This window comes from Staurois parvus, unplaced genomic scaffold (assembly GCF_062004578.1).
Source record: "Staurois parvus isolate SC_StPar_1 unplaced genomic scaffold, SC_StPar_1.0 ptg000457l, whole genome shotgun sequence".
NCBI lineage: Eukaryota > Metazoa > Chordata > Amphibia > Anura > Ranidae > Staurois > Staurois parvus.
Window position 1 is genome coordinate 1,528,972 of NW_028318253.1, and position 144,179 is coordinate 1,673,150.

Below are 144,179 nucleotides of genomic sequence, written 5' to 3' on the forward strand. Positions count from 1 at the left end.
TTCTCCTCCTACTGACACTGTCACAGCAGCATATTCTCCTAATACTGACACTGTCACAGCAGCATATTCTCCTCCTACTGACACTGTCACAGCAGCATATTCTCCTCCTACTGACACTGTCACAGCAGCATATTCTCCTCCTACTGACACTGTCACAGCAGCATATTCTCCTCCTACTGACACTGTCACAGCAGCATATTCTCCTCCTACTGACACTGTCACAGCAGCATATTTTCTTCCCACTGACACTGTCAAAGCAGCATATTCTCCTAATACTGACACTGTCACAGCAGCATATTCTCCTCCTACTGACACTGTCACAGCAGCATATTCTCCTCCTACTGACACTGTCACAGTAGCATATTCTCCTCCTACTGACACTGTCACAGCAGCATATTCTCCTCCTACTGACACTGTCACAGCAGCATATTCTCCTCCTACTGACACTGTCACAGCAGCATATTTTCTTCCCACTGACACTGTCAAAGCAGCATATTCTCCTAATACTGACACTGTCACAGCAGCATATTCTCCTCCTACTGACACTGTCACAGCAGCATATTCTCCTCCTACTGACACTGTCACAGTAGCATATTCTCCTCCTACTGACACTGTCACAGCAGCATATTCTCCTCCTACTGACACTGTCACAGCAGCATATTCTCCTCCTACTGACACTGTCACAGCAGCATATTTTCTTCCCACTGACACTGTCAAAGCAGCATATTTTCCTCCCATTGACACTGACACAGCATCATATTCTCCTCCTACTGACACTGTCACAGCAGCATATTCTCCTCCCACTGACACTGACAGCAGCATATTTTCTTCCTACTGAAACTGACACAGTAGCATTTTCACTTTCCACTGACACCATTTTTTTCTCCCACACACCGACACAGCAGAAATGTTTACTTCCACTGACTCTCAAACAACAGCATTTTACCCTCTCACTGGTACAGATGCAGCAGCATCGTTACCTCTCAGTGACACCAATGCAACAGAGCTATTTCCTCCCACTGACACAGGGTCTTTATGACCTCCTACTGACACCAACTTTTTACTTCCAGTCATACAGCAGCATTCTAACCTCTTATTGATGCAGATGCAGTGGCATTTTTTCTGCCAATGACACCAACACATTGGTATTTTAACCTCCCACTGACACCAACACGGCAGCATTTTTGCATCCCACTTACACTGTCACAGTCATTTTAACATTCAACTGACACAGCAGAATTTTGACCTCCCACTGACACTATTGCAGCAAAATGTTTTCCTCCTACTGACACCAACACCCACACACCAGCAATTTTTACTTCCACTGACACAGAGGCAATCCAACCTCCCACTGATATAGATGCAGTGGCATTTTAACCTCCCACTGTCACTGTCACAGCAGCATTTTTTCCTCCCGCTGACACAGCAACATTTTGATGTCCCACTAACACCATTGCAGAAACATTTTTTTCCTCCAACTGACACCAACGCAGCAGAAATGTTTACTACCACTGACACTAATGCAACAGCATTTTACCCTCCCCTGGTACCGATGCAGCAGCATTGTTACCTCCCACTAGCACAAATGCTATGGAATTATTTAATTCCACTGACACCAATGCAGCAACATTTTTTACTCCCACTTCTGCAGCAGCATTTACAACCACTGGCACCATTACACATGTTTCAGCCCCACTAACTGTCCCAACTTCATTCTCAGGCTCACCGATTTTCAAAAGTTCCCAGGTATGATGACTAAAAGTAACCTGTAAGAGCTGATGCACTTATAACTAAGTGCTTCAATACATGTTTTTTTTTGACGGGAGGCCATAATTCCACTTAAGGAACGGTGGACAAGAGACCATTACTCTGCAATGGAGTGTGGGATATGGAAGTGGATTAGCTCGTGGTCCAAAGGACACACTGCCAAAAAAATATGGACTCCAAAAGAACAATTTAAACAAAATTGTTATTGTGGTTCTGTTATGTGTATACAGGCACTTTTTTAAAAAAAAAAAATACTATTTAGCAGAGCTCTTAAAGTTTTCTGGTTCCTGTTCTGGTTATGTGTAGCTAAGGATAAATATTTTAAAGCATCATCATCATTCGATCTTTCCTTTCTAATGAGCCTCTTCTGGTAAAGAGAATATATTATTATCACCTCACCGGAGGTTTTCACCAGGGAATACTTGTTTGCCTGGATCCATTCCTGCTATTATTTTATGTGAAGGCTTGAGATACTCCATACATCTGCACAGGGATGTTTCCGTTCTCCAACAGCAGTAAACACATTTTATTTGGGATTATTAAAAATAAGTTTCTGACGTTTATCATGGTATGAATTTGAGATAACGTTCTAATACGCAGGGGAGATATTTTTTGAACACATTCGACTTCCTGTCTAGTATTCATACGGAAAATGTGTCGGCTTCTTCTCCATGGCTGATTACATGGGGCACAAGGCTACACAATAACTGTAATAGTATCATTTTATTTTTTGGAAGTTTCAGATATCTTAAAGGGAAACTAGGAAGGTTTTGATATTTATTTAAGTTTATACATTGCCTAATTGATATTATGTATAACAATGCTTGTTTCACAAATAATTATTTAGTACAGGATGGCACAAGTTTAGGATTATGAGTTTTACCCAAAGCAACAGGATCACTTGGCAGATCAATTGGCTGTGCCCCTTTCCTGCTATCCTGCCCCCTATTTGTGGAGAGAAAAATCCCTGTGTATGTTCTAAGTCGGTCAAGTTGGAGCTCACACAAGGCTAAGCACTCTTTTTCTGGTCCCAGGTGATAATGTAGGGCCTAGCGACTGGTGACCCAACAGTTGGCCACTTGAGAGTGCATCATGTCAGATGGGCAGAGAGTAACTTGCTCCACCAGAGAGAAGTGTGCTGGTTAGAAAGGGAGAGCCAAAATCTCCCAAAGTAAGTTACAGGACTGTGTTATCAGTATGGTAGCTCAGTCCTACATGGTGCAGGAGATGGCCTGGCAGTGCAGAGGCAGGACCAACCTTGGGCTCCCATCACAGCATGGCTCTCAAGGAGGGTGACCCTTCTGTTACAGGCCTAGCCCTAGGAACACTGATGTGGAAGATTTCGTTTTTTAAATATTTGTGGCCTTCAGTAGTCTCATGTTATGTGTCTGTTTCCTGAAGCATTTCCATAGTCTCCAACAACTCCAAAATCATGTTCTAATTCTCTGAGCATCTCCTGTAGCATGTCCACTGTCTCTGACAATATCCCATACTATGTCTGCAGTCTATGACCATCTCCTGTAGCATGTCCACAGTCTCTGTTCATCTCCTATAACATGTTTGCAGTCTCTGACCATTTCCCGTAGTATATCCACAGTCTCTGACTATCTCCACTGCCATGTCCCCAGTCTTTGACCATCTTCTATACCAGTGGTCTCCAAACTGTGGCCCTAGGGCCGGATGTGACCGTTTGCTTGCCTTTATCCGGCCCTCAGGGCACTGTTCATCCCACTGATAAAAGACACTGTTCTACCAACTGACACCAACAATGGGGCACCATTTCTCTCATTGACATCAGTAATAGGGAACTCTTCCTCCCAATGATAGGACACTGTTCATCCCTCTAATACCAAATGCGGAAATGCTTACTCCTACTGATGCCAGGAAAATTTCCACTCCCGCAGGCCACAGTCTGGCCCTCCTAAAGTTTGAAGAACTATAAACTGGCCCTTTGTTTAGAAAGTTTGGAGACCCCTGTTCTATACCATGTCTGCAGTCTCTGACCTGTATGCAGGCGTTAGTACCCCTTATACTTAGTTCCCGTTTCTGGGTTATGCTAGTGGATGGAATACTGTGCTCCTTTATAATTTGGTGTGGGAGGAGTCTTAGGCAGAAGGAACATGGGAACAGGCTATTGTGATACACATTATGTAGGTCTGTAAATTGGAAGGAGAGGGCTCTTTGAGACTAGGCTGCAAAAAAGACTCTGGAGGAGGACCCACTGCAGGGGGACTAACATTAAAGAGTGGGAGAGATGACTGGACAGGTGTGGCTCAGTGTTATTACTCTGTCGCAGGGGCAGACTGACCATTTGGAAACTCGGGCACTGCCCGAGGGCCTTGGGTCAGTAGGGGGCACCACGAGATGCCCCTGGTACCTTTTTCATAGGCTTTTTTGAGTTTGGGCAAGGACACAGGGGGCCCATGATCCCCTATTGCCCAGGGGCCCCATGAGTTGTCAGTGCACCCCTGCTCTGTTGTGTCCTGTTCTACTGCAACTGAAAGTATGAAAAGGAAGGGGTTGCTGTACAGAGTCATTGAAATGTTATTTCTTCAGTTAAACGTTAAATGGCTACTTGTGTGGACATTCCTTTATTCATGAAATGGGCCACAGGCCAGGGAAATGCAGGTACTGCAATAGAGGTGGGCCTTGGTCCAGAAGAATGTGAGTATTGCAATGGAGGGGGCTTTGGGCTAGAAGAATGTAACAATATGGTGGAGTTTCTCCCTTTACAGGCGTGTATGTACTATATTCCAGGAAGAAGAAAGGAGGTACCCCTGACCAGCTCATCAGGAGCTGATTTCAAATCAGGCCTACCAAAAGACCATCTCACCTACCATGTCCGTATGTAGGCAGGTGTAGTTATAGTCTCCACTGTAGGTAGCGTTCGTCTGTAATGGCAATGCAGCTGGAGGAGGAATTCAAGAGAACCTGAGTTTCTCTATGGTTTGCTAGGTCCCCTGAAGCAGTGATCTGGTTGGTTATGCTGGATCCAGGTGACCCTGGTGGCCATCTTAGATCACGCAAAGTCTTCTTAAGTCCCTGCCCCCAGGTTTTTGACACGCATTTTTGTGAGTGGTCATTGCAAGAAAAGATCCCCCATCTGTCAGGGACAGCACTAACGGTAGGGGGAGCTTCCGGATGAGTAGGGAAAGCATAGGGCCTTCATCTGATCATCAGGAAGCTCTCCTTTGGGGTTGGACTGGCCAAGTCGCATTCCACTCTCCTGGACAGACACTGTCTTCAACTCGGGCTTACACACAGCTGACTCTCTCTCAATACTGTTGTAAGTGCCCTGGATTGGCGAGTCTCTATTGTACTGTTTTCAAGGTTTGCAATACTTCATTTTCTGCAACATGAGGTTCTGTGTGCTTTCTGCCACTGCACCTACCCAACATGTAGTCTATGACCATCTGATACATGTCTGCAGTCTATGACAAGCTACTGCATGTCTGCCGTCTATGACAATCTGCTGCATGTCTGCAGTCTATGACCATCTGCTGCATGCAGGGGCGGACTGACAACTCATGGGGCCCCTGGGCAATAGGGGATCATGGGGCCCCTGTGTCCTTGCCCACACTCAAAAAAAGCCTATAAAAAAGGTACCAGGGGCATTTCATGGGGCCCCCTACTGACACTGGGCCCTCGGGCAGTGCCCAAGTGCTTGAATGGTCAGTCCGCCCCTGGCTGCATGTCTGTAGTCTATGACCATCTGATGCATGTCTGTAGTCTATGACCATCTGATGCATGTCTGCAGTCTATGACCATCTGCTGCATGTCTGCAGTCTATGACCTTCTGATGCATGTTTGCAGTCTATGACCATCTGATGCATGTCTGCAGTCTATGACAATCTGCTGCATGTCTGCAGTCTATGACCATCTGATTCATGTCTGCAGTCTATGACCATCTGTTGCAAGTCTGCAGTCTATGTCTGTAGTTTTAGTGTAATACTATTTTATATAGTATATAGTATAGTATTACATCCACGTAATACTATATGCAGCCCCAGGGGCCACACTCGAGGCCTCCTATCTCATAAAAGTTAGCCACCACTGCCTTGGACCATATCAAAATCAGCATTCCATTTTCAGGAGAGCGCAACAATGACATCTTTATATGTTCTTCTCAGCAGATAAATAAAATAAAATATAAAAAAACACTATCCATTCCCTTTGAATCTTTTGCTTTATGAAAAAAATCCTCAGTGAATATCATCAATATTTCATTGGAAGAGAAAATTCATTTATTTCCATCAGTAATCTACGGTTTTATTTCATTGAAAGGAAAAACATAATTTGTCAGTATGATGGATAAAGTGTTTGTAAAGACTAAAGTAAAGTATATGGGGGACATAACGGCCATGACGGATTGACGGTCCTTGTGCAGTCATTGTTTATGAAGGATTGCACCGTACACGGAGGTTGCAGATTTTACATCACCCCTATCTTGGATATCTTAGTAACCTTTCTGCAAAGTCAATAAATTCATATCACATTGAGAATTCCGCTCCTGCTGCCTTTTATTTGCTTGATTTTGTTTTTATTTCGTTGTGGATTTGTTCTAGTCTGTCGGCTTATTGTTATTTATTCAGCTTGATCCCAGCAGCACTTACATGCTGTCATATCTTTCCTGATAGAAAGTGAATCAGTGATTGCAGAGAATGAAACAAGTCTTGATAATGAGGAGCTAAAGATACAAACTTGGCTATTGTTTTTCTACAATTAGATTAAAAACAATGAGCCGCACATACAAGCAGAGATCAAATTAAAACTAAACTCTGAGCTAGAAGCTAAATAGACAAGTAAAATAGATATAAAGTCTTTTCTGACAAAAAGTTTGCAATTCAGTTCAACCATTCTTATGATTCAGGCCCTCCTGCCAAAACAGCACAGCCAGGTCAGTGACCACACTTTTTTTCTTAGCATTAAAGGAATACAATTTGGTCACCTACCTGCACCAGAATGCTGTTTTGAACTATGAAGACGCATCACCCTGCTTATGGTATTGTCACTGCATTCCCACTGCTCTCTTCTTTAGTAAGCAAGTGCTAAAATGGCAGCACTGTGTAATGCAGGAGAGCCTAATTGGCTCATAATGTTGACCTTCCTGAATTCCTAGTGTAATGCCCTCTAGGTTAGCTGTTTTTTTTCTCTTTTAGAGAGAGGCTTAGTAGCAGCCTGGGGATGAGTCAGCCTGTAAGTGAGACGGAGTTCACCTCAGGCTCTAACAGGTCAGGGCATCTGGAGCCCTCCCAGTTTTCCAGGAACTTAGAGAACCTTCTGGAAGAGGGGTGGAGGAGGCCCAGATCTGCATGTTTTAGGGACCCTGGCCAATCCCCTGGCATGAGGCTGGGCATGGTGTCCAGGGCAACTCTCAAAAGTGACAGAGCCTGTGCAGGGCCAAGTCCATGTTAGGTGGAAGATGGAATGAGAGACAGGAGTGTGGAGCCTGGGGAAGAGGCCTACCTACTGGCAGGTGCTGAAGAAGAGGATCTCCACTGTACCACCATCTTCAAGGGAGGATATCCTGAGCAGCAGGGAAGGAGCCATCCCAGCGAAAGGCTTAAAGGCAGCCACCAACCCATAAAGCTATCAGGAAGGACAGCGTGAGTAACCTTACACCCCCTGGGCCAGATAAGGGTAGAGGGCGGTCAGTGGAAAACCCAACTAGCTTCTGATCTGGGGATGCTGTGCTAAATTGGCAGTTTCTGGACCCCTTACCCAGGGAACACCCTCAGTAAAGCTGTGTGAAGAGAAGGATTCATCGGGGGTCTTGGGAGGTACACCAGAGAGCTGGAATGCTCTCAAAGGAGAGGCTATTGTTTCCACATCTTTGTACATAGTTGCTAAGGTGTTCATCCTCAAGTTTGCAGTTTCCTTGTACATCCCATACACCCAAACCCATTCAAGTTCTAAACCCCTTGAAAAAAATCACAAAACCAAGCTCAAGGGCTGTTTACTGACTCAGAATAGAAAGTGTGGAAGAAAATGCATGTTGCCTGGCTGTGCAGAGCTTTAGGGGGACCCAAAACTCAGCAACTCCTAGGGGGGGTAGTGCTACACTAGTGCAACGATTACAGAAACCTGCCAGAAACCCAGTAAGCTCCTAACTTCCTGAAGTGAGCTGACAAATGTTGCCTATCTTCCACTGAAATCCAGAGCAGTGTTGTCATCCCTGCCCAGATTCTCCCATACTGGTCTACAATATGACCTCCCCGTACATTCGACTACATAACTTAAGGGGGAAGGGCTGTTCTGTAGTCCAGCATGGAAGAACTCAGGCAAGGCTGACAACACTGCTTGGGATTTGAGTGCAGCAGAGCCAGTGTTGTCAGCTCACTACAGGAAGTTTAGAAGTTTACTAGATTTCTGAGAGAACAACGGATATTTTTGTGTAATTGCAGGTTGCATTACATTAGAGTCAGCCAAGGTTGGGAGTCATGGGAATTAGAGTTCACTTTTTCTTTTTTACTTGTCCAGTTAAGTAATGACTGTCTCTCTTAAAACTCTTGAATCTACACAGAGAATCACCATAACTGGTTTTCCCCCGGCTAAAAGAAAAAAAAAAAAAAAAAAAAAGTACAAAATGGTTTCTTGTAGAATTTTCAATTTTATTAGCTATTACAGTTACACAGCTTACAAGTTAATTTCACTATAGACATTGCATACATAAATAAATTAACACAATGGATTCTGTAACATAGGCTAGTTAGACCGATAAAAATTGAAAATGCTGTGTTATTAGGAAAGGTAAGTTCGTGCTCCTGGGGGGATATTGGCAGTTAAGGGGACCCTCAAGGGCACAGCTCAGATTGACCATACACATTAAAGTCTTATTATACCATCTTATTTAGATCTACTGATAACCAGGACTTTTTTTCTTAGAGAACTGGTGTGGTTACTCCCCCTTCTGATTCACTCCTCGTCTCTGCCCCCTACCCACCTCCGAGCACCGTCCTGTGGTGTTATCACCTTCCCACCTCCCAGTATCGCCCTTTTTAAAGAATACAGAACCAGCTATCATTTTGTGGTGCCAAGTAATTTTTATGGAATTTTTTAATGATACCAAGAAAAGCAGAAAAATAGATTTCCTGCAGTCAGCGACAATAGAACTCCCAGCAACAATAGATGCCGCCTTCAACAATAGATCCTTCCCAGCAACAATTGACCCCCCAGCAACATAAGACCCCCTCAACAACAATAGTTACCCTGCCAACAACAGACCTCCCCAGGAACAGTAGAGCCCCCCCGCACAGCCCATCACCCCTTGCCACTACATAAATCCAGTGCTGGATGCATTCCCCCGTGTTCTCACTGAAAATTGACCCTTACGATAACGGTGTGAGCATATCTGGGAAGTTTTTGAAGTGCTCAAGCCAGAGATTTCTGGAGTGTGGGGCGTTGGTTGGTGGCAGTAGCTGATGCAGGTAGGTGGATGAGGAAGAGCAGGGGGTGGCAATGAAGGTGGGTGAATGAAGAAGGGAATGTGCTTGTGCTCCTTCTCTCCACTGCCTGGCTGGCACTAGGAAAACAAGGGAATGTCTCTGGGTGACAATCCTAAGGAGGGAATGCCCAGCCTTGCCCTTACCATGCTCCCAATTTCATCATTGCCCACACTGCCCCCTTCTGACCTATAAGATGCTGGTATGTTAAACACTTTAAAGTGCCCACGTCAGAGATATCGAGAGGGTGGGGATATGGTTGGTGGCAGTAACTGATGCAGGTGGGTGGATGAAGAAGAGTGAGGAAGGTGGCAAAGAACGTGGGTGAATGAAGATGACTTTGCGCTCCCTTACTCCAGCTCTTGGCTGCCACAGGGAATGCCAGTGTATGTCTCTCTGTGACATTCCTAAGGAGAGAATACCCTACCTTGCCTCCACCACACCAATTCCATCATAATCCATCCTGTCCCCTTCTGACCTATAAAATGCCAGTATATTAAATATCTGCAACAGGCCAGAGATGAGCCAGGCGGCCACATAAATAAATGGCATGTCCAGGCGGTAAGTTCCCATGTATGTACGTAAGGACTTGTGTGTTTGAATAGTGGATTGGTTATACAGGCCCTTCAACTATATAGTTTTGATAACTCCAAAAGGAGTTTATACAGATTGTGTAATCAGATTTTAACATCCTTGACCAGTTTTATTTGTAAATCAACACAAGATTATCCAATAGTTTGCCAAATTTCTAACATTGAAAAAAAACTTGGGTTGGAGCTTAATGAAGAATAGGCAATTGGTGAATCCCTCCCACTTGGGAGACACCTTTGTTATGGCCTTATTGGAGGTGACACAAACTTAGGTGAAAAATCTTCACCAAAAAGTCACCGTGAAGCTGTTAACCAGCAGTCACTCAAAATTGACATTGGTATTGGTATTTAGAGGTACTGGCTCATAAACAAATATTACAGTCTAAACTGAAAAATACTTGAGATGCATACAAATTAAATACACTACCTGATCAGTGGTTTCATACAGGCAATATTGTAGTGTTCCAATCCACCCCAATTCCTCCCAATCTCATTTGTCAGTAATCTGGTGATCTGAGAACATTTCATTGTGATGCCAGGAATGTATTCTCAAACAAGCTCTCTACAGGCTTCTGGTTGTATGTGCCCATCATGAAAGCTCTATGTAAAAACATACAGAACAATGCACTTCTTTCACCCATCAATCAGAATTACATCCCTTTTGGAAGTTTGAATGTGATTGGTGATACAGGAAGCAGAGAGATGTTAAAAGCTTCAGGAAATAAACTCCCAGTGATCCTGTGGGAAGCTCTCTGATTTCTAAAAGTTTTAATGAACGATCACATAGATACAGCAAGGCAACGTTTCGGAGTCTCACAGGACCCCTTCATCAGGCATGTGACCATCAGGCATGATGAAGGGGTCCTGCGAGACTCCGAAACGTTGCCTTGCTGTAACTATGTGATCGTTCATTAAAACTTTTGGACCCATATTGGTGATCCATGGAATGCTGGTGACATTTTCCCTTGCTAATTCTGTTCAGTTCCAGCCGATGGTCGCTGCAGCACCCACTTATACACACAGCCATTTTTAACGCAGAAACATGTGCGTTTGGATTGTACACTTGCTCTCTGAATTCTGGCTACTGTGGATCACACAGAATATGACAAAGTAATTTAAGCAAAATTGATAGATTTGCTATTGATTTTACTTTTTCCCCTCAATTACTCTTTGGAGGATTTAACTCTTGAAAATCCTATTTCCCGGATTCAATAAAAAAGTTAGTATTCACACCAAACAATTAGAACCCATCTTGTATTGATCTGACATCAGCAGAGTAATTCACCGCTTAAAGCAAAGACCACTAAAATAAAAAGTCTTTATTCTACAAGCCTGTCCTGTACCCTTACTTGCAATTGCCCTTGCCATAGTTGGACTGTAGCATGTACTCTGTTGGCTATGAGAATATTCACCTCTTTGAACAAAAGGATGACTCATCACTGCTACTGCTGCTCCTTCCTTGGCCAATCACAGGACATGGGGCAGGAGGTGACAAGACTGTATTCCTTACAGTAAACAGCAGAGCAAGGTCAGGGCACCAATCTGACTCCACTGTTTGGCAGTGCTGTGTAAATATCAGGACTGAATTAACAGCAATACAAAGGTAGAACAGCTCATATATACTGATCAACCAGAATCTGCAGCACCTTGTAAGATTTATTTGAGCAATTCTTGTTGCTTTGTTGGGTTGACTGCGCCCTGCTTGTGCCACATGCTGTCTTCTGTATGACTATGTGTGTGATATTTATATATATATTGCCCAACGGATAAAATTCAAAACGCTAACACTGACGTACAAAGCCGTTCATAAACACTGCCCCTAATTACATCACTGGCCTTGTCTCTAAATACCACCCAAACCGTATTCTCCCCTCCTCGCAAGACCTCCTACTCTCTAGCTCCCTTGTCTCCTCCTCCAATGCCCGTCTCCAGGATTTCTCAAGGGCTTCACCCATCCTCTGGAACTCCCTACCCCAATCTATCAGGCTATCGCCTACTCTGCTCACTTTTAGGCGCACTCTGAAAACCCATCTCTTCAGGGAAGCCTACCCCGACCCCAGCTAATACTGGAATCCTCTACTCTTTCTTCCACTCCATCCCCCACAGCTAATTACCTCTTGTACCACTATCCCCTCCCTCCTAGATTGTAAGCTCCAAGGAGCAGGGCCCTCTAATCCCTCTTGTATTGAACTGTTTTGTTACTGTACTGTCTCCCTCCATAATGTAAAGTGCTGAGCAAACTGCGCTGAGTATATATATATATATATATATATATATATATATATATATATATATACGCACACACACAAAAAAATACACATATATTGACACTGAAGCTTTGCAGCAACAACCATAAGCTGCCTATTCTCATCTTGACATCCCTTCCCCTGTCTGTGAATAGAAAATTCTAAGCAAATACAGACTTTCTGAAATTTGCTATTTGCATACTGAAAGGCATACCTCCACCATGTGACAGTGCAAGAACATAGCTACAGGACATTTGGGCACTAAAGCTGACCATAGATGGATTGAAATTCAGCCACTTACGCAGGGACTAGGCAAATTTAAATCTATCTATGGCTAGAGCCGCTGATAAGTGGGTATCACCAGTCCTTCTGCATGGGGCCCTGGCCAGCAGGGGAATCAGAAAGGAGTGGAGGTGATCGATGAAGCAAGGGGGGTGCAGTTAGAGGAACTAATCCCCTGGGTCTCTCTCCCTGCCAAAGCTTCTCCTTCCCTCCCATCTGCTTTAAGCTGCTGCAGGGAGAGACACCCAAAGCATCAGTTCCTGTAATTGAACACTCCGCCCCCCCCCCCCCGCCTCACCGATCACGGTACCCTATCCAAGATTTGATTCCCCCAGTTGCCCACTAATAATGGTTTTAGTATATTCTCAATGAAAATATTAATTTAATTTTTTTGTTGGGGTGTGGGGGGGGGGGGTCATATATGCAGCTAGGCCGTACGGGGCCTTGTGATTTCTAACAGCAACCTTGTCTATGGCTGTTCCCATTCAAGAGAAGTGAATCTAATGATCAACTTCTCTTGAACAGCACTGTTGAAAAGTTTTCATTTGATCAGCACATGCAGTCAACTGGTTGCAATGCTGACCAGTGTATTCTGACAGCAGAGTCCCTGCTGTCAGAATACAAAAGTACAACAGGAAGGAATCCTCTATTCTCCTCGCTTGTGTGGATGGGGGAATTTGTTAGTTTTTTTTTTATTTATGCAATCAGCCTGCTGACTGTTCAAAAAAACCCCAACAATCAATGTATAGTCAGCCTAAGCATTGAATTGTGGTAGACAGTGGGAGTGCACAAGCATGCTCCTAGCCTGGAAAAGTCAACTTTTTGACAGGAGTTCATTAATGGTTCTTTGTCAAGGCAGTGAGTTGTCTGATGAATGTTTAGTGGTGGTGATTGCAATGAGTACCAGGAATGCAGGTTACTTATTTGCAGAAAAGAGTGGACTCATTCAGAGGAGTATGGCTCATCCATAGGGATGAATGAGGCCATGGCGCTGTGTACTGTAGGAAGAGGACCCAGGAGGGATGTTCTCTTTGCAAAGGCTACGCAGCGCCAAGCAGAACCACTTAGTAACTATCACTGGAATGGGGAGGCAGCTAAGTATTACAGTATGTCAGGAAGGCTGCACTCAGAAAAGTGTGTATGGGGGGGGGGTCCTTTACATTTTGCAGTCCATATACACATAAGAGATCAAGATATGTGTTCAGTACTATGTGCAGTAATGGCTACTTCACTACTGTAAATCTGAATTCAGAAGTAGCCTGAAAGGTGGAATTACAGTATAAGTACACCCTTTAGAAGTCAGAATTTAAACACATGGTATTAGCAGTAATATTTACTGTATGCCTGGGCAATAATTTTTTCAGCTGTAAATAAATAGTGAACATTCTGTTTTAGGCGGAGTGGGACAAAGTTCACCCCCTACCAATAAGTGGTATGGCTGTGAGGCAAGGCTGCATTCTTCTTATATTACTATGAAAAACTCACCCAACATGTCAGTGTATAGAAATACAGTATCTTGTGTCCTCTGGTGGATTCTCCATATAAATATGCAGAGTGACACGGCGACATGAGCAGCTTGACTGAAAGCAGGTTCCGTTTTAGGTGGTGTGTGAGGTGGGGAAAGACTTTCACTTCAGTTTCTTAGATGGTAGAAAGCCATGTGGGGGATTAAACCTTGCCCCATTCCATCTAAACCAGAGACATATATTTTGGGTATGGTCATTCTTTAAAAGGTTTCATCCACTTTGAATTGATATTTCATATTTTGGTAGACGTTTATGGGTTAAACCACTTTTTTTTTTAATAACTTTTGGATACTCCATTAGTGAGATTTCTGCACGGAGTTCCACAGGTCTGCATGCCTGCTGTGGCCATTATTGGGGATTCCATTTACTCTCTGTTAGATTTTGTTTTGTTTTTTTATTTATATTAAGGGGAAAGTAACAGGAGGAGCTGGAACACACAAATGTGGGCAGGAACACTTAAAACTCCCAGGTGGACAGGAACAGATCCAGAAATTATGGCAGGGAGATCTTGCATTTTAAGTATCCAGAAAAAACATATAGGAAATCAAAGGCCTACTAAGCCCATCAGCCTTCACCTACATTTAAAATATCCATTCTGTGTGGACTAAACCCTTAATAACCTAAGCAGGTGACTGTGCTCTGGCAAGTACACGCTGGGCATCCTCCACCATGGCCTGCAAGCAGCGGGTAAGTACTAAATAACTGGCATGGAAAGCTATCCCCCCAGTGGCCAAAGGACCCAACAGTGGGAATCTGTGCAAGAACACTCCTGCAACTTCCAACCCAATACCTGTGGCAGAGCCGAGCATTTTCCCAACAAGCTCTCGTGTTACTCCTTTACCCACAGGGCTCTGGATCTCTACCATAAGTGTGGGCACTGGAACCCCTGACTTATGGGACAGATTAGCTAATGAGTCGGCATCTAGGCCCAGTTCTTGGCGATAAGTGTCCAGACGTGCAGTCAGTAAGGACATGTCGCATACAACTGCCACTCCAGGGACAGGTACGCTAGCCACCAGGCTGGAGAGCAAGGCCACCTTCCAAACTTCTTGGGAAAGTGCCTCCATTTTTTTCTGAATGACTTCTGCAGAGAGGTTTGGGAGTGAAAGCATAAAGGCTCGTAGCTTCTGGCTGGAGAGCTTCTGCTCCAGAAAACTCAAAAACCTATGGAAATCAGGACCTGGAATTTTACTAGGAGACAGGACAAAGACATCACTATCTTTTGCTCCTTGCTGGCTATCATCTTCACCACAGTCCTGGACAAAAGCACTTTTCCTTCCTTCCTTCTTCAACTCAAGAACTAAGGATTTGTAACTACTTGAGGCCTCTTGCCACGGTGTAAGGAACAACAGTGTGAAGTCATAGTGGTTGATGTGCACACTTTCTAGGTATTTCTTCGGCTGGGACTCCAGACTCTCCATCGAAGGGAGGTCCCACAGGCTGGCCTTAGGGTACTTTAAACAGGGATATTCTATAGGATTTTCTGGGTTTCCACCATGTGCTGCTCCATCCTCTTCATTGATAAGTCCTCGAAGGGAGTTTAGAATCGAGTGGCGAAAGTCAGGGTTACCACCCATCATTGCAAGGTCAAATCTAGTGTCCAGCAGAGAGTCCAGGCTACTCTGGATAAACCGGACCATCTCTGAAATCCCACCTCTCTCCAATGCAGACTGTAACTCAGCTATTTCTTCATAACCAATTATTTCATAACCTTGCTGGGCAAGACAAAGAGGTCTGTTGGAAAATGATATTGATGTAGGTTAAAATGGTAGATTATTAAAAGCACATTTAATAAGACAAACTTGAAAAATAAAAGGCAATTTAAAAACATTACATAAGGAGTTGTATGGTCACAGTATACACTTTCATTTTTTATCAGCATTATAATAACAATACAAACAATGGTTATTTTTGACAATCCAATATAAACATACTTGAAAAAAAATCTGCTTTCATGCTGTGATTGCTGTCTGTCTGCTGGCCTTCTCTTTCTACAATATGTTTTGCAGCTTCTCCTCTTTTTTCTTTTGATTTCTAAGGACAACATATCCCATGATACCTTGCTATGCTACCTGCAAACAGTGATTCCTGTACTGCAGATATGCTCAACCTTTTGAAGAGTGAGGGCCACTTAAGTGACTTGGTACAGGGCCACAGGTTGAGCACCCCTGCTGTACTGACTCTACCTACTGAAACTCCTCTTGTGAGCTGTGTATTGTAGATTTCAACTAAGACAGCAACACCAGCAAAAAAAAAACACTTTCTATTGAAAGTAAGTGCCATCCAATTGTGTCTTCAGCTTTAAAACGTACTACTGACATTTCTAAGACCTCCACCCTCCACTGACTTCTTACCTTCCACATTCTACTGATGTCCTCTCAACCTCTGCCTTCAACTTTGGGGTGTCTAACTTATTTGGTTCAAAGCCCGACACCAAGAACAGCAGTGGAGCCTCTTCCTTGGTCACCTTGCTGAAAGGCTGTATGGTGACCTTGCGTAATGCGGACAGCACTTCCACCCGATTGTACTCTTCCTTCATCCTCCTCTTCAGGGTATGCAAGTTGCAGTCCACTTTAGTGCGTACAAGACAGAGTCGTTTGCCCTGGTTGAAGGCACTGCTGGCTAGGTCAACGTGAGCTTGTGAGAACTGACCATCAGTAACTAGAAGAAGGAGGTCCGCTTCGGAGATCCACTTTTCAGGACAGCCATCTTCTAGAGGAAGCTCCCAGAGAGTCAAACCCGGGTGGGAAGGATGAAGATAAAGCAATGGTCCACCAGGCCTGGTAGGATGCAGAAAAGTTGCTCTTGAATGCTGACCATTCTCAGTGAAGCCCAAAAGGGCCTGTATCAGGACTGTTTTCCCCACACCAGGACCACCTGCAACCGCCACCGAAAAGTCCCAGCAATCCTCAGGAGGAGAGCCATCAGGATCATCAGACTCTTCCCTGTTAGTCACGACTATCTCAACTTCATGTTCTGTAATACTTAGCTCACTGAATGTTTCCATATCCTGCAAGAAAAAAGTGTACTTTAAAAAAAAATGACTTTTGGAATAAAACACAGAATGGGCAAATTTTTTTTTTTAGTTATTTAGAAAACTTTATTGACTAAAGCAAATCTTTGGTGCATGAACAGAATATGAATTAATTTGTATTGCTGAATCTTGGCTTCATTCTTCACATGACTGGGCCATTAATATTCCTGGCTATGTTCTCTTTCGGAGAGACAGGGTAAAAAGGAAAGGTGGTGGTGGTGTTTGTGTCTATGTGAGAAGTGATCTCAGAGAGAGTGTGAAAGAGGACCTAGTTGATGGAGAGTGTGAAGAGGCTGAAGCATTATGGGTGGAACTGCACATGGGGGTGCGTACTACAAAGGTAATCATTGGAATTTGTTATAGGCCTCCCAGTGTTAATGAGGAGGTGGAGACTCCGCTCCTTGTACAGAACAAAAGCTGGGACAATGATAATAATGCGGGATTTTAACTATTCGGAAATTGACTGGAGTAATGGTACTGCAGGAACAGTTAAAGGGCAAAAATGTATATACCTGCTACAGGACAATTATTGTGGTACAGTTCATAGAGGCTCCAACTAGGAATGATGCTCTGCTGGACCTGGTAATCTCAAACCATGCAGAGCTTATTACAAATGTCCATATAAAAGAACATCTGGGTAGCAGTGACCATAACATGATTTCATTTATTGTTAGCTGTAAACAGCAAGCACATATGGGAAAAATAAAAACGCTCAATTTTAATTCAACTAATTTTCGAAGGCTGAGAGCTGCTCTCCAAGACTTAGACTGGGAGGGAATATTGGCATTAATGAACACAACACAGAAATGGGAGTTCTTCAAAAAGACTGTATTTGTACACACTGCAAAATGTATTCCCATGGGCAACAAGTTTAAATGGGTAAAAAGCAAACATGTGGCTTACGGTCAAAGTTAAAAAAGCTATAAATAATGAGAAAAGAGCTTTTTTTTAATATAAAAATTAAGGAACACTATCATTGTTTGAACATTAACAAGAATATAACAGAATATGCAAAAAGGAAATAAAGACCACAAAAATTGAAGACGAATGAGATTGCAAAAGATAGCAGGACAAACCCCCAAAAATTCTTCAAGTATATTAATAGTAAAAAGGTCCGGTCCGAGCATGTAGGCCCTTTACAAAATAATCTAGAGTGGGTGACTGGGGACAAAGAGAAGGCAAATGAAATACCTTCTTCAGCTCTGTGTATATAAAGGAGTATGGGGGAGCTCTTGTCCATAATGGGCATGGTATTGACACAGCTCCAGATGATCCACATTGGCTCACAATTGATATGATCCAGAAATATTTAGACAGAATAAAGGTGAATAAAGTATCTGGATGGAATACACCCATGGATCCTTAAATGAGCTCTGTAATTTCAAAGCCATTGTTTCTAATTTTTAGGGACTCTTTAATGGCATAGTACCACTGGATTGGCGTAAGGCCAATGTGGTGCCAATATTTAAAAAGGGGTCAAAATCTTTACTAAGCAATTACAGACCTATTAGTTTAACATCTATAGTTGGGAAGATACTATAGAGTTTAATAAAAGACCACATAGATAAGTTATTGCTGTAACAAAAAAAAAATATTTTAAGCAACAGACAGCATGGATTCATGAAAGACAGAAGTTGTGAAACATATCGGATTTCTTTTTATGAGGTAAGCAAAACCTTGGACAGAGGGGTGTCAGTGAACGTGGTATACTTGGATTTTGCAAGTGTTTGACACAGTTCCCCACACACACGGCTAATGTGTAACGTAAAGTCTACAAGCTTGGAAAAATCTGTATGTAAATAGATAGAAAACTGGCTAAAAGATCGTATTCAGAGAGTGGTGGTTAATGATTCATACTCTGAATGGTCTAGGGTTGTCAGTGGTGTACCCCAAGGTTCAGTGTTGGGACCCTTACTTTTTAATATATTTATAAACAATATAGGGTCTGGGATTAATAATACCATTTCAGTCTTTGCAGATGACACCAAGCTGTGCAGTGGAATAACGTCCTTACAGGATGTCTTCAACTTACAAGCTGACCTCAATGCACTGTTTAATTGGGCAACTATGTGGCAAATGAGGTTTAATGTTGATAAATGTAAGGTAATGCACGTGGGGGCTAAGAATATGCATGCATCATACATACTAGGGGGGGTACAACTGGAGGAATCAATGGTGGAGAAGGGTCTAGGGGTTCTGGTAGATCACAAGCTTAATACTGGCATGCAAGCAAAATCCTCTCTTGTATTAAAAGTGGTATAGACTCCAGAGAGAGAGATATCCATTCCCCCTGTACAAATCATTAGTAACACCTCATCTGGAATATGCAGTTCAGTTTTGGGCACCAATTCACAAAAAGAACATTGGGGAACTGGAGAAAGTACAGAGAAGGGCAACCAAACTGATAAGAGGCATGGAGGAGCTCAGCTATGAGGAAAGATTAGAGAAACTGAATTTATTCTCTCTTGAGAAGAGAAGATTAAGGGGGGATATGATCAACATGTATAAATACATCAGTGGCTCATATAGTGAACTCGGTGTAGACCCTGAAGTCATCACAGAGGACAAGGGGGCACTCTCTACGTCTGTAGGAAAAGAAATGTAATCTCCAAACACGGAAAGATTTCTTTACAGTAAGAGCTGTGAAAATATGGAATGGACTCCCTCAAGAGTTGGTTCTGGCCAGCTCAGTGGATTGCTTTAAAAAAGGCCTGGATTCTTTCTTGGATACACAGAATATAACTGGATACTAACATTTATAGGTAAAGTTGATCCAGGGAATATTCGATTGCCTCTCGGGGGATCAGGAAGGAATTTTTTCCCCTGCAGGAGCAAATTGGATCATGCTTTGCTGGGCTTTTTGCCTTCCTCTGGATCAACTGTGGGTGTAGGAGTATAACTTTTTGTATTATTTTTTTATATGGTTGAACTGGATGGACTTTTGCCTTTTTTCATCCAGACTAACTACGTAACTAAATCTGGACAAATAAGCTTTTAGGAACAAGATGTGTTCCACCAAAAATATTAAAAAGGTTTAAAGTGGTTGTAAACCCTTACATATATGAAGTGAAGTGACTGGTCTCAGGTGATACACAGAGGTGAAACAAATCCTCCTACATATCTTGTACCTGTCTTCCATACAGCCATCCAAAGTGCAGAATTTACAAAGGATCTCTCAGCTCTGAAAAGCAGGGGGTGGGAGCTGAAGTTACATCACTGAAGAGAGCTCTGAGAGCTGATTGGAGGGAAAGCCCCCCCCCCCCCCCCCATCTACACCATCTACACAGCACGCAAGAACAAAGCTGTGTCTGTCAATCTGCTGGAGCTCCCTCCCCTGTCACCCTTTTTCTTTTGGTGTCAAGAATACTTGTCAGAAGTGACTCATGCTGAAAGCAGAGGATTGAAACAGCAGACAGAAATGACACTTAGTGCTCTTAATTGAACATGTACACACTATAGAGAGATATGCTTTGTTCATATTTCATGTTTGAGATTTACAACCACTTTAAAATGCACCTAAGCTAAAACCTTTTTTTCTTTTTAGTTTTCAGATGCATTTGGCAGGTGGTGAGAAGCCGATATGTCTCCTCCGTTGATCTCACCAGAAATCCTAGCATTCCTCCCAACAATATGTAAACTTATTTTAAAAAGTCCTTATGCACTATTGGATGTGCTATAATTAACAAGATAAACAAAAAAATATTGCAGAAGTCCTATACTTGTGTTAAATACCACAATGCATATGAATGAAAAACCCGATGGACCACGCATCCGCGGTCCATCTGGTTTTTAATATGTAAACTTCAGAACACCTCCCCCTATCAGGTGAGGGGGAGGTGTTCACAAGCCCTTACACACTTCCTGTCCTAGGTTGACAACGCTGCCCTCCATCGATACAGTATGGTGAGTGAGCGTTGTCACCCTACGACAGGAAGTGTGTCACTGGCAGAACGTCAGTTTAAAATAACAGAAATAAATGCCTAAAAACTAATGCAGCCACCACATCCAGTGACTGGTAAGCTACAATACCTTGGGTTTAAATACACTTTAAAGTAGAACTTTTAATTTTCCATTATAGATACAGTAAGGGAGGGTTATAACCCCTGTGCTTTTTGCCATCTGTACCTCCACTGGGGAGAGTTCCCTTCACTTCTTGTCCCATAGCCAAAACAGAAAGTGAGAGAACAGCCCTCGAAAGTGAGGGAATCCCTGGTTGTCACCAGAACTAGTGTCTTCATTGGAAGATTTCCCCTCTGTTCCTGTTCTGGTAACAACCCACAATTTGGGATTTTCTTTCAATTTTCACTCCCAGGTGATAATGATAAACAGGATTAATAGAGAGGATGAGTCTCCCTAAGGCTTCTTTCAGGCAGGCAGCAGTACTCACCACCCTTTGAAAAGCAATCTGTGGTAGACTGCTTTTCAAAGGGCTGCTGAAAGGTGTTGAGGAGGCCTTTTCCTAATTTCAGTTGTTTTGTTTGTTTGTTTGTTTGTTTTAGTTGCTGAACAGCAAATTTTACATTGTGGAATCACGCTGCTACTGCGAGCTAAGCGTTTGGCTCACGGTTATAGTGCGGTCCCGTTGATCTCAATGGTCAAATTAAAAATGCAGTGTCCACGGTATGTGTATAGCCTTGCCAGCCTGTAATGTTATCATTCAGGCGAGTGGTCAGTGGCCCTAATAGCAATAAAAACATGACAGGGGTTCTAATCCTTCACTCTATCCAAAAGTAAAAAAAAAATAAAAAATTGCCTTTATTATATTCTAAGTGCCCACTATATTTAGGTAGACAAATTGGTTCCTTGGATTGATTCAGCAAGAAAATAAGTTTTATTTCCCAGGAACTACTGTAGGTAACATTTGCTTTCAGCAACGGCCATAACATAGAAAGGAACAAGTCAACCTACATAATCATGAATGTTGGGTGAAAGCCATAGCATGGAATTTAATCAAAAGTAGTAATCTTCAACTGCAAAACTTCTTTTCTCGTCTTCTCATGGGATATGTCCAGCCTCATCTTACACAAGCTATTTCATGACTGGTGGAGCTCAACAGGCTCAGAATCCTCGAAGGGTTTGGCTCATCGTCTGTACGGTCTATAAACGGGAAGAGCGTGTATATTATATATTATTCCATCCTGAGTTGGACAAATCCCGAGAGCCTGGTAAGCAATGTTCATCAAAAATGAATGATATAGCCTGACTCTTTCGAACTTTTCCTACTGTTATCAATGGTCCTGGCTCATTACAACAGCCTGCTAGGTAATCATCTGGACTGAATGGTTCCTGCATTCTACATTCATTTCCCACCTCTGGGGAATTTATGTCCAGGGAGAGTTAAAATTTTATTTTTTTTTTTCGACCGAGTAGGAAAGTGTTAGAGCAATAGCCAGGCTTATACCGATCATCTATAACTTTAATGAACAACACTGGTTATCTTGTTACAATGGCATTTTAAAGTTGGTGGGATATATTAGGCAGCAAGTAAACATGTTTCCCTGAAGTTGATGTGTTTAAAGCAGAAAATTGGGCATCAACGTTTGTTGTGTATTGGGCTGCATAGCCGCAGACCAGTCAGGGTGCCCATGCTGACCCATGTCCACAGCCAAAAGTGCCTGCAATGAGCATCAGAACTGGACCACGGAGCAATGGAAGAAGGTGGCTTGGTCTGATGGATCATGTTTTCTTTTACATTATGTGGCCAGATGCATGTGCGTCGCTTATGTGGGGAAGAAATGGCACCAGGATGCAGTGTGATGCTTTGGGCAATGTTCTGCTGAGAAACCCTGGAACTTACCATTCCTGTGGATATTACTTTGACATGTACAACCCAAATGGTATTGCCTGATGGCAGTGGCCTTTTTCTGCAAAAATGGTTCAAGAATAATTCAAGGTGTTGACTTTGCCTCCAAAGTCTCCAGATCTCAATCAGCATCTGTTGGATGTGTTTGAAAAACACATCCAACCTATGGAGGCCCCACCTTACAACTTACAGGACTTAAAGGATCTACTACTGAAGGCTTGGTGCCAGATACCACAGCATAACTTCAGAGGTCTAGTGGAGTCCATGCCCCAATGGGTCAGCGCTGTTTTGGCGGCAAAAGAGGGACCTACTCAATATTAAGTGTGTGGTCATAAGGTTATGGGTGATCGGTGTATATTTCCATTGGTCATCCTTAAGTCTCATACGATTTGGGAGGATTGGCCTATCAGTCCTGAGTCCTTTGGTGGTTTTGGGCACGCGGGAGGCACAAGTGCAGCATCTAGCTCAAATTTTTGACAGGCTAAAATATGCGGCAGCTGGACAGGGCACCAAGTGGTACCATATGGACCATGTCCATTCAAGGATGTATGCCCCAAATGCAGGAATTTTGCATTCAGGACATACATCTCTAAATGCATATGAAGTTGGAAGCTACAACTGTACCACCCAGGTTTCTGAAAATATAGGATTTGGTGGTGATGGGCCTTATTGTGGTAGAATTGGTGGAAATTCTCTCCAATGGCTTCCAAAATGCATATAATCCAGTGCACTCCTTAAAACCATAAACCTTGACAATAACAGGTGCTATGGTGAACCACTAATGGATGGCGCTGTCAAAGGAGTCCAACAAACAAATAAACAGTGAAATGTCACCGCAACGCCATGCAGAATACAAAACAAGCTTTTTCTTTATTTCTTGCAGCAGACCAAACTGTGATGTTTCGGGGCCACCAAGGACCCATTGCTGTCACTCTTGCCAGAGGAAAGGGTCCTCGGTGGCCCCGAAATGTCACAAAATGTCCTGATTTGAATTCTACATGTTGTGCCAGTGACATTTCACTGAATACCTCCAATAGGGACACAGACATAAAAAATTACATTTTTAGTAAATCAAGGACACGTTAGGAATTCTGATAATATTTTAAATATTGTTTGTGACTTCTTGTACTAGTGACTACAGCACCCCTCCAAACAATCTTCCCTTAATGAGGTTCAAATAGAAATAAAAACTAAAAAATATTTTCTTCCCCACTTTATCCAAAGCCAAAATAAAATAGTCTTTAAACGCGCAAACAGCGGTGGTCCTGGCCATTGATCTGCACGGAGTACCAATCTATTTGTACACATTGTGCATACAGCGTTGTGCTCTGTCAGCAAGAATCTAGTTGTGGCCACCTCTGGCCAGCCATGTGAATGTAGCCAGCCTGACCGTCTTGTTTTGAATTATATTGTAAGAGATGTAGAGCAATTCAATACTAATCTGAAAAAGTACTATTTTACTGAAAGAGTAGCTGATGCTTGGAATAAACTTCCAGCAGAGGTAGTGAGCCAGTCAACAATAAATAGCTTCAAACAAGTATAGATCTATACTCAAGACATAAAATTTAACAAAAAAACAACAAAAAACAACCCCCCACCCAAAAAAAAAAAAAAAGAAGAGCAGACTCAATGGATCACTCAGTCTTTTTTGCCATCACTTTTCTATGTAATTATATTCTAAGAGTGCGGCAGGGACTGACATGCCTCTGAAAAACGATTCACGTGTGGACTGCTTTTCAGAAGTTCCTCACCACCTGATTTAACCATATTGATTTAACTGACCTACCTCTACTAAAACGCCACGGTTGTATGTGTCGCATGTGGTTGCAGGGCGGCCCCATAGAACTGCATTAGTTGTGTTCGGGGGCAGCACCACCTGCCAAAAATGCCGTATTAAATTTGCTTCAACATGTGTACAGCTGTGAATGGCATGTGTTAGTGATCAGGCAGATAGTCTGGAGGGCAGTAAAACCATAGTGTCCCTTGGCTGCATGCAGGGCTGCTGTTAGAAACCACGAGGCCCCATACAGACAACACAGTTTACTATACTTTTGAACTACAGTTATGAATGAACACAGTGAACAATCGGTACTGATCACTCATTGTGTTAATTCAGGAAAGGAAGGGGCTGGTAAATGTGACATATTTACTGGAACCTTCCCCCACTCTCCATTCTGAAGGATCCTATTGTCTTAGTGCCTGCAACTGCCAGTGGGAGACAAAGGAGGGTAGCCGGTAGCACTGTGGGAATGGGGGCACACAGGGGGGCCTGGGCAGCAGGAGAGAAACATGGTGCACAAGGAGGGTGATGTGGGTCAATTACTGGAACCGATCCCCTGTATAGCTCTATCTGTAGCAGCTGAAAGCCAACAGGAGGGAGAGGAGAAGTCAGCTTTCACCTGCTGCAGAAAGAGCCATACAGGGAACCGGATCCAGTAATCGCCCCTCCGCTGTTCCGATCAGCCTTCCTGCCTGCATCTGATTCACACAGCTGCCTGGGCCCCACTGCTGGCCTGGGACCCCTACAGAAGGACTGGTGGTACCCCCTTATCCACAGCCCTGGCCGCATGTGTGAACAAATCCTGACTGTACTGTCTCCCTTTATACTGTAAAGCACTGAGCAAACTGTTGGCACTATACAAATCCTGAATAATAATAATAATATGTACGATTATGAGCTGCAGGAGTGGAAAGGAGCATATACAACCCTATAATCAAAGTAAAGAGTATTACAGGCTTAGTGCGGAATTTCAGAAACTACATCAGGGTGATAGGGGATCGTGGGATGCAGAGGAGGAAAAATGCATATATGAGATTGCTATATAGCAAGGTGCAGAATAATCAGTATGTGCAATTATAGACTGAGAGAAAATAAAATAGAAATATAAAGTCAGGAGATTATTATGGAGGGGGGGGGGGGAAGGATTACATGACATATATTAGAATTATGATATGCAAGGTTAGAGAAGAAAAGGATCATCAGTATGGGACGGGTTCAGGATTATATGACTGATTAATAGATCACATATAGGACTGTAATCACCACCTAATCAATATGGGTTGGGTGCAGGATTATATGAATGGGTAATGAGTATGGGCAGCACAGTGGCTAGGTGGTTAGCACTTCCACCTAGCAGTACTAAGGTCATTGGCTTGAAACCCAACCACGGCACCACCTGCCTGGAGTTTGCATGTTCTTCCTGTGCCATGCTGGTAGGTTACTTGGCTCCTGTCTAAAATGGCTCTAGAATGTCTATGTATGAATGTGAGTTAGGGACCTTAGATTGTATGCCCCTCGAGGGTTAGGGACTGATGTGAATGTACAATATATATATACAGTGGGGATCGAAAGTTTGGGCGCCCCAGCTAAAAATTTGTATTAATGTGCATAAAGAAGCCAAGGAAAGATGGAAAAATCTCCAAAAGGCATCAAATTACAGATTAGACATTCTTATAATATGTCAACAAAAGTTAGATTAAATTTCCATCATTTACACTTTCAAAATAACAGAAAACAAAAAAATGACGTCTGCAAAAGTTTGGGTACCCTGCAGAATTTATAGCATGCACTGCCCCCTTTGCAAAGCTGAGACCTGCCAGTGTCACGGATTGTTCTCAATCATCGTCTGGGAAGACCAGGTTATGTCAATCTCAAAGGTTTTAAATGCCCAGACTCATCTGACCTTGCCCCAACAATCAGCACCATGGGTTCTTCTAAGCAGTTGTCTAGAAAACTGAAACTGAAAATAGTTGACGCTCACAAAGCTGGAGAAGGCTATAAGAAGATAGCAAAGCGTTTTCAGATGTCAATATCCTCTGTTCGGAATGTAATTAAGAAATGGCAGTCATCAGGAACAGTGGAAGTTAAAGCAACATCTGGAAGAGCAAGAAAAATATCAGACAGAACAGCTCGCAGGATTGTGAGAAAAACAATTCAAAACCCACGTTTGACTGCACGATCCCTCCAGAAAGATCTGGCAGACACTGGAGTTGTGGTACACTATTCCACTATAAAGAGATACTTGTACAAATATGGTCTTCATGGAAGAGTCATCAGAAGAAAACCTCTTCTATGTCCTCACCACAAAAATCATCGTTTGAACTTTGCAAATGAACATATAGACAAGCCTGATGCATTTTGGAAACAAGTTCTGTGGACCGATGAGGTTAAAATTGAACTTTTTGGCCGGAATGAGCAAAGGTAGGTTTGGAGAAGAAGGGGCACTGAATTTAATGAAAAGAACCTCTGTCCAACTGTTAAGCGTGGGGTTGGATCAATCATGCTTTGGGGTTGTGTTGCAGCCAGTGGCACAGGGAACATCTCACGAGTAGAAGGAAAAATGGATTCAATAAAATTTCAGCAAATTTTGGATGGTAACTTGATGCCATCTGTGAAAAAGCTGAAGTTAAAGAGAGGATGGCTTCTACAAATGGATAATGATCCTAAACACACCTCGAAATCCACGGGGGATTACATCAAGAGGCGTAAATTGAAGGTTTTGCCATGGCCTTCACAATCTCCTGACCTCAACATAATTGAAAATCTATGGATAGACCTTAAAAGAGCAGTGCGTGACAGACAGCCCAGAAATCTCAAAGAACTGGAAGACTTTTGTAAGGAAGAATGGGCAAAGATACCTCAAACAAGAACTGAAAGACTCTTGGCTGGCTACAAAAAGCGTTTACAAGCTGTGATACTTGCCAAAGGGGGCAGTACAAGATATTAACTCTGCAGGGTGCCCAAACTTTTGCAGACGCCATTTTATTGTTTTCTGTTATTTTGAAAGTGTAAATGATGGAAATAAAATCTAACTTTTGTTGACATATTATAAGAATGTCTAATCTGTAATTTGATGCCATTTGGAGATTTTTCCATCTTTCTTTGGCTTCTTTATGCACATTAATACAAATTTTTAGCTGGCCCAAACTTTCGATCCCCACTGTATGTATATATATATATATACTGTATATATATATAAAGTGCTGCATAAATTGATGGCGCTATATAAATACCTGTAATATATACAAATATAATAAAGGTTATAGATCGCATATAGGACTGTAATCAGAGCATGTGTGAGTATTATAGGAGGGGTGCAGGATTATATGAATGATTAATGGGCATATATGTAATAATAGATCACATATAGGACTGTAATCAGAGCATGTGTATTATAGGAGGGGTGCAGGATTATATGAATGATTAATAGGCATATATATATAATAGGGACATAAATCACATATAGGACTGTAATCACGACATATTGATTATTATATGTGAGGTGCAGGATTATATGAATGATTAATGAGCATATGTCTAATAAGGCCATAGATCATATATAGAGCTGTAATCAAGGCCGATCTGATTATTATAGGTGGGGTGCAGGATTACATGAAATATATCAAAGTATTGAGTATAGATGTGAGATTATAGGATCATTGGAGGAAATGAGTATGTATTCAAGGTACAGACCAGGCACAGGATGACATGACATATCAGAGTAGTGAGTATAGATATGACAGTATAGGATGTGGAGGAGGAAAGCTGCATAAGCAGTAGAATATACCACTAATCACAATCCAGGAGATAGTTATTGCATGAGTGCAGATTACAGCAAATATATCAGATTATGAGATGCATGGGAGGAGAATGACATACAGGGAGGGATTTACTAAAACTGGATCACTCAGAATTGGGTACAGCTGTGCAGAGTAACCAATCAGCTTCTAACTTCAGTTTGTTCAATTATGGGAGATTGTTAGATGCTGGGTGCAGAATTTTGTGAAATATAATATATTATGGGATGGGAGGGGTCGGGAGGACATATATCAGGGGATTATTACAGGGGGGTGCACATTGACATATCAGATTATGGGTTGGGGGGGAGTTGGGAGGACATATGTCAAGGTACAGGGGATTATTACAGGTGGGTGAACTATGACATATCAGATTATGGAATGGGAGGGGTCGGGAGGACATATATCAGGGTACAGGGGATTGCTACAGGCAAGTGCACTGTGACATATCAGATTATGGGATGGGAGGACATATATCAGGGTACAGGGGATTATTACATATAAGATTATAGGATGGGAGGGGTCAGGAGGACATATATCAGGGTACAGGGAATTATTACAGGGGGGTGCACAATGACATATCAGATTATGGGATCAGAGGGGTTGGGAGAACATATATCAGGGTACAGGGTACTATTACAGGCGAGTGCACTAACATATCAGATTATGGGATGGGGGGAGTCGGGAGGACATATATCAGGGTTCAGGGGATTATTACAGGCGGGTGCATTATGACGTATCAGATTATGGGATGGGAGGAGTTGGGAGGACATATATCAGGGTACAGGGGACTATTACAAGTGGGTGAACTATGACATATCAGATTATGGGATGGGTTGGGAGGACATATATCAGGGTACAGGGGACTATTACAGGCGGGTGCACTGTGATATATCAGATTATGGGATGAGGGGAGTGGGGAGGACATATATCAGGGTACAGGGGATTATTACAGGGGTGGGGTGCACAATGGTATATCAGATTATGGGATGGGAGGTGTCGGGAGGACATATATCAGGGTACAGGGGATTATTGCATATCAGATTATGGGATGAGGGGAGTGGGGAGGACATATATCAGGGTACAGGGGATTATTACAGGGGGGTGCACAATGGCATATCAGATTATGGGAGGGGTCGGGAGGACATATATCAGGGTACAAGGGATTATTACAGGGGGGTGCACAATGGCATATTAGATTATGGGATGGGAGGGGTCGGGAGGACATATATTAGGGTACATGGGACTATTAAAGGCGGGTGCACTGTGACATATCAGATTATGGGATGGGGGGAGTCGGGAGGACATATATCAGGGTACAGGGGATTATTACAGGCGGGTGCACTATGACATATCAAATTATGGGATGGGGGGAGTTGGGAGGACATATATCAGGGTACAGGGGACTATGACAGGTGGGTGCACTATCACATATCAGATTATTGGATGGGAGGGCATATATCAGGGTACAGGGGATTATTACAGGCGGGTGCACTATGACATATCAGATTATTGGATGGGAGGATCGGGGGGACACATATAACACTGATCAGAGTACAGAAGATTTTCCAGACTGGGGGGCAGGATAACATAAAATATAACATATTATTGGATGCGGGAAGGAGTGGGACACATATAACACTGTGATCAGAGTACAGGGGATTATTGCAGGCTGGGTGCAGGACTGCATGAAATATAACATATTATGGGATGGGACATATATAACACTGCGATCAAAGTACAGGGATTATTATGGACTAGGTACAGAAATAGGACATATTATGGGATGCCAGGGACACATATAACACCCTGAACAAAGTACAGGGATTATTATGGACTGGGTGTAGGATTACATAAAAATAGAACATATTATGGGATGCGGGGGAGGGCAGGGACACATATCACACTATGATGAGAGTACAGGGGATTATTGCAGGCGGTTGCAGAGGAATATAGGGGGTGGGATAAGCAGAGGCAATCACAGAGCAGGGTGGGGTGCAGGTTATGTCTATATCAGAGCCCCCCTCCCCTCCTCACTGGTCATAGGGTGCAGCAGCAGGTCTCCTGATGGATGGAGGGGCCCCTGGATTTTTAGGGCCCGGATATCCTCTGCAGGCAGCTCATATACAGATCTGCTGTGTCTGTGCTTCTCTCCTCCTCCAGCCTCTCACATGTTCCTGTTTTGCTCCCTCCTCTATGCAGTGTCATTGTATCCCCTCCCAGATCAGACCAGGCCTGTCTGCTTCTCTCTACAGTCTCCCCATCCAGCTCTGCTCAGCAGGCGAGTATATGACATGCATGATTTGGGGGGGGGGGGGATAATATAGCATCATCCTCATCCTGCTGCCTCACCGTCTTCCTCATCCCTGCAAGCAATGCTAGAGCAGCAGGTTTTTTGAGGCCCATGTCAGGTGCAGATGGGGCCCCTGGCCTGTCTTATTGAGGCCCCTGGTGCTGTTTGCATTTTGCTGTTTCACTCTCCCCATCATTAGGGTGACCGAAAGGAGTCCAGATTTCACAGGTTTTGTTTTTGTCTTCCTCTGGATCATCAGACGGCTCCATGTAAACATTGTCGGTTGATGTTTATGCCTTTTGTTTGTAAATATTGTCATCTAATGTCAGTATCAGTATTGGTAAGTCTAGGTTCACACCTATGCGTTTTCCTTTGTGTTTTGCAGAAGTGCACTAGTCCATTTAACATGATTTCCTATGGGACAGGTTCACATCTCCGCGGTTTCACCCGGTGTGTGTTTTTTGGAAAGGGTCGGGGACCTTTTTTAAACACAAAACATTGCATTTTTGGTTCAATAGACTTCAATGGAAATAATGTAGAAATGAATGTAGTGCGTTCTTGATGCGTTTTGCATTTTAATCTGCCCAGCAACAAGTTGGAAAAAAAACCGCATGTGCAAAAAGGCATCGCAAAAAGCAGTGCAGAAACAGATCAAATGCAAACTGCATAGGTGTGAACCTAGACTGACTGTAGGTTAACTCCCTGTAAACAATGCTCCTTGGCATCCATAGCAACCCAGTCATGCTCCTTTTAGACCACTTTAACTGCTTCCTGACCACCCTATAGCAGAAATACTGCTACAGGGCGGCGCGGCTGCGCAAAATCACATATACGTAATTTTGCAGTTCTGGAAAGGGGGCGTGCACGAGCCCTACCCGCGCCACCATTTGCGGCTGTCAATCACTGGATCCCGGCCGGTGATTACCGAGCATCTCCGACGGGGAGGAGGACTGTTTTCTTTACTAACAGTTCTCCCTGTAAGCTCAGGCACAGCCATCCAAAGCAGAGTGCTTACAGTGAAGTTCTAGTAAAACACACCCAGCACACAGTTAACCCTTTGATCGCTCCTCATGTTATCCCCATCTTGCTCAGTGCCATTATTAACATTGTCAGTGCTTTTTTTTTTCTAGCACTTATCACTGTATTGGTGTCATCAGGGATGTCAGTGACACCCAAGTCAGTTCCCCCCAGTGTCATAATGTCCGCCGCAGTCCTGCTATAAGTCGCTGATCGCTGCCATTACTAGTAAGAATAATTTTTTTTTAAAAACCCAGTATGTATACCGCCATTTGTAAACTCTATAACTTTCATGTAAACCAATTAATTTACAAGTATTGGGATTTTTTTTTATCAAAGACATGGAGCAGAATACATTTTGACCTAAATTTCTGCCGAAATTTGATTTTTAAAATTTTTTTTTTATTGGATATGTTTAACCACTTGCCAACCGCGCTATAGCCGAATGACGGCTACAGCGCGGTTGTCCAGTTCTGGGAGGGCGTCATATACGTCCTCCCAGAATGCGCCCTCCCGCGCACTCCTGGCGATCTCTGTGATCGCTGTGTCCTATGGACACAGCTGACCACATGATGTGTTAAAAAGCCAATCACAGCGGCCTTTTACCACGTGATCTAATGACAGCAGATCAATGCAGTTGCCAACTATCGGCTCCACTTTCCTTACATTGTCACAACGTGAAGAAAGTACTGCCGATAACCGGCAGTTGTCAGAGGAGGGATCGGCACCGATCATCTGGGCACTGATGATCAGTGCCCAGCAGTGCTGCCCACCTGTGCCCATCAGTGCCGCCAGTCAGTGTCGCCCATCAGTGCCCATCATTGTTGCATATCAGTGCTGCCTCATCAGTGCCAGCTCATGAGTGCCACCCATCAGTGCTGCCTATCCGTGCCGCCTATCCGTGCCACCTCATCAATGCCTATCAGTGCAGTCTCATTAACGCACATCAGAGAAGGAGAAAAATTACCTGTTTGCAAAATTTTATAATAGAAACAAAGAAAAACATTTTATTAAAATTTTTTGCTCTTCTTTTTGTTTATAGTGCAAAAAATAAAACACCCAACGGCGAGTAAATACCACCAAAAGAAAGCTCTATTTGTGTGAAAAAAATGATAAAAATGTTATATGGGTACAGTGTTGTATGACTGCGCAATTGTCATTCAAAGTGCGACAGCGCTGAAAGCTAAAAATTGGCCTGGGCAGGAAGGGGGTATAAGTGCCCGGTAGGTGAGTGGTTAATAGCAAAAAGAAAAAAAAAACGAAACAATATTTTCTACTCAAAATTGTCAGCCTTTTTTGTTTATAGCGCAAATAATAAAAAAACGCAGAGGTGATCAAATACCACCGAAAAAGCTCAATTTGTGGGAAAAAAAGGCTGTAAGTTTAATTTTGGTGCAACATTGCATGACCGCGCAATTGTCAGTTAAAGTAAGGCAGCGCCGTAGCGCAAAAAATGACCTGGTCACGAAGGGGGGGGGGGATCCTCTGGAGGGCAAGTGGTTAAGGCAGACCGGTTGCTATGGCTATTTGCAGGAAACGCCAACACTACTACTAAGGCCTCATTCACACGGTCACTGAAAACATGAAAACAGGCGTTGATTTGCATCTATTTTACCACCCACCACTGATTTAACATTGCCAGCAGATATGTCTGCACTGCCGAAAATTGTAGACAACATGAAGCTGTTGGTAGGCGGTACTGCCGCCAAACTATTCAAGTGAATGGCACCACGCCACAACTGTGATGCAACTACGTCTAATGCATGCGATGTGGTGCGATTTCACCCAAAATTTAAACCAGGCATATTCTGGGCTGCCTGTCAACCGCCTCTGCAAAGCGATCCACAGCGGATTGCCATTCAGGGCAGTCAGAAAAACAGCCAACTGTGTGAATGAGGCCCAATGGCCATCACTCCCTTGGTGGCATGGACTAGCATTGAATCTTGCTTGTAAGTGGAGACCGAGCAACAGCTTACAGATCCAGCCAATTAGAAACTGACGCTGTTGGCAACGATAAATGGTCTCATAGCAATTTGGTGGTTCGTGAGATCATCCATCTGATATGGTTCGTAAGCTGGCCATACACGTGTAGATTTTCAAATGAGAATATTCGTAAGAAAAGTCGTGCAAAAATTCTTTGAACATTCGATGAATGTGAACAAGACCTTGTTACAGTATTTAACCACTTCCTGTCTGACCCATGTATATACAGTGGGGCAAAAAAGTATTTAGTCAGCCACCAATCGTGCAAGTTCTCCCACTTAAAAAGATGAGAGAGGCCTGTAATTGGCATCATAGATAGACCTCAACTATGAGAGACAAAATGAGAAATAAAATCCAGACAATCACATTGGCTGATTTGGAAAGAATTTATTTGCAAATTATGGTGGGAAATAAATATTTGGTCACCTACAAACAAGCAAGTATTTTGGCTCTCACAGACCTGTACCTTCTTCTTTAAGAGGCTCCTCTGTCCTGCACTCATTACCTGTATCAATGGCACCTGTTTGAACTTGTTATCAGTATAAAAGACACCCGTCCACAACCTCAAACAGTCACACTCCAAACTCCACTATGGTGAAGACCAAAGAGCTGTCGAAGGACACCAGAAACAAAATTGTAGACCTGCACCAGGCTGGGAAGACTGAATCTGCAATAGGCAAGCAGCTTGGTGTGAACAAATCAACTGTGGGAGCAATAATTAGAAAATGGAAGACATACAAGACCACTGATAATCTCCCTCGATCTGGGGCTCCAAGCAAGATCTCACCCCGTGGGCTCAATATGATCACAAGAACGGTGAGCAAAAATCCCAGGACCACACGGGGGGACCTAGTGAATGACCTGCAGAGAGCTGGGACCAACGTAACAAAGGCTACCATCAGTAACACACTACGCCACCAGGGACTCAGATCCTGCAGTGCCAGACGTGTCCCCCTGCTTAAGCCAGTACATGTCCGGGCCTGTCTGAAGTTTGCTAGAGAGCATTTGGGTGATCCAGAAGAGGATTGGGAGAATGTCATATGGTCAGATGAAACCAAAATAGAACTGTTTGGTAGAAGCACAACTCGTTGTGTTTGGAGGAGAGAGAATGCTGAGTTGCATCCAAAGAACACCATACCTACTGTGAAGCATGGGGGTGGCAACAACATGCTTTGGGGCTGTTTCTCCGCAAAGGGACCAGGACGACTGATCCATGTACAGAACAGAATGAATGGGGCCATGTATCGTGAGATTTTGAGTGCAAACCTCCTTCCATCAGCAAGGGCATTGAAGATGAAACGTGGCTGGGTCTTCCAACATGACAATGATCCCAAACATACCACCCGGGCAATGAAGGAGTGGCTTCGTAAGAAGCATTTCAAGGTCCTGGAGTGGCCTAGCCAGTCTCCAGATCTCAACCCCATAGAAAACCTTTGGAGGGAATTGAAAGTCCGTGTTGCCCAGCGACAGCCCCAAAACATTACTGCTGTAGAGGAGATCTGCATGGAGGAATGGGCCAACATACCAGCAACAGTGTGTGCCAACCTTGTGAAGACTTACAGGAAACGTCTGTCCTCTGTCATTGCCAACAAAGGATATATAACAAAGTATTGAGATGAACTTTTGATATTGACCAAATACTTATTTTCCACCATAATTTGCAAATAAATTCTTTCCAAATCAGCCAATGTGATTGTCTGGATTTTTTTTCTCATTTTGTCTCTCATAGTTGAGGTCTACCTATGATGCCAATTACAGGCCTCTCTCATCTTTTTAAGTGGGAGAACTTGCACAATTGGTGCCTGACTAAATACTTTTTTGCCCCACTGTAAATGGCTAGATGGGAGCAGTGCCATAGTGGGTCGCCGTTTATAAACGGCCCCCGCATTTACTGCCTGTGAGCGCTCCCTGGGAGTGCGCCGCGCTGCAATCCAGTGTTCCGCTGTGTCCAGAACACACAGCGGAACACTGATTGCTGTATGGGACCTCCTGTGTGAGGTCCTGATTTATGTGATCACTGATTGGCCAATCAGTGATCACATGAATAGTAGTAAGCAAGATGTCACTTCTGACATCATTGCTTACTACTTGTGAAATCTGTGAATGATCACAGAGGTCACATGGTACAGGGCTATTCACAACAGCTTTGTACCATGTGACAAACTGTGACCAATCACCGCTACATAGTTACATAGTTTGGCTGAAAAAGACAAAAGTCCATCCAGTTCAACAGCTCTCACAGTATTTTTCAATGGCTGCAAGAATGCAGCCAGAGAGGAGAAATTATTCCTTTTACAGCCTTTATGGGTGTTAAAGCAATCAGTATAAAAACAGGAAAAAAAAAATCTTCATCACCCCCCACAAGTAGTACAGTGTCACTGCTAGGGTGATGGTATGTTTAAAAAAAAACCATAAATAATAATATAAAAATGTAAAAAAAAATGTGAAAAATTATAATTTTTGGTTATAAACTAATTTGGGTTATTTATTTATTTATTTTTACTAAAAAGATAGCTGGATACATTTTGGCCAAGATTTATGAAGAAAGATTATTTATTTGGAAAATTTTATAAGAAAAACACTTTTTTTTTCAAAATGTTTGGACTTTATTTAAGTAGCAAAAAATAAAAATCCCAGTGGTGAATAAATACCACCAAAAGAAAGCTCTATCTGTCTCAAAAAAATGCTAAAAAATTCATATGGGTACAGTGTTGCATGACTGCGCAATTGTCATTCAAAGTGTGATAGCACTGAAAGCTGAAAATTGGCCTGGGTAGGAAGGGGGTGAAAGTGTCCGGACATGAAGTGGTTAACCACTTTCCCTCCGCCCTATAGCAGAAATACTGCTAAGGGGCGGCAGGGGTGCGCAAAATCACATGTGTGTATATATACATGATTTTACGGGGGGGGGGGTGAGTGAGCCACACGTGCACCCTACCGTCGCTGCCATTTGCAGCCTCGGTTGTCAATCACTGGGTCCCAGCCGGTGATAACTTGCTGGTACCTGATGATCGCTGAGTATCTCCGATGGGGGAGAGACCTGTATGTAAACAATACAGATCTCTCCCCTGTCAGCTCCTGCACATTGCTTTGCATGGCTCTGCATAGCAGAGCCATAAAAAGCAGTGTGCTTACAGTGAAACACACACACAGCCCACGTAGTAAAACCGCAGGCAGTTAACCCTTTGATGGCACCTTATGTTAACCCCTTCCTGCCCAGTGCCATTAGTACAGTATCCATGTCCTCCGGACACAGCGGGCACCAGATCGCGGTGCCACGCGCTCCCAGAAAGCGCGCACAGTCCAAAATGGCTGGCGCCGGATCGCGGTGCCATGCGCTCCCAGAAAGCGCGTACAGTCCAAAATGGCTGGCTCCTGCACTGCCCCCGCCCGGCCGTTTATATACATGGGCCAGACAGGAAGTGGTTAATTAAGTTCCTCCATCAGTTTATTTCCCTGTAGGCCTACAGGAAGAAGTGGCTGCCATTGAAGTCACTGGTAAAGAGCTGCACATGTGCAGTACAAGAACTCTCAGAAGAGACCATCGGGGCCTTGCTTGGTCTAGGCTGCAGCATCAATATCCATGGATCAGTTGATATCACGCCTGTGTTTCTATATATGGAAGGGATCAGGACAGTGATGAAGGTGTTATAGGAGGTTATACATGTTTATTAGAGAGCCTTGGGTTGGCCTGTTATGCAAATCTTTTGCAGGTCAAATGCCTGGGCCTAACCGAGAGACATATGTAGGCTGCCATTGCTGACCTCCTTCTGAAATTGCTAGCTGCTTAACTCTCTCTAGCTTCAGTACCTCAAAGCAGCCTTTTTTTTTCAACTTGGTTGCTTAGGCACCCTGGGGTGCCTTCCGAGTTTTTAGGGGACTTTGGCAAAATGCCAAAATATTACTCCAAATTGCCCAAAAATTGTGGAAGATCAGCCTGCTTTTTTGTTACACAAGGCCACTAGTTTTCATTGTGCAACATTACAATCTTGGGCACTGGGCAGGCCAGCTGCCAGTGTCCTAACAACCATTGATGTCATTGGTCGATATGGAGGACATCGGGCACCTACACAGTATCCTTGCTTGACCCTCCTGCCCTTTTCTGTTAGCAGCGGGGTTGTGTGGAGAAGAGGAAACGAGGAAAAAGAAATGCTAGAATACTAGTCAGTGTCACCTCTAATATTGCCCGTCCTATGAGCATGAATGCTGCTGCAATATGTAAAACTAAGAGTTTATTTTTGTAAATTTTAGAAGGTGCCTTGTGATTGTCCATAATTTTAAAAGAAAAAGGTTGAGAAACATTGCCTTAACCACTTGCCCTCCAGAGGATTTACCCCCCTTCCTGACCAGGCCATTTTTTGCATTACGACGCTGCGTTACTTTAACTGACAATTGCGCGGTCGTGCAACGCTGCACCCAAATGAAATTTTACGTCCTTTTTCCCCACGAATAGCGCTTTCTTCGTGGGGAAAAAAGCAGAAATCTGCCCACACCATGTTATTGCCAAAATAAAAGCTTAATTTCAATTATATAATTGTATGACAATTTAAAACCGTTATTGATATTATTTATTTTTAGTCTGTATCCTAAAGGCTGTTTTTTTGTTTTTTTAATTTCGAACATGTGACCGGCAACAGACGACTAGCAGCTACTCCTGCCACTGTTTTCCTGCAGACAGGCTGGGAAAGAACTGGGTCATGTGACAGCTGCATATCAGTTAGGAATAAAGATACTTAGATGTTTTTTTTTTTATTAAAATAATTTCAGTGCCATCAACCACATAAAGAAAGAGAAGGGAGAATGTAAATTAAACATTGTGTGTGTATAGTATCACTTTACCTGAACTCGTAAAAGCCTGCAGCCACAGAACTTAAAAGTCCTGAGCAGCATACATATTCTGGGTCAGTGACACAAAAACTACCAAAGTTAATGGATCGGTATGACAGCCAGGCAAACAGCATTTTTCAGAAGGAGACCAGCAATGACAGCCCACCTAGTTCTCTCAGTACAAGTTTACATTAGATAGCTTCTGCATGTCTAGCTATTTGGAAGTGATCACAGGGTCAATTAAGAGACAAGGACTTCGCGTTGTCACCCTATATCTGGAAGTTCCTGAAAAAGGACTTTCAAGGTAGGATCTCCATGGACTCCTAGATTGTAAGCTCGAAAGAGCAGGGCCATCGAACCCTCGTGTATTGTATTGTTAATGTCTTGTCTCATGTTCTGTCCCCCTTGCTACTGTACAGCGCTGAACAAACCCTTTGGCGCTATATAAATACTGTATAATAATAATTTAAGCATGACAGGCAGCAGTGCATGTACAGTATAGGGCTTCGTTCACATGGTTGTATCCCTATTTTATCTGGACCTCTCCATCTTTTTTGTTTTATCTTCCAGAAAAGAGTAGACATGGCTGAAGTGGAGATAGCTACAGAGGCATTATCTGGAGCTCTGGACTCACTGGCTACGCCGGAATTGCTCAGTTTCAGTATTGCCATTATCGGGCCTCGAAGATCAGGAAAAACCACACTAGTCCGATCTCTTTGCCACCAAACTGAGCACTTCGGTCCCAAGTTCTTGGACTCATATTTTACAGGAAATGAAGGATCTCACGAAGTCACATGCCATACTTACCCTTCTCTACCCAACGTAACTCTTCTGGATTACCCAGGGTACAGCACTGATGATTCTCCCACTGTGTACCTGGAAGGCATTAAACCTGAAAATGTCCACTGCCTGGTGATGACAGTCGGGGAGGTCATCTCTGATGCTGACTTGCAACTTTTGGGAGCCCTAAAACATTTAGGGAAACCCTATTGTGTGGTGCAGACCCATATTGACCTTATATTGCATACAGAGAAGAGGCAGCAGGGGAAGAATTACTGGAGAGGCCAGACACTTTTGGGCCTAAGGGGGAAAACAGAAGAGAGGCTGGGTGGAAGTGGGCCTCAAGGAGCCCACATCTTCCTGGTGGCCTGCCTGGAAGCCCAGAACTATGACTTTGTTGAGATGGTGGATTATATTGAGAGGGAATTGCTGCAGTGGAAGAGGTAAGAGATTAGAGTTTGGGGCCACACATTACACTGGCAGAGTCCTTTATATACATGTTAAGGCATCAGAACTAGGTGATGTGAGGAGAACTGAGATGACACAACAGACCCCAGTGCTAGCAAGGTCCTATTCTCATTCACTAGGACCTTATAAGTAGTGATAGCAACAGTTTGGTGGCCATTTTTCTGCTTCTTCGATGAATGGAAGCTCTCGTAGTTTTTTAAACTCTGAACTGCTAGTTGGAAGGTCATGGCCCACCATTATGACTGACACATGCAGATGTGTGGAGATGTTTTGGGCAAGTAAGTAGGTGCTGGAACTACCCGGTCTTGCCAGTCTTTGCATTATTGCAATGCTCTTCCAAGGTTTTTGGGCCACTTCTTGCTAGAAGATATTTTTTATTTATTGCAGATCTTTAAAATGTTTCAACTTTTCATAACTTGGCAATTTCCATGAGGTGTTTGAAATGGCATGAATGGAAATTAGACCAAGAATATGGATAAAAATATATACTGTACCTTATTTTCAGATATTATTTTTATTTTTTTTGCTCACCAATTCAAAGACAACATAAAAATTTAGAACTCAAATAAAAAAAAAAAAAAATTACTAGTTCTTTAAAGTTCTTTGTGGTACCCCAACACAGATCTCGCTTTGCATTGAGGAACATACCATATGCCCATCTGTTAACTTTCACCTACTTGTCTGTGTGTGAGGCATTATAAAATCATACCTTGTATATAACAATATATAATACAATATTTGACACTTATGTAAGTGTTTCTAAAAATCCACTCCCTATCCATGTAGATGGTAACTCTTGACATCACGCCAAGACTAGACTTCATGCAGGAAACTGATTATTGACCTTGCAGGGAGGTGAAACTTGAAGTGGCAATCTGGTTTGTTCCAATGTCACCAGTTTTCCAGATCTTGGCTATTTGCTGGATTTGGACTATGGGGTGCCTAGTGAGGCCAGGGAAAATCTTAATATCACAGCGTGGCATATACAATATTTATGGTGTATCAATAATGTAACAAATGTAGGTATGCTTGGAGTTATGCCAGTGATTGTAAAGGAAATAAAATAAAAAATAATAAACATCTCTATACTTGCCTGGAATGGAATTGCACAAAGCAGCCCTGAACAGCCTCTTCCTGGCTCCTTGTCCATTGCCCCCATGGGACACATCCCATGAGGGCACTTGTGTAGGCTTGCTTCCAAGTCCCACTGCTGAGTCCATTCGCACAGACAGCGGGACTCTGCCCTTTAAGCCCCCTTGCTCCCTCGTCATTGGCTTTGATTGACAGCAGCGGGAGTCATTGGCTTCCTGTGCTGCAGCAAAGCCAGTGAAACTCGGAAGTAAGGGGAGAGAAAAGCAGCAGATGTGCATAGCACTAGATTGAATGAGGGCTCGGGTAAGTTAAAAGGGGGATGAGGAGCCGCAACTGATGCCTAAACATTTTTTTTACCTTGATACAAGGAATGCATTAAGGTAAAAATGTTTAGGCTGTATAACCACTTTAAAGTGGTTGTAAACTTTTACATATACCCAGTGAAGTGACTGGCCTCAGGTTATGCACAGAGATTAAACAAACCCTCCTACAAAAGTTGTACATGTTTATCTGCAATTTCCTCTTCCCTACATCCATTCAAAGTTTGGGATTTATACAGTTTATCTGAGAGTTCAGAAAAAAGGGGTGGAAAGCTGAAATTACACTCTGCAGAGCTCTGAGAGCTGATTGGAAGGAAAAGACGCACACCCCTCCACACTGCTCACAGGAACAGAGCTGAGGCTGTAAATCTGCTGGAGTTTCCTCCCCCTTCACCATTTTTCTCTTGGTGTCAGGAAAGCTTGTGACTCATGCTGATAGCAGAGGAATGAAGCAGCAGACAGAAATTACCCTTCATGCTCTAGATTGAGACAATTACACACTATAGAAGGATCTGCTTTGATCATATTTCATGTCTGAGGGTTACAACCACTTTAAGCTCCCATTAGTCTATAATGGCTATTTACATACAGTAAATCAGGAGACCCTTAACATATGTCTGCTTCTGTGCAATTTGGGAAAGTAAATATACATATTTGTGATATATTTAACTGCTTGATTAATGAATATTCCAAGTCCTGGTGATGTAAACTATTTTGCTTTTTTCAATTAGAAAATTAAATTCCTAACTCAAATATCTACTTTTGGTTACAGGCCAGTTAGTCACACGGCAGATCCTCAAACTCAAGAACTAGCATCAGTATTTGAGGTACAGTGTGATCAAGAAGGACTTTCAGAATTCTGCTCTCTCCTCAGCATCTTTATAGACAACCCTCCTCCGGTATCTGCTGTGGTTGGCATAACTGGCACTGATAAAGATGGTATTCTTTGTGCCCTTTGTGAACCCCCACTTTCAGGGCTTATCGTGAGATCCCTTCCAGGTCCAGGTACCCCACCAATGTCCGTGGAACAGTACTTGCAAAACTTGCAGACAGAAGCTTGTGATGTCTACTTGATTGTAGGCTCAGGGATGGACAACAGCTCCCGTGCCACCCTGGTTGAAGCCTTGGTTGCAGCTGGCAAACACTGTATGCTGATTGGTGGAGATGAAGAGAGGAAACATAGACAGGAGGCCAAAGGGCACGTGGAAGGGGGAAAAAAATCAGATCGCCATGGGTCTGATTTTCCTGGTTTGAGGGTAGCTTTAGAGAAGGGAGCTCCTCAGTTAGTCAGAGAAAGGCTTCTGCATTCTATCCCATCCATAATTGTTCAGCTAGTAAGAAGGGAGCGAAGAAGACTAATGATGGGCATATACGATCTCTGCCTGGACATATGTGCCCACTCATATCAAGGGGAGCTTCCTGAAGCTTTGTCCAAACTTTTGTCCACTCTTACATCATTCCGTGCCCGCTATGGACTAGATGACGACTCACTAACACTAATATCACAAGTAACTGGCTGCAGCTCTGAGGATTTGCGCACTGAGATACAATGCCCCCTGGCACAAGACCCAAGTGCAGAACAGCTGCTGCAGATGGCATCTCAGCCGCTTTCTCTGTCTGAGCTGGTCTGGAGCTACATCCCACACTGGGGAGGAGGAGAGGAGGCACCTACCAAATTGTCTCATGAACGCACCTACCGACTTCTGGTGGAAGCCGTCTGGGGGATGGCAGAGGATGCTGAGAGGGTGCTGCTTCATGGATGCACCAACCAGAAGGTGGCCAAAGAACGAACTGCTTTTTGTCACTGGCCCTGTGTTTGATCTTCAAGACCACTCCTGGACCTCTACCTTGTTAGGTCCATGCACTTGCACACCATTATACATATATGCTTTGGTGCATCTTTGTCTAGGTGGGAAGCATGGCGCTGTCCTTCACCCCAAACTATGTGGTAGTTAAAAAATATCTTAATCAGCAGTTTTTGGGTGCAGATTGTTTTCTCAGCCTAAAAGTATATCGTGACAAATGTTGATGTATCAAATAAATGGTCTATCGTAGAATTTCTCTTAGATGAAGTGGCTCTTTGTGTAAGCTAGGGCATGCCTCCTATAGGCAAGGCGATTCCTCTTGGTGGTAAAGAGGCTCTCTCTGTGGGCGAGAAGCTTCTCTTCTAGACCAGACAAATCTTTTTTGTAGGCCCTCTTTACAAAGTTGGTAAAGTACTTGTGACTAGAGGAACTCTCCTGTAAGCAGAGGCATTATCTTGTAGGCAAGGTAGCTCCTAATGAAAGAAATTTTGGAATTATATATTACTGTAGTCAAGGCTTCAGATTACTATTAGGGGATAATAAATAGGTGGGGCTTGTAAGTACACAGGTCCTTGTATGTCTAATAAGACCTGTCTGTATTGGCCAACAGTAGCCAAGCTTTTAGTCTACATTTGCCCTTTTCTAGTGCAAGTTTAATTTATAAAATGGTTATGTCAGTTCAGTATAAAACTAAATAAAATGGCCCATGATAGGCGGGCAAGAATCTCAACTCGTATTATAGCTTGCGGAAAAACAAACTCGAATATCGGCTACCCAAAAAATCAGTTGAATCTTTCAATCTGTATGTGTGGGTAACATAGAAACCCAGCTTACCTTTATTTTGCACCTAAGCATGTATGACAATGGTTATATGTTTGCACTTTATACCTGTAAATATTGATTTTGCAATACCCTATGACTGGAATAGTGGATGAGGAGGTACGTCAGGCAGATGTAAAAGCCCATATACATTTTTTATTCAAAAACTGAAAACCGTTTATAAAGGCCGCATCAGCCAACTGGCTAAATGCAGTTTTGAAATACAGTACATACAGTATATAGAAATGGTTTCACCTGGCAAATAAATGCTTTATGTTCACATATGTATGCCCTGTCTATCGCCATAAGGAAATGACACTCCCATTGCAAGCCACATGTCAGCTTCTAGTTAGTGCATCACAACGCTGTACAAAGTCATCTTTACATGCAATGGCTAAATTGAAAAACAATTTCACAAGTTTTAAAAATACAAATTTAAAGCAAATTTATATATCCATTGTTTTTTTCAAAGCTAAACTCTAGCTGTACCTTCGGTCTTGCACAAATGTACCAGATCCTCTCCTGTTCTGACATTTCTGACTCTGAGTTCACTGCACACTGTGAGCTTCTCACAATGTGTATTAGAATCTGTACCAATCCTGGCCTTGCTGTCCTTAGCCCACTCTTTTAATTTATTGGATTTTAGTTCTTTTAATCAGGGAGGTTCAGCATCAAATGTAGGTGTTGCCACAGCTTACTGTTTTCAGCCATATACAGCCCCCCCACCAACCATGATCTGCCTGCATTGTACAGAGAAGCACAGAGATCCAGTGATGATGTCACTGGGTCTAAAAAAAGGTATTTAAAAGCGGAGTTCCACTCACTCTGTAAAAAAATAAGTCAGCAGCTACAAATACTTAAAAAAGCTTAAAAAACAGCCACTCACCTGTCCCATGATCCCGCGGTGCCCCCGCCGCAGCCTGTTTCACTGGCCGTCCTGTATTCCAGGCACCGACACCTTCAGTGTGGGCACCCGGCTGTGACAGCTTGCAGCTTCACAGCCGGGTGCCCACTGCGCATGCGTGAGTAGCGCTGTGCTCCCTGAATGGCCCTGTCGTCTTCTGGAACCTGTCACGTGTCCCACAAGACTACAGGGTGGGAAGGTAGGAGGACAACTTCCACTGCCGACCACCTAGGCAATCGCAGCGGAGGTGGGAGGGGGTACCTGTCAAGTTCGGGTACCTGCTCCCGCCCGCTCCCCAAAGGTGCCAATCCTTAATGGAGAGCGGGGGACCAATATTTAAAGCGGAGCTTCCCTTTTTGGGTGGAACTCCGCTTTTAATAAAATTAGAAAAGTTTCATGTAAAAACTTTATTAGCATGTTGATGATGGTAAAAAGGAGGAACCAGGGAAGGCAAAATGTAAGTCGGTTAAACTTCAGCTTTAAACTGTTATATGTGAAACTATCCATAATACTCTATTTTATTAGATTCCCATCATCACCTTAAACCAGCTGAAGTTTTCTGCTTGCAAGTAGAGTGTCTATGTAGATTGGTGAAATGAAAAAAAGCCACAAACTTCCATTCGTATTTTTTTTTTTCCCCCATGTGTGGCATCATATATTGTCAGAATTCAGGGAAATTATATTTCGTTGTAGAAAAAACACCATGGTAAGCTATAATATTAGAGTATATTTTTATAGGAAAAGGAGAAACCCCTTAATAATTTACTGCTATAGCTGTCCAATAACTCTCAGATATTTTGCCATATCTTTGAATTCTCATTTCCATACATTGGCACCCGCCTTCCATTATAATGCCTCTAAAAGATGAGGGCAAAGCCACCAAGTGTTTGTTGTGCCATTCATTTTTATTGGAACCCCAAGTGCGGGTAGCAGGCAGACGTTTTTTCGCACAGCAAACAAACCACAAATCCACCTAAATGTGCCATGCTCCACTCCAAAAAAAAGTTTGGAGCTTCTTTGGGACGTTTGTGGAGCATAGGGCAGTCTATTCAAGTGAATGGGTTGCCCCATGTGCGACAAGCAGGAAAGCTCCAAAACGCACAAAAAGAACACTCCCACTACACTCAGGTGTGAAACCAGTCTTACACACACCCCTAAGCTTGATTCAAAGATCAGAGGACATTATTCTCTGCTGCTCCATGCAAAACATCAGCTAGCAAAGGGGAAGGAGGAGACTGGGGCGGTCAAGAAACTGACTTTTATCGTCTTTTTTTAAGGTACTTATTAAGAGTTTGCAGTTGTGTGTATACATGTATTGAAAGGGGGGGAGCTTAGGTTTAAAAGTATACCTCACTGGAGTTCTGCTTTATAAATTGTAAAATTGAGTTTTACCATGGCCCCCATTTACATTTCTTCACTTAGTATTTAAACTTTTTTTATTTTTTTGAGTGCTTTGGATACAGTAGGGAAGAGTTGGTAACCGTGTTGCGTTTTTTTTTGTTTTTTTTTGGTCCATGCCTTCACTGAGAAGGGTCTATTTCTATTTGTCCTGGTGATCATTGTCACTGGGACTGAAGGTGATAGAAAATCCAGAATTTTGGGTTGTCACCAGAATAGGTGGTGAGGCATAGTCTTCCATTTGAGAAACTTTTTGAAATGACAGATTTTGAAGTGAAGATTTTTTCACTTTGAGAAATTTCCTCTGACTTCCTGTGAACATACAAAAAGATATTACTGCTTTTGGCGGTCTTACAGGTCCTCCACTGGATGTGAATGCAAACATACTGGGATCAGTTCCTCCCAGTTTATCCAGATGGATACTTTTTTTTTTATATCCAACAAGCTTTATTGGAAGAAGTACAAACTAACAGAACCAGACCCCCTCTTACTGGTTCCATTTCTCCATGATGTTCTAATAAGTCAAGAAGGATGTAGTCATGAAGGTCTTAGTAATAAATACTCCCCTACTGGAGAGAAACAAGTGGAAGTAGTAGGAGAGGGTCTAGCTATGTGCTACAGTCTTAGTCATGAAGGTCTTAGTCTTAGCCAGGAAGATCTTAGTCATAGCTATGCCCCTGTTGGAGAGAAACAGATGGAAGAAGTAGGAGAGGGTCTAACGATATGCTACAGTCTTAGTGCCAGTTCGCACTACATGCAGTCCGGTCTGTTTTTTTTCTACTTCAAAAACGCATTGACAGTAGGTTACATGGTTTCCAATTGCATAGTTCACACCAGTGCAGTCAGTTCCAGTGCATTCCAGAAAAAAACAAATAGAACATGCTGCATTTTTTCTGCACTGAACTGTACTGGAACGCAGTAAAATGCATCAAAAATGCACTGGAATGCACATGTCCTTATTTAAGTTGAAGAAAAAGGGAGGGGGAAAAAATGAACAGGAACACATCAAAAGCACATACACATACAGTAACGCATCCAGAACGCACTGCGTTTTTGTGGTGTAAAGCAGCTGTAACAAAGGTCTTCGTCGTGAAGGTCTTTGTCATAACTGTGCCCCTATTGGAGAGAAACCAGTGGAAGAAGTTGGAGAGGGTTTAGTGATCTGCTACAGTTTTTGTCATGAAGGTCTTAGTCGTAAAGGTCTTGGTCTTAGCCGTGAAGGTCTTAGTCATAACTATGATCCTATTGGATTGAAACAAGTAGAAGAAGAAGGAGAGGGTCTACTGATATGCTACAGTTTTAGTCATGAAGGTATTGGCCTTAGCCATGAAGGTCTTAGTCATAACTATGCCCCTATTGGAGAGAAACCAGTGGAAGAAGTAGGAGAGGGTCTAGTGTTGTGCTACAGTTTTAGTCATTAAGGTCTTAGTCGTGAAGGTCTTGGCCTTAGCCATGAAGATCTTAGTCATAACTATGTTCCTATTGAAGAAAAACAAGTGGAAAAAATAGGAAAGGGTCTAGTGATATGCTACAGTCTTAGTCGGGAAGGTCATGGCCTTAGCCATGTAGGTCTTAGTCATAACTATGACCCTATTAACAAGTGGAAGAAATAGGAGAGGGTCTAGTGTTATGCCACAGTCTTATTCGTGAAGGTCATGGCCTTAGCCATGTAGGTCTTAGTTATAACTATGACCCTCTTGAAGAGAAACAAGTGGAAGAAATAGGAGAGGGTCTAGTGGTATGCTACAGTCTTAGTCATGAAGGTCTTACTCATGAAGGTCTTGGCCTTATCCATGAAGGTCTTAGTCATAACTATGATCCTATTGGAGAGAAACAAGTGGAAGAAGTAGGAGAGGGTCTAGTGTTATGCTACAGTCTTATTCGTGAAGGTCATGGCCTTAGCCATGTAGGTCTTAGTCATAACAATGACCTTCTTGAAGAGAAACAAGTGGAAGAAATAGGAGAGGGTCTAGTGTTATGCTACAGTCTTATTCGTGAAGGTCATGGCCTTAGCCATGTAGGTCTTAGTCATAACAATGACCTTCTTGAAGAGAAACAAGTGGAAGAAATAGGAGGGGGTCTAGTGTTATGCTACAGTCTTAGTCATGAAGGTCTTACTCATGAAGGTCTTGGCCTTATCCATGAAGGTCTTAGTCATAACTATGCCTCTATTGGAGAGAAACAAGTGGAAGAAATAGGAGAGGGTCTAGTGTTACGCTACAGTCTTAGTCGTGAAGATCTTACTCATGAAGGTCTTGGCCTTAGCCATGAAGGTCTTAGTTATAACTATGTCCCTAGTGGAGAGAAACAAGTGGAAGAAGGAGAGGGTCTAGCAATATGCTACAGTCTAAGTAATGAAGGTTTTAGTCATGTGAAATTTTCATCCTTCTGACTTCCCGTTGTGTCAACAGAACAGGGAGTGAAGGGAAGTTTCCCCAATGGGACACGGAGACCAAAAAAAAGCTCAACAGAAAATTTAATCATTCCCTACTCTATCCAAAGCAAAAAAAAAAGTTTTGTCTTTAGATATCTTTAGGGACAATTTAAGGTATAATTCCCTTCTTGTCCCTTCCCCTGCTATTTAAACACAACAGTACAAAAGTGACACCTACTCCCTACCCTTTCCAGTATCCTGATCCATTTCCTTCTGGTCACAGCCACAGTAAGGGATGGAATCTGTGTGCAAGAGTTTCCAATTGGCTCACCTTCAAAACTCCAGTCACTGCAACCCTAACCAGGAAGGATTGAGCCACTGGAGACGTGTCTTCCATTGAAATGAATGACTCTGCATGTAATTAGTGCAATTACCTGCATCTCAACAGTTTCAGCTGCATGCAAAAAAGCGGAAAGTATGGCTACCTCCTTCCTAAGGAATGCACATGAAAATGCACCCGAATGCTCAGAGAAAGGCACAAGACACAGTGTATTAAAAAGACATGCATTTTTTTTAAAGTACAGAATGTAAATGGGCCCTATAGATTTTTACTACAAAGTACAAGTGTGACACGCCTACGATCTCAGCTCTTTCAATACGCGTCTCTGTATTTTCTATATTAAAGATTGTCTCTCTACAACAGCATGTCCTTGTAGGGGGGGGGGGGGCTGGGATAATCGCTATCAAACAGATGTGCGCTGTTGTAAGCACGCCAATGACATGGCTGTCTGGTTATCGTCATGTTTCTCGTCATGGTAATTTGCTTAATAAAGAAGCTGCTGTTAAACATGACATGACTGCAGTGTTTCCATTCTGTATGTCTGTATAGTATGTGTAGATGTGTGGTTCCGGTGTGTAAGCATCAATAGACAACTGTCAGGGCAGCACAGCAGTTTGGTGGTTAATGCTTCTGCCTTGCAGCACTGGTGTCCTCACTTCAAATCCTGCCTGGGGTGCTATCTGCATGGAATTCTCATGCTCTTCCACGACTTTCCTGGGTATCTCTTGTTTCCTAGCCCTTGGCCTAGTAAGGGCACGCTTACACAAGCATCACTCTCTGAAATGTGATCTGCGCAGTGGATTGCTTTTCAGAGGGTGGTAGAGCAGTGGCTACTGCTACAATATATTGCCATCTCCTGAATGCCCTTTTTGTATTCTATATCCTTTTACCCTATGTTCAAACCTATGCGGATTACAGTGAGTTTTCCAGATTGCAAAAAGGCACTACAGTCCATTTAACATGATTTCCTATGGATCTAGTTCACATCTGTGCATTTTGAGCCAGTGTGTTTTTTGGAAAGGGTCAGGGACTTTTTTGCCCACAGCAGATTGCCATTTGCATGTAATAATTGTCAATGGACCCGCACCAAAAATGCAAGTGCTGTATTTTTGATGCGCTTTAATTGTTAGGGTTAGTGGTAATTCTTAGGGTTCGAACGCTAACCCTAGTCCTCAACCCTAACGTGTGACTTTGGACCCTATAAAGGTTCCTGTAATACTTTGATGCTACTTGAGTGTCAGAGAGTGTAAAATTGCATCAGAGTCGCACTACATGAACAGAACTGTCATACTTTCCTATTAAAAAAAAAAAAAATGCATCAAAAGCGCATTTTCAAAAATGCAAAACGCACCAGAAAATGCATGAACTGCAACCTGCATAGATGTGAACCTAGCCTTTAAGCCGAATGGAGATTCTGAATAGGAATACTGTGTTGCAAGAGTATGGCTTGCAGGTCGTGTTCAACAGGCAGTTTCTCCATCAACTATTCAAGGGAATGAGGCCATGCCACAATTGTCAGTCAAATGTCACTCACGGTCATATTTGATGCATGTCCCCATTCTCTTGAACAGTTAGCATTTGGTGGAGGAACTGCCTGCCAAACGTGACCTGTTTGTATACATTTTTCAGCACCATGACCGTGGCAGTGAGTATAAATATTGCTGGCTAACTTGCAGCATGGTGGTCAGAAAGGGGGTGGGGTTAAAACCAAAGCTCAACTGCTTATTTTTACTGCCTCCTGGGCTGGCTGCCCATGTAAACAAGGCCTTAGTGTGTGCATGTGAGATAGGGATTATAAGCAGGGACTGATGTGAATGTACAGTATGTAAAGTGCTGCAAAAATTATGGCGCTATATAAATTCCTGTAATAAATGAGACACCATTCACACATTCTTTTTAAAATGCACTAAATGCATGTCATTGAAGGCAATGTTCTAGATCGAGCCTATTCACATCTATGCACTACACCTTATTTTTGAAGTCCATTTTTTGTTTGCTTTAGCCCCACTTCACATCAATGTGGGTTTAAAGTCATGTGACTCTGACAAGAGAAAACACCAACACTCTGCGCTGCCCTTGCTAGATCTCGTGCAATCTTGATCAGATAGTGTATGGAGGACTTACAATATCTGGAAATCATCATCATCAGCATGTGGATCTACAAAACTGCATATAGGTAATAAAACAATCAACTAACATTGCCAGCTAACATTACCAGCGTTGGTGAAACGCCCCATGTGCATGGAGTCTTAGAATGGGGCCATTGCCTATAATGGGATGCAACTTGTCATCCCATAATTGGAGCTCATCATCATCATCAGCATGTGGATCTACAAAATAGCATATAGGTAATAAAACCAGGGTGGATAAAAATCAATGATTTTTTTTTAAAAATCAGATTTTTTTTATTTAAATCAGATTTTTTTGATTTAAATCAGATTTTTTTTAAATAAAATGCTTTTTGAGGAAAATATATTACCATCCAAAGGTTATTCCATCATGAAATAAAGATTAGTTTTTTAATTATGTAGAATAATGCAGGCCATAGATGGGTCGAAAATCGGCCGATTTGTCGGCCAAAAATAAAATCGGCCGATTTTCGGATCGTTAGTGGGCGATTTGGTCGGCCGTTTTTCGGTATTTTGGCCGTTTTTGTTTTTCGGTAAAGTTGGAAAAAAATCGGCCGATTTTGCCGATCGGCTGATTTTCGCGGCAATTAGTGGGCAAATTGGCCGATTTTTTACCGATAAAAAATCTGCGCATGAGCAGTGACCTGCAAGAGGAAGACAAAAAGAAGAAAAAGAAGAAGAGGAAGAGGATGAAGAAGAGGATGAAGAAGAAGAAGAGGATGAAGAAGAAGAAGAGGATGAAGAAGAGGATGAGGATGAAGAAGAAGATGAGAATGAAGAAGAGGATGAAGAAGATGAGGATGAAGAAGAAGAGGATGAGGATGAAGAAGAAGAGGATGAGGATGATGAAGAGGATGAGGAAGAAGAAGAGGATGAGGATGAAGAAGAGGAAGAAGAGGATGAGGATGAAGAAGAAGAGGATGAGGATGAAGAAGAAGAAGAGGATGATGAAGAGGATGATGAAGAAGAAGAGGATGAGGATGAAGAAGAAGAAGTAGGATGAAAATAAGAAGAATTCCAGTCCAGCAAAAAGTATCTCTGCAGAGAGCTCCGCTATTTCTGACAGTTCTCTGACAGTTCTTTGACATTTACAGCGGTTGAAACATTGTATCTATTTGTTTCCGAATAAAAACATCTGTATCCTAAATGGAAACAAATAGATACAATGTTTCAACCGCTGTAAATGTCAAAGAACTGTCAGAGAACTGTCAGAAATAGAGGAGCTCTCTGCAGGGACACTTTTTGCCAGCTGTAGAAGGGATGAAAATCGGCCGATTTTTTTTACCATTGATGGTAACGTCGGCCGCTTGAACGACCAAATTTTCATTTTTTAAAAGAAAAATCTGCCGTTTTTTCTCCCCATCTATGGCCTGCATAAGGCTGTATATGTTTAATTTTTGTGGTAAATTCCATGAATCCATTCACAATGTCATGCTCTTCCAGAGGTTTTTGTAAGATTATTGGGCAGTTTCTCTGCCTACAAGATATTATCACAGATACTTGGTTTACTTTTCCAGTTCTCAAAACTGAATTTGACTCAGCGGAGATCACATGCCTCTTCTTCACAGCAAAAATATTATAACATGAACAGAGTTAAGAAAAAGACCTTCATCCTAACTTCTACAAACCTATGAATACAGAATCAACCCCTTCAGTGCTAAGTTTCAAGAAGTTCAGTGAATAGAATAGAAACAATATTTTTCTGATTGTTTGGAGTGGAATAGATCTGCACAAGAAGAAAGTGAAACTAAGTGTGAGGAGGAAGGGGCTGACAGTCTAAGTTTCCTAAAATATATATATTTTGTTTAGCCAAATTAGTTAACAAACATGGATGTTTAAGCAAATCACATATGCTGGAATGTTATTGTTTCAGTTGAATAAATCTATTTAAATTGTTATTATTAAGGTAATGATTATTTTTCTCCTTCCTAAGTACAACAGAAAAGTTATCCAAATGTGAATGATTAACCTATTAAACTGGGGATAAAAAAACTAATATGAAAAGTTGTTATTCTAAAAATCTTCATCTACTTGTATATTAAAGTTATACCAGCAAGAATTAGTCTTTATGTAGAAAACTAGGATTTAAATCAAGCCTTACTGACTAGTGATTTAAATCATGATTTAAATCAGTTTGATTTAAATCAAATCCACCCTGAATAAAACCATCAACAATTTGTGTGTAATGGTATATACGTTTAAAATGTACAGTATATGTCGACTTTGACAGCTGACTATTCTGTGCGACTCTGCATTGTGGTTTGCTGCCACAGATGTCAATGCAAGTCGCAATGAAGTTGCTCAAAAATAGTGCAGGAGTCTTTTTCAGTCGCTGAATTATACACATTGATCAGTCCTCACGCACACGGGACGTTTTTACAGCGGCTGTTTTTGGCTTTTGGCATTTTTTTCTACAGCCAGTAAACTCCCCAGCATTATTTTATTTATTTCAGGTACTTATATAGCGCTGTCAATTTATGCAGCACTTTTCATATATATATATATATATTGTATATTCACATCAGTCCCTAACCCTCAAGGGGCATACAATCTAAGGTCCCTAACTCACATTCATACATACACATACTAGGGCCAATTTAGACAGGAGCTAATTCACCTACCAGCATGTCTTTGGAGTGTGGGAGGAAACCGGGGTAATTAGACAGTGGGCCGAAGCCCGTTTTTGGCTGAGTGAGTCCAGGCTGGGGAAAGAACCCAACTTTACAGGCGGGATCCCCGCCAGAGTCTGGAGCAGCACCTGACTCAGCATCTCACTGAGCCTCTGAGAGCCAGATCCAGCTGCTCCCCAGCTCAGTGGTCCAGTAAGCGCAGGGGCAGAGTAGAGAGCGGTGACTGACAGTCACCGCTCTCTGCTCAGAGTGGCTGTGAGAACTTGGCGATCAGCAGTCATGTGATCACTGAGTTCAGCTTTTCACACTTAGGCTCCATGTACACTGCAGCTGATAAACTCACATTTAGGAGCTTTTCTGCGTTTATTTCAGCAGCCCCTGAACTCTGCCTAATGTTTTCCTATGTGTCCATGTACACATCATCGTTTACAGGCAGTTGAATTTACAGTCGTTTTTTTGAACGCACCAAACTTGCGTTCAGGAGTAGATTTTATCAGCGTTTCAAATGCCAAACGCTTGTAAACACGGCTAACCGCATTTATAGGCATTTGCGTTTGGATATTTCTTTTAACTCTTACATTTCCAGATGCTGTCCAGAGCCTTTTTTCAGCATGAAAAATGCATGCAAAGGGTTTTCCCGGTACTCAAATGGACCCGGTACACCATACTTTGAGATTTCGCATGAAAGAAAATATGGTAGATACTGCTGCAATAATTTCTGCACAGAAATGAGCTGGAAGACATCCAAACACCACAAAAAAAAAAAAAGATGGCTAATCTCAACACATACTGCTCCCTCTGCTTCTGCTCTCTCTATTTCTCTCAAACTGCCTGAAATAGTTAATTTTATACTGTTTTTCAGTGCATTCTGGACATTTTGGAAAGTCTCCTGAGGTTATCTTTAAAAAACGCTTCTAAACGCAAACGCTCATAAACGCAGTATGCAAACACAGCTAAACAGACGTTTTTTAACCTACGTTTTCCAGCAGTCAGTTTCCATCATTTAGAAGTGTTTTCCAAACGTCCCGTGTACATGGAGCCTTAGAGCCGAAGGGGTAAGGTGCAGCATAGGAACAATGCTGCACCCACCTAGGTAAGTATGATTAAAAAAAAAAAATGAAACCCCATACTTCTCTATTAAAGGCCTCGTTCACACGGGCAGCAGAGAAGCAATCAAAAAATGCTGTTGATCTGGGTTTTTACTGGCCTCCGACCACCCAACAGCAAGTTAACATGTCTGAACACATTTCTGCAGTCACAACTATGCAACAGTGCACAACGGGAACATTTGTTTAGTTTCAGATTCATCTATTAAGTAAATCATTTTGTTTCGTCATCTTAAAATGATTCATCTTTGGAATTTGTTACAGATATTCGGATTCGTAAATCTGCCCAGTCGATGTGTATTTTTCGGATGTTATTTTGGAGGCTTGGCTTTATTCGTTTTAACATGATAATTAATTATTTCGGGAGATTATTTATGCACCCTTAGACATTCCTACAAGTTCATCCCATATATTTGAATATATATATATATGTGTGATTTTGCGCATCCCTGCTGCCCTGTAGGAGTATTTCTGCTATAGGGCGGTCGGGAAACGGTTAAAGAGAAATGGAATGGGCCGATTGGATAATATCAACTGTAGTAACATGTCTTCAAAAGAAGGAATGGAACAAAAGAAATTTTGGATTTATTCGTTGTTATGATTGGGAGATTCTGCTGGATCCACCTCCATGCAACCCAAACACAATAAGTAGAAATCATCATCTTATTTCGCTTTTATATCTTATTGTATTTATTACAATATGTTCCCATTTAATATGTAGAGCATTTTTTATAATAATGGAAAATGTTAATGCAAAATAAAAGTGGAATGGATCCGAATCGATTCATATCATTCGTTATGTAGTTACATTACTTTGGAGGCTGCAAACATTAACAAAAGACCCAAACTATCACACCATATCATCCAAATTAAACAAATGAATATGAATGAATTTGTTGCTTTGTTATGATTTATTTTGGATTCATTGAAATGTATTACTATTGTGGTTTGGAGATTTGTTTATAAAAAAATCTCTATAATAGTGAAAATGTATTCTCTTTAACCACTTCCCGCCGGTCCATGTACATAAATGGCAGGACAGGAGCAGTCCCAAAGCAGGTGGCAATTTATAAACACCCCCCACATTCAATGCCTCCGGACACAGCGGAACACCGATCGCTGTACAGGACCTCTGTATGAGGTCCCAATCATGTGATCACTGATTGGCCAATCAGTGATCACATGTACAGTAGTAAACAAGATGTCACTTCCTGACATCATTGCTTACTACTTGTGAAATCTGTGAATGATCACAGAGATCACATGGTACAAGGCTGTTCACAACAGCCTTGTACCATGTGACAAGCTGTGACCAATCACAGCTCTCTCAGTATTTGTCAATGTCTGCAAGAATGCAGCCAGAGAGAAGGAGAAACTATTGCTTTTACAGCCTTTATGGGTGTAAAAGCAATCAGTGTAAAAAAAAAAAAAAAAATCTTCATCACCCCCCACAAGTAGTACAGTGTCACTATGGTGACACTGTACTGCTAGGATGTAAAAAAAAAACAACATAAATAATAATTAAAAAATTTAAATAAAAATGTAAAAAAATTTTGGTTATAAACTAATTTTGGTTATATTTTATTTTTTTACTAAAAATATAGCTGAATACATTTTGGCCAAGATTTATGAAGAAATATTTTTTATTTGCAAAATTGTATAAGAAAAACACTTTTTTTTCAAAATGTTTAGACTTTTTCATTTATCTAGACAAAAAATAAAAATCCCAGTGGTGAATAAATACCACCAAAATAAAGTTGTATCTGTCTCAAAAAAACGCTAAAAAAGTCATATGGGTACAGTGTTGCATGACCGTGCAATTGTCATTCAAAGTGTGATAGTGCTGAAAGCTGAAAATTGGCCTGGACTGGAAGGGGGTGAAAGTGTCCAGACTTGAAGTGGTTAAAGAGTTTCTCTTTAAGGTGTCTATGTGCACTTAATAAGTACATTAACATTTTTTACTTGTAAGGAAAAGATCTGAAATTCAGAGGTAAGAGAAAGTTTTCTTAGATTAGTGAAAAGGAGTGCAGATGAAGTGGAAAGAAAAATCTCCCTGTTGGTGGAAAGAGAAATTATCCATTGCTCCAATGACTATTGGGGACAAGTTAAATCTGACCTTCTCGTCATTGAAATCACATCTTCTCACCCCTCCTTCCTACACTACTGCAGAACTTGCTGCACAGAACATGTCTGCGTGTGCCCGCCAGGCCCTGCCTAGAACATGTCTTTATGTGTCTGGTGGTATCAAGCAGAGAACTGTCACTCACACCTACAGATGAACTCAGGCCTCCTCCGAACTCATCTCTAACTGAACTCTGAACTCCTGTTTTGTTGTACCCAGTCATTCCCACGTGAGCTGCAGGGTGGGGAATGACCTGGCCCGCAGCTCATTCGCATACAAAGAAGTGGAAGTTCAGGTTTAGGATGGGTTTGAAGCAGTGGTGTATCTAGAACCCTCCAGGCCCTGGTACAAGAAACCATGAAGGACCTCCCTGACCCCCGGCTGGGGCCCTTCTCTCCTACCCCAATAGCAGAATGCCAGGGCACAGTCGAATTTATTTTATTTTTTACAATATTATTTTTAAATTATTGTTTACACTTTTTGTAGGAGCTCCATTGGGGGGCTTTGGGGAAATATCAGGGGTCTAAACAGAGCTCCAATGTTTCACCTTTGAGGCAGAGAAAGAAGATTGAGGCCCCGCCCTAATTCTCCATCTCTGTAGCCTCAGCTGCAATGAATGAATGGATAGGAATAGCTGTGTACAGAGTTTCCAGTTCATTCATAAACTGAAGCATAGGAAACACAGTTTACTATGTTTCAATTATTAATGGACTGAGCCAGTGATTGGTACATTTACTGCTCCCTTCCCCGCTCTTTATCCTGCCAGATCCCCCGGCAGGAGAGGGGGGAGGACCCGGCAAACCTGCGGGGGGGGGTCAACATGGAGCCAGAGAGCACGGGGGTGGGGGGTGGAGAGTACAGGGGGAACAGCAAAATTGAAGCCGAATAGGAGGAGCGGCGGTGGGGCTGCATATAGAGGAATCAATCTCTTCATTTTCCTCCTGCAGCTGCTGACTGTGGGAGGGAGTGGAGGAGAAGCAGGCAGTCAGCAGCTGCAGGAGGAAAATGGAGAGATCGATTCCTCTAAATCACAGGTGTCCAACACAAGGCCCGCAGGCCAGATCCAGCCCTCCAGGCCATCTCATGTGGCCCTTGAACCTCTCCTGTAGGTACCACCTTGTCTCCGCCCCTACCTTATCTCAGCAGTTGGCAGCAGAAAGGAGAATAGAACTCCTCTGCCAAATCCTGAACCTCTCAATGCAACTGCAGCATCCCCGCATCTCTGCCTTCCCTGGTCTCAGCATTCAGCAGACTCTGGTAACTGACTCCACTCCTCCTCTGGTCCTCCTCCAGACCCTGCACTTTCTGCTTTCCCCCACAAGGGGTGTACGGTGATGTTAGGGAGGGTGTGGGATTCTTGACATCTGATGTAATGGGGTATGGAGTGCTCTGGGCATCTAGTCTTACAGATACAACTGGCCCTTTGAGGGCAACCATAATGCTGATACGGACTGTGATGAAATGGAGTTTGACACCCCTGCTCTAAATGCAGCTGCCTCCACTGCTCCTCCTATCCAGGCATACAGGGGGCAATTTTGACCCCTACGACCCCTGTAGGTATGCCCCTGGTTCAGAGGACGCCTGAGAAAGAAAAACTTTTTCACACTGGCAATAATGCTTACCACCCTCTGAAAAGCAATCGGTGATTAATAATTTTCAGAGGGTGGTATAGCAGCAGTTGGTGGCCATTCAAGAGGTGGCATATCTGTCTCCTCCTTTTTTTTTCTTACAATCCCAAGGGGGATCTTGAAGTAAAAAAAAAAAAAAATCATACTGCAACCCCATGCAAAGAGCCTGGCTCGCGGCTGCGCTGCACTCCCAATGAACTCGTGTTTCATAGGCTGTCAAACTCTGCAGCCTGGGTTAAAACTGCCACTGCCATGAAGCAAAGTTAGCAAAGAAAGCGCTCAGTCCTGTGAAGGCGAAGGAGGACAGAAACGGCGACGTCCTAGGTGTTTTCCATGCAAGCTTCTTGATGTACGTAAATGGCCTACACCAGGAGTAGGAAACCTTTGATAGGTGGAGATCTACCTGAACAACATGAAAGAGATCCAAGATCACTGGGGTTCTGAGCCATTTAAAGAAAAAAAATTAACTAGCAAGGCCTAACTAAATAGCAAGAAAAATGTAGAAAAATATAATAAAACAAATGTCACTGTAGAAATACAAACTTAGCCTGCCCTAAAAATGGTCAGTGTTAGTCAGTAGGGCAGTGGATGCTGTCAGTCAGTAGGGCAGTGGATGCTGTCAGAAGAGCAGTGGACAGTGTCAGTAGGGCAGAGGTTGTTGTCAGTCAGAAGAGCAGCGGACAGTGTCAGTAGGGCAGAGGCTGTTGTCTGTCAGTAGAGCAGTGGACAGTGTCTGTAGGGCAGAGGTTGGTGTCAGTCAGTAGAGCAGTGGACAGTGTCAGTAGGGCAGAGGTTGGTGTCAGTCAGTAGATCAGTGGACAGTGTCAGTAGGGCAGAGGCTGTTGTCTGTCAGTAGAGCAGTGGACAGTGTCTGTAGGGCAGAGGTTGGTATCAGTAGGGCAGTGGATGGTGCCAGTAGGGCAGAGGTTGGTGTCAGTCAGGCAGTGGAGGTGCCAGTAGGGCAGAGGTTGGTGTCAGTCAGTAGAGCAGTGGACAGTGTCAGTAGGGCAGAGCTTGGTGTCAGTAGGGCAGTGGACAGTGCCAGTAGTGCAGTGGATGGTGCCAGTAGGGCAGAGGTTGGTGTCAGTCAGTAGAGCAGTGGACAGTGTCAGAAGGGCAGAGGTTGGTGTCAGTAGGGCAGAGCTTGGTGTCAGTAGGGCAGTGGACAGTGTCAGTAGTGTAGTGGATGGTGCCAGTAGGGCAGAGGTTGGTGTCAGTCAGTAGAGCAGTGGACAGTATCAGTAGGGCAGAGGTTGGTGTCAGTAGGGTAGTGGATGGTGCTAGCAGTTTTCATTTTTACATTTTTATTTTTTAATATATCTCACAATATTTTTAGGAGATCTGGTAAAAAGGGGGGGGGGCACTTAGGAGAAGGGCCAGGCAGCAGAAAAAAGGAGGAACAAGGATGGGAGGCACAGCGGGAGAGGCGTTTACTAGAAGCGATCCCCTGGATTTTCCTCCTGCAGCAGCTGTACGCTGGTGGGAGGGCGAGGAGGAGATGCTATCTTTTAGCTGCTCCAGGAAGACAATAAAGGGGATTGTCAGAAGGCAGGTATTTTAAAAATCTGAACTCCCAGCAAGTGGCTGGGGATTGGGATTTTTCTGCCCCCCCCCAGCTACCCTGGTGCCCTAAACAGCCGTATGCTGGGCACCATTCATGGGCAATATTGCTAACTTCGTAGCTGGCCCGTCATCATCATTGTTAAGTGATATTTAAAGGGTCAGTTCACTTTTACCAAAACCTAATAATCGGCATCTATAGATAAAAACAAACTGTGCAGCTTTGACTAAAGTTGAATAATGCCCTTGTATAGGTGTAGGCCATTTACGTACCTTATGAGGCCTGACTGGAAAACTACCAGAACGTTGCTAAGAGACTCTTCGCTGTTACTGTCACCTTCACCATCACAGGAGTGAGCTCATTCTCTGCTTCAAACCCCCTTGGAAGTGCTTACTGTCCCCTGATGCAGTTGAGGTTGGGTGCAGCGCGGTGCGATGGCAATAAACACACAAGTCAAGTTGCAGTAAACAGAACTTTTATTAATGTCAGAGTTCAAACTTCACAAACAACCCAGCGGGAGGGCACCCGAGCAGGGAACTCGCAGATGTAACAGAAATGTGGAACGGAGCAGGTTTTAGATGTGCCGACAGCGTCTGTCTTGGAGGGCAGGATGTGGCCCGGCCAGTCTGTATCCAAATGGGAGGATTCTAACAAGGATGGTCCTATCCTTTCCCTACTTGTCTGGAACCATTCCCTACCACTTCACTGTCCCTGAAAGACGGGTGACCCGTCCCTACACTACCCACTCGCAGATGCGCGCCAAGCCCTCAAGTCAGGGTCTTCAATGGACTCTGCCTAACCCAATATGGTCGCCAGAATCACATACGGCAGCAGCATCCAACCGGATAGCTTCAGTAGCGACACAGGAAACCATAGAGAAGAATGTTCCTCCTGACTTCCTCTCCCTCTGCAATGCCGCTGAGGTTGATTACCACCTACAGTGGAGAAAGTAGACTGCACCTGCCTGCAGAGTAGCTGTGAGCTCAGCACTTGAGAGCTCACTCCTGTGATGAAGGTGAACAGTAATAGCTAGGCATCTCTTAGAAACGTCCTTAGCAACGTCCCAGGAGTTTTCCTGTCAGGTTTCATGAGGTATATAAATAGCCTACACCTTTAGCAAGGGAATTTAGTCAACTTTGGTCAGAGCTGCACAGCTTATTTTTACCTTCATTGTGTCCCAGACATTTCCATTAGTCATGGTAGCGGTGCAGCCCCATTCCCTTCTATGTGGTATCACCTACCACCTCATCCCTTTAAAACCGAACACATATTAATTACACAGGTTCTGAGGCTAATTTAAAGCAGATAATTCACTAAGTGAGTTTAATTACCACCTTAATCAGCCACAGGACCTGGGTAATTAATATGGGTTTGGTTTTAACCGCTTCCCGACCACCCTATAGCAGAAGTACTGCTACAGGGCGGCAGAGGTGCGCAAAATCACGTATATATAAGTGATTTTGTACTTCTGGGTAGGGGGCACATGCGCCCTCCCTACCCACACTATTGGCTCCTGGGCATGAACTGCTCGACATACAAAGCAGCTTGTTTACACAGTAACACACACACAGCACACTATGTAATACAGCACAGTTAACCCTTTGATAGGACCAGATGTTAACCCCTTCCTGCCCAGTGTCATTGTAGAATCATTGTATTGGTGTCACTGGAGATGTCAGTGGTAGTTAGTCAGTCCCCCCCCCCAGGTGTCAGAATGCCCACCGCAGTCCCGCTATAAGTCGCTGATCGCCACCATTACTAGTAAAAAAAAAAAAAATTCAGTATATATTCCACCATTTGTAGACACTATAACTTTCACGTAAACCAATTAATTTACATGTTTTGGGATTTTCTTTTAGCAAAGACGTAGCAGGATACATTTTGGCCTAAATTCATCACAAAATTTGATTTTTGTAATTTTTTTTACTGGACATGTTTAATAGCAAAAAGTCAAAAATATTGGTTTGGTTTTTTTTCAAAATTGTCGGTCTTTTTTTGTTTTTAGTGCAAAAACGCGCAGATAATCAAATACCAACTAAAGAAAGCTGTATTTGTGGGAAAAAAAGAAGTAAATTTAATTTGGGTGCAGCGTTTCATGACCGCGCAATTGTCAGTTAAAGTAACGCAGCGCCGTTATGCAAAAAATGGCCTGGTCAGAAAGGGGGGTAAATCCTCTGGAGGGTAAGGGGTTAAAGGGATGAAGTGGCAACCCTAGTCACGGCTCAGAGCAGTAACGGTGTGTATGGGTCTGTAAAGCAGCATTGCGCCAGCTTTTGACAGGCAAACGATTGCCAATAATTTTACCATTCACACCTGGACCTGTATGTACAGTCGCCACCTCATCCCTTTAAAACCGAACACATATTAATTACCCGGATTCTGTGGCTGATTAAGGTGATAATTAAGCTCAGTGCAAAATACAGGTGTGTGTAACTTGCGAGCCAAACAAGAAAACCTTAGGGATCGCTAACAATTGACACATACTCCAACTGTGCAATTTAAACCATATATCTATAAATGTTGCGCTCCTATTATCCAACTATATAAAGTGTGTGAAATATACTATTACATATACAAACTGACAAAAAAATTTTCATTATATCAATAAAGTGATCATAATAAAAAACAACAAAATAAATCCATTATCCAAAAAAAGTCCAAATTTGTGATAAAGTGATTAAAACATAATACAGTGACTTTCTGTGAATCCTTCAGTGAAAATAGATGTGCGCTTACCTCCTTCTAAGCCTATTATACAGGCTTAATAAACTTTTGTTTCACATATCCTGGAACCTACTAGAATTGCTGCAGTATATGATGGATGTTGGGTACTTCTTGCAAACACCTTTCCCCTTTAAACTCTGCAAGGATCTCTGCAAGGATTTCTCCCTCCTTCAGCTGCTTTGAATCACTAGCACAATCCTCCTTATACGTTCCTCAGTGTGAAAGGAGACAATAGGAACATAGTGCTTTATCCTTAAAACAGACTTTATTTTATTCCACAAATCTTAATCAATGCACTCACATTGTTAAAATCAAAAAACCGCTTTCAGTGATAAATGCCTGTATCAGCAGTTGGCATATGTACTTGCCGCTTGTTCTCTCTGAAACCGAGTGACTTCGTAGCCCCACCCCTACGTGTTACGCCATAGGACACATGGCTTCATCAGGGGTTATGATTGGGGGTCACTCGGTTTCAAAGAGAACAAGCGGCAAATACATATGCCAACAGCTGATACAGGCATTTATCACTGAAAGCGGTTTTTTGATTTTAACAATGTGAGTGCATTGATTAAGATTTGTGGAATAAAATAAAGTCTGTTTTAAGGATAAAGCACTATGGTGTCCGCTTATGACACACAGAATAGCTGAGATTCAGAGGATCACAGCTATTCTTGGGTCATTCACAGTTTATGACACCCAGGAGAATATGTTCAGCCCTTCTCTGGAGATCTGTGTTCTCCCTCCAGATTCTCCAGCCCAGAGCTGGAGAATTGGAGGGACCGCAAACTAAGCAGAGATAATTTACCTCTGCTTAGTAAACTGATTTGTTACTGTAATCTCGCGAGATTATAGTAAAATCAGCCGTTTTCCAGCGTTTGTAGACCGTTCTCCCTTCGTTTGGAGAACTGATCTACATATGCTTCATAAACGGCATTCACAGGAGAACTGTGTTCTCCGAGAATGCCGGAGAACTGAGCAGCGATCTATTACTGCTGATTCATAAACAGACACCTATGTTCCTTTTGTCTCCTTTCACACTGAGGAACGTATAAGGAGGATTGTGCTAGTGATTCAAAGCAGCTGAAGGAGGGAGAAATCCTTGCAGGGATATACAGCGTTTAAAGGGAAAAGGTGTTTGCAAGAAGTACCCAACATCTATCATATACTGCAGCAATCCTAGTAGGTTCCAGGATATGTGAACCAAAAGCTTATTAAGCCTGTATAATAGGCTTAGAAGGAGGTGAGCGTACATTTATTTTCACTGAAGGATTCACGGAAAGTCACTGTATTATGTTTTAATCACTTTATCACAAATTTGGACTTTTTTGGATAATGGATTTATTTTTTTGTTTTTTATTATGATCACTTTATTGATATATTTGAACATTTTTTGTCAGTTTGTATATATAATAGTATATTTCACACACTTTATATAGTTGGATAATAGGAGCGCAACATTTATAGATATATGGTTTAAATTGCACAGTTGGAGTATTTGTCAATTGTTAGTGATCTCTAAGGTTTTTTTGTTTGGCTTGCAAGTTGCACACACCTGTATTTTGTAATTGCTCCCAAACTCACCAACTTGCTGAAGGAGGGAGAAATCCGTGCAGGGATATACAGAGTTTAAAGGGGAAAGGTGTTTGCAAGAAGTTCCCAACATCCATCATATACTGCAGCAATTCTAGTAGGTTCCAGGATATGTGAACCAAAAGCTTATTAACCACTTCCCGACCGGCCCTTGCATATAAACGGCCGGACGGTGGCAGTGCAGGGTCGGGTGGCCGTTTATAAACGGCCTCCCCGCACCCTGCTTGTGCGCGCTCCCTCGGAGCGCGCAGCACCGCGATCCGGTGCCCACTGTGTCCTCCGGACACAGTGAAACACCGATCGTTGGATGGGACCTCTGTACGAGGTCCCGATCATGTGATCACTGATTGGCCAATCAGTGATCACATGCAAAGTAGTAAGCAATATGTCACTTGTGACATCATTGCTTACTACGTGTGAAATCTGTGAATGATCACAGAGGTCACATGGTACAGGGCTATTCACAACAGCCTTGTACCATGTGACAAGCTGTGACCAATCGCAGCTCACTCAGTACTTCTCAATGAGTGCAAGAATGGAGACAGAGAGAAAGAGAAATGATTGCTTTTACATCCTATATGGGTGTAAAAGCAATCAGTGTAAAAAAAAATCTTCATCACCCCCCACAAGTAGTACAGTGTCACCATGGTGACAGTATGTAAAAAAAAATTAAAAATAATATAAAGAAATAAAATAAAAATGTAAAAAAAAATGTTTAAAAATTATAATTTTTGGTTATAAACTAAATTGGATTTTTTTTTTTACTAAAAAGATAACGGAATCAATTTTGGCCGAGATTTATGATGAAATATTATTTATTTGCAAAATTTTATAAAAAGAACACTTTTTTTCAAAATTTTTGGACATTTCCATTTACACAGCAAAAAAAAAAAAAATCCCAGCGGTGAATAAATACCACCAAAATAAAGCTTTATCTGCCTCAAAAAAATGGTAAAGAATTCATTTGGGTACAGTGTTGCATGACCGCGCAATTGTCATTCAAAGTGTGATAGCGCTGAAAGCTGAAAATTGCCCTGGTCAGGAAGGGGGTAAAAGTGTCCGGACTGGAAGTGGTTAAGCCTGTATAATAGGCTTAGAAGGAGGTGAGCGCACATTTAATTTCACTGAAGGATTCACAGAAAGTCACTGTATTATGTTTTAATCACTTTATCACAAATGTGGACTTTTTTGGATAAACGGATTTATTATTGTTTTTTATTATGATCACTTTATTGATAAATTGAAAATTTTTTGTCAGTTTGCATATATAATAGTATATTTCACACACTTTATATAGTTGGATAATAGGACCACAACATTTATAGATATGAATTAAACTCAGTGCCTTATCTGTGTGAAATTAGCCACAGAACCTGTGTCATTAATATGTGTTTGGCTTTGAAGGGATGAGGTGGCAACCCTACATGCATTGTGGGCGCTCGCTGCATTGCACAGCACATTGCTTTTTTTGCTTTTTTAAACTTTATTGCAAAGCTAAAACACCAAATGGAATGCTAACACCACATCTCTCCTGCCTCCATTGTGTATTACAGCCTATTCCCTGCACAATGCAGTTTTCCCACAACCAAGATGGCTACCGCAGCCGGACGGTGGCAAGACGTGAAGCCTCCTTCCGGCCAGCGGCATGGCGTCACTTGGCGCTGCTCGCACGGTCCCCGCCCACCGCTGAAGAATTCAGCTCAGGAACTGGGGAGGTGAGAAGGGCGGAGTCACGTGATCTGGGCTGTCTAACCGTGGGATGTCAGAGGGCGAGAGACTATTGGAAAAAAGGGGGCGTGGTTACTCTGCTCCCCTTGCACTAGGTGCTCATCAGCGGTCCACCCTGTGATCAGTCACGTGATCCCTTGAAAGGTGAGCAATGGTGGGTGCATGGTGGGATGTGACAGGTGACAGCTTACTGAGTGATAGTCTACAATACTGCATGACAGCATTAATTAGTATATGATATTATACAATATTGCATGACATCATAGAATACTATATGCATTCCTGCATGGCATTCTGCAATATGCAATGACATCATAGTATACTGCATGACATCATATAATATTGTATGGCATCCTACAGTACTGGATTACATTCTACAATATGTCATGACAACATAGAATATTGCATGTCATCATAGAATACTATATGAATTTCTGCATGGCATTCTGCAATATGCAGTGACATCACAAAATACTGCATGACATCATGTAATATTGTATGGCATCCTACAGTACTGGATTACATTCTACAATATCTCATGACATCATAGAATACTATATGACTTTCTGCATGGCATTCTGCAATATGCAATGATATCATAGAATACTGCATGACATCATCTAATATTGTACAGCATCATACAGTACTGGATTACATTCTGCAATATGTCATGACATCATAAAATACTATATGACGTTATGCAATACTGCTTGCCATTATAAAATATTGTTTGGCATCATACAGTACTGGATTACATTCTACAATATATCATGATATCATAGAATATGTCATGACATCATGGAATACTATATGACATTATACATTACTGCTTGCCATTATAAAATATTGTATGGCATCATATATCATACATTACTGGATTACTTTCTACAATATGTCATGACATCATAGAATATGTCATGACATCATAGAATACTATATGACGTTATACAATACTGCTTGCCATTATAAAATATTGTATGGCATCATACAGTACTGGATTACTTTCTACAATATGTCATGACATCATAGAATACTGCATGGCATTATCTAATATTGTACACCATCATACAGTACTGGATTACATTCTGCAATATGTCATGACATCATAAAATACTATATGACGTTATACAATACTGCTTGCCATTATAAAATATTGTATGGCATCATACAGTACTGGATTACTTTCTACACTATGTCATGACATCATAGAATATGTCATGACATCATAGAATACTATATGACGTTATACAATACTGCTTGCCAATAAAAAATATTGTATAGCATCATACATCATACAGTACTGGATTACTTTCTACAATATGTCATGACATCATAGAATATGTCATGACATCATAGAATACTATATGACTTTCTGCATAGCAATATGCAGTGACATCATTGAATACTGCATGACATCATCTAATATTGTATGGCATCATACAATACTGGATTACATTCTACAATATGTCATGACATCATAGAATACTATATGAAATTATACAATACTGCAAGCTGTATAATGAATGAAGACATCATCACCCCACACTTACCCTGTATATGATGCCTAATCTTGTACACGGATGCACCCAGGATTGTTTCCCTGTCAGGTGACCATTGGTGGCCTTGCAGTGCATGCTGGGACTCGTAGTTCCCCAGCAGATGAATTGCTTCTGGTGGTATAATTCTGGTCCAGTGTGACCATACATAGGAAGATGAGGCTTTTGCAGAGTCTCCATCATACTGATCACAAACAGCGTGTATATTATATGACATTCACAATCAGTAATGCACATTTTTGGAATAATATCAGCTCAGGTCTCTGTGTACTGTGAGTGAAGGGTTCTGTGCTGATGACCCTCCCCCTGGGGGGGGTGACACCCTGCGTTCACAAATCAAAACATACGTGAATGCTGCCTAGTGTCCTTGGTTACTAGGATGCAGGCCTAATGTCCCAGGTTGCTAGGGAAGGAGGTGGACCATGCTGCCTAGCATCTTTGGTTGCTAGGTTGCAGGCCTTATGTCCCTGGTTGCTAAGGAAGGAGGTGAACCCTGCTACCTAGTGTTCTTGGCTATCAGTAGGCAGGCCTAATGTCCCAAGTTGCTAGGGGAGGAGGCAGACCATGCTGCCTAGCGTCCCTGGTAATAGGATGCAGGCCTAATGTCCCTGGTTTCTAGGGAAGGAAGTGGACTCTGCTGTCTAGTGTCCTTGGTTGCAAGGATGCAGGCCTAATGTCCCCGGTTGCTAAGAAAGGAAACGAACCCTGCTTCACAGCATTCTTGGTTACTAGGACACATGCCTAATGTCCCTGGTTGCTAGTGAAGGAGGCAGACCCTTGTCTAGCATTCTTGGTACTAGGATGCAGGCCTAATGTCAAGGGTTGCTAAGAAAGGAAGCGAACCCTGCTACCTAGCATCCTTGGCTACTAGGATGCAGGCTTAATGTCCTTGGTTGCTAGGGAAGAAGGCAGACCCTGCTGTCTAGCATTCTTGGTACTAGAATGCAGGCCTAATATCCAGGGTTGCTAAGGAAGGAAGCGAACCCTGCTACCTAGCATCCTTGGCTACTAGGATGCAGGCTTAATGTCCCTGGTTGCTAGGGAAGGAGGCAGACCCTGCTGCCTAGCATTCTTGGTATTAGAATGTAAGCCTAATATCCCGGGTTTCTAAGGAAGGAAGCGAACCCTGCTACTTAGCATCCTCGGTTACTAGGGTACAGGCCTAATGTCCCTGGTTGCTAGGGAAGGAGGCAGACCCTGCTGCCTCTTGGTACTAGGATGTAGGACTAATGTCCTGGTTGCTAGCGGAGCAGGCAGAACCTGATGCCTCTTGGTACTAGGATGCAGGACTAATGTCCCGGGTTGCTAAGAAGGATTTCAACTTCAACCCTGCTACCTAGCATCCTTGGTTACTAGGATGCAGCCCTAATGTCTCTGGTTGCTAGGGAAGGAGGCAGACCCTGATGACTCTTAGTACTAGGATGGAGAACTAATGTCCTTGGTTGCTAGGGGAGCAGGCAGACCCTGATGCCTCTTGGTACTAGGATGTAGGACTAATGTCCCTGGTTGCTAGGGGAGCAGGCAGACCCTGATGCCTCTTAGTACTAGGGTGCAGGACTAATGTCCCAGGTTGCTAAGAAGGAAGTCAACCTCAACCCTGCTACCTAGCATCCTTGGTTACTAGGATGCAGGCCTAATATCCTTGGTTGCTAGGGAAGGAGGCAGACCCTGATGCCTCTTGGTACTAGAATGCAGGACTAATGTCCTGGGTTGCTAGGGGAGCAGGCAGACCCTGATGTCTCTTGGTAGTAGGATGCAGAACTAATGTCCCGGGTTGCTAAGAAGGAGGTCAACCTCAACTCTGCTACCTAGCATCCTTGGTTACTAGGATGCAGGCCTAATGTCCCTGGTTGCTAGGGAAGGAGGTAGACCCTGATGCCTCTTGGTACTAGGATGCAGGACTAATGTCCCTGGTTGCTAGGGGAGCAGGCAGACCCTGATGCCTCTTGGTACTAGGATGCAGGACTAATGTCCCTGGTTGCTAGGGGAGCAGGCAGACCCTGATGCCTCTTGGTATTAGGATGCAGAACTAATGTCCCGGGTTGCTAAGAAGGAGGTCAACCTCAACCCTGATACCTAGCATCCTTGGTTACTAGGATGCAGGCCTAATGTCCCTGGTTGCTAGTGAAGAAGGCAGACCCTGATGCCTCTTAGTACTAGGATGCAGGACTAATGTCCCTGGTTGCTAGCAAAGCAGGCAGACCCTGATGCCTCTTGGTACTAGGATGCAGGATTAATGTCCCTGGTTGCTAGGGAAGAAGGCGGATCCTGATGCCTAGCTTCATTGGTACTAGGATGATGGTCTAATGTCCCAGGTGTGTAAGGAAGGAGTTGAACTTTGCTACCTAGCATCCTTGGCTAGTAGGATGCAGGCCTAATGTCCCAGGTTGCTAGGGAAGGAGGAGGACCATACTTTCTAGCATCCCTGGTACAAGGATGCAGGCGTAATTACTTGGTTGCTAGGGAACAAGATGGACCCTACTGTCTAGCGTCCTTGGTATTAGGGTGCAGGCTTAATGCCTGGTCCCTGGTTGCTAAGAAAGGGAGCAGACCGTGCCGCCAGTGCAGTTGTCTGTGTACTGTGATTAAAGGGTTCTATGCTGGTTCTCCAACCCCCAGGGGTAGGTCTAGGACACCCTGCACTCACAGGAAGTGGGTTAAATATGGCCATTGACCAAGGGCTCTTTAAAAGAGAAGTATGGATTTTTTTTTTAATTTATACTTACCTAGGTGGACGCAGCATCAATTCAATGCTGCATCTGTCTCCTGTCGGCTCTAAGGCTGAGAACTGAGCGATCAGACACCACTGATTGCTCAGTTCTCCCTGCCGCTATGAGCAGAAAGCGGTGACTATCAGTCATTGCTGTCTGCTCTGCCCCTCCAGTGCCCACTGGAGCACTGGGTAAGTAGAAGGGGCCGGAGGGGTTGGCTCCGGCTCTTGGTGGATCACTGAGAGGCAGAGGTGCTGATTCAGGCTTCTGGGTGAATCCCAACCATATAGTTGCGATCTTTTCTCAATTTGGAGCTGCTAAGTGACATCAGCTGACAGTGGTTTTTAGCTTTAGCCAACTGTTGGCTAAAACTGGGTCACAGGAGTGAAGAATGATCTGCACTCCTGTGATCCACAGGAGAAATATAGCCAAACAAGCTTTGGCTGTACTTCTCCTTTAATACCCCATGCATCAAAATGCAAGTAAATGCTGCCTAGTGTCCTTGCTTGCTGGGATGCAGGCCTAATGTTCCTGCTTGCTGGGATGCAGGCCTAATGTTCCTGCTTGCTGGGATGCAGGCCTAATGTTCCTGCTTGCTGGGATGCAGACCTAATGTTCCTGCTTGCTGGGATGCAGGCCTAATGTTCCTGCTTGCTGGGATGCAGGCCTAATGTTCCTGGTTGCTAGGGATGCAGGCCTAGCATCCTTGGTTGCTAGGACGCAGGGGGGTAGCGGTGCATGCACAGAATAATCTTGGTTGGTCATTCTGTGCCCATGCTGTCTCAGCATGAATGACCCATGTAAAGATCAATAGTGTATGAGCAGCTGCTCAGTTGCCGCTGATTACACGTTGGCCAATGAGATCAGCTATGCTGTACACATGTAAATGTTGCACAAGCCTTATGTGTACTGAGAAGATTTTATGGAGGATGTACTGCCAAGGGAAATATGTCCATCTGAATGAGCCCCTAAAAACTAGTGGCATATTTGTATCAAGGCCAAAGTGATACCTCTAAGGAAATAAAGGCCCGCCCATTAATAAATAACAGTGGGAGAGTCCATTCATGTGACCTGCATTTTATGAATGGGCTGCAAAATGCAGGCTGCAGGATTGGTTAACACTGCAGAGTATAACTGAGTGATATCTGCTTTACAGTATAAATTGGCTCCTTAGTTACTAACCTGAAACAAATACATATCCAGGGATCTGACTTCACTGGCTGCATGCTTGTTTCAGGTCATTGACTCAAAGTATTGACACCAGCTGACAACAAGGGCCCATTCATACTATCCCATTGCTGTAATGTGCAGCCATACAATCATTTTGAACGGCACCTCTTGGCATTTTGCCAATGGATGTGTTTTGCTAGGAAACTCAACATGTAGTAGCCTACTAACATGCGTTGTTTTTCAATGCAATGTTGAATAAACCACATGCACCACTTTTAGTCCCTGTGTAACATGAGTTGGTGCGATGCTGTATCCGTTACAGATATTTTATACATACAGTTTACTGCACGGTCTGTAATACAGAACTCAGGCTGGGGGAAGGAGAAGCAGCACAAGGAGCCAATCGGGTGTGTTGCAGTACAAGGCATGTGTCCCTCATGATAGGATTATAGATCAGAGTGACAAAGAGACGAGTCCATCAGTATGCTGCTTCTTCCTTCACTGTCCAGTAACAGGGTTGGGAGTGAAAGTGAAACTGCAGCAGAAAAAGATCGGGTCCAGACACTTCCAGGAGTGTCAATCTCCTGTGCCCACCTCTTACAGTACTGAGAGTAATGGATTCCCGCCAGGTCTTCCAGGATTCCTCACAGGATCCCTATGGAAATTCCTGGATTCGTAGGACCTCTGCTGCCTCCAGAGTTCTTAGTAACAACGCTGAGTATGTCCTCTACCCAGAAGTGTATTTAAAGTGGAACTAAATTGTATCTGAGCTCCACAAACCAAAAATACTATTTAATTCATTGTTAATATTCAAAGCAAACTCGCCCATCCATCCATGTCTCCATGGTTTATTTTGCTGAGATTTCATTTTGAAAAACACCACCTAGTATTTCTGGGAGTGGCTATCTTGAGTAAGGGCAGATGATTCGTACAGCATTTACTTCCTGGAATCCATCTGCTGTTAGCTCAGGCAATAACTGAGCTGAGAACCCTCCTTTCTCTGCTGAAGACTCCTGGGATGTAAGACATAATTTCCGTACACATGGAAGCCAGGAAGTAACTGAAGATATGTAAAAAAGTTTAAAACAAATAAATATGATATACTTTCCTATTTCCTAATGCTAGTTGCATAAGGATTAAAAATAGTCAATGGTGATTGAGGGAGTGAAGTTCCACTTTGAGCAACAACCCTTGAAGTGCTTGTGCTGTATCTTATCACCGGCTACCTGAGGGCAAATGCGCTATAATCCTTACCTGCCAGATGCTGAGCTGGATTGACTTTCCTGTTTGCTTGCCAGTTGTCAGACCTGACTGTTGTACTCTCACTTGCTGCCAGCCTAAACCTCTGCTCTCACCTGAATACTCTCCTGCCAGCCGCCTGCCACAATCATTGCCTGTACCTGACTACTCTCTTCTGTAAGGCCTGCCATGACCTCTAACTTGACCTGACTACTCTCTTCTGTAAGCCCTGCCATGGCCTCTAACTGGACCTGACTACTCTCTTCTATAAGGCCTGCCATGACCTCTAACTGGACCTGACTACTCTCTTCTGTAAGCCCTGCCATGGCCTCTAACTGGACCTGACTACTCTCTTCTGTAAGGCCTGCCATGACCTCTAACTGGACCTGACTACTCTCTTCTGTAAACCCTGCCATGGCCTCTAACTGGACCAGACTACTCTCTTCTGTAAGGCCTGCCATGACCTCTAACTGGACGTGACTACTCTTTTCTGTAAGGTCTGCCATGGCCTCTAACTGGACCTGACTACTCTCTTCTGTAAGGCCTGCCATGACCTCTAACTGGATCGGACTACTCTCTTCTGTAAGGCCTGCCATGACCTCTAACTGGACCTGACTACTCTCTTCTGTAAGGCCTGCCATGGCCTCTAACTGGACCTGACTACTCTCTTCTGTAAGGCCTGCCATGACCTCTAATTGGACCTGACTACTCTCTTCTGTAAGGCCTGCCATGGCCTCTAAATGGACCTGACTACTTTCTTCTGTAAGGCCTGCCATGACCTCTAACTGGACCTGACTACTCTTTTCTGTAAGGTCTGCCATGGCCTCTAACTGGACCTGACTACTCTTTTCTGTAAGGTCTGCCATGGCCTCTAACTGGACCTGACTACTCTCTTCTGTAAGGTCTGCCATGGCCTCTAACTGGACCTGACTACTCTCTTCTGTAAGGCCTGCCATGACCTCTAACTGGACCTGACTACTCTCTTCTGTAAGGCCTGCCATGACCTCTAACTGGACCTGACTACTCTTTTCTGTAAGGCCTGCCATGACCTCTAACTGGACCTGACTACTCTGTTGTCTGCCACCTGCCACAATCTTTGCTTGTACATAACTAGTCTCTTCTGTGAAGCTTGCCATGAATTCTGCATGGACCTGACTACACTCATGCCTGTTGCCTGCTAAAACCTCTGCCTGGACCTGAAGGCTTTTATTATCCACTTGAAAGGAATTAAAACCATTGTTCATAGTCATATGCCCAATGTAAACAAAGGAATAAAATGGGTGGTATAGCCCAAATGTGTGAATGTGGTCAATAAAATTGGCTTACTGCTGAAGAAACAGGTACATCTGGACCAGGGTGGAGAACGCCGTGGAGAGGAATCCTGTGGGCTGCTCTGCTGGAAGATAGGTGGCCAACTGTGAGAAGGTACCACTCACAGAACAGGATGCTGACTCCTAATGATGATGTCCCCGGAACTCGCACGCCGGAAGTGATGTCAATGAAACGCAGAAACTGGCAGATGGATACTGATGAATGGACAGAGAAGCCAGAGAGCCTGGGGCGGACCACAACAAGGCTTGGTTGCTAGAACGACGCGTTTCTCACAGATACGTGCTTTGTCAGAGTCATTAAGCAACCAGGGAGGACTGAGGTTATAAAGGAGACAATGGGGCGGTACTATGGCAAGGCAAAGTAGCATTTAAAGGGACCTACCCTCATTATGAATCAAGCCCATTTGTAGGCAAATTTTATAAACCTTCACCAACATAATATAAATAAGTATCCGACTATAAATAGAATATTTTTTATCACAACAAAAAAATAAACAACAAGATATTTAAAAATGAATTGGTGTGTCATCATTTCAGAAGTAACATTTGCATATAATTCTGTAAACAAACTGGTCAAAGACATAAGAATGATTGATTATACCCAATTAGAGAATTCTATATATTAACAAGTTATACATACACTGAAACATATACAATGACTTATATTATGCAGTGTCCTTCAGGGTCCTCATTCAACCCATCTGTTGTCATGGTGTATAATTTAAATATCCAAAAGGTTTCCCTTCTAATAGAAGGGAAAATCTTTCATTGACAGTTAAAGCTCTATCGTCAATACATTCTATCACTAATACTTCCATTTTTCTTGAAATCTTTCTTATGGTATTAGAGAAAATGACGAGCAACACTATGGAAGGTGACGACCAAGATAGTGTTCCTCGTCATTTTCTCTAATTCCATAATGAGTCGGGGATGCAGGCCGACCTGTTTACATAGCATACGTTTAGTGTGACCAACATATAACAGTTTACAAGGACAATGGAGGACATAAATGACATATTTCAAGGAATAAGTAATAAGTTGTTTGATAAATTAATTTCCTTTGATGTCTGAAAATCTAGAACATCCATGGGGAATGGATTGGCATGTTAGACATCCCCTCTTCCAGCATTGAAAAATGCCTGTTCTATTACTGAAAAATGATCGGATATCTGAGGATAAGCGTCGTTCTTTGGAAGATGTTACTTTACTTGGAGCAAGAATCTTCTTTAACCACTTGCCCTCCTGAGGATTTACCCCCCTTCCTGACCAGGCCATTTTTTGCATTACGGTGCTGCGTTATTTTAACTGATGATTACGCGGTCATGCAACACTGCACCCAAATGAAATTTACATCCTTTTTTTTCCCACGAATTGAGTTTTCTTTCGGTGTTATTTGACTGGCTGTGCGGGTTTTATTTTTTGTGCTATGCAAAAAAAAATCCGACAATTTTGAGGAAAAGAATACAATTTTTGACTTTTTGCTATTAACCAATTCAATATCGGGCAATTTTACACCTTCTTGCCCAGGCCAGTTTTCAGGTTTCAGTGCTCTCACACTTTGAATGACAATTGCGCGGTCATACAACATTGTACCCAAACTAAAATTTTATCATTTTCTTCACACAACTAGAGCTTTCTTTTGGTGGTATTTAGTCACCGCTGGGGTTTTTATTTTTTGCTAAATTAACAAAAAAAGACCAAACATTTTGAAAAAAAAAAAGTTTTTCTTTGTTTCTGTTATAAAAGTTTGCAAATAAATAATTGTTCTTCATAAATTTAGGCCGAGATGTATTCTGCTACATGTCTTTGGTGAAAATAACCCAAATTAGGATGTATTTTTTAGTTTGTAGGAAAGTTATAGAGTTCACAAACTATGGGATATATCTGAATATTGATCAATCCTGAAGTACTGACAGCCAATCTAATTTCTTGAGGTCCCAGAATGTCAGAACAGTACAGATATCCCCCAAATGACCCCTTTTTGCAGAGTAGACAGTCCGACGTACTTCATAAGAGGAATGGCGAGTTTTTTGAAGTTGTATTTTTTTTGTCATAATTTTTCGGAAAATGAAAAAAATAAAACAATTAGTTTCACTATTTTTTTTTTACATATTGTCACCAGTGCAATACAGCGTCATCATATATTTGACATGGTGGTGATCAGGGACACTGACTGGTGACAGTATGAAAAAAAAAAAATATATATATATTTTTTTTTTATTAAATTTGTTTTCTTTTTTTTTAGATTTTTTTTTCATATTTCACTATGACCAAAGTAGTACAATGTTACCATAGTAACATTGTACTACTTTGGGGAAGTGCTCAGTATTACTTTGCTATAAGCAAGCAGTTACCTGAATGACATCGATTCTTTTTTTTTTTTGTGCTTAGCTGTGATTTGGCCACAGCTAATCACATGACATGTGCATGTGATTAGCTGTGACCATTCACAGCTAGGCAGTAGTATACGATGGATGGCATGAATGATGCCATCCATTGTATACAACTGTCACGTGACCTGCTGTGATTGGTCACAGCAGGTCACATGATACCGGCAACGGGGGCTGATACTCAGATCTGTCATCGGCCGTGTCCGAGGTACACGGCCGGTGACAGATCTGCAGGAGCGCAATCTGTGCATGTGCGGGAGGACGCCATATGGCGTCCACCCGGAACGCTGATGACATTTGCCGCCCGCCATTCGGCCATAGGGTGGGCGGCAAATGGTTAAACATGTCCAGCAAAAAAATTTAAAAAATCAAATTTCATCATAAATTTAAGCTAAAATGTATTCTGCGACATGTCTTTGCTAAAAAAAAATCCCAATACGTGTAAATGAATTGGTTTACGTGAACATTATAGCGTTTAAAAATGGCGGTATATATACTGGGATTTTTAAAAAATAATTTTACTAGTAATGACGGCGATCAGTGACTTAAAGCGGGATTGCGGAGGACATTCTGACACTGGGGAGAACTGACTTGGTGTCACTGACATCCCCAGTGACACCAATACAGTGATCAGTGCTAAAAAAAAGCACTGACACTGTACTAATGGCACTGGGCAGGAAGGGGTTAACATGAGGGGCAATCAAAGGGTTAACTGTGTGCTGGGAGTGTTTTACTAGGGGGCGGCGTGTGTGTGTTTCACTGTAATGCACAGCACAGCCATCCAGTGCAGTGTGCCCAAGCTGACAGGGAGGAGGACTGTTAGTAAACAAAACAGTTCTCCTCCTTGTCGGTGATTTCGGAAATCACCGGGCGCCGGCAAGTAATTACCGGCCAGGTCACGGTGATTGACAGCTGTGCCAGTGAATGGCGGCACGGGTAGGGCATGCGCCTCCCTATGCAAAATCACATATATATACATGATTTTGCACACTCCTGCCTCCCTGTAGCAGTATTTCTGTTATAAGGCGGTGGGGATGCGGTTAAAATATGAGCATGTGTAAAAGTAACTGTAGGATCTGCGTCTAGTTTAGGATCCAATTTTAAGATATTCCAATGTTTACGATTAATACCTCTGATGGCTCTAAATTTGTTGTTAAAGGTAGTGATGAACCTAACTGAATTAGAGTTGTTGGTGGAGGACCGGTTCTTTCTGGGGGAGATGGATAGATGTTTAGTACTGGCTTCAGAAACTAAACTCGCCGGGTAGCCCTTTTTCAATAAATTTTTTTGCCAACGTTTCACCCTGTTTAACCCCTTGACGCCGATTGCACACAAATATGCGGCCTCTTGGCATCTGGGCCTTGACGCCGAGCATCTGCATATTTGCTTGCAATTAGAAAATACATATGTGCTGAGAGCGTGCGCCCTGCGCACTTCCAGCACATCTGTCCGTGACTCCCGAAAAGCTTCCCTTTCGATCGGGACCTTTTCCGATCATGTGACCGCCATGACGGCAAATCACGGCGGTCACATGACCCTAAAACCCCGCCTCGCCTCCCAGCCTCTGGAACTCTTATCGGAGGTGCTGGCGCGAAGAGGTTAAGATAATCTTCAGTCCTCGAGCAATTGCTTCTTAAACGGAGAAACTGGCCACTTGGAATGTTGTCCCGCCAAGCCGGATGGTGACAGCTAGTGCCCCTCATCATTTTCTCCAATACCATAACAAAGATTTCAAGAAAATGGAAGTTTTAGCGATAGAATGTATTGACGATAGAGCTTTAACTGTCAATGAAAGATTTGCCCTTCTATATAGATTGGATATTTAAAGTAGGCACCATGACAGCAGATGGGTTGAACGAGGACCCTGAAGGACACTGCATAATATAAGCTATTGGATATGTTTCAGTGTATGTACAACTTGTTAATATATAGAATTCTCTAATTGGGTATAATCAATCATTCTTATGTCTCTGAACAGTTTGTTTACAGAATTATATGCATATTTTATTTTTGAAATAATGACATTCCAATTAGTTTTTAATATCTTGTTGTTTACTTAGAAATATTTTATTAATAGTCGGATACTTATTTATAGTATGTTGTTGAAGGTTTATAAAATTTGCTTACAAATGGGCTTGATTCATATTGAGGGTAGGTCCTTTTAACTACTAATTTGCCTTACCATAGTATTGCCCCATTGTCTCCTTTATAACCTCAGTCCTCCCTGGTTACTTAATGACTTTGATAAAGCACGTATCTGTGAGAAACGCGTCATCCTAGCAACCAAGCCTTGTTGTGGTCCACCCCGGACACTCTGGCTTCTCTGCCCATCCATCAGTGTCCATCTGCCGGTTTCTGTGCTTCACTGACGTCACTTCCGGTGTGCGATCCCCGAGGACATCAGAGTCAGCATCCTGTTCTGTGAGTGGTACCTTCTCACAGTTGGCGACCTATCTTCCAGCAGAGCAGCCCACAGTATTCCTCTCCACGGCGTTCTCCACCCTGGTCCAGATGTACCTGTTTCTTCAGCAGTAAGCCAATTTTATTGACCACATTCACACGTTTGGGCTGTACCACCCATTTTTTCCATCGTTTACATTGGACATTTGAGTATGAACAATGGTTTAACTCCTTTCAAGTAGATAATAAAATCCTTCTTTTTTACTCTGGATAATATTGTCATCATCCTTGCTAATTTTTAATACTTTACTGGTCACTATTAATTTGGCTCTATACCAGTAGCGCTCAGTATCAGCTACTGTTCTATTCACATATGTCTCATGGTTTACTGAACAGCGGTGGTTATAGCCTTCACAAGCTGCAAGACTTCATTTGTGGTTACCAGCATGCAAGAAGTTTGTCAGTTTCTTTTACTGGACCTGAATACTCTCTTGTCTGCGTTCTGCCATAACCTTTTCCTGAACCTGACTACTCTCTTGCTGCCGGCCATGAGCTCTGCCTGGACCTGACTATTCTTTTGTCTGCCATCTGCCAAAACCTCTGTCCGGACATGATCACTCTGTTGCCTGCCTCAACCTCTGTGTGGACCTGACTACCCTTATTGGCTGCCTACCATGACCTCTGTGTAGTTTAACTGTTTTCTTGCTTGTTGCCTGCTATGACGTCTGCCTGGACCTGACAGCTCTCATTTGCCGCCTGCCATGACCTCCTACCCGTACCTGACTACTCTCGTTTGCTGCCTGACATGACTTCTGCCTAAACCTGATTACTCTGTTGCCTGCCTCAATCTCTGTCTGGACCTGACTACTCTTATTGGCTGCTTACCATGACCTCTGCGTAGATCTAACTGCTTCCTTGCTTGTTGTCTGCCTCTGTCTGGACCTGACTGGTCTCATTTGCCACCTGCCATGACCTCCTGCCCAGACCTGACAACTCTTTTGCTTGCTTGACTTGGCTACTGTCTTGTCTGCTGCCTGCCATGACCTTTGCTGGACCTGACCACTCTCTGCCATAACCTCTGCCTAGATCTGGCTACTTTCTTGCTTGTTGCCTGCCCTGACCTTTGCCTGGACCTGACTACTCGCTTGTCTGATGCCTGAGACAACCTCTACCTGGACCTGACCTTACTACTTTCTTATCTGATACCTGCCACGTCCTTGTCTGACACCTACCACAACCTCTGCTTGGACCTGACTACTCTCTTTTCTGCTGCCGACCACAACGTCTGCCTTGACTTGACTACTAACTTGCCTGATAGTGACCTCTGCCTGGACTTGACTACTGTCTGTCTGCTGCCTGCCATGACCTCTGCCTTGACCCGACTACTCTCTTGTCTACCACCTCTATTCCAGCAACCCTTTGATGGAGCGATTCTAGGGGCCATGACCTGCTGCTATTTTGCATAAAAGAAAACCAGGCATGGGCTTCCGGCCCATCTCCACCATCAGGAGCTCTGGTAAAGCCAACTGGTCATGAGATTCCATGCCTTGGATGGAGCACCATAACACCCCACAGCTCCCACTGGTATCTCCCTCTTGACCTCCACCAATTACAGAATACAGCAGTGACTGAATGGCACTGCAACGCAGCAATATATGTAACAATTCACAGTGGCATCTCAATGCACCTTGCCAATGAATGTATGGCGCATGCATGAATATTGGTGCATTGGGTAGCTTATTCCAATTAATGGACTGCCCTAATGAACTAGCATGCGTTTAACCATGTACAGGAGACCAAGCTGGCGTAAAGTGGCCTTTATAGATCCAGGCCTGTAGTACATAGTTTTCCCTGCACAGACTGCAACATAGTTTTCCGGCAAAGTGCCTAGACTATTGTAATGTTATGAGTTGGTGCATTTTTTTGCTTTTCCGTAAAACATCAAATTAAAAATATCCCCCTAAATGCAACAAGCTTGCGTTTATAGCGGCTCTTAAATATCCATACAATTCCCAATAGAGGCTCTTTATATAAGCAGAATGCTGATTTCATGCAGTTCTGCTGGCGATTGTATAAAAGATTTATGCGGATACTTACACGCCTTATGTCCTCACATCAAACAGGTTCTCGGAAGCCGCGGCACCGGGCCGCCAGCACTAGGAGTGAAGTCTAATTACAGCGAATGGGAAACGGTGAGGAATTTTTGCTGCTACATTAACATTCTCGTGGAAATTTTCACAGCTGTCTGCCGCTTGTCAATATCCAGATCACACAGCCTCCACTAAGCAAATGTTATTTTACTAAATGGGAGGCGGCATCATTACCGGCTCGCTTCCTGCTCGCACAAACAACTTCTATAATTGGAACGTACGTGATGGAAAAAAAAAATGTTATGGAAAATAAAATGATCCGTACCTTTTTCGGCAGTGCTGCAGAGCGGGGATTAGGAGGAAAGTCGAGGAGAGGATGATTGTTCAGTAGTTGTAATGGCCATCGTAATGTCAATTGTTTCTAGCAGTACAGCTGGTGTTCGCTTTTACAGAGTTCTCTGCTTTGCACAGAAAATGAGACGCACTATTTCTGATCCCGTAGTTAGTTTTCAAGGGGTCTCAAATGGAGAGAAAAAACAAAAAACAGATGAAGGTGTAGTCCAAGTGATAATAAATACGTAAAAGTGTTATACTTATATCTACATTATTTAACATGTATGCTAGGATCACTTTAGCATCCCCCCAGTACAGGGAATCATTCTAAGCAATGTTAGGCCACTGTTGACCATCTTTGAACTTGTGTTGATGGTATCAGTTTGAGATACTTCTGAGATCATTCAGAATTCCATGACAGGTGAGTTTGACCTGCAGTTAACTTCCCTATGTCCTGTTTCAAGCAGATTTTACATTTCCTTATATTTTAATGCCAAACCCATTTAATGCAAATAGAAGCTTATGGACACCTCTACCCCTCACCTCACCCCTTCAGTCTCCACTCGCATTACTAACCCACTAAGTGACATATCGGCATGGATGTCACTCCACTTCCTCAAACTCAATCTTTCCAAAACTGAGCTCATACTATTCCCTCCAGCCCGTGCCCCCTCCTCTGGCTTCTCCATCAAGATCAATAACACAATCATCAGTCCCTCCCCTCATGCCAGGGTGCTAGGTGTAATCCTAGACTCCCATCTGTCCTTTCAGTCCCAATTCCAATCACTGTCCAAATCTTGTAGACTTCACATCCGCAACATCTCCAAGATACGCCCGTTCCTAACCTCGGAAACCACTAAGCAGCGTATTCACTTCCTTGTTATATCTCGCCTTGACTATTGTAACTCCCTCCTCATTGGCCTACCTCATCGCAGGCTATCCCCTCTTCAGTCTATCATGAATGCTGCTGCCAGACTCATCGACCTTACTAACCGTTCTGTATCAGCCACCCCTCTCTGCCAATCCCTCCACTGGCTTCCCATTGCCCAACGGATAAAATTCAAAACATTAACAATAACGTATAAAGCCATTTATAACTCTGCCCCAAATTACATCACCGCTCTTGTCTCTAAATATCACCCAAACTGTACTCTCCGCTCCTCACAAGACCTCCTACTCTCTAGCTCCCTTGTCTCCTCCTCCCATGCTCATCTCCAGGACTTCTCCAGAGCTTCCCCCGTCCTCTGGAACTCTCTGCCCCAATTTATCAGACTATCGCCTACTCTGCTCACTTTTAGGTGATCTCTTCAGGGAAGCCTATCCGGCCCTCAGCTAATACTGGAATCTTCTACTCTTCCTATCAGTCCATCCCCCACAGTTACTACCTTTTGTACCACTAGCCCCTCCCTCCTAGATTGTAAGCTCCAAGGAGCAGGGCCCTCAAATCCCTCTTGTATTGAACTGTATTGTTACTGTATTGTCTCCCGTTATATTGTAAAGCTCTGAGCAAACTGTTGGCGCTATATAAATCCTGTAAAATAATATAATAATAATAATGGACAGAGGCACTCTACAGACAGAAAATAGAAGGAGGTTAGAGCGAGCGCTGCGTTTGACTCAGCTGCACTCAACCTTCTTGCTTACCAGTTGTTCAGATAATGGATCAGATACAGGGAGGGCATTGTCGTTAAGGCTAGGTTCACACTATCGTATGTGGTTTCGGGAATTGCAGCAATTCCTGCACCCACAACCACTCACACCCAAAATGTGCTGCTCTTTAAAAACGCGCAGGGATGCCATTCACTCTTAATGGCACCCCCATGGACCTAAAACCGCAACGGGTTTCCAGGTGCAGGAACAGCAGGGTAATCGCATGGTGCAAAAGCACCATGTGATTTCCCGGCCACTGTGGTTTTTAAAATGTAAATGTAGGCACAACAGTCCACAAGCCTGAAAAAGTGTGAACCTAGCGTTAAGCAGATTTTCACCCCCCCCTCCATTTTTTTTAAACCCCTGCTTACATGGTGGTGTGTTCAGCACATTTAAACACTCACCCACCCAGTGGATTTATTTTATTTATTTCAGGTACTTATTAGCTCTGTCAATTTACGCAGCGCTTTATATATATATATATATATATATTGTACATTCACATCAGTCCCTAACCCTCAAGGGGCGTACAGTCTAAGGTGATCCTGCAATGTCCAACTGAGATCATCTTCTCTTTTGGCAGCTCTCTGTCCTGCGCCACCATGTCTTGCTGTGATGTCATCGATAGGTTGCCGACTCTTCCAAGTTTAGCTGGCGTGGCTCCTAATAACACGCTGATAGACCTGCCTCCTCCTCCTTGAATGAAAGGCTATGCCTACTGGGTTTTGTGATGTGTATTTCCCAGGGGGCAAAGGGAACACAGTGCAAGTCATACACCTAGGCAAATGACCTGCATACGGGAAGGGCGGGGTCGGACAATTTTGTAAAAACAAAAAAAGGACTCATAGATGTGCATTGTCTCAGAAAGAATAGTCAAGGACTGCAAGGCAAGGATTTTTCCCTCCCCTCTCTGTGTATGCTGATGTGCCGCATGACTCAGGAAAGAGCCCTGCAGTACCTCTGTGCACGGCTGGGCTCTCTAGGCATCTGCACACGAAGGGTTTCCCATGCATGTGAAAAGGCTACTACCAGGAAAGGCCTAAACCTTCCCTGTCTTTGCGCATGGTCGCTATATCACCTGCGCAAGAATATTTTATAGTATTGCCACCACAAGGTGGCACCGTGGTTACAAAAAGGGATGTTAGGTGCCACATCTCAAAATCAAGAGTCAGATATTTTAAGTATATGAAGTATGAACTTTTTAGGCACATACACTTTACACCGTTGTTATAATAAAATTATATATTTATTAACAAATACTTTAAAAACAATACTTAAAGAAAAAAGGAAGAAAAGGGTGGGACTCTCTAGGTACCAAACAACACCATTAAGATAAAAAGTACATTTTTTAGACAAGCTTACAAGTTATACTGAACATGTGTAATAGACCAGTTTGCACTGAATTATGACTACATAGATGTCAATTACGTGCCATCTGTTGAGAAATTTTCAGATGGATTTGAGACCTTGAAACCTCAACGCGTTTCGGCTCTTAACAGGCCTTCATCAGGAAGGAGAAAATGGTCTAAGAAAAAAAGTATGGTTAAACTCCACATGGAAACATAAACAAGCAGGCCATTCAAATAACATGGGCTACTTATACATACTCATAAAAGAGGAGTATATAAAAGAATACACGTAGAAAGATGCATGTCCTATATGGCAGACCCCAGTGGAATCGGGAAAGATGCAAGGAGGATAGACCCAGCCAGTTGGCACAGAGGATAGCAGCAACAAGCCTAAACACAGAAAATATAATAATAATACTGTGGCCACTAATAGGGAGCCCTATATTCAAAATACAACAACAACACCAAAAAGAACTATATTGGTTACCCACCAAGCTCAGAGTATGTCGATATTAACTTTCAAGAATCCTCTAAATGATCACAATGGATATACACCAATCCCAGTGCTTCATTCATCTAAACAGATCCCTAGGTAGGGTCCCATAGAGTAAAGTCTAAACAGGGAATACAGCCATTAACCAAGAGATCCCCAATGGGCTCATAAGTAGGAAAAATAAAATATGGTGGTGTTTCCATACCTACCAAAACAGGATGTCACCAGATGTGGCTTCAGGGGTTACATAAAAATGTCACACTAACTCCAAAGCAGTGGAAGTACTTCATACAACCGCCATACATCACCACATAAGGCCTCTAATCATTAACAGGGAGATTAAGGCATATACCTAGTAAAAAAGCATACTGCACAATATAGATTTACCTCACTAAGATATTGACTACCAAATATACAAAGACTCGAGCCCTTTGAACTTTCAATATGATCATCGGGAGCACCAGATGTGACGCTGTCTCCCCATTCACCATCTATGTGTTGTGGCTGCCATTGCGCCCCATGTTGAACCGGACGGGCAGAGAGAAGGGAATGGGCGGCTGTGTACGCTGACCCCTTTTCCCCAGATACCCAGTTGCCTCTATTATTCACAATTATAGGACTGGTCGTTGCTTGGCTGGATATCAACACCTGACGGATACTGGGGTCTTTTTATTGGAGGCAAGTTTGAAGGTATTCAGTGCTGTCCACTCTAAGGTTTTGTTGGGAACCATCAAGGTAATCCGAAAAGCTTTACATCCATAGGCCACAACTTTGGCAGGTAGTCTTTTGAAAGTTTAAAGGGCTCGAGTCTTTGTCTCCAACTGTAGGGGGTTCCACCTTTCACGAATATGCCCTACATGTTTCGTGACTGAAATTGCTTCCTCAGGGGATTGTAATGCATCTATAGAACAAGAAATATACAAATAATATCCAGGTATGTTCACATTGGTTACAGTTAACTGTATCCAAGTACATAGTCTTGTCTTTTCTTTTGGGGTGAACATAGGTTGTTACAACAGGGATCACAGCTACAGCACGTAAGACTAGCAGGATAATTCTGGTATTTTCTGCGGATACTACTAGGGGCTGTACTATGGATCTGCATTCAGTCTGCCCTCAGTCTGCCACAGCTCCCTGAGGACCCTCACCCCTTAGTGCTGCCATGTTTACCCTTTAGTTTCTTTATATGTACTTTGCAGCCACTCCTGAGGAAGTGGACTGGGATCCACAAAACGTGTCGAGAGTTCTTAGATGCAGTATGTCTGGACTGTACATTTTATTCAAGAATATTAGGGCTGAGTGACTAGTGCAATATTGGTTATATTGATATATTACATTCAACCCAATACTATTCTTAATTGGATTTTATTGTGATGAAATCAGTATACGTGGAATAAAATTGTAATCATGTGTACCATTTATGTTATTTGTAGGTGACGCACTTCATTTAAAGTCCCAGTAGTTATATACTTTAATCTATGAATTCTAATAAAGACCAATCACTGCTGTTCTCTCTCCTTGTGCAGGGTAATAGGTCTTGTCTCCGCCCCATCCTGTAGTTCTCTGTAGGCAACCTTCATTGGGTGGAGCCTGCTGGGCCCCTCCCACAGCTCTGCTCAGGCTATGTACAACCCAGTGATAATGTTGCAGCTCTTTTACAAGATAATAGGTGGTTTTGCAAATGCATTTGGTGCACACAAAGTGGGTTTATATTGTTTGTGGCTTTTGAAGAATATATTTAAAATAAATGTTTGTGCCCAGAGTTCAGCTTTAACTGAGAATGCACAGTAATTCCTTTCCATCCCGTTTTTGGGCAAGCGTTCAAAGCCCATTCTCTTCTGCTTGTCAGGCAGAACCCAAATCTGCATAAAACACAAATACATGTGTCACAACAGCGCGTACACCCACCAAGATTATACACCGCCAGCCAGTAACTACTGTACTAGAACCGAGCGCTGTCACTCACAGCGTGATGACTCCATTAAAGACCTGCAAATCAATACCCTTGTGTTTGAATATGGTCTTCATTAAGTTCAGGGTGAGACAGTAGTGTGCTGGAAAATGAATGGTTCTACTACTCTTTAAAATTCCCTTTAAAGTCGAGCTCAGCTGATCGGGGCAGCCTGACAAAGCAGTGATCATGGCTTTAATGATAATGAAGAAGAGGCTAATTGGCCGGAATTCCTCGTAGGACCAGATCTGTTTTGTAACTAATCACTTTATAAAATATTAACTGTTTTTTTTTCTTTTTTGGCTGTACAGTTCAATTTTTTACTGCCCAAGAAGGTCTCATTCATACTTGTGTGTTTTGGCGCATTGACAAGCGCTGCGTTCATCATACTCATTAAAGTGGCTCTAAATTCAAAAAGTGAAGATTTGTAATTTAATAGGCAGGGTCTTCAAACTACGGCCCGCTACAAGATTTTATCAGGCCCAAAGTTAGGGTCAGTGGTATATCCTCAGTGTGCACAGGTTGAGGAGTAATGTCAGCCGAGGCTGCCAGTGGCCTTTGCTTTAATTTCCCCCCACCTGCATCCAGACTCTGTAAGGGGGTACTATGATGGGGATCTTGGTGTAAAGGTGGGGCTCTGATGGAAACTCTGATGTAAGGGGAGACTCTGATGGGGACGCTGATGTAGGGGGGGCTCTGTTGGTGATGCTGATGTAAGGGGAGACTGATGGAGATGCTGATGTAAGGGGGGCTGTGATGAGTATTCTGATGCAAAGGGGACTGTGATAGAGAACCTGATATAAGGGGAGACTGTAATGAGATCTCTGATGTAAGGGGAGGACTCTGATTGGGGCCCGATGTAAAGGGTGCACTCTGATGGGGACCCTGATGTAAAGGGAGACTCTGGTGGAAACTCTGATGTAAAGGGGGCACTCGGATGGGGACTCTGATGTGAAGGGGCACTCGGATGGGGACCCTGATGTAAAAGGGGTGCTCTGACAGGGACCCTGATGTAAAGAGGGACTCTGATGGGGATGCTGATGTAAGGGGGACTCTGATGGGGACTCTTATTTAAAGCGGACTCCGATGGGGACCCTGATGTAAAGGGGGGACTCTGATGGGGAACCTAATGTAAAGGTAAATTCTGATGGGGACTCTGATTTAAAGTGTACTCTGATGGGGACCCTGTTGTAAAGGGAGGGCTCTGATGAGGACCCTGATGAAAAAGGAGGACCTTGATGTAAAAAGGGGACTGATGGAGATAGTGATGTAAGGGGACTATGATTTAAAGGGAGTACTCTGATGGGGACCCTGATGTAAGGGAAGACTCTAATCAGGATTTTTTTAATTGGGATGCTGATGTAAGGGGGACTCTAATGGGGATTCTGATGTAAAGGATGGATTCTGATGGGGATGCTGATATAAGGGGGATTCTAATGGGAACCCTGATGGGGATCTAATAAGGACAAAATGCCTCCCAGCTCCCACAGTGCCCACACCCTCCAAAAGTGTTCCACACTGTCCTCAAACCTCCCACCATGACCTTCACCTCCTAAAGCACTTTCCAGTCTGCCACAGTGCTCCTGCAAAGTCCCCAGCGTCCTTTACCAACATCCCCTACAGGACCACCAGGTCTGCTGAAAAGACCCCCTACCCCCTCCAGAACCCCCATCCCCCTACAGTGACACCAGAGCCTTCCAGCATTTCAATACATATTCTGCATTCCCATACACCTGCTTTGGCCATCTACGTAACTATTACCCTGGCAAAGCAATGAATATTGTAGATACAGTTGCAAGAAAAAGTATGTGAACCCCTTGGGATTACGTGGAGTTTTGCATGAATTGGGCATAAAATGTGCTCTGAACGTCATCTAAATCACAACAATAGAAGAACACAGTCTGCTGAACATAATACTACACAAACATTAGATGTTGCCATGGTTTAATTGCACATAACATGTAAACATTCACAGTGCAGGGAGGAAAAAGTATGTGAACCTTTGGACTTAATAACTGGTTGACCCTCCTTTGGCAGCAATAACCTCAACCAAACGTTTCCTGTAGTTGCAGATCAGACCTGCACAACGATCTGGAGTCATTTTGGACCACTCCTCTTCACCAAACTGTTTCAGTGTAGCAATATTCTTGGGATGTCTGGTGTGAATCGCTTTCTTAAGGTCATGCCACAGCATTTCAATCGGGTTGAGGTCAGGACTCTGACTGGGCCACTCCAGAAGGCGTATTCTGTGCTGTTGCAGCCATTGTTTTGTTGAATTACTTGTATGCTTTGGGTCATTGTCCAGTTGCATCACCCATCCTCTGCGGAGCTTCAGTTGGCGGACAGATGGTCGTACGTTTTCCTGCAAAATGTCTTGATAAACTCTGGAATTCATTTTCCCATCAATGACAACAATCCGTCCATGCCCTGAGGCAGCAAAGCAGCCCCAAACCATGATGCTCCCTCTGCCATGTTTTACAGTGGGGATGAGGTTTTGATGTGGTGTGCTGTGCCTTTTTTTCTCCACACATAGTGTTGTGTGTTCTTCCCAAACAACTCAATCTTGGTTTCATCTGTCCACAGTATATTTTGCCAGTAGTGCGGTGGAACATCCAGGTGCTGTTTTGCAAACTTCAAACGTGCTGCAATATTCTTTTTGGACAGCAATGGCTTCCTCCATGGTGTCCTCCCATGTACTCCATTCTTGTTTAATGTTTTCCTTATTGTAGATGTGTCAACAAAAATGTTATCATGTGCCAGAGATTTCTGTAGGTCTTTAGCTGACACTCTGGGATTCTTCTTTACGTCATGCAGCATTCTGCGCTGTGCTCTTGCAGTCATTTTTACAGGACGACCACGCCTAGGGAGAGTAGCAACAGTGCTAAACTTTCTCCATTTGTAGACAGTCTGTCTTACCGTGGACACATGAACATCAAGGCTTTTGGAGATACTTTTGTAACCCTTTCCAGCTTCATGCAAGTCAACAATTCTTGATCGTAGGTCTTCTGAGAGCTCTTTTCTGCGAGGCATGGTTCACATCAGACAGTGCTTCTTGAAACCAGTAAACACAAAACAGGTGTGTGTTTTTTAAGGGCAGGACAGCTGTCAGCAACACATCCAATATCATCACACTGATTGGAGTCAAGGTTGGCTCACTCCTGGCTCCAATTAGCTCTGGGAGAAGTCATTAAGCTAGGGCCTCACATACTTTTTCCTCCCTGCACTGTGAATGTTTACATGTTATGTGCAATTAAACCATGGTAACATCTAATGTTTGTGTAGTATTATGTTCAGCAGACTGTGTTCTTCTATTGTTGTGACTTAGATGACGTTCAGAGCACATTTTATGCCCAATTCATGCAAAACTCCACGTAATCCCAAGGGGTTCACATACTTTTTCTTGCAACTGTATGTAGTGCAAATTCTACAGTATTTGTAGATGCTGACTTCTAATATCTTTGGGGTTGAACTGAAGCTCCTTGTTCACATTGACACCCACTGCAGTACATTTTGAACACGGTGCGGGAAACTTGCATGGAACGCGGGTTTTCTTGCACTGCTTTCTGGTGTGAGCGGGCACCAAGAGTGAAGTTCCGCTTTAACCACTTCCCTACCGACCTGTTGTTATATGATGGCGGGATTTTCCTCATTCCAGGTGAGCGTCATATGAAGTCCTCCCAGAATGCACTTTGCGTGTGGCCAGGCTGCGGGCGCGATGTGTCACCGTCTATGTGCAGATGACAGATCGCTACACCAGCCCGCTGCTGGTACCAAGTAATCGCTGTGACCAATCACAGCAGATCACATGACAATTGTAAACAATGAATGCCTTTGATTCATTGTATACAATAGCGTTGCTAGCTGTGATTGGTCACAGTGATCACATGGTACAGACAGGGCTAATCACAACAAAACACTGATTGAATTGATTTCATTCGGTAAAAATGCTTGCTTATAGCAGTGAAATTCACTGCTATAATTAATCATAATATGTTAAAAAAAAAAAGAAAATCATAATCACTTCCCCAGAGTAGTACAATGGTAATACGATAACATTGTATTGCTCTGGTCACATTATTCAAAAAATGTAATTAAAAAAAATATTTTTGAAAAATTGAAAAAAAAATGATTACAATTTTTTTCCGTACTGTCACCAATCAGTGTCCCTGATCACCGCCACACCAGCAAACTTTTTTTTTTTAAATTAATTTTCCAAAAACTTATGACAAAAATTTACAGTGCCTCTTACTAAATACCTTGGACTGTCTACATTTCAAAAAGGGGTAATTTGAGGGTTTTTTGTACTGTCCTGGCCTGAGATCGGCCAGCAGTACATCAGGATTGATTATTTTCAGATATATCCCATAGTTTGTAGACTATAACTTTCCTACAGACTAAATAATAGACACTGATTTGGGTTATTTTCACCAAAGAAAAGTAGCAGAATACAGTTTAGCCTAAATTATTGAAGAAAGATTATTTATTTGCAAAATGTTATAACAGGAACTAAAAAAAAAAAAAAAAATTTCCAAACTTTTCAATTTATTTTTGTTTATTTATGAAAAAAAAACCTAGTGGTGATTAAATATCACCAAAAATTTGTGTGAAAAAAATGATAAAAATGTAATTTGGGTACAATGTTGTATGACTGCGCAATTGTCATTCACAGTGTGACAGCACTGAAAGCTGAAATTTGGCCTGGGCAGGAAGGGGGTGAAAGTGCCCTGTATGGAAGCCATTAAGCTGGATTTAGACCTAGTGGTACCGTCCAGGGGCAGACTGACAACTCATGGGGCCCACGGGCAATAGGGGATCATGGGGCCCCTGTGTCCTTGCCCAAACTCAAAAAAGCCTATGAAAAAGGTACCAGGGGCATCTCATGGGAGTCCCTACTGACCCCGGGCCCTCGGGCAGTGCCCGAGTTTCCAAATGGTCAGTCTGCCCCTGGTACCGTCAACATACCTTCGAAAGTCTTCTCAGTAAGGTCTGAATTCTAGGGTGCCATCCTTCAAATGTAGGCATTCTTCAGTGACTGTAGGCACGTTCCACGCTCTCCTATTGGCTGGTATGGCCTCCTGTCATAGTAATGAGCCAATAGGAAGGTGTGGGAGGGGTCGACTACAGATTTATTATTTATTTCAGGTACTTATATAGTGCCATCAGTTTACGCAGCGCTTCACATATATATTGTACATTCACATCAGTCCATAACCCTCAAGGGGCATACAATCTAAGGTCCCTAACTTACATTCATACATACTAGGGACAATTTAGACAGGAGCTAATTCACCTACCAGCATGTCTTTTGGAGGAAATCGGAGTACCCGGAGGAAACCCATGCACAGGGAGAACATGCAAACTCCGGGCAGGTGGTGCTGTGGTTGGGATTCGAACCAACGACCCTAGTAGTGCCAGGCAGAAGTGCTAACCATTTAGCCACTGTGCTGCCCATAGATGTCTCAATATGCATGGGTCCTGGAGAAGACATCGAAGGTGTCTGCATGGTATTCCTCTAGTTGTGTTAGAGATGACAGGTACACTTTAAAATTTCATAGAATTAAGAAGGAAAAGTCCAAATTTAGCTAAATCAATCTACAATGACTTTCATTATGAAAACATTCTTCTTCATGAGACTCTGACGTTCCAATTCTTTGTAGACAATATGACATGAATTCTAATCCGGTTATTGTATCACTGAAAGTAAATCTACAATGGGCAGATCTTCCCCTTTCTCTGTCTGCTGTTGAACATTTGTTACATTTTAATATTCTTCAACGATTCTTGTATGTTCTTCAGCCCCTCCTCTTCTTGATTTTTCCGTTATGTTTTATTGAAATTCAATAAAGTAATTTCTCTGGTTTTATGGCAGGAAAGACGAGTGAGGATCCTTAGGAGGATTCTTCTTGCTGGAACGGTAAGAGGCTGTTATCTGTCAGAGGTGAAGCTGGCATTGCCGGAACCATGGTAAAAATGGCGGTTTTGGGAAAGAGAATGTAGCCGCAGCATGCGTGTGCCATCCCTGCAACTAACATGGCTTGTAAGGGCTCGTTCACACTAGCAGTTGTGGCTGGTAAAACCCTGTGGTTGAGCTGCATTTTTAACCCCCCCCCCAACTGCGTCCCCCTTGCAGAAGCCTGGGGTGTACACATGTGCAGCCACAATTGCCACAAAAGGAATTGTACCCTCTCTTGCTTTCAGTCAGCGTAGCAAGTGAATGGGGCTTCTCTGTAAGTGTCCCGCAACTGTTTGATATGCACGCAGTTGCAGCACGCTAGTGTGGGGTCCAAGGGGTTAAAGCAGGCAGCGAGGAGGCGATGCAGTGCCTCCTCACTGCCTGTCAAATGCTCTCTGAAGAGCAAACTGAATGCAGATCACTCCTCAGAAGCAAGGCTTGCTTGAACTAGCTCTTGGGGCTCATTTACACTAGCGGCAGCTCTTGCCGCCCTTCTGAAAAGCGGCTCATAGTGGATCACTTTTCGAGGGCAGTTAACAAGCGGCTGGGAGGCAATGCATCGCCTTTATTAATGCCTGTTTGGAAAGCCCGCACTATCATATCGTAATGGTGTGCATTGCTGTGGCAGTACAGGGGCTAAATGGTTAGCACTTCCGCCTGGCAGTACTAGGGTTGTTGGTTCGAATACCACCTGCTTGGAGTTTGCATGTTCTCCCTGTGCCTGCATGGGTTTCCTCTGGGTACTCTGGTTTCCTCCCACACTCCAAAGACATACTGGTAGGTTAATTGGTTCCTGTCCAAATTGTCCCTAGTATGTGTATGTATGAACGTGAGTTAGGGACCTTAGATTGTACACCCCTTGAGGGTTAGGGACTGATGTGAATGTACAATATATATGTAAAGCGCTGCGCAAATTGATGGCGCTATATAAGTACCTGAAATAAATAAATTGCATTTGGCTGCAGGGCAGTCGTGGCACGGTGAATGTGATGGGGGGTATAATTTGTAAGTATTGCGACTATGGCATGTGTACAACCCCATCCAGCCACTGTGTTAAGGGGGTCAGTAAGCTGCAGTTCAACCCCCAGTGTTATTGCCCCCTCCAGCCGCAAGTGTGAACTAGCCTAAGTTTACAGCAGTAGATATGGGTGGAGAAATGCATATGCTCCTCATACCTAGAAGCACCAGGTAATGTAATCTGAATCCCTCTAACCATTACTACATCATTAAATATGTTTTATTTTCATGCAGCCGGTATAAGTACCTTGATTTGACTCCGTATCAGCCTCTTACAGTCCCTGTACAGCAGACCTCAAACTGGGGGAGGGAGAAGTAGCACAGCTAGCCATTTAGTTTTGCTGCAATTCTAGGAGTGTTCTGATAGGAGGAGAGCAGAGTGACAGATGAGTTCCTCAGTCTGCTGCTTCCTCTTTAGCTGTCCATTCACAGGCTGGAGGAGGGACAAGAATTGTATGTGTTGTATAAAGTTGTAAACCCTTACCTATACCCATATACAGTTGTGTCCAAAATTATTCAACCCCCAATGCTGTAAAGGGGTTTAGGGACTATAGTGTACATTTGGAATTGTATTCAGAATCAAATCCTACAAGGACGTTGTAACTACCCAAATGCAACTAAAATGACATCAATTGTTTATGTAATACAGTAGTAAATGGTTCTTATGTGGTTTCTTCATTGCCACAATTATTCAACCCCTTAAAGACTACCACTCTGAAGAACAGAGGTTCATACAGGTGCTTTCCATCAGGTATTGAAAACACCTGTGGATGTCACCGAGCAGCAATCAAGCATAATAAGCACCAATTAGGCAGCTTTAAAATGACTGTGATACTCAGCTCCTTCTAGACATTTACTGGTGTGGTTACAAACATGGTGAAGGCAAGAGAATGGTCCAGGAAGACAAGAGAAGAGGTGATTTCTCTTCACAGGAAGGGCAATGGCTATAAGAAGATTGCAAAGATGTTAAACATACCAAGAGACACCTTAGGAAGCATCATTCGCAAATTCAAGGCAAAGGGCACTGTTGAAACGCTACCTGGTCGTGGCAGAAAGAAGATGCTGACTTCGACTGCTGTGCGCTACCTGAAGCGTAGAGTGGAGAGAAGTCCCCGTGTGACTGCTGAGGAACTGAGAAAAGATTTGTCAGATGTGGGTACAGAAGTTTCAGCCCAGACAATAAGACGCACACTGCGTAATGAAGGCCTCCGTGCCAGAACTCCCAGGCGTACCCCCTTGCTGTCTCCAAAGAATAAGAAGAGTCGACTGCAGTATGCCAAAAGCCATGTGGACAAACCACAAAAGTTGTGGGATAGTGTTCTGTGGACTGATGAAACAAAATTAGAACTGTTTGGGCCCATGGATCAACGCTATGTTTGGAGGAGGAAGAACAAGGCCTATGATGAAAAGAACACCTTGCCTACTGTGAAGCATGGTGGAGGGTCAATCATGCTTTGGGGCTGTTTTGCTTCTGCAGGTACAGGGAAGCTTCAGCGTGTGCAAGGTACCATGAATTCTCTTCAGTACCAGGAGATATTGGATGGAAACGTGATGCAGTCCGTCACACACCTGAGGCTTGGGAGACGTTGGACCTTTCAACAGGACAATGATCCCAAGCATACCTCCAAGTCCACTAGAGCATGGTTGCAGAGGAAAGGCTGGAACATTTTGGAGTGGCCATCGCAGTCACCAGACTTAAATCCGATTGAGAACCTCTGGTGGGACTTAAAGAAAGCAGTTGCAGTGCGCAAGCCTAAGAATGTGACTGAACTGGAGGCCTTTGCCCATGAAGAATGGGCGAAGATACCCGTAGATCGCTGCAAGACACTTGTGTCAAGCTATGCTTCACGTTTAAAAGCTGTTATAACTGTAAAAGGATGCTGTACTAAGTACTAAGATTGAATGTCACTTGGGGGTTGAATAAAACTGATAATGCTGTGAGCACAGAAAAGACATTTGTGGTTATTTCATTATAACTGTTATGTTATATTTGTCTGACCTACAAGTGCCTCTTTAATGTAAATGTAAGCAAGATGACTGAATGATCAAAAGCAATGTCAAACTGGCCAAAACACTCAATTTCAGTGGGGGTTGAATAATTTTGGACACAACTGTACATAAACATATACCCAGAAGTGAAACAAATCCTCCTACATAAGTTGTACCTGTTTATCTGTAGTCTTCTCTTCTCTACACCCATTCAAAGTTCTGAATTTATAGAGCTTGTCTGAGCTTTCAGAAAGCAGGGGGCGGAGAGCTGACGTTACACTCGGCAGAGCTCAGTGAGGAGAGCTCTGACAGCTGATTGGAGGGAAGAGACACCCCACTCCACACAGCACACAGGAATAGAGCTGAGGCTGATAATCACAGGCTGCGTGCTGGAGCTCCCTCCCCTGTCACCTTTTTACCACTTAGTGTCAGGATAGCTTGTCAGAAGCAACTCATGTAGATAGCAGAGGGACTAGACAGCAGAGAGAAATGACACTTAGTACTCTGGATTGAGACAAATACACAGTTTAGAGGGATATGCTTTGTTCATATAGGTTTACAACCACTTTAACTACAGTAGAGAAAAATCAGGTTCTCTGCTCCTCCATACAGGGCTATGCTGTGTGGCAGAGCTGTGTAAATCTCAGGGCTGGATGAACTTAAATTATTTAGCAGCTTCCTTGGAGTTCTGCTTTCATTTAAACTGTTAAACTTTTTTTTTTTTGTTAGGTCTGTCTCCGGCGCTGAGAGTCCATAGAAATGTCCTTGTCATTGGAGGATGCTTCAGAATCTTGCTGGGATGAGAAATCGGATGGACAGAGAGACACCACACCAGGTAATCTGACACACTCCTATACATCTATGGGGTCAGAGCAGAAGCCACACTTGTAGGTTGTATGAATCGGGGTATCCTCATTTTGGGGGATATCTTGCTTTAGAGCAGGGGTGTCAAACTGGCGGCCCTCCAACTGTTGCGAAACTACAAGTCCCATCATGCCTCTGCCTTTGGGAATCATGCTTGTAACTTTTCAATCTTGCAATGCCTCATGGGACTTGTAGTTTGTCGACAGCTGGAGGGCTGCCAGTTTGACACCCATGCTCTAGGGCAGGGGTGGGCAAACCTTTTGACTTGAGGGCCACAATGGATTCATATATTGGACCCGGGGGCCGGACCAAGAGTAGATGAATGATGTGTATGTGTCATCCATAGTAAGTATAGTAATATTCCCCCATAGTAAGCATAGTAATTAATCCCCCATATAGTAATTCATCCCCCATATAGTAATTCATCCCCCATATAGTAATTCATCCCCCATAGTAATTCATCCCCAATAGTAATTCATCCCCCATATAGTAATTCATCCCCCATAGTAATTCATCCCCCATAGTAATTCATCCCCCATATAGTAATTCATCCGCCATAGTAATTCATCCCCCATATAGTAATTCATCCCCCATAGTAATTCATCCCCCATATAGTAATTCATCCCCCATAGTAATTCATCCCCCCTATAGTAATTCATCCCCCCTATATTAATTCATCCCCCCATAGTAATTCATCCCCCCTATAGTAATTAATTCCCCATATTAAGTCCCCAAGTCCCCCCTGTGTCAATTCACTTACCGTTCCTCTCGCCGTGTTCCCACGCCGTTGCGGTGTAGCATGAAAATCTGTCTCCTATGAGGATCTGTCCCCCTCAACGTATCTGCGCATGTGCCAGTTTCAGGCATTAGCAGCCGATTGGCGATCTCCGGCACATGCGCAGATACGTCAAGGGGGACAGATCCTCATAGGAGACAGATTTTCATGCTACACCGGTCTTCAGGGCGGACTGTGAGAGGAGCCTAGTGGGAGCCTAGCTCCGCGGGCCGGATTAAAAGGTCCGCCGGGCCCTAGTTTGCCCATTGCTGCTCTAGGGGATATCCTACACGAATGAGTGAGATAATCCGGAGTTCTTCATTTTTCAGCGGTAGAGCCATACAGGGGACGTACAGGTAAAAAGGCACACGATTGTGTTGACTTGCCAACAGCGTTGCAGCTCCACATAGTCGACTTTTCCATCACATTCAATGTGCTGAATACATGGTTGTGTCTCCTGGATTTGGTGGGTGGACAGTTAAAGTGCAAGAGGCTGAAATTCTCTTTCTTGGAAAAAAATGCTGCTTCAGTAGTCACTTCCACAATCCTGACCTAGGCGAATTTGGCATCCCTTTCTCCGCCCCCTCCCACATCACATGTCCCAGGAGGCTGCAGAACCATTTGAACTTGCGCATGCGCAGTGTGGAGCCAGCTGTGGTTCCTCAGAAAGCCACAGCCAGCTCCCATATCCAAGATGGCAGTGCTGGGGGACTCACAGAAGAACCGACTGCAGGAAGACAGCACTGGACTCCAGGCATGGGTGATTAACTATTTTTTTAAAGTTAGCAACTTCAGTATTTGTAGCTGCTGACATTTTAAAAAAACAAAGCTGGAGTTCTTCTTTAATCAGGAGCCAGAAGATGTCTTATTTAGGGGTCGGTTTACTAAAACTCGAGAGTGTAGAAACTTGCGTAGCTGTGCATAGTAACCAATCAGCTTCCAGCTTTTTTTGGTCAAAGCTTAACTGAATAAGTTGAAGTTAGAAGCTGATTGGCTATCATGCAGAACTGCACCAGATTTTGCACAATCAACCCCATAGGTTTTTGCTGCTGTGATTTACGGGGTAGGGTGGCTACGTTCATTCTCCATGGTCCCACTGTATTTAGGAATATAGCCACCCACCTTTGCTCACTACTGGGATGGATTATGGACTATGGGACTGACTTTTAATATAAGGACACTTACCTTTCCAGGGATCCAGCAATGTCCTCACCCAAGCCGATTCGGGTGCAGCTGCTGGCATCTTAAAAAAGAAGTATTGGGTTTGTTTTTTTTCCCCCCAAATTATACTTGCGTAGGTGGATGCAGGATTGGTCCGATGCTGCATCTGTCCTCTTTCCGGCCCTAAGTGTGAGAACTCAGCGGTCACATGACCATATTCTCACAGCCGCTCTGAGCAGAGAGTGGTGACTTTCAGCCCGCTGTCTGCTGAAAAATGGGTCACAGGAGAGCAGAACGAGCTGCACTTCTGTGATCCAGAGAAGTACAGCCAAAAGAGCTTTGGTTGTACTTCCCCTTTAAGTAAGGGAAACCAGCAGTGAAGCTTTGCAGCTTCACAGCTGGTTTATTACTGCACATGCATGAAGTGCACTGCACTTTGTGAATGGTCCTGCAGGCTTCTGGGACCTGTGAAGTGTCTCAGAAGGTAAGGAGGGGGGGCCCAGCTTCCGGCTCAGATTGCAAATAGGCATCTGGCCAAAAGTGGGAGCAGGTACCTGTCAAAACCAGGAAACCAGGTACCCGCTACCCCCCCTCCAAAAAAAAGTGACAACTGTGGGAGGGGAGTACACAAACAAGCGGAATTTCCCCTTTTGTGTGAAATTCCACTTTAATGCATCTTCTGCATTAAAGTGGTTGTAATCCCTCACATATACCCAGTGAGGTTACTGGCCTCAGGTGATACACAGAGATGAAGCAAATCATCCTACATAAGTTGTACCTGTCTACCTGCAGTCTTCTCTTCTCTACATCTATTCAAAATTATGAATTTCCACAGCTTGTCTAAAATTTCAGAAAAAAGGAGGTGAAGAGCTGATGTTACACTCTGCAGCACTGAGTGAGAAGAGCTCTGAGAGCTGATTGGAGGAAAGGAACACCCCCCTCCCTCCTCCACACAGGAACAGAGCTGAGGCTGTCAATCTGCTGGAGGCCCTCCTGTCACCATTTTTCTATCGGTGTCAGGAAAACTTGTCAGAAGAGACTTATGCTGATAGCAGACAAACTAAGCTGCAGACAGAAATAACACGACGTGCCTTGAGAAGTACACACTATAGAAGGATATGCTTTGTTCAGATTTCATGTCTGAGGTTTACAACTACTTTAGGGTAAAAAACCTTCTGTGCACGGGTCCCCCAGCCCCTCCTTATACTTACCCAAACCTGGTCTTGATCCTTGTCCGCTCTCTCCCTCACGCAGCAGATTGATAGCAGCAGGAATTATTGGTTTCTACTAATGTCAATTAAATCCTGTGACAAGGGAGCAGGGGGTGGGGCTGAGCCATGCTGTGTGTGTCTATAGATGCACACAGCGCTGTTCAGGATCAAGCCTGCACGAGTGCCTCCATAGGAAGTGGCTTCCTGGGGGGGAACTCACCAAAAAGGTGGAGCCAGGAGTGCTGGTTGGGAACCCCAGAAGAGGGGAATTGGGGCTGTTCTGTGCAAAACGACTACACAGGCAGGTGAGTATGACATGTTTGTTATTTACAAGAAAAAAAAAAAGGTTTACCATCACCTCAAGGAACATGGATTGATCACCTCCCTGCCCTCAGCCTGTGATTGGACAGTGAGATCACCCTGTGCTCTCTCCTCCTGTCAGCATGTTTCTTATCACACGTGCATAAAGCATACCTGATTGGCTCTAGTACTGTCCCTCGCCCTCCCAGCCATAATGTGTTGCTGAAAATACTGCAGGTATGCATTTATATGTGTTGAGCTGCTTTGCCAGCCCATTCTAAATGAAGGGGATAGCTTATTGCATGTAAACACATCAAAATGCATGCACTGTTGGCACCCAAGTGTGAAAGAGCCCTAAAAGCACAAAAAAATAAACATTTTAGGATGTATATACTGTATATAAATGTATATAAGACTGAATATGAGATGGGCAAACCCAGACGGGGGGGGGGGGGGTAGGGGGGTTCCATCATTTGTTATGCATTACCTGTATAGGGGGGCTTGCTGATCATTGTAGTTCCTCCCGTTCTAGGCAGCCGGCAGGTTCACTATGCCTGATTTACAGTACAAAAAAACTCCTCTAATTAGCATTAATGAATTCAGTTTCTCGCAGCATTCCACATTCTGATGAGCATAATTGCAATCTGTTCTTATTATCGACTGCTAAATTCTGCTTGACTGCAGATCTCGACGGAGGGCCTTGTTAATTCCACCGAGTGACATTTAAACAAAGAAGTAGTTTTAAATAATTGATGTCTTTGTTTATAAAGTTTATCCTGGGTAACGATGTCACGGGACACATTGTTAATCGCCACCTGAAATATGAAGTTACGGCTTTCAGGTTAGGGAACTCTGCTCTAATTACCGTACACAGCAGGATATTGCTTTAATATGGAGGCAGCTTGGATTTCTAAAATAGGAACAACTAATGGTTTTGTCTGATTTCCCCTACAATGTCGGGGCGCTGACACCCTTACTAACTATGTGTCCATGCACATGATAAGGGATGAGCGGGCTGATTCTTGGACAAAACTCAGTCCCAGGCTAAACATTTTTAAAACAGTTCTCCAGATACAGCAAGCTCTGGCTGCTGTACTTTTTAAAGTGGAACCTCATTCAAAAAATGTAGTCCCACTGGTTCGTCCCCTGCCCCCCCCACAAGCCTGTAACTGAGCTACAGATATTTTTTTTTGGGGGGGGGGGCAGTGAGTATCAGAACCCGCTCCCATTTCCACAGTCCTCACCTATGTGAGGATGGTGTCCCTTGACCAATCCCCTCCCGCAGACTCCTGGGGGCATGTCACATGTCCCAGGATGCTGCAGGACCATTCACTAATTGCCATTCAAGCTTTCGCATGCGTAGTATGGAGCCAGCTGTGGTTCCTCGAAAGGCCACAGACCATTCCCATATCCAAGATGGCTGAGCCAGGGATCCTTAGCGGTAAGAAGAACCGGCTGCAGTAACTGTTTTTTTTAACCACTTTCCGCCTGTAGGATGTCAAATGATGTTCTTGGGTTGAAGTGGTTATAGCACCTGCAGGCACCATCCAGGTATCAAACATTTCAGTGGGCAATTCTTTCTTCAGTAGAACTGATTGCAGTGGCTGAAAAGCCATGCGATTACTACTGCAGATGGTGGAATGGGGTTCACCCCCCTTCTGCCACTTCCTTTCCCGGGTTCTCTCATCCGATCGCGGAACACTTTGACCAGTGCTGACAGCTGCACTACACAGAGAGAAAGAGAGAGAAACTGACGTTGTTCTTCCCTCTCTGTGACCCCAGAAACCGGAAGCAACAAAGATGTAGTCACTTCCGGTTTCAGCTCTTTATTCACTTTGCTGTTATCGGCCAGAAAAGCAGCCGATCAGACCGATCAGTGTTGGCATTGGAGGCAAGGAAAGAGATTTGGGATCTAATAGATCTCTCCATTGAGAGGACCTTTCATAGCCCATGCTTTCACAAGGGATATATATGTAAAGCGCTGCATAAATTGATGACGCTATATAAGTACCTGTAATAGTAATGTTAATGTTAAAAATCTTCAAATAAAATAAATAATAACAATAATAAAAAAATTTAACGCACCCCTGCCCCTTGTGCTTACGCGCAAATGTGAACACGTATGTAAGTCCCGCACACAAAAGTAAACAGTGATTGCATCACACTTATTGAGGTATCGTGAACATCTGAGTGAGAGCAATAGTTATAGCTCCAGACCTTCTGTGTAACTGTAAACTGGTAACCTGTGAAGGCTTTTACCGTGTCGCCTACGCAGATTTTTTGGTACTGTAGATTGGTGCCGTTGCACGGGCATAAACCGTTTTAAAGCATGACATGTTAGGCGTCTATTTACTTGGTGGAACATTATCTTTTATATTTTAACAAAAAAATTAGGAATTATATAGTACTTGTGTGAAATAAAATTCATTAAATTGTATTTTTTCCCAGAAAATTGCATTTGAAAAACTGCTGAAGAAATACCATGTGATGTAAAACTTTTTAACATCCACTATTTTATTCTGTAGGGCCTCTGCTAAAAACATATAATGTCTTGAGGGTTCTAAGTAATTTTCTAGCAAAAAACCCCCCTGATTTTTACATGTATGAGAGAAATGTCAGAATTGGCCCAGTAGGGAAGTGGTGAAAAGTCAGCAGCTACAGTATTTGTAGTTGTCGATTAAAAAAAAAAAAATGAAGTTCCTCTTTAAAGCGGAGTTACGACAGTTTGATAATTTTTTCTTCTAAAGGTACAGTGGGGATCGAAAGTTTGGGCACCCCAGCTAAAAATTTGTATTAATGTGCATAAAGAAGCCAAGGAAAGATGGAAAAATATCCAAAAGGCATCAAATTACACATTAGACATTCTTATAATATGTCAACAAAAGTTAGATTTTATTTCCATCATTTACACTTTCAAAATAACAGAAAACAAAAAAATGGCGTCTGCAAAAGTTTGGGCACCCTGCAGAATTTATAGCATGCACTGCCCCCTTTGCAAAGCTGAGACCTGCCAGTGTCATGGATTGTTCTCAATCATCGTCTGGGAAGACCAGGTGATGTCAGTCTCAAAGGTTTTAAATGTCCAGACTCATCTGACCTTGCCCCAACAATCAGCACCATGGGTTCTTCTAAGCAGTTGTCTAGAAAACTGAAACTGAAAATAGTTGACGCTCACAAAGCTGGAGAAGGCTATAAGAAGATAGCAAAGCGTTTTCAGATGTCAATATCCTCTGTTCGGAATGTAATTAAGAAATGGCAGTCATCAGGAACAGTGGGAGTTAAAGCAAGATCTGGAAGACCAAGAAAAATATCAGACAGAACAGCTCACAGGATTGTGAGAAAAACAATTCAAAACCCACGTTTGACTGCACGATCCCTCCAGAAAGATCTGGCAGACACTGGAGTTGTGGTACACTATTCCACTATAAAGAGATACTTGTACAAATATGGTCTTCATGGAAGAGTCATCAGAAGAAAACCTCTTCTACGTCCTCACCACAAAAATCATCGTTTGAACTTTCTAAATGAACATATAGACAAGCCTGATGCATTTTGGAAACAAGTTCTGTGGACCGATGAGGCTAAAATTGAACTTTTTAGCCGGAATGAGCAAAGGTACGTTTGGAAAAGAAGGGGCACAGAATTTAATGAAAAGAGCCTCTGTCCAACTGTTAAGCATGGGGTTGGATCAATCATGCTTTGGGGTTGTGTTGCAGCCAGTGGCACAGGGAACATCTCACGAGTAGAAGGAAAAATGGATTCAATAAAATTTCAGCAAATTTTGGATGGTAACTTGATGCCATCTGTGAAAAAGCTGAAGTTAAAGAGAGGATGGCTTCTACAAATGGATAATGATCCTAAACACACCTCGAAATCCACGGGGGATTACATCAAGAGGCATAAACTGAAGGTTTTGCCATGGCCTTCACAATCTCCTGACCTCAACATAATTGAAAATGTATGGATAGACCTTAAAAGAGCAGTGCGTGACAGACAGCCCAGAAATCTCAAAGAACTGGAAGACTTTTGTAAGGAAGAATGGGCAAAGATACCTCAAACAAGAATTGAAAGACTCTTGGCTGGCTACAAAAAGCGTTTACAAGCTGTGATACTTGCCAAAGGGGGCAGTACAAGATATTAACTCTGCAGGGTGCCCAAACTTTTGCAGACGCCATTTTTTTGTTTTCTATTATTTTAAAAGTGTAAATGATGGAAATAAAATCTAACTTTTGTTGACATATTATAAGAATGTCTAATCTGTAATTTGATGCCTTTTGGAGATTTTTCCATCTTTCCTTGGCTTCTTTATGCACATTAATACAAATTTTTAGCTGGGGTGCTTAAACTTTCGATCCCCACTGTACCCACGTGAGAGTGGCAGCTTATGCAATGCAAGTTGAGATCACCTGTACTTGTAATCCTTTGCTTTCCTTATAAAAAAATACAATTACTTACTGCACCCTCATATTGTGAACGCTGTCATCTTAAGTGTGGGCATCTGAAGCTTGCTCAGACATTCTTCTGGGAAATTGTGCAGCTGCCTTCCCACCATTCACTTCTCATTCTTGCGCCTGTGCAGTGTGAAGAAGGCGCGATCTCATACCTGTGCAGTGAGAAGAAATCCCAGAGATCGCGTCCCTTCCGGTCTCATAATAAGGCAAACTTTTGGTATTAGGCATTCCCTAGGACTGCTGGGATAGATGACGCGATATCCCAGAAGCCCTAGGGAATGCCTGATGATGTAATCACCTAGGCGGCCGGGACCGGAAATGGAGACAAATTATCAATAAAAGATATTTAGGAAAAAAAATATACATCTATATATATACATATATATATATTGCCAAAATGGACTGTGAAAAGGGAGACCATTGTCTTTCAGGGGAAAAAAAAAAAGGCTGGAAAGAAAAAAGGCTTTAATCAGAAGCTTCCTCCTGCATTACCTCTTCTTGGCAACAAGATGTTCTCAGTATTCCAGTTTGATTGATGGACAGTGACTGAAAACTTTACTGTGAGTGCAGGGTGTCATGGCCCCGCCTCCTGAAGCAGCATTTTTACGCCACTGATACAGAAAGCGGAGTCGTCATGTCTCTACATTAGGATCTCCCAACCCAGGTGTGAAGATGAAGACCCTGTAATGCCACGTAACTGGCCTGAACTTTGGAAAAGGTAAGTATAAGAAGAAGAAAAAATACAGTCAATAAGGGCCACAAAGGTAGGAGAACGTTTGAGTAACAGGGACTAGGGCAAAGCCCGGAGTTTGGCTTTAACCTCTTCTAGGCAAAATTGGTTTTAAAAGAATCTTTTCTTACACCTTACAGAACTAAAATAAAAGTTTTGGCTATAGATGTACGTTAATGTTTCTTATTTTAGCCTTGGTTGTCCTTTAAGTGTCAGTTTGCTGTTAATTTTTTTTGTTGCAGAACTATTAATGGACCATCCAGATGGCCATTTGGCACCAGAAGACTCTCCGCCCCCTCCTTGCCCTGACTGTGGTCGGACATTCCAAACCCTTCGGGCCCACAACCTGCATCGGCGTAACCACTCTGCTGATCTCTCCTACACTTGCAAAGACTGCGACACAGCCCGTGCTGGCGCTACAGAAGGCAGCGAAAAGCCCTATGCCTGCTCTCATTGTGGACGTCGTTTCTGCTGGTTACTAGCCCTGCACAGCCACCACGAACAGCAACACACAGGACAGCGTGGCTACCAATGTTCGCAGTGTGGCAAACAGCTGCCCAGCCAGCCAGCATTCCGTAGACACCAGCAATCTCACCGCAAAGACAGGACATGCATCTTCTGTGGCAAAGCTTTCAACTGCTCGGCAAAACTAACACGGCATATGCGTATTCACACGGGGGAGCGACCCTATCAGTGTCCAGATTGCCCTCAGGCATTTACGCAGCTTGAGACCCTTCGTGTCCACCAGTGGACTCACGAGGATCCCAAACCCTACCAGTGCAAGGACTGCGGGCGAAGGTTTCGGGCCCAATGCACTTTTGAGAAACACAGGAAGTTGCACATTTCACGGAAACCGCACACTTGTCCTGTGTGCTGCAAAACCTTTTTCTTCTCTTCTCGCTATAAGCGACACCTGCGTGTTCATACAGGTGAAAAACCCTTTCAGTGCCAGCAATGTGGAAAGCGCTTTAACCAACGGTCTAATTATCAGCGACACTGGGCTATTCATGTAGGCAAGAGGCCTTTTCCTTGTGACTTGTGCGAAAAGAGTTTCAGCCAGGCCTCAAATTACCGGCGGCATCTGAGAACTCACCGCAAGGAGGCAGATAGGTGGGAGGAAAAGGGGGACTTTAAATGTATCGAGTGTGGGGTTCACTTCCAGCATGAAGGTGGGCTGCATGAGCACTACATACAACATGCCAGAGGGGAGGTGTGACCAGTGCAATGAATCATTGTTCTGCCTGCATCCTGTACACCCTGTTTAATGTTCTGCACCACCCAGAAGGATATTTCAGTTATAGTGTCACAGACCTCAAAAGACCTACAGGATCACAAGGGGCCAATTAACAGACAGATGTAAGGGCATTATAAGTCCTCAGACAGATGGAGAGAGCTGCCACAATTAAGCCGGTCCTAAACAGATTTTAGGTTCCAGACAGGTAAGAAGGTCTAGGTGCTTGCAAACCACCCATATTTATCGTCATAGGTCTGAGTAGTGGCCACCCATCCATATTCAGGATGGAAAGTCTGAGTGGTTGCCAACTACTCATATTCAGGGAGGAAGGTCTGGGTGGTTTCCAACCATTCATATTCATGATGGAAGGTTTGAGTGGTTGCCAATCACTTATATTCAAGGTGGAAGATCTGGGTGGTTGCCAACCACACATTCAGGGTGGAGGGTCTGGGTGTTTGTCAACCACCCAACCTCCCATATTCTGGGTGGAGGGTTGGGGTGGTACCAACCCACACATATTCGGGGGAGCGAAGGGAAGTTCTGGGTCGCAACCACCCAAACATATTCAGGATGGAAAGTCTGGGTGGTTGCCAACCACCCATTTTCATGGTGGTATCTGTCAACCGCCCATATTCAGGGTGAACCATCTGGATAACTGCCAACCACCCATGATTAGAATGGAAGGTGGTTTCCAAACAGTTTTATTCTTAATAGAAGGATTCACTGATTGCCAATCACCCACGATTGCCTATATCATTCAGGAAATGGTAAGAATGATTTTCAAGATCCACATATATGCAACAGTGCTGCTTTTAAACAACTACATCACCCATGCTAACTGTTCACTCTTAAGACAGATTCAGGTAGGCCTCAAAGGTTAGGGAAGCCTACAAACATGGTGGCCGGCTGTATGAACAAGCAAGTTGTGGCAAAGAAGGTCTAAGCCAGCCTTTCAGATAGTCCGTACATGATCACTTTAAACTATGTCTAGGCACAAGATCAACACCCGTCAAACAGATGTCTCTGTTAAGGACCTGACTGGACAAGGAACCACCTGGTACCATATCTTATCTCTTTGGGAGTAGTGATTTCTGCACTGAAGTGTACATCTGTTCCCGCATGCACCATGGAGGCTTACCATTTATGTTGAATTCTTTGTAAATTAAATAAAAGGGAACACAAAGCCGCCTAATAACCAAGGCAGTTTGGTGAAGCTGGGAACTTGAGTTTAGAGATCTCTCGGGAGAGAATGGAAACTAATGAGATACATGAAGGGATAATTCAGTTATAGATGTAGAAGAGTTACTTACAGCTCTTCTATCTATTGGAATCTAGCAGTCCCTGCCCACCCTCACTTGTGACCAAAGTTCCTAGTTCCTTCCTGTTCCACCTTTAAGTTCTTGGCATTCCTGTCCATCTTGGGTTGTTCCCATTCTTCCTGGTCCTTCTTATTTAAGTGTCCTTTTATCATGGAGCGGTAAATGACCGCTGCTCAGTTCTCCAGCATTCTCAGAGAAGACAGTTCTCCTCTGAATGCCTTTTTATGAAGCGGTGTAGATCAGTTCTCCGAATGAAGGGAGAAGCGATCTACAAATGTTTTCAAGGCTGGAAAACGGCTGCTTTTACTATAATCTTGTGAGATTGCAGTAAGAGATCAGTCAAACACCATTTACTAAGCAGCGGTAAATTATTGCTGCTTCGTTTGCAGTTCCTCCAATTCTCCAGCTCTGAACTGGAGAATCTGGAGGGAGAACACAGAACATCAGTGAAGGGCTGAGATTACTCCTTCATATACAGGCCATCTGTGTGCTGAGATGATCAGTGGAGAACATGTTCTTCACTGATCATCTCTGTTTCCTAAACCACTAATGATCGGAGATCAGCAATGATCTTCAGGATTGCCGCTGATCGCTGTTTCATAAAAGGACACCTTAAGTAGTAGAACAGGGATGACCTTCTTATGATGACAGATAAACACACCAAGAGTTAAGTCACAGATCTTACCTTGAGAATTAAGAGACAGTAGGTGATTTGTTGCTCCAGTATCAACCAAAGACTGAAATATCATTTTTGGGTGGACTGACCAGCTAAAATGGCACTACCACTCCTGCCCATTCTGCACCTCCTCAGTGTAAAGAAGATGAATATAAGCACACTGTGTCAAGTGAAATTTGCACTGCTATTGTCTGTAAGGTTTACTGTATTTATATGCAAATTGAAAAATTTGACACAAAATGAATATGTAATGTGTAAGAAATAAAGTAAATAATCATCTATTTGAGTTACTTGTTTTTATATCTGTAATCCTCATATGTAGTAATTTCCTGCACCTTGACATAAGCTGATATTATTGAAAAGCTTGCTTTAAATTTCATAAGGCCGAGGTATTGATTTTGGTCACAATAATGCTTTTAACACTGAACTCCAGGCAGATGTATAAGGCACAGATAAATGCAGTTTTTAAATCATAAATACATTATTACATTATTGATATGGCAGCTATGTAAGCTGAATTTGACCTGGAGCCTAACGTACAGTTTGTAAAGCAGAGCTTAGAAAGGGGAAGGGAGAAGCAGAACAAAGAGCCAGTTATGTGTGCTGCAGTGCAAGGAGCATGCTGACAGGAAGAGAGAGCAGAATGAAAGAGATGAACTCATCACTGTGCTGTGTCTATATTAGCTGGCCAGTCACATGGTGGAGAGAAGACCTTTAAGTGAAAGTGAAACTGCAGCAAAGAAAGCATCCGCTTACCTGCCAGACAGGGATTTGCTGTGCAGCAAAGTTATGTACTTCTCACCACTGGATGTATAGAAAAACAGATGCAGTGGCAGGTAAAATGTCTCTTATGTATGTATTTTAATCTGTGTTTGCAGCTGTTTGCCTGGTTTTCAGGTGCAAATTTCAACTCCAGTGGTCACAATTGCTGGAAAACTGTTCTGTATGACCAAATTAAAGGTCAGATTAATTTGTACAATAAGAGCACCCTCAGGCAGTCTTGTCACCTAAGGGGGTTGCACAGGAACCTTCGGTTCAGCTGAACATTTCTGTTCATGTACATAGATGGGGGAAGGAGATGATTGAATTGAAAGGTTCATATTAAAGCAGAGCTCAATCTCAGTCCCGTGAAGACTGAGTACCACGAAGACTAGCAGTTTGTTTTCTTATTCCAGGTCACAATCCTGTCCTTTTTGTCTCTTGGTCAGTTGACCATGTCGACCTCGCTTATGCTTCTCAGACAACAATTTCCCGGAAACTGTATATGCCATTATAGCCTTTGATACTGTACCTTGCAACATGTCAAATAAATTGGCAACTTGAGTCACAGAGGCACTAGCTATGTGGGCACCAACAATTTGCCCTCTTTGAAGCTCAGTAAGCTCTGACTTCGTATTACTAGCAGCACATGCAGTGAATGAGGAAAGTGAGGCTTCCAACTTGTTAGGTGTCTCAACACACAACTGAAGCAAAAGAATGTTACTTCACTTTTGCTTTCAACATGAAACATGTCATCACTTTCACACCTGCAAATCATGTAGTATTTCCATTTTTTGTCTAACCCCTGTATGCCTATTGACCTTCCTTGCAATCACCTGCATGTGGCGTTTTAGTACACCTTCACAGATACTCGAAATGGTCTATCTTAGATAAGTACACACTTTTAAAGCTCTGGTTAGCAACAGTCCAATAGGAATATTTCCATCTATTTGGTTTGGCCCCCAAAATGTGCTGGATACTTTCTTTTTGTGATTTGAATTGTAGAAGCAAATGAATGATATGGACTTTTAAGACTGCCAACTGGCACTCTTCTTTGTTTATCTCACTTGAGTTTCCTAGTGGAGGCCCTTGCTTACTATCTGGAAGGCACCCACTTTGTGGTAGAGTTGCCTAGGTACAGTCATCAAGTTTCAGCCACTTTCTTGGATCCTGGTCCTTAATCCACCTTCTTGCATTCTGGTCCTTTATCCACCTACTTGGATCCTTGCCCTTCATCCACCTTCTTGGATCTTGGCCCTTCATCCACCTTCTTGGATGCTGGCCCTTCATCCACCTTCCTGGATCCTCGCCCTTTATCTACCTTCCTGCGTCCTGGTCCTTCATTCACCTTCCTGGATTCTTGTCCTGATTCCACCTTCATGGATCCTGGCCCTTCATCCACCTTTATGGACCTTGGTCATTCATCCACCTTCCTGGATCCTTGTCCTGATTCCACCTTCCTGGATCCTGGCCCTTCATCCACCATCCTGGCTCTTAACCCCTCATTCTCCTTCTTGGGTCTTGGTCCAGCGCCCCTTTTAAACTATGCATGTAATGATATGACTGCATGGTAGCGCAATAAAAAATAAATGCAAAAAATAAAGTGTATTCTAGTAGAATAAAAGTGTGAGGATACATATTTTGTAATCTTTTACTTTTATTGTACAAGTGTAAACTTATTTTTCTAGGCCAGATTTACATTTTCATGTAGAGATGCCATTCATTTTTCATTGCACCACAACACAGAAATGTGAATCTCAGCACATGGTGGAAAGGAAATCATTGTGTGATTTTGGGCACATTGGGGTACATTGGCCACGCATTCATTTTTTTTAGCATTTACTGGGCCCTGGTCTCACTAGAATTAAGGGCCACTGCTTTAAAGGAAATGTGTACTTACAAGAATATTTAGGCTACCTCCTTCTGAAAATGCTTGTTGCCTGGCCTGAAGCAAGTATAGAGAATCAGAACACTCGAAGGGGACATTTCTTATATATCTTATAAAATATAACTAGTATGTCTGTATTTTTATATAATATTTTAAACAATTTTCTTATAAGGGCAGCACAATGGTTTTGTGGTTAGCACTCCTACCTTACAGCACTAGGGTCCTAGATTCAGATCCCAACCAGCCACTACCTGCATGGAGTTTGCATGTTCTTCCTGAATTTGTGTGGGTTTCCTCTCGGTAATCCAGTTTCCTCCCCATACTCCAAAGACATGCTGGTAGTTTAACTGGTTTCTGTTTAAAGTGGCCCTAGGATGTGTATGTGAGATGGGGACCTTAGACTGTAATCTCTTTGAGGGCAGGGAGTGATGTGAATGTACAATATGTACAGCACTATGTAAATTGTTGGCGCTATATAAACAAGTAATATAACATACATATACAGTACATCTCACAGCACCAAGTAAACCGTTAATTTGGACACAGGTGAGAAGTAGTCTGTTGCTCAGATAATAATCTGCAGATCTGTCAGAAATTTTGAAACATCATCCATCCGGAGGTGCAGATCAATGACGGAGTTAGCTCCTAGCTGCGAGGTGACCACAGCTGCCAGTGGCGTCTTTTGAAATGTAAACTCGGCGTCTGGTGTGAGTTTAGTGGATTGAGGATCTCCAGTCTCCAAACGACATCAAGGTGAGTTTAAAATTAGATAAATGCCTGGAAGCATCTAGGAGGGCGGTTTGAAGCCACAACTCACACTGACCGGCATTAAAAGTAATACACGGTGTGCCTTCTTTGCACCGAGCGCTCCCCTGATGCTGGGTTGGAAGGTTGTATTGATCCAAGCGATTTAATCCACGGAGGTTTTAGTGAAGCTTTGACATTGCAACACCAATTGTTTTTTACCAGCCCACATGTGCTCTTCAGTCTCCGTACGGGGATTTGGGGACCAAAAATAAAGTGGGCAAAAATGTCCTTCAACATTAAAGATGAAGGTTACCTTTGTAATAAAATGTACTGTGCAGGAGCTTCAAATATGGAATTTAATGTAAGTGCCGTACCTGTAGGCCCATCGCAGCTTACCCACAGTTTTGCTGAAAAACTGTTAACGAGAGAGATCCGCACCATCCTGCCTGTGATCTGTGATGCCCTGTACATTGGGCACACTACCAACATCAGTTAAACAAGCAATCTCTGTATTTAAAGACCAGTGTATCCCCTTCTCCTTATTTCTTCAGTTTTGCTATATTTGAAATATATATACTTTTGCTAAATATCCTGGGCTCAGTATCTATCAGTGGTCCAGGTCCTCTACACTCAGGGAGTTATGCAGTGGGTAGAACCCTGACCCTCCACGCCTGGTAGTGCCTTGTTCTGGAGGTCATCTCAAGCTTGTGCTCCCCTCTGTAGGTTGAAACGTCTGAGGTCATTCATCCATGCTTCCCTACAGAGTAATAATTCTAGAAAACCTTATTTTTTTCTTTCCAACTCTTCTCTATAATTAAATGGTGAACACTTTATTAGGTCTAATCTCGACTTTTCTTTCCCTGGTTAAACATTTCAGCACATCAATGGATGGCTACCACCAAAAGGAGCAGATTCCCACGCTAGCAACTAGACCCACCTGGACCTAAGTTTGCACATGTACACTTATGCAGGCCATAGATGGGTTGAAAATCAGACGATTTTTTGTCCGAAAAAAAAATCGGCTGATTTTCACACCGTTAATGGGTTAATTGGTCGGCCATTTTTCTGGATTTTGTCAGATTTTTTTGATCGGTAAAGTTTGAAAACGGCCGATTTTCGTGGCAATGATGGGCAAATCGTCCGATCTTTTTACCGATAGAAAATCTGCGCATGAGCCGTGACCTGCAAGAAAAAGCAGAAGAAAAAAAAAATAAAAACAAGAAGAAAAAGAAGAAGAGAATAAGAAAAAAAATAAGAAGAGGAAGAGGAAGAAGAAGAAGAGAAAGATGAGGAAGAAGATGAAGAAGAAGAAGAAGAGGAAGAAGAAGAAGAGAAAGAAGAAGAGAAGGAAGAAGAAGAAGAGAAGGAAGAAGAAGAAGAGAAAGAGGAAGAAGAAGAGAAGGAGGAAGAAGAAGAGAAGGAAGAAGAAGAAGAGAAAGAGGAAGAAGAAGAGGAAGAAGAGGAAGAAGAAGAGGAAGAAGAGGAAGAAGAAGAGAAAGAAGAAGAGGAAGAAGAAGAAGAGGAAGAAGAAGAAGAGAAAGAAGAGGAAGAAGAGAAAGAAGAGGAAGAAGAGAAAGAAGAGGAAGAAGAAGAAGAGAAAGAAGAGGAAGAAGAAGAAGAGAAAGAACAAGAGGAAGAAGAAGAAGAGAAAGAAGAAGAAGAGAAAGAAGAAGAAGAGAAAGAAGAAGAGAAAGAAGAAGAAGAAGAAGAGAAAGAAGAAGAAGAAGAGAAAGAAGAAGAAGAGAAAGAAGAAGAGAAAGAAGAAGAAGAGAAAGAAGAAGAGAAAGAAGAGGAAGAGAAAGAAGAGGAGGAGGAAGAAGAAGAAGAGGAAGAAGAAGAAGAGAAAGAAGAGGAGGAAGAAGAAGAGGAAGAGGAAGAAGAAGAAGAGGAAGAAGAAGAAGAAGAAGAGAAAGAAGAGGAAGAAGAAGAAGAGAAAGAAGAGGAGGAAGAAGAGAAAGAAGAGGAATTTCAGTCCGCTATTATATTTGACATTAAAAAGTATTGTGGTTGCAACAATGTATCTATTTGTATCCGAAAAAACCCAGCTGTATCCAAAATGGATACAAATAGATACAATGTTGCAACTGCTATACTTTTTAATGTCAAATATAATAGCGGGGCTCTCTGCAGGGACAGAAGTAATTAAATGCCGACCATGGACGGGAAGAAAATTGACCGATTTTTTTCTACTGTTGGTGGTAACGTCGGCCTATTGAACGACCGATTTTTTTGTTAAAAAAAGTCCGGTTTTCTCCCCGTCTATGGCCTGCATTAGTCCTCTTGCACACTTGACGTTTTTACAGCGGCCGTTTTTGGCTTTTGACGTTTTTTTTCTACAGCCAGTAAACCCCCCAGCATGTTATCCTAGGTGTCCATGCACACATAGACTGTAATCAACGTTTTTTGGCTGATAAAAAAAACAGAATTAGTGGGTTTCTAGAGGAGTTTTTTAGCTGTAAAAACGCTCTAACACTGAAAAAGATGGTAAAACACAGCAGACTGGCGTTTTTGGACTTTTTTTACCCCCAAAAAATGCTGAAAAACACAAACGTGGTAAAACACTGCTAAATGCTAATGCAAAAACGCTAAAAAAAGCTGAAAAATGCACATTTTTTAACGTGACTTTACACAGCTAATGTTACCAGCGTTATCAAAACGCCCCGTGTGCATGGAGCCTTAGGGAGCCTGTCCATCACTTTCCAGACCTAGAAGTGCAGAGCACTGTACACGAAAGGGTGGTAAGACTGTTGCCTTGACATCTAACACCACCATTTAAAAATATACTCTTTCATCTACAGCCAGAATAATTTAACGTAAAAACCACAAGATTCCCAGGTACATTAGTAACACACAGGTATTGTTTAATATCAGCTTGTAAAGGCTAGTCTGCTGAGCATTTGATTCAGCATGCAATTACAAAGCCTTTAACAAGCTTCACATGGCTCTTACGAAGCTCTTAAAACACACTTCAGCTCCAAATGTCAATTTTAAGGTCTGAGTCCTTAAGAAGTACAAATATTCAATAATAGTAGGGAAAACTGCAAGGTGGCAGAACAATTGGTAAAATATTATATGGAAAACAAGTGTAGGGTGACCTACTGTTCATGGGATGCACTAGTTAGGATGGCTGTTCTTTCAGAGAACGATCATAGAGACAGGACGTAAGCTACAACGTACTACTCTTTGGACCCATTCATATTTGGGCTGTTTGCCATTACACGCGGGAGACTCAGCAGGGTTTGCTGCGAATGGGAAGCCCTTTTGAAAGCAATAGGGTCCTGACAGCTCCCATAGCCATTTGTGGTCGTTCACATGTAATCACTCATGTAGGGATTACCTGCAGACGACTGGCCCTGGATGCATACAAAACATGTGCGTTTTGTTTCGTAATGAATCGATATTTGGAAATTTGGATGTATACGAATCTCCGAATGAACATAGAATGGAATGTCAACAAATCCTTAAAAAGTTATAAAGAAATTAACAAATGCATTTGTTTCATTCGTTTCATTCGGATGACATCACATGATGCAATAGTAGTTCAGGCTCATGGGGAAATGAATTCAATTTGCAAATTTGTTAGATAATTTGGATTTGCGTAAATGTGATTTAAATCGAACTTGTAATTGTCACAGCCAGTTAACCATTTGAGGACCATAAGATTTTGGAACGCCAAAAGAATAAATTTTTTTGTTTTTAAAGTTCGTACACTTCAGTTGCTGTAACTAAGCCATTTCATGAAATAATTGGCAAAAAGCTAGATCCATTTGTTATTTGTTGATAAGAACTAATATTTTGACTCAAACCAAAAAAAAGAGTTTTAAGTTCTTAATCAGATGATACACGCAATTAAAAACATGGGACAAGTACGTCCCTTGGTCCTCAAAGGGTTAAAGTGATTCTAAAGGGAAGATATTTTTTTAAACCATGTCCCGCCCACCATATAAAGAAATGACAGACGGGTGGCGGTTCTCTCATTCTGGGAGGACATCATATGACGTCCTCCCACTCTAGCTGCGCATGTGCGCCGATAAGTGGTGCACTGTGTCCCTGGAACACAGCGGATCACTGATTGCAGTAAAGAGCTTAAGACACAGGCTCTATCATGTGATCAGTTGTGTCCAATCACAGCTGATCACATGTAAATAGGAAATGCTGGTTATCGGCAGTCCTCTCCTCGCGCTGACAGCCGGTAATCGGCATTCCTCAGAGGGGACATGTACACTGGTCATCATAGTACTGATCATCAGTGCAACCCCATCCGTGCCACCTGTCAGTGCCCATCAATGCCACATATCAGTGCCCATTAGAGCTGCCTTTCAGTGCTGCCTATCAGTGCCAGTCAGTGCCCGGCAGTGCTGCCTAACAGTTCCAATTAGTGCCGCCTATCAGTGCCAGTCAGTGCCGCCTAGCAGCTGCATATAAGAGTGCTGCCTTTCAGTGCCCGTCAGTGCTGCCTAACAGTTCCAATTAGTGCCGCCTATCTGTGCCAGTCAGTGCCACCTAGAAGCTGCATATATATGAGTGATGCCTGTCAATGCCCATCAGTGATGCCTGTTGATGGCCATCAGTGCCGCCTATCAGTGCCCATCACTGCAGCCTCATTAGTGCAGGAGTGAAGGACAAAAATTACTTATTTACAAAATTTTATAACAGAAACTAAGAAAAAACTTTTTTTTTCAAAATTTTCAGTTTTTTTTAGTTTGTTTTGCAAAAAATAAAAAAAAAACAGTGGTGATTTAATACCACCAAAAGAAAGCTCTATCTGTCTAAAAAAAATGATAAAAATTATGTTTGGGTACAATGTTGCATGATTGTGCAATTGTCATTCAAAGTGCGACAGCGCAGAAGGCTGAAAATGGTCTGGGCAGGAAGGGGGTAAAAGTGCTCGTGGCAAGTGGTTAAAACAACAAACATGCTATACTTACCTGCTATGGTTTTGCACAGAGCAGCCTCAATCTCTTCTGTTTGTGTCCCCCAGTGGTGTCCCTGGCTCCTCCCCCTGCCAAGTGACCCCAGTAGCAAGCCTCTTGCTATGGGGGCACTCAAGCAGGCTCGCCCCTGAGCCGCGCTGTGTCCATTTCCACAGAGTGTGGCACAGCCCTGTCCCTCACTCTCTCTTCATTGGCTTACTGGCTGTGTGAACCAGTGAGGAGAGAGAGACCCTGGAGAACTGCTGCTCTCGTGCATATTGCTGGATTGAAATGTGGCTCAGATAACGATTGGGGGGCTGAGGGGGGGGAGTTGCACCCAGAAGGTTTTTTACCTTGGTGCATAGAATGTTCCACAGTCTAATGCAATTCTTAGGTTTGAAAAATTTGGGGCTTCTGAATTTTGCATTATTCATTCCGTTGTGTCAGAAAATGCTGAATACTTTTGAATAGTCATGATATTTGAATATCAAAGTCCCCGGAAATATATAGCAATCTTCTGGAAAAAAATGCAAAATCTCTCGAATCCACCCAGACCAACAAGTATGCTAAACAAATGCCGAAACAAAATTCTTCAATGAACGATTGCATCCAAAACAAAACAAACATTTCCAGCATGCACGTGTCCAATGAAGACGTCTGCATCTAGGGGCAATCATCTGCATTCATCAAATGGTTCATGTGAATGGCTGCGGGTGCTCTCAGGCTCCCATTGCCTCAATGGGGCTTCCTGCCCAAAGCTAATCACAAGGAATCCTGCTGAGTCTCCCGCAGGTAATCGCAAAAGGCGGCATTCGCAAATATGAAGGGGGATTTGAGGCCCATTCATGCCATGTGTGTTGGGCTGCATTGCTCAATACATGCTCTACACCAGGGGTCTCCAAATGTTCTCAGCAAAGGGCCAGTTTATTGTCCTTCTGATTTTAGACCATGGTAATTGGGAGTAGAAAAGGTCTCAGCATCAGTGAGAGTAAACATGGCCCACCTTTGGTGTCAGTGAGAGGACTGTGCCCCAATCTCGGTGTCATTGGGAGGAACTGTGCCCTATTGTTCCTGTCATTGGAGGGAATTGTGCCCCATCGTTCGTGTCATTAGAGGGAATTGTGCCCTTCTTTGGTGTCAGTGGATGAAATAGTGCCCCAAGTGTCAGTTAAAAGCAAACCAGGGGCCACATCCAGCCTTCAGACCGCAGTTTGGAGACCCCTGGTCTAGAGCAGAGCAGAGTAGTCTACAAACATGCGGCCTGAGGGCTGGATGTGGCCCTTTGTTTGAGGAATGAGGGCCACTTAAATGATTTAGTAAATGGTCGTGGGTCACAATGAAATGAAAGTTCATAATTTCAAATAGCATAATGAACATTTTCCTCCTGCAGCTGCTGAATGCTGGCACAAGGGAGAGGAGGAGAAGCCAGATTTCAGCAGTTGCAGGAGGAAAATGGAAAGGATCGGTTCCTGTATAGGCTGCCCCTGTTGTCCCTCCTGTCCAATGTGACAGGGAGGCTGCAGTGCGCTTCTTTGGTTTGAGGTCAAGGGCTCTGAAGGCTACAGGTTGAGGGCTGCCCCTCTTCTAAGCAAACAGCATGTTTACTGCCCTTTAGGCTTCAAGGGGACCTAGACGTTTGCCAGTGACAAACATCAGAAAATTCAGCAAAAACGCACAACATGCTTTTCTGCAGCGTCTCCATTGAAGTCTATAGGACCGAAAACGCAACCTTTTGCGTTTAAAAGAGTCCCGACCCTTTCCAAAAAACGCACCGGGTGAAAACACGGAGATGGGAATGTGTCCCATAGGAAATCATGTTAAATGGACTGTAGTGCGTTTCTGCAAAACGCTGCGGAAACCGCTTAGGTGTGAACCTAGACTAAGGTGGGGGGTGGTAAAAATGCAGTTGAAACATCTATGTTTACCAACAAGTGTAAACTAAGGGTGGCCATACACTATACAATTTTCTTTTAGGTTCTCACCTAAGCATTTTGCAGAAACGCACAGCAGTCCATTTAACATGGTTTCCTATGGGACACGTTCCCATCTCCGCGTTTTCACCCGGTGCGTTTTTTGGAAAGGTTCAGGGACTTTTTTAAATGCAAAACGATGCGTTTTGGTTCTATAGACTTCAATGGTGATGCTGCTGAAAGGCATGTAGTGCGTTTTTGGTGTGTTTTTGTATGCACTTTGCCTTTTAATCTACCCATAAAAAAACCCCTAAAAACGCACTTCAGAAACGGATCAAACACAAACTGTATAGGTGTGAACCTGGCCTTAGATTTACCAAAATCCATATAATACGAGGTCAAACCTAAACAACACTTCAATTGTATCCACTTAGGCAGGTCCTTGTACTACAGAGTTAAAGGAGATTGTACAGGAAATTGTATAGTGTATGGGCAGCCTAAGACTTTACATGTGACCTTGTATGTACAAACCCATTGCACTTCTATATGCTCAAGCTCTGTGGTCTCCAAACTGCGGCACGGGGTCCATGTGTGGCCCTTTGCTTGCTTTTATCCGGCCCTTGGGGCGTTGTTCTGCCCGCCATCAGCAACAGAGGGGCACTATTCCTCCCACTGACACCAATCATGGGGCACTATTCCTCCCACTGACACCAATGATGGGGCACTATTCCTCCCACTGATACCAATGATGGAGCACTATTCCTCCCACTGACACCAGTAATGGGCCACTATTCCTCCCACTGATACCAACGATGGGGCACTATTCTTCGCACTGACACCAATGATGGAGCACTGTTCCTCCCACTAACACCAATGATCGGGCACTGTTCCTCCCACTGACACCAATGATGGGGCACTATTCCTCCCACTAACACCAATGATGAGGCACTATTCCTCCCACTGATACCAATGATGGGGCACTATTCCTCCCACTGACACCAGTGACGGGGCACTATTCCTCCCACTGACACCAATGATGGGGCACTATTCCTCCCACTGACACCAGCGATGGGGCACTATTCCTCCCACTGATACCAATGATGGGGCACTATTCTTCCCTCTGACACCAACGATGGGGCACTATTCCTCCCACTGACACCAATGATGGGGCACTATTCCACTGACACCAATGATGGGGCACTATTCCTCCCACTGACACCAATGATGGGGCACTATTCCTCCGACTGATACTAATGATGGGGCACTATTCCTCCCACTGACACCAATGATGGGACACTATTCCTCCCACTGACACCAATGATGAGGCACTATTCCTCCTACTGACACTAATGATGGGGCACTATTCTTCCCACTGACACCAATGATGGGGCACTATTCCTCCCACTGACACCAATGATGGAGCACTGTTCCTCCCACTGACACCAATGATGGGGCACTATTCCTCCCACTGACACCAATGATGGAGCACTGTTCCTCCCACTGACACCAATGATGGGACACTATTCCTCCGACTGATACTAATGATGGGGCACTATTCCTCCCACTGACACCAATGATGGGGCACTATTCCTCCCACTGACACCAATGATGGAGCACTGTTCCTCCCACTGACACCAATGATGGAGCACTGTTCCTCCCACTGACACCAATGATGGGGCACTGTTCCTCCCACTGACACCAATGATAGGGCACTATTGCTCCCACTGACACCAATGATGGGGTACTATTCTTCAACTGACACTAATGATGGAGCACTATTCCTCCTACTGACACCAATGATGGGGCACTATTCTTCCCTCTGACACCAATGATGGGGCACTATTCCTCCCACTGACACCAGTGATGCGGCACTCTTCCTCCCACTGACACCAATGATGGGGCACTATTCATCCCATTGATACCAGTGATGGGGCATTGTTTACTCCTACTGACACCAGGACATTTTCTACTCCCACTGGCCACAGTCCGGCCCCCCTAAAGTCTGACAGTGAACTGGCCCTTTATTTATAAAGTTTGGATAGCTCTGCTCTAGCTTGATAAAATCTGCTCTCTGATTGGCTGGTGTACTCCCCTCTTCCACGTTCCTTGTTCCATGATATGTGATCACCTGATATCCATTAATGATCCACACCTGGGACTCCCCTGTGCACACCTCCCTGCACCTCTCCTCCCAGCAAGTCATCACAAAGGTAGGAAAATCTCTTTAGTATTTCTGCGATTTGTGTGGAATTTCAGCGCCATTTCTGAAGACTTTATTGCTACTTGTGAAGATTTTCAACGATTTCTTGCAATTTCCATTATATTCCATGTATGTGAAATCGCAACAAAACTGCGGAAAAAGTCATCACAAAAAATCCAAAATGTTAAATATCCCTAAACACATATGCTAATATACATGTAGTGAACACAAACAATCATAAAAGAAATCCCAAAAATAACCAATACATATAAATAAAATAAAAATACAAAGAAATATATAAAAATTCTAAAATATTATCCAAATTGTAAGTCACTTGTGTCCAAAAAAAAACATTTTTGGACATTAATTTATATATATATTTTTTTGGACACGAGTGACTTACAATTTGGATAATATTTTAGAATTTTTATATATTTCTTTGTATTTTTATTTATATGTATTGGTTATTTTTGGGATTTCTTTTATGATTGTTTGGATTTTTTGTGTTGGTTTGCACTTTCAAATACACTTGTATACTTGACACCCCAAACACTGCGCATTCACCTGAGCCAGGCTGCATGGTACCACCATCCCGTGCCATCCAGATGCAATGTGTTCTTGGAAAGTAGTGCGTTCAATACTTTATCTGTGATTACAGACCATTCAAATGAATGGGCTGAAAAATCTCACCGCACTGAATCGCACAGGACTGCGTTCCTGTGCAACTCAGGAGTGAACCCGCACTAATTGTCTGCAATGACAGAGTTTCTATATTACAGGTGTTCATACAGCACTTTACATATATATTGTACAGTCACATCAGTCCTTGCGTTCGAGGAGCTTACAATCTAAGGTCCCGTACTCTCACACACTGGGGTCAGTTTATACAGCAGCCAATTAACCTACCAGCATGTCTTTAAATTATAGGGGGGCTGGAGTACCCAGAAGAAACACACAAATACAGTAAGAGCATGCAAACTCCATGCAGGTAGTGGTTGTTGGGATCTGAACCTAGGACCCCAGTGCTGCAAGGCTGTATATATCTATATTACAGGTGTTTATACAGCACTTTACAAGGAGCTTACAATCTAAGGTCCCCGTCTCACATACTAGAGCCAATTGTCAGCATGTCTTTGGAGTGTGGTAGGAAACAAGCACAGCGAGAGCATACAAACTCCATGCAGACAGCGTTTTTATTGGGGATCTGGTATCCTATTTTTATGTGTACCGGAGTACAGCAACGCACTGCCGTCCATGTCTGTACACTACATCCTGGATGCTCGGGTGGGGAAAAGGGCAACCTCATTTATGGTGAACAGGCTCAGCCACCCATATGCAAGGACCCTTTGGGGAGATTTACTTACCCCAGGTTCACACCTAAGCGTTTTTCAGAAACGCAGTACAGTCTATTTAACATGATTTCCTATGGGACAGGTTCATATCTTTGCGTTTTCATCCGGTGCGTTTTTTTTTAGAAAGGGTCATGAACTTTTTTGAACGCAAAAAGTTGCATTTCGTGCTCTATAGACTTCAATGGAAACGCTGCAGAAAAAAAACATGTAGTGCGTTTTTGCTGCATTTTTTTACAATTTTGATGCATTTTTTTTTGTGTTTTGCATTTTAATCTGCTTAGCAACAAGAAAAAAAAAAAACCCGACAAAAACGCATGTGCAAAAACCCAAGACGGACCTCAAAAAGCACTGCAGAAACGGATTAAACGCATACAGCATAGGTGTGAACCTAGCCTAAGTGAATGGGCTGCCCTAAGTGCAGTTCACCTTAATGCGTGAAAAATATGCATGTAGTTCGTTTTTGATGCGTTTTGTGTTTTAATCTGCCCAGCAACAAGTTGGGAAAAAAATCCCCATAAAAATGCAGAACGCATCAAAAAAGTGCAAAAATGCAAAAAGCACTGCTATAGATTTCAATGGAATTGCTGCAGAAATGCATGTGGTGCGTTTTTGATGTTTCAATCTGCCCAGCAACAAGTTGGAAAAAGCCCCATAAAAATGCAAAACGAGTCAAAACCGCACCGCAAAAAGCACTGCTTCTGTAGATTTCAATGGAAACGCTGCAGAAAAGTGTGTAGTACATTTTTGCCACGTTTTTGATGCATTTTGCGTTTTAAATCTGCCTAGCAACAAGAAAAAAAATGTACATGAAATGAAAAAAAATGTACATGAAATGAAAAAAAATGAACATGAAATGAAAAAAAATGAATGAGCAGAAATGGCTCAAACGCAACCAATCAGCTTCCAGGTTTAATTGCCAATGCTTAATTGAACAAGCTGAAGCTAGAAGCTGATTGGCTACCATGCACAGCTGTACCAGATTCTGAGTGCTCCAGTTTTAGTAAATCCCCTCCTTGTTTTCTATTTTGTTTTTCTATTCTATTTTTTTCCCCTCTGATCTGGGATCTGTCTGTCACTCACCGTGTTTTCTATATGTATCTGTGGCCGCTGCGACTTTCAGATGGCAGTAGTTGGGGCTTAAAGTGTCGCTAAAAGAAATGACGCAGTGTGTCGCCCTGGGAATTTCAGCAGTTGTATTCCCGAGTCCCTCTGTTTCATCATTACCAGTAGATCTGTTATGCAGTCCAGTGCATTTTTTTTTCTGCATCAAAAACGCATGGATAGTGGGTTATATGTGTTTTAATGGCCTAGTTCATACCAGTGCGGTCAGTTCCAGTGCAGAAAAAAAAGTAGAACATGCATTCTTTTCCTGAACTGTACTGGAATGCAGCAAAACGCTCCAAAAATGCCCCGGAACGCACATGTCCCTAACTATGATTAGGAATAAAAAATACACCAGAACACACCAAGAAGCATGTGTCAAAATGTGCATGCGGTACCTCACACGGACTGCGTTTCTGTGGTGTGAACCGACCCTAAGGCGTCATGTATTGGTGGATTTAGGTGACCATTTACCATCAATGATTGTGGAACTTTTTTTTTTTTTTGTGGGGAGGGGTTGTAAAGACCACACATAAGGAAATGATAGGACTTTTAGAGCCCATTCACAATTGTGCGACTTTGCGGTCCGAAGTCGCATCCCATGTTTCCCAATGAGTACCATTTGCATCCGTGCAACTTCAAGTTGCAGCGACTCGAAAGTAGTTCCTTCACTACTATGGTCCGACTTTCATGTGACTTGAGGGCCATAGACTTCAATGTAAACTCTCCAAAGTCGCATGGAAGTTGCACCTAAAAGATACACATGCACCTTATGCGTGACTTTGTACAGGACAAACAGTCATCCTAGGTCAAAGCCCAAACTTAGTGCAATTTTCCCACGTGACGGAATCGCAAAAAAACCATGCCTTTACAAAAACGCTTGTAGCTTGTTACCCAGAAATGATGCAGAAAAGCATGTAGTGCATTTTTTATGCGTTTTGCATTTTAATCTACTTGACGAGAAAAAAAACCTGCAAAAAATGCATGTGCAAAATGGACCGCAAAAAGCACTGCAGAAATGGATCAAATGCAAGCTGCATAGGTGTGAACCTAGCCAATGTAAATGGGCTGCCCTAAGTGCAATGCGCCTTAACGCGTGAAAAATGTGCAAGAAATGCATGTAGTGCGTTTTAATCTGCCCAGCAACAAGTTGGAAAAAAAACCATAAAAACGCAAAACGCGACAAAAATTCGTGCAAAAATGCAAAACACACCACAAAAAGCACTGCTTCTATAGACTTCAGTGGAATTGCTGCAGAAGTGCATGAAGTGCGTTTTTTGATGTGTTTTAATCTGCCCAGTAACCAGTTGGAAAAAAAAATTATAGAAATGCAAAACGCATTAAGACGTGCAAATATGCAAAACGCACTGCAAAAAGCACTTCTATAGACTTCAGTGGAATTGCTTCAGAAGTGCATGAAGTGCGTTTTTGATGTGTTTTAATCCACCCAGCAACAAGTTGGAAACCCCCCCCCCCCCCCATAAAAATGCAACACATAAAAAACACATGCAAAAATGCACTGCAAAAATCTGTGCAGCAAAAAGTTTGAAAAAAAACCATAAAAATGCTGAACGCATCCAAAACGCGTCAAAAACGTGCAAAAATGCAAAACGCACCGCAAAAACATTGCTTCTATAGACTGCAGTGGAATTGCTGCAGAAGTGCATGAAGTGCGTTTTTGATGTGCTTTACTCTGCCCAGCAACAAGTTGGAAAAAAACCCATAAAAATGCAAAACGCGGCAAAAATGCAAAACGCACTGAAAAAAAGCACTGCTTCTATAGACTTCAGTGGAATTGCTTCAGAAGTTCATGAAGTGCGTTTTGATGTGTTTTAATCTGCCCAGCAACAAGTTGGAAACCACCCCCCTCCATAAAAATGCAAAACACATAAAAAACACATGCAAAAACGCACCTTAAAAATGCATGAAAAATGTGCAAGCAATGCATGTAGTGCTTTTTAATCTGTGCAGCAACAAGTTCGAAAAAACCCATAAAAATGCAAAACGCATCCAAAATGTGTCAACGTGCAAAAATGCAAAACGCACCGCAAAACACTGCTTCTATAGGCTGCAGTGGAATTGCTGCAGAAGTGCATGAAGTGTGTTTTTGATGTGTTTTAATCTGCCTAGCATCAAGTTGGAACCCCCCCCCCATAAAAATGCAAAACACATAAACACATGCAAAAATGCGTGAAAAATGTGCAAGAAATGCATGTAGTGCGTTTTAATCTGCCCAGCAACAAGTTGGAAAAAACCCATAAAAATGCAAAACGCATCCAAAACGCGTCAAAAACGTGCAAAAATGCAAAACGCACCGCAAAAAGCATTGCTTCTATAGACTGCAGTGGAATTGCTGCAGAAGTGCATGAAGTGCGTTTTTGATGTGTTTTAATCCGCCCAGCAACAAGTTGGAAAAAAACCCCATAAAAATGCAAAACGCCTACAAAACACATGCAAAAATGTGTGAAAAATGTGCAATAAATGATTGTAGTGCATTTTAATCTGCCCAGCAACAAGTTGGGGAAAAAAAACCTATAAAAATGCAAAACGCGTCAAAAAAGTGCAAAAATGCGAAACGCACTGCAAAAATGCGTGAAATGTGCAAAAAAAAAAGCGAGCGTACACGCGCTCCCACTATACTCAGGTGCAATCGGAGCCTAAGGCTAGTGCCACACTGCACCCTATATGTCATTTTTGATTTGCACCCCCCCCCCCATAATGAAGTGAACCTAGGTTCAGGGAGGCACCCCATGGTGAATGCAGGCTGGTGTTGGGCATGGACCGGCGGCTTTGATGAAAGGCACACATGAGCTGCGTTGCCGTGTTCCGGTGTCACTGGCTCCCCTCCCAGCAGCTTCATTTGCATTCAGCTGTGCGATCGCCTGGTGGCTCGCCGTGCCGGCTCTTACCTTGGTCTGATGCGTCTGTATTTGGGGAAGAAAATGACACAGTTTTATTTGGCTTTCATTTCTGCTCTCTGAAGAGTCAGGACATTGCTTTTTGCTCGGCGGCTTCACTTCAAAGGCTGCGCTTGTTTTGGGCTCAAGAAATATGTGATTTAAAATAATATTTTTTTCCTTTCCTGTGATTTACCAGTAAACACTTCAGAGGGTGCGGGATTCCAGAACCTGGTTGGGTGTTTTAACTCCTTTTCATAAATTTCAAGAAATCTAGAGGCCTCCAGTGGCTGCCGAAAGCATGCACCCTGCTGCAGACTTCTGGAGGTGAGTCGGGCTGCTGAGAGGAGTCACAAGACTGCCTGCAGCTCAATTAACAGAGAGAACTCAGACGAAACATACAAATCAGCTCTAAAAATGTTTTGTAGTTTATTAAATATATTCATAGCATATGCCACGCGGCACTCTATATACTGTAGGCCAGGGGCGGACTGACCACTCATGGGGCCCCCGGGCAATAGGGGGTTATGGGGCCCTTGTGTCCTTGCCCACACTCAAAACTCGCCTTAAAAAGTACCAGGGGCATTTCATGGGGCCCCCTACTGACCCCGGGCCCTCGGGCAGTGCCCGAGTGCTCGAATGGTCAGTCGGCCCCTAATTCATAGCATATGCCACGCGGCACTCTATATACTGTCAGGGGCGGACTGACAACTCATGGGGCCCCCGGGCAATAGGGGATCATGGGGCCCCTGTGTCCTTGCCCACACTCAAAACTCACCAAAAAAAGGTACCAAGGGCATTTCATGGGGCCCCCTACTGACCCCAGGCCCTCGGGCAGTGCCCGAGTGCTCGAATGGTCAGTCCACCCCTAATTCAAAGCATATGCCACGCGGCACTCTATATACTGTAGGCCAGGGGTGGACTGACAACTCATGGGGCCCCCGGGCAATAGGGGATCATGGGGCCCCTGTGTCCTTGCCCAAACTCAAAAAAGCCTATGAAAAAGGTACCAGGGGCATCTCATGGGCCCCCTACTGACCCCAGGCCCTCAGGCAGTGCCCGAGTTTCCAAATGGTCAGTCCGCCCCTGCTGTAGGCAGAGAGTCTTGTGACTCCTCTCAACAGCCTTAAAGGGTAAGTTCACCTTTTCACCAAAAAATTAAAAGGTGGGCTAACTCCAAATATCTTGGTGTTCGCTGCACATAGTGTCTGTAATGCCAGGTGCTGCCAGTGTAGCGGCCCGTACTCCGCAATACACAGCCCTGGAGTGAGGATCCATCATAATGCATGCTATGGCAATAGCTCATTGGCCAGCAAAGCTATGTGACCGTGCTGACCAATGAGAGGTGCAGCTGAGGCTTCTTCCTCCAGTAAGAAAGAAGAGCTGCTGGATCGCTAGCACAGTCACGTGGTCGCACGACCAATGAACGCTTGTCACTGCCAGCATTTTGATGGATACTCTTTGGAGGTTTGTATTACGGTGTACAGACCAGGGCCGGACTGACAACTCATGGGGCCCCCGGGCAATAGGGGATCATGGGGCCCCTGTGTCCTTGCCCAAACTCAAAAAAGCCTATGAAAAAGGTACCAGGGACATCTCATGGGGCCCCCTACTGACCCTGGGCCCTCGGGCAGTGCCCGAGTTTCCAAATGGTTAGTCCGCCCCTGGTACAGACTGCCACACCAACAGCACAGGGCGGGTGCAGTGGGGTCTGGAGGGGTGGCCAGGATAGTTGGAGTTATTTCACCTTTTTATTTTTTCATAAAAAGGTGAAGTCGCCCTTTAAGGGCTCATGTAGACGGGGCGTTTGGAAAACTCTTCTGACCGCTAGAAACTGCTAGAAAATGCAGGATAAAAAAAAAAAACACAGTTTAGCTGCGTTTGCATACCACGTTTATTTGCGTTTAGAAGTGTTTTTAATAGATAACCTCAGGAGACCTTCCCAAATGCCCAGAATGCTCTGAAAAACAGTAAATAATTAACTATTTCAGACATTTTGAGAGAAATAGAGAGAGCAGAAGCAGAGAGAGCAGTATGTGTTGAGATGACCTGTCTTTTCTGGTTGTATTCACTATGGATCCCATCATGAGCATAATGCGGCACGTTCTACCATTGCTTCCTTCACGCGAAACCTGGAACTGACTGCGCTGGTGTACCGGGTCCATTTGAATACCTGGAAAACGCTTCTAAGCGAAAACGCTTATAAACACGGTTAACCACGTTTACAAGCGTTTGAAAAGTCGGTAAAATCTACTCCTGAACACAAGTTTGGTGCGTTCAAAAACACGGCTTTAAACTCAACTGCCTGTAAATGACTGTAAACAACGATGTGTACATGGACACAGGAAAACATTAGGGAAAAAATGCAGAAAAGCTCCTGAACAGGGGCGGACTGACCATTTGGAAACTTGGGCACTGCCCGAGGGCCCAGGGTCAGTAGGGGGCCCCATGAGATGCCCCTGGTACCTTTTTCATAGGCTTTTTTGAGTTTGGGCAAGGACACAGGGGCCCCATGATCCCCTATTGCCCGGGGGCCCCATGAGTTGTCAGTCCGTTCCTCCTCCTGAACGTCCGTTTAGCAGCTGCATTGTACAGTGGGCTCTGAGGAAGAGGTACAATCCCGAAACGCGCCAGCCACCAGCTATCCAGAGGTTCACAATCCCCCACCAGACCACCTTCAGGGGTTCCTGGACCACTTTACATCCCTTGCAACATTTTGATCTGATTATATTTCTCTTGTATTGTACAATTTATAAATAAATCTCATTTTTAAGGTAATGCATTAGGCCTGTGCTGTGTAGTTTTGTGATAGAAATAATACACCTTGTATGGAGGTGTGTCTTTAATAAGTCATATGGTAAAACAATAATAAATAACCAGCCTGTGGCTTTAGGAAGCCAGGTTCCAAGATGGACGGCCTGTCCGCTCAGAGGGAAGCAGTGGAGTAGAATGCCTGTCAGTGCAGGGACCACGTTTACCCGACGTCCCAGCGTCCTGGATGACGTCACCACGATGTGGAGAGACAGAGGGGGGGAACTCTTGCTGGAGCCGCAGCTTTAGAAGGAAGAGGCCGGTTGCTGGGACAACATGTTTCGCGCGCATGCGCTTTGTCAAGTCTCTTGACAACTTGAGACTTGACAAAGCGCATGCGCGCGAAACATGTTGTCCCAGCAACCGGCCTCTTCCTTCTAAAGCTGCGGCTCCAGCAAGAGTTCCCCCCCCTCTGTCTCTCCACATTGTGGTGACATCATCCAGGACGCTGGGACGTCGGGTAAACGTGGTCCCTGCACTGACAGGCATTCTACTCCACTGCTTCCCTCTGAGCGGACGGGCCGTCCATCTTGGAACCTGGCTTCCTAAAGCCACAGGCTGGTTATTTATTATTGTTTTACCATATGACTTATTAAAGACACACCTCCATAGAAGGTGTATTATTTCTATCACAAAGCTACACAGCGCCTGGCTCCTGTTCATACCTCCCACAAACCGATGTGTTTTTACCATGGCAGCAGTGAGTTTTTTCCCCACCAATCATAGTTGACATATACCATTCACTTATTTCCTTTGGGACACATCTGTGCGCTTTTATCCAGACCATTAGGCCTGTGCGCCTTCTTTTTGTTTCTTATATGCAGTCTACATGAGCCCTAAGGCTGCTGACAGGAGTCACAAGACTCTCTGCAGCTTATTGTCTGTTCCTACAATATGTTGTTCTGCCATGTAGTGGCCACAATGACATAAAGATGTATATTACCCACTTGCCCTCCTGAGGATTTACCCCCCTTAATGACCAGGCCTCTTTTTGCTACTCGGCGCTGCACTAATGCAACTGATAATTGCGCGGTCATGCAACGCGGCACCCAAACGAAATTTACGTCCTTTTTTTCACACAAATAGGGCTTTCTTTCGGTGGTATTTAATCACCTGTGCGCTTTTTATTATTCACGCTATGAGGAAAAAAAGGCCAAAAAATTTTAAGAAAAACAATATTTTTTACTTTCAGCTATAAAAAATATATAGTAAACTCAAAGTTGGTTATAAATTTAGGCCAAAATGTATTCTGCTCCTCGTTTTGGTAAAAAAAAAATCCCAATAAGTGTATATTGATTACTTTGTGTGAAAGTTATAGCGTCTACAAACTATGGTATAGATAATGGAATTTACGCCTTTTTTTGCTATACAGCGCTGCGCTAGTTTAACGGACAATTTTGCGATCATGCAATACGGTACATAAATGAAATTTACATCCTTTTTTTTCCCACAAATTGAGCTTTCTTTTGGTGGTATTTTATCCCCTGTGCGTTTTATTTTTTGCGCTATAAAAAAAAGGACTGACAGTTTTAAAGAAAAAAATTTATATTTTGGACTTTTTGCTATAAAACATATCCAGTAAAAATCAAATTTAGTCATAAATTTCAGCCAAAATGTATTCTGCTACATGTCTTTGCAAAAAAAAAAAAATCCCAATCCCAAAATTAATTGGTTTATGTGAAAGTTATAGCGTTTACAAATGATATACAGTCAGGTCCATAAATATTGGGACATCGACACAATTCTAACATTTTTGGCTCTATACACCACCACAATGGATTTGAAATGAAACGAACAAGATGTGCTTTAACTGCAGACTGGCCACTTTAATTTGAGGGTATTTACATCCAAATCAGGTGAACGGTGTAGGAATTACAACAGTTTGCATATGTGCCTCCCACTTGTTAAGGGACCAAAAGTAATGGGACAGAATAATAATCATAAATCAAACTTTCACTTTTTAATACTTGGTTGCAAATCCTTTGCAGTCAATTACAGCCTGAAGTCTGGAACGCATAGACATCACCAGATGCTGGGTTTCATCCCTGGTGATGCTCTGCCAGGCCTCTACTGCAACTGTCTTCAGTTCCTGCTTGTTCTTGGGGCATTTTCCCTTCAGTTTTGTCTTCAGCAAGTGAAATGCATGCTCAATCGGATTCAGGTCAGGTGATTGACTTGGCCATTGCAGAACATTCCACTTCTTTCCCTTAAAAAACTCTTTGGTTGCTTTTGCAGTATGCTTTGGGTCATTGTCCATCTGCACTGTGAAGTGGCGTCCAATGAGTTCTGAAGCATTTGGCTGAATATGAGCAGATAATATTGCCCGAAACACTTCAGAATTCATCCTGCTGCTTTTGTCAGCAGTCACATCATCAATAAATACAAGAGAACTAGTTCCATTGGCAGCCATACATGCCCACGCCATGACACTACCACCACTATGCTTCACTGATGAGGTGGTATGCTTAGGATCATGAGCAGTTCCTTTCCTTCTCCATACTCTTCTCTTCCCATCACTCTGGTACAAGTTGATCTTGGTCTCCTCTGTCCATAGGATGTTGTTCCAGAACTGTGAAGACTTTTTTAGATGTTGTTTGGCAAACTCTAATCTGGCCTTCCTGTTTTTGAGGTTTACCAATGGTTTACATCTTGTGGTGAACCTTCTGTATTCACTCTGGTGAAGTCTTCTCTTGATTGTTGACTTTGACACACATACACCTACCTCCTGGAGAGTGTTCTTGATCTGGCCAACTGTTATGAAGGGTGTTTTCTTCACCAGGGAAAGAATTCTTCGGTCATCCACCACAGTTGTTTTCCGTGGTCTTGTTTTTTTTTTGGGTGAGGGGATGGGAAAAGTGCCAATGATTATGAGATTATTATTTGATTGGCTGGGGGTTAAAGTGCAACTGAGCACCAATGATTGTGTTTTTTTGGGAGGGGGGGGATAAAGTGCCAATGACCACAAACGCTGATTTATTTAAGGTTGTAGGAGGTAATTAATGTGCCAGTGACTACCAATGATTGTGCAATTGATTTTCAAGTTCCACTGACTTCCAATAAAAGTGGAATTTTTTTTTGGGGGGGGGGCAGAAATTACAGTACCACCAGTGATTGTGGGATTGTCTTTTTTTTTCAAAGGTGTGTGTGTATGTGGGCAGTTGACGCATTTTGCTTTTTGGGGGGCTAATAGGAAAGTGTGACAGTTCTGTTCATCTACTGTGACTTTGATATGACTCTAATGCGACTTTGATGCAACTTGAGTGCCAGAGAGTGTAACGTCACGCCAAAGTCGCACTACATGAACAGAACTGTCATACTTTCCTATTAGCCAAAAAGAAATGCGACTTTGGACACCACTTCCTGCATTACTTTGATGCTACTTCAGTGCCAGAGAGTGTAATGTTGCATCAAAGTTGTACTACATGAACAGAACTGTCGTACTTTGCTATTGGGGTCAGTTTTTTCATCAGTTCACGCCAGTTTTTTCATCAGTTCACGCCAGTTTTTTCATCAGTTCACGCCAGTTTTTTCATCAGTTCACGCCAGTTTTTTCATCAGTTCACGCCAGTTTTTTCATCAGTTCACGCCAGTTTTTTCATCTGTTCACGTCAGTTTTTTCATCTGTTCACGTCAGTTTTTTCATCTGTTCACGCCAGTTTTTTCATTAGTTTACATGTTTTTTGTCCGTTCCGTTTTTTTTATCGGAAGAAAAATAGGGTTTTCTTCCGTTCAAAAAAAAAAACGGATGTCAACAGTTACTGACATTAACGGATGTAAACAGACGATTATCCGTTTACATCCACTAGTCCATAGAAATACATGGGTGTCCGTTTTTTCAAACGGACAGGTGAAAAACAGACATACGGAACGCCCGTGTGAAAGGGGCCTTAGCCCAAAAAAAATCACATTTTTGTTGTGGATCCATTGAAGTCTATTACATGCAAAACGCAATTTGCTGGGGGGGAAAAAAAACCCAGAAGTGGACTATTTCCATAGAAAATCATGTTAAATGGACTGTAGTGCAATTCTTCAAAACGCATAAGTGTGAACCAGGTCTTAGAAATACCAAATGTTGAGTCTTTTTCATTTGATACAAAAAAAAAAGCAAAAATAAAACATCCAGTGGTTATTAAAGACTGCCAAAAGAAAGTTCTATGGTTCTAGTGCTGCATGACAGAGTAGCTGTAGTTAAACTATCAGGCAGGGGCGGACTGACAACTCATGGGGCCCCTGTGTCCTCGCCCAAACTCAAAAAAGCCTATGAAAAAGGTACCAGGGGCATCTCATGGGGCCCCATACTGACCCTGGGCCCTTGGGCAATTTCCAAATGGTCAGTCCACCCTTGCTATCAGGGTACTGAAAACTGTCCTGGTTATGAAGGGGTGTATATAGGCTGGTACTCAAGTGGTTAGATAGCACAGACAGCACCGACTGAACGCCCTGTGTCGATTAGCTTAATTTGGTATTTTAATAAACCTATGCACAATCGTACGCACCGCCGCGATTGAGCACATCCTTTATTTTTGCATCCGGGAGATTTGGGAACAATAATGCCTCTAAATTGGATTTCTCGCTAACGGCGAACTCTTTCAGCTCACAAGGCTGTCAATCGTTGGAGAACGAAGAGGCATCTGCTGTAGATCTCATTTGATATATGAAATTCCATTCCGGTTTTACCCTCGTGCTGACCTCTGCAGCTGCAACCAGGGACCCCCAGAGCCGCGCGGTCACTCACGAGCCCCGCCGCCTCGCTGTTAATAAGACGCAAACAGCAAAAAACAAGTACTTTGTTTCACAGAAGCCGCTCGTCGCCGGCGTTCCACTATAGATGCCAACAGCCTTATAATAACCCAAACTTCCATGAGCGCAGAGACTGAATGTCAGGGGTGACTCGGGCTGCTTCCACTATCCGCTCTATAATTAATGCCGACTGAACTCCGAATCCCTCTTCACATTGACCTCTCTTGGAGCTGCAAAGGATTCTGGGAGATGGGAGTGCTGACCTCGCTATGTTAATCCCGCATTGCCATGAAAGCAAAAGTTCCAGCTAGCCTGCCTGGATCATTTGAATAGGATGTGTAATAACAGCATGCCATCTTCAAGGTGTGCGGGACCGGAGGGGCTCCTTGATCTAAGGTATGGATGGACCTCCCCGGCAGTTTCCGAATCCCAGAGCATCAATTATTCTTCTTGCTGCATTGTATATGGAGGTGTCAAGAAAAAAAACAACAACCAATCAACAGTAACTTATGCATTTGTAATAAATATGCAAACATGAGCTTATGTCATACAAGTGCTGAGCTAGTAGCTGCAGCTTCTTCAAGCGATTATTAAATCCAAAAGCAAACATTTATAATACTGTAGCTTACCAATTTTTAGTTGTGTTGGTTGCATTTGTTTTCTTTTTAGGATTTCTTGCCTTTATTTTCACCTAGCAGTTCTGCCAGTAAGTTTGTTGTTTTTCAACAGAACAAGCTGTCCAGCAGATGTAGCAGGGTTGAGTCAAACCATTTACAACTGTCAGGGGTGCTTACAATGATCCGCTTTTATTTATATACTGTATGTTATTATTATTATTATTATACAGGATTTATATAGTGCCAATGGTTTGCTCAGTGCTTACAATATGTAAAACTGTATCCCAGAAAAAAAAAATCTGCTGTAACTGCTTAGCTGGAGTTTGGCTTCAGTTTGTAGTGCTTCTAAATCTGCAATACTCCCCCCAGATTGACAATGCTGCTGTCCAAAGGTGCTCCCTGTGCTCATTCATCCAGAGTGGAGGCACTCTGATAGAGAAGGGGTGTGACTAGGCAGATGACCAGGGGGAAAAGCCTAAAAAAAGAAAACTAATGCAGCAACCACATCTTATGATTAGTAAGCTGCAATATAATACATTTTTGGTTTGAAAATGTAAAGCTGAAGTCCAGGCAAATGCAAACGTCTTGATAAAAAGCAGCATAAATACTAAAATTGGCTGGGCATTGACCTTCTGCAGTCTACTGTACAGCAGAGCTTATATGGGGGGAGGGTGAAGCAGCAAAATGAGCCAATTAAGTGTGCTGCAGTGTGGGCAGCATGCTGATAGGAGGAGAGAGCAGAGTTTTTGAGAGATGAGCTCATGAGTTTGTTGTAAGTAAAAGTGAATCTGCAATAGAGAGGGATTAGGTCCCTTTTCCTGCCAGACAGGGCTACACTGTGAGGTAGAGCTGTGTGAATCTCAGGACTGGATGGACACAAATACAGAAGATTTGGAAAGTACACCAGCTTCCTATATAATATGTGCTTCTTCTATGTATTTAGCTGGGCACGTCTGCTTTAAGAGAACTAGTCATGTGTGGGATCATGAAATGGTCTAAACATTTAGTATGAAATGAATATAAAAGTGCGTGGGTTAAAAAAAGATGGGGGGGGGGGGGACCTCCTGCGCTACCAGAGGGCTGAGAACCCCACCTAGTGGCTGCAAACACCTGACTATTATCAAAATAGTGAGCCAAATAAATAAATGAATTAGTGTTGTGCTACTTAACAAATAGGTAAATGAACAGAATAGTGTGCAGAGTGGAAATATACCCCTGGTAAATTAATACAATAAATGCTAATGGAACAACAAGTGTGGAAGCAATGATGAGTGTACCAAATGGCAGCAGGGGTAAAAATGTGGCCAAAAATGGTAAATGCACACAATAAGGTGTGCGCTACTCAATAAACATAGAATAAATAATGTGCAAAATGGAAATGTACCCCAGATAAATGAATATAATGAATGCTAAAGAAGCAACAAGTGTGGAAGCAATGATGAGTGTAACAAATAGCAACAGGGGTAAAAATGTGGCCAAAAATGGTAAATGCACACAATAATAACATGTGAACCAGCAAGTGAATAAGTGGTCAATAGATATAAATATGTGTATATACGGTATATGATATAAATAAATAAATAGTCCCAAAAACCATCAAAACCAGTGAATCTTCGACACAAGCTGTGATCACTGGAAACGGGCAATCCTTCACCAGCCAGCGTGTGGGCTCACCTTCCAATTTCCGTCCTACGCGTTACGTCATGAGACTTCATCGGGGCTCCTCATAAGTGCTGGGTTACTTATTAAAATATATAACAGTATATACAAATCCCTTATTGAGCTTTAGATTCTTTGTCTGGGTCAGATGTCACTTGATGGTTGCTTTCCTGCCAACCACTTATCCCACCCCACCACACACACTCCTAAACACAAGATGTCAGGTAAGGAGACGGTGCGAGAGGTAAGGTGGGAGACGGTGCAACAGGTGAGCTGAGCTGGTGGGACAGCGCGAGAGGTCAGGTGGGGAGACGGCGCAAGAGGTAAGCTTGGGAGACGGTGCGAGAGGTCGGGTGGGGAGACGACACGAGAGGTCGGGTGGGGAGATGGCACGAGAGGTGGGGTGGGGGAGACGGTGCGAGAGGTCTGGAGGGGAGACGGTGCGAGAGGTCTGGAGGGGAGACGGTGCGAGAGGTCTGGAGGGGAGACGGTGCGAGAGGTCTGGAGGGGAGACGGTGCGAGAGGTCTGGAGGGGAGACGGTGCGAGAGGTCTGGAGGGGAGACGGTGCGAGAGGTCTGGAGGGGAGACGGTGCGAGAGGTCTGGAGGGGAGACGGTGCGAGAGGTCTGGAGGGGAGACGGTGCGAGAGGTCTGGAGGGGAGACGGTGCGAGAGGTCGGGAGGGGAGACGGTGCGAGAGGTCGGGAGGGGAGACGGTGCGAGAGGTCGGGAGGGGAGACGGTGCGAGAGGTCGGGAGGGGAGACGGTGCGAGAGGTCGGGAGGGGAGACGGTGCGAGGGGTGGGGGAGAGGGTGCAAGAGGTGGGGTGGGGGAGACGGTGTGAGAGGTCGGGAGAGGGAAGACGGTGTGAGGAGTGGGGGAGGCGAGAGGTGGGGTGGGGGAGACGGTGCGAGAGATGAGGTGGGAGAAGGTGGGGGAGACAGTGCGAGAGATGAGGTGGGAGAAGGTGGGGGAGACAGTGTAAGAGGTAGGGAGGGGAGACGGTGGGGGAGACAGTGTAAGAGGTAGGGGGGGGAGACGGTGCGAGAGGTGGGGTGGGGGAGACGGTGCGAGAGGTCGGGAGGGGAGACTGTGCGAGAGGTCGGGAGGGGGAGACGGTGCGAGAGGTCGGGAGGGGGAGACGGTGCGAGAGGTCGGGAGGGGGAGACGGTGCGAGAGGTCGGGAGGGGGAGACGGTGCGAGAGGTCGGGAGGGGGAGACGGTGCGAGAGGTCGGGAGGGGGAGACGGTGCGAGAGGTCGGGAGGGGGAGACGGTGCGAGAGGTCGGGAGGGGGAGACGGTGCGAGAGGTCGGTAGGGGGAGACGGTGCGAGAGGTCGGTAGGGGGAGACGGTGCGAGAGGTCGGGAGGGGGAGACGGTGCGAGAGGTCGGGAGGGGGAGACGGTGCGAGAGGTCGGGAGGGGGAGACGGTGCGAGAGGTCGGGAGGGGGAGACGGTGCGAGAGGTCGGGAGGGGGAGACGGTGCGAGAGGTCGGGAGGGGGAGACGGTGCGAGAGGTCGGGAGGGGGAGACGGTGCGAGAGGTCGGGAGGGGGAGACTGTGCGAGAGGTCGGGGAGAGGGTGCAAGAGGTGGGGTGGGGGAGACGGTGTGAGAGGTCGGGAGAGGGAAGACGGTGTGAGGAGTGGGGGAGGCGAGAGGTGGGGTGGGGGAGACGGTGCGAGAGATGAGGTGGGAGAAGGTGGGGGAGACAGTGCGAGAGATGAGGTGGGAGAAGGTGGGGGAGACAGTGTAAGAGGTAGGGAGGGGAGACGGTGGGGGAGACAGTGTAAGAGGTAGGGAGGGGAGACGGTGCAAGAGGTGGGGTGGGGGAGACGGTGCGAGAGGTGGGGTGGGGGAGACGGTGCGAGAGGTCGGGAGGGGGAGACGGTGCGAGAGGTCGGGAGGGGGAGACGGTGCGAGAGGTCGGGAGGGGGAGACGGTGCGAGAGGTCGGGAGGGGGAGACGGTGCGAGAGGTCGGGAGGGGGAGACGGTGCGAGAGGTCGGGAGGGGGAGACGGTGCGAGAGGTCGGGAGGGGGAGACGGTGCGAGAGGTCGGGAGGGGGAGACGGTGCGAGAGGTCGGGAGGGGGAGACGGTGCGAGAGGTCGGGAGGGGGAGACGGTGCGCGAAGTGAGGTGGGAGACAGAGAAGCAAATGTCAGGTGACATCTGATTCAAGCCGAAGAGACAAATGCAAAGAAACAAAGCTAAATTAGGGACAAATATTTGCAGGTGACCTCTGACCCTTGATTCTATGACTGAGGATTAAAGTTTATTTACAGTAAATAGTTTGTTTTAGTTGAGATAGCAGTTAAAACTTCAGACAGGTTTTTTGTTTTTTTTTTTGTATCGTTAGATTTCACACACTTCCTGATCCAGAAACACATCAGGAAGTGACAGGAATTCTCTTTTAGGAGGGGGAAATTCCCACTAAACCTAGAACACACTATGAGAAAATTGGCCAAGCAATCACTGGATTGTCCAGGAAGGTGCGTATCATGATGTATCTAACAATGGTATTACTGTAACTGGTATGAAAATTCTCGACTGAAAAGGCCACCATAGGTACATACTATCGCAGTAGAAGAGGAAGTGCAGGGTCGTTGTACGCTTCTGATCATGCGCAGTTGTTTTCTATTCAGTGGTTTCTGTACAATTACTGTACATATTGAGTGAAGATCAGCCATTGTGTTAACATACGATACAAGCTTTCTAGCTTGCACCTCCCTGGTTTTGCCATCCGAACAGTCGGAATTGGCTCTCTAAAGTGCTATACTAATGATCAGATAATCCACCGATCGTTCCTTGTGTGGACATGTTTGTACAATTTTCCTATCAGATGTACAGGCCGTAAATTTTTTTTTTTCTACATGTGCTAAAAATACTGACACATCTATAGCTTTAATGTGCATTAAAAATGCACCCCAGGCCTATGCACATTGTTTGCATATTAAAGTCACATTAAAAACGCACCCCAGGCGCCAAATTTTATACATGTTCTTAACATGCCGCAAAAGTGCCAAAATGCACCACAAATGCGTACAGGTTCATTTTATAGTGTTACAATAGCCTTGAATGGAAGGAGTTGAGATGCTTCAACTCCTTCCAAACTCAACATGTAGCTTCATTTTTAAAGCGCAGCAACGTGACACAATACAAACGCTTCATGTGAACAGTTCTGTGCGCTGTCTATATTATCAATGGTAGAATGCTTTACTAGGTATTTGAGGTGGCTCAAACACCCAATTTTAATGCCAGTGTGAACAGGGCCTTAGACTGTTGTCACTGGAACAAGTGTCCCTATAACTATTATTATTATAATTATTAGTATTAATATTACTGTAAGTTTTGATCTGATCTGTGGCTGGTCTGAGTTCTTGTTTACAATTGCACTTCCAGGACTTGTCACAGGGGGGCGATGGATGCCGGCTGTTTGCTTTCCTTTATTACAGCAGGTCCTCCAATAGAGAAAAACATCTCAATTTTGGAGTTTTTTACTGAAGAGTTTTCTGTATTTTAATTATTATTGGCATATCTGACCAGGCTTCGGATTGGTCAGATCTACACAGTAATATGGAACGATGGGCAAAACAAAACATAAAATATATACTGTAGTCCAGGGCTTAACATTTCAAGTCCTGAGCTACTAGCCAGGCCTTAAGAGTTACTCGCCACCAACAAACACACACACACAAACATGTACATACACAGAAACATGTATACATACACAGGCACGTACAGACACGCATACACACATATACATGTACATACACAGAAACATGTACATACACACACACACACACATACAGACACATGTATACGCATACTGGCACGTACTGACGAAGCATACACACAGATACATGTACATACACATACACATGTACATACACACATACAGACACATGTATACACACACACAGGCACATACAGACACGCATGCACACAGATACATGTACATACACAGAAATACACACGCATAAACACATGTACTGTACGTACATACATACACACACACAGGCACATGTACACAGACATACATGTACATACACACAGACACATGTACAGATATACACATGTAAACGCACGCACGCTAAGTGCTCTCTCCTCTCCCCTGAAGCCTCCACTGGCTGACATAGAGGATCATGTGACCAGAGTGAGATGAAATTAGTTAGGCGCACACACACACACACACACACACACACACACACACACACACATATAAAAAGTTGCAGTACTTTGTTGTTCACTCACAGAGCCGGGTACTGCATTCTAGAGGGAGGCAGAGAGCACAGCACACACACCTTCCTTTGCTTTCACTGCACTCAGCTATTGAACAGTCTGACGGCTTCCAGTGCCAATGGCAGATCTGACCTGAGCTCCGAGCCTGCTCAGCAAGACGGCCCTGGGGGACACACTCGCTCCCAACATAATTTCCACTTGCCATTGGCGAGCAGGCGAGTAGAAATTTCAAGGCCTGCTGTAGTCTATCCCTGAAAACATCAGTTTTTGATTTTCAGTCTCCCCCAGCAATATGGTTTTATTTCCTGTTGATCCTGTCAGCAGATCCGTTTTTTTCCACTTTCTTAACAGGATGATTCTGTTTGTCCACTCTGAGGACCTCAGGTGATCAGCTGCCTTCAAGCAGAACTCTGAGGAAAAAAATTGTCCCATGCAGTGGGTCTGCACTCGCACTCCATGGGTTTAACTGCTTGTTTTGTCTAGGGGTGAAGGCAGAGCTTATAATCGCCACATTCTTTGATCCTCTGGGAAACTGTGCTCCCCCATGTCCACCAGTGGACTGTTCCTGTTGTCCTGGCATCCAGGGCTGGTCTATGAGCCTGATGACGTCAGGAAGAGTTCACCACACAAGGGCACTAGACTGCAAGGGGCAGGAGCGGCAAGGATCGGTCTTGCGCTGGGAGGATCAACAGATTAGATAAGTATAGCTCCACTCTCCTCACCCCTAGACAAAAAAGAGCTGGTAACTGCTCATTAAAAAATGTTTTCCCAGAGTTCTGCTTTAAGTAGGCCAATTAGTACAGTCACAAAAGGTCCTGCGTAAGCTAGTACTCCAGCACCCATAACTGTCCTTTTTCGCCAAGTATCTGAATCGAGCAGTGGGGGAGCATAAAAAGGTAAGTGTAAGCTGCTGGAGAGGGCTGTGTTGAACTTGCTGATTTGCCCTCTGTGGGCAAAGCACAGATCCATTTACTTCATTCACACTAGAGCGACTCCAAAGTCGCAGGATTTCCAGTGCAATATTGCACCATGATATTGACGCGACTTTGAGTGTGACTTTGATCCAACTTTACACTCTCTGAATCAAAGTTGCATCAAAAGTTGCATCAGAGTAGTACAGACGCCTTTTTCAAAGTCGCTGCAACTTTAAGTCGCACTGATTTGAACGGATGCCACTGAAAAGAATGGGCTATGACTTGTCATGCAATTTTGATGTCCAGAGCTGTACAAGTGTGAATGGAGCCTAAATTGAGACTGTCCCTAGTTAAACACAGTAACAAAAGTCTACCCTGCAAAGAAAAGGCCTTGTCTCATTTCTCCTGACACCCCCCCCCCCCCCATGCCACTGATCTCCTTTATCTGGATCAGGGGTTCTAAACCTTTTATACAAAAGGGGCAGTTTTACAGGCTTTTGGCTTTAGAGGGGCAGACTGAGGCCAGTGGGAGTAAACAATGCCCCGTGCTTGCCCCATTCTTGGTATCATTGGGAGGAATAGTGTCCCATTGTTGGCATCAGTGGGAGGAATGCTGCTTCATCACTGGTGTCAATGGGAGGAATATTGTCTCAAGAGCTGGTTAAAGGGATGTAAATAGACCATCTAGCCCCCGGGCCACAGTTTGGAGACCATTGGTCTGGGTAACATACACTGACTCAAAAATCTGCAGCAGGGGTTACAACCAAGGTTCTGTGGAAACCAAGGGACCTCTAGAGATTGCTACGGTTTCCTTGAGCAATTAGAAATTTCTTCATTTCAGATAAGTTCCCACTGACACCATTGATCTTTTTAGCTTTCTGTAAGGGGGTAATTCTTCCCAATGGCCACAAGTGTAAGGAGCTCTTCCCATCAACTCTCACACTAATATATTATGAGTTGTATATATATTTATTATTTGCAGTGGTTTCCTGAGATTGGAGAATTATATGAAGGGTTCCTCTCTGCTGAAAAGGTGGTCTACAGCACATGACACTTCCTGGAGCCAAGTCTCCCTTTCAAATTTGTTCTATCCACCAGCCCTACAATAACTGCACAAGAGTGGCAAAAGGGCCACAGCCAACTGCTGGGGACCAGGTAACCAACACAACTAGAGGTGCATTAGATGCAGAAGATTCTTAGCTTGAAGACAGGAGAGGTGTTGGAATACAGCCCTGGCCAAAAGTTTTGTGAATGACACAAATATTAATGTTAAAGTCTACTGCTTCAGTGGTTTTAGATCTTTTTGTCAGATGTTATGGTATACTGAAGTATAATTACAAGCATTTCATTAGTGTAAAAGGCTTTTATTGACAAGTGTATGCAAAGAGTCAACTTCTGGGCCACATCCTGACTGATGGCAGCCCATTCTTGCATAGTCAATGCTGGGAGTTTGTCAGAATTTGTGAGGTTTTTTTTTTTTTTTTTTCGTTCACTGCCTTTTGAGGATTGACCACAAGTTCTCAATGAGATTAAGGTCTGGGGAGTCTTCTGGCCATGACCTGACCCAAAATTTCGATGTTTTGTTCCCCAAGCCACTTGGTTATGACTTTTGCCTTATGGCAAGGTGCTCCATCATGCTGGGAAAAAAAGGCATTGTTCATCACCAAACTGTTCTTGGATGGTTGGGTGAAGTTGCTCTCGGAGGATGTTTTTGGACCATTCTTTATTCGTGGCTGTGTTCTTAGGCAAAATTGTAAGTGAGCCCACTACCATGGCTAAGAAGCAACCCCACACATGAATGGTCTCAGGATGCTTTACTGTTGTCATGACACAAGATTAATGGTAGCTCTAACAGAACCGGACCCCAACTGCACTAGGGTATTTCTGTTATACTCCCGATTCCCTGTCCGAACACAAATCCACGGTCCCCACCGCTGATCATGCAGGAAATAGACAGCACCAGACCCTTCATAAGACAGGCAATCAACTGCTTTATTTTAACACAAACACAAGATATATACACAGGGCGGGGAAATACAGTTAGGAACAGGAAACACATCATCAGGCCCTCCCATCAGGGGGAAGGGCTGCAGGAACCACCCCCCACCAACCCAAGACACACAATAGAACAATGGAACAACCACATGGCATTAGACAATACAGGAACACATGCATCCCATAATAGTTTGCTGGCCAGCAAGACAAAATAGCACAATGGGATGCAGCAAGTGGCAGTGAACAATGAACAACCCCCACACCAAACCTATACATGTCTACACAATATCAGGACAGAGCACCCTGTACCCCCTAACAGGCACAGGGTGCCTTTACACATAAGAGGGATTTGGGGAGATGATACAGGGGTCCCCCCATCCCCAAAAGTCACTCCCGTCACAGTAGCGCTCACCTTTTCGACTCTGGACAAGGTACTTTCTGGATGCCCCAAACAATTGAAAAGGGGATTCATCAGAGAAAATGACTTTACCTCAGCAGTCTGTCCCTGATGTTCTTCCTGGAGAGAAGTGGCTTCTTTGCTGTCTTTCTTGACATCAGGCCATCCTCCAAAAGTCTCCTCACTGTGCATGCAGATGCACTCACACATGCCTGCTGTCATTCCTGAGAAAACTGCACTGGTGGTGCCCCGATCCCACAGCTGAATCAACTTTAGGAGACGGTCCTGGTGCTTACTGGACTTTCTTGGGCGCCCTGAAGCCTTCTTCACAACAAATAAACCTTTCTCCTTGAAGTTCTTGATGATCCGATTAAAAAATTGATTTGGGTGCAATCTTAGTAGAAGCAATATCCTTGCCTCTGAATCCCTTTGTACAAAGCAATGATGACTGCAAATGTTTCCTTGTAGGTACATTAATATTCATGTCATTCTCAAAACCTTTGTCCAGGGCTGTACAGTGTTCATGTATTTTGTGCAACAACTACATCAGTATTCAGTAGAGATATATTCTTCAGCCAGTAGAAGGCAGTCTTTGTAGTTGCATCTATGGTAACCTCTAGGTCTTTTCTATGAATAAGGCTAGGTTCACATACAGTTGTGCTCAAAATAATAGCAGTGTGTTGAAAAAAGTGAATAAAGCTCAAAATCCTTCTAATCACTTTTATTTCCATACACACAAATGCATTGGGAACACTACACATTCTATTCCAAATCAAAACATGAAGAAAAATAT

At 43.5% G+C, this 144,179-nt stretch overlaps 3 protein-coding genes across 6 annotated transcripts; 2 read left to right on the forward strand and 1 right to left on the reverse strand.

The window, feature by feature from the left end:
- Nucleotides 1–8,357: 8,357 nt before the first annotated feature.
- LOC149452886 (interferon-inducible GTPase 5-like) lies at nt 8,358–81,019 on the reverse strand. Of its 2 annotated transcripts, none has more exons than XM_089688874.1 (3): nt 80,800–81,019; nt 16,208–16,863; nt 8,358–15,587 (listed from the first exon to the last, which is right to left on the reverse strand). In XM_089688874.1, the coding sequence occupies exons 2-3, from the start codon at nt 16,858–16,860 to the stop codon at nt 14,474–14,476; spliced, it is 1,767 nt and encodes a 588-aa protein (XP_089545000.1). In that variant the 5' UTR covers nt 16,861–16,863; nt 80,800–81,019; the 3' UTR covers nt 8,358–14,473. The 2 variants fall into 2 exon arrangements, with proteins under 2 accessions (XP_089545000.1, XP_089544999.1); XM_089688873.1 differs by lacking the exon at nt 80,800–81,019 and adding an exon at nt 30,305–30,458.
- On the forward strand, nt 30,324–49,199 carry LOC149452887 (interferon-inducible GTPase 5-like). The gene is made up of 3 exons (XM_089688875.1): nt 30,324–30,548; nt 38,958–39,610; nt 41,820–49,199. Exons 2-3 carry the CDS (start codon nt 38,970–38,972, stop codon nt 42,865–42,867), a joined length of 1,689 nt encoding a protein of 562 aa, XP_089545001.1. The 5' UTR covers nt 30,324–30,548; nt 38,958–38,969; the 3' UTR covers nt 42,868–49,199.
- Nucleotides 65,846–108,527, forward strand: LOC149452888 (uncharacterized). Of its 3 annotated transcripts, XM_089688877.1 has the most exons (5): nt 65,846–66,049; nt 80,826–80,894; nt 92,438–92,482; nt 96,257–96,362; nt 105,262–108,527. In XM_089688877.1, the coding sequence occupies exons 4-5, from the start codon at nt 96,287–96,289 to the stop codon at nt 106,233–106,235; spliced, it is 1,050 nt and encodes a 349-aa protein (XP_089545003.1). In that variant the 5' UTR covers nt 65,846–66,049; nt 80,826–80,894; nt 92,438–92,482; nt 96,257–96,286; the 3' UTR covers nt 106,236–108,527. The 3 variants fall into 3 exon arrangements, with proteins under 3 accessions (XP_089545003.1, XP_089545002.1, XP_089545004.1); XM_089688876.1 differs by lacking the exon at nt 92,438–92,482; XM_089688878.1 differs by lacking the exons at nt 80,826–80,894; nt 92,438–92,482.
- Nucleotides 108,528–144,179: the final 35,652 nt, after the last annotated feature.

What these genes read in the sequence shown, in the direction of transcription:
- LOC149452886 (XM_089688874.1), bottom strand. Translation starts at nt 16,860, where the DNA reads ATGGAAACATTCAGTGAGCTAAGTATTACAGAACATGAAGTTGAGATA. An exon ending in ACATCAGTAGAATGTGGAAG is followed by an intron (nt 15,588 to 16,207) that starts GTAAGAAGTCAG and finishes ATTTTCCAACAG; the next exon opens with ACCTCTTTGTCTTGCCCAGC.
- LOC149452887 (XM_089688875.1), top strand. Translation starts at nt 38,970, where the DNA reads ATGGCTGAAGTGGAGATAGCTACAGAGGCATTATCTGGAGCTCTGGAC. An exon ending in GAATTGCTGCAGTGGAAGAG is followed by an intron (nt 39,611 to 41,819) that starts GTAAGAGATTAG and finishes TTTTGGTTACAG; the next exon opens with GCCAGTTAGTCACACGGCAG.
- LOC149452888 (XM_089688877.1), top strand. Translation starts at nt 96,287, where the DNA reads ATGTCCTTGTCATTGGAGGATGCTTCAGAATCTTGCTGGGATGAGAAA. An exon ending in ACAGAGAGACACCACACCAG is followed by an intron (nt 96,363 to 105,261) that starts GTAATCTGACAC and finishes TTTTTGTTGCAG; the next exon opens with AACTATTAATGGACCATCCA.